The 144,179-nt window shown below is 39.4% G+C and overlaps 4 protein-coding genes across 10 annotated transcripts in view; 2 read left to right on the top strand and 2 right to left on the bottom strand.

The window, feature by feature from the left end:
• The first annotated feature begins 5,410 nt into the window (after positions 1 to 5,410).
• On the top strand, positions 5,411 to 35,625 carry LOC134535498 (E3 ubiquitin-protein ligase msl-2). The gene is made up of 4 exons (XM_063374631.1): positions 5,411 to 6,612; positions 9,775 to 9,999; positions 23,867 to 24,008; positions 35,377 to 35,625. The coding sequence occupies exons 1-4, from the start codon at positions 5,866 to 5,868 to the stop codon at positions 35,508 to 35,510; spliced, it is 1,248 nt and encodes a 415-aa protein (XP_063230701.1). The 5' UTR covers positions 5,411 to 5,865; the 3' UTR covers positions 35,511 to 35,625.
• Positions 35,626 to 48,454: 12,829 nt separating this feature from the next.
• Positions 48,455 to 83,924, bottom strand: LOC134535248 (carbonic anhydrase 6-like). The gene is made up of 7 exons (XM_063374319.1): positions 83,784 to 83,924; positions 82,464 to 82,536; positions 61,412 to 61,576; positions 60,644 to 60,791; positions 57,843 to 57,948; positions 54,192 to 54,419; positions 48,455 to 50,677 (listed from the first exon to the last, which is right to left on the bottom strand). Exons 1-7 carry the CDS (start codon positions 83,922 to 83,924, stop codon positions 50,507 to 50,509), a joined length of 1,032 nt encoding a protein of 343 aa, XP_063230389.1. The 3' UTR covers positions 48,455 to 50,506.
• A 14,333-nt stretch (positions 83,925 to 98,257) lies between these two features.
• Positions 98,258 to 121,216, top strand: LOC134535500 (NTF2-related export protein). Its single transcript, XM_063374637.1, has 4 exons — positions 98,258 to 98,537; positions 108,469 to 108,555; positions 110,011 to 110,155; positions 120,995 to 121,216. The coding sequence occupies exons 1-4, from the start codon at positions 98,520 to 98,522 to the stop codon at positions 121,162 to 121,164; spliced, it is 420 nt and encodes a 139-aa protein (XP_063230707.1). The 5' UTR covers positions 98,258 to 98,519; the 3' UTR covers positions 121,165 to 121,216.
• Positions 121,217 to 124,528: 3,312 nt separating this feature from the next.
• Positions 124,529 to 144,179, bottom strand: part of LOC134535499 (uncharacterized) — a 27,078-nt gene continuing 7,427 nt past the window's right edge. For 3 of the 7 annotated variants that reach the window (XM_063374635.1, XM_063374632.1, XM_063374636.1), the window contains exon 5: positions 136,220 to 136,529. In XM_063374635.1, coding sequence (XP_063230705.1) covers positions 136,458 to 136,529 — 72 coding nt within the window. In that variant the 3' untranslated portion in view covers positions 136,220 to 136,457. Of the gene's footprint in view, positions 127,458 to 127,784; positions 136,530 to 144,179 lie in introns of those variants that run through there. The other 4 variants (XR_010075630.1, XR_010075628.1, XR_010075629.1 and 1 more) reach the window with 3 other exon arrangements.

Below are 144,179 nucleotides of genomic sequence, written 5' to 3' on the forward strand. Positions count from 1 at the left end.
CGTAAAATGTATAAGAAATTTTGGCAGTTTTCCATTATGGTACATTTCCGTAGCCTCCGTCAAAACAGGACAAAAAGTGCTAAAGTGAAAACCTACATTTTTTTTTTACAAATCGTCGTAATAAATACAGTACTACTCCCTATACACATTTTTTGGAAACATTTGTTTCTACTAGTGCGCGATCAATGCGGTGATTTTTGATTGCAACTATGACAGTCAGAAGCGTTATCTGTAGGCTTTAACGTTAACCTGAGAAACTGCTAGAGGGTTGACAGCGCTACCTGCCGAGTATTCTATACTCCACTTCGAGAGCAATGGTGCTGTACTCATTCCATGGAGTGTATAAGAAAATATGGCAGAATTCCGGTCAGTTATGGCAGTTTTCCGTTATGGTACTTTTTTTTTTCGAAGAGACCAGGCTGAATTCGGTCATTATGGTAGGTTTCCAGCATATCAGTCTTCCGCGATCAGTCTTCTTGAGATCAGCTATGAGACTTAAATCGTTCCACCAGAATTATTTTTTTTACTGAGTCACAATAGGACGATAATGCCTGCAATACTTTATCAAAAAAGTTTTTGGCTTCTTCCGATAAATCAAAGTGTAGTACAATTATACTGCCTCGCAGCAACAACATTACTACTTTAACTTGAAACTGCTTTGATTCATAACCTGTAGCTAGCATGAAAACCATAAAATTTTAATTGAACTTTCAAAAATTTTCACAGAGTTTGCCATCTAGAATCAATGGCGATGGTGGCTTGAAAGTCACCATCTTCTATACCTGTTCTCCCTTCTGTACACTTTTGCACTAATCCACAATTATTTACTTGCTTTGTACTTCCTGATTAATGTCATATTTCACTATTTTATCCTACCGACAGCACCATGTTGTAATTTTATACATTGCAACCTCTTTTTCACTTTATTTGCCACTGTCTTCTGCCATTCTTGCTAAAGGCCCTGCCACACTGTCAAATATTTTTCTGCAATATATTTGGCAATAGAGTTGGAGGGGAAGTACCTATTGGACGTAAAATAGCTTCCAATTATCTTCATGAAATATATTTTTGTACAGATAACTTTAAATATGTTTTAAATCATGTCACACTATCAAACTTTTTTTTTAGTCTGAGCTACCTCAAACTTTTCAATTTTTTTCTCGATTTTGAAATTAAATAATACACCACATTGCCGGATGGAAATTTTGAACCTGTTATTATGCTTGTGCATTGTAAAAAATGTTGAACATGAATAAATTTAAATCAAATATTATTCATTACATAATTGAATAAATATTCAGAGATTTTTTAAAAATTGTAAAAACATAATTTCATTTTTATGCATAAAATGTTTTCGCTACAACATTCAAATTAACATTATTTTTATTGTATAACTTTTTAACCTCTTTAATTGGCCATGTACTCTCCGCCATTTTAAAGAAACGTTGAGACGGCCGATCGCATTCAACATCCAGAATTTTTTTTATAACATAAATTTAAAATAAAGAGTGTTTGAAAGGGATCTGGGTTAGGGAGAGACTCTAAGTGTGTCTCAGGCTATATATTCAACTGGTGTAGGGGCTACCCTGATCAAGCTCAAATGCTCTACTCATGCTGGGTTTAAGCCATGCAGGCTGGGTAACATGCTTCATGTGCTAGGAGGGGGATTGGTCAGCTATGGCAACAAAAGGCACCATGACTAACTCCCCTCACTTCCTAACCCTAGACTAAAAACTAAATAAGTTGGGCCCAGGTAAAACCTGCATAGATATAGGAAAAACCCTGGGCACTTTCATATAGGATGCAAAATTTCATGCATTAAAATCAAGCAGGAAAATGGAAAACAGTGGGATGTTCAGGAAGAAGAGTGACGTCGTCCGACCGAAGGCCACCCTAAAGCCCGACCTGCAACCGCCAGTATCCGACCGCGCTAACGTATTGCGCCCCTAGCCATGGCCTACCCGAGTCAGGCGAGCACCAGAACAAAAGGTAGAATTAAAGACCATGCCCTAATTAACCAGCCACCGCGATCCCGGTGCATTATAAATTAAACATAATTTAATGATAACATCACTTTTAATTAAAAACCCCGTCCAAGGGAAGTGCGACGTAGGAGTGCCCAGGTCACTCACGTGTGAATTTTTATTAATACATTTGTGAGTTCTCCCCTTGCAGCCTTCAGCCTAAATTAAATAAAGTAGTGTGTGATGTAATTATGACCTCTCAATTTTTGTGTATCACTCGCCACTGGAGCAGTCAACAAGTGACCAACAGTCTCCAGTGTGACTCACATTATTCAAACTTAATTAAAGTAAACATGTAAAATCCAATTCCTAAAAAGTATCTGTGTATTAGGTTAATTTTTATTGTTAAATGTGTGAATTTAGAGCCACTTTCAATCTCTTATTAATTTAATAATTTCCGAATAACGAAACTTTAGAAACTTTGGCGCGAGAGGACGCTGAGCCCTCCCCTCGCACCAGGGCCAGACACCAGTACCGAGCGACTCACGGACCGAGGCGGACGTGCGTCCCGCGGGGAGTCCTCAACTTTCGCCTTCACTGAACTCACTACTGGTAATTATGACGTCGTCCGGCCGGAGGCCGTCTTCAAGCCCGACTTGCGACCGCCCGTACTTAGTCCCGCTAGAGAAGCGCGCCCCTAGCCACCCGGTCGGAGTCAAGTGAGCTTCCCGCCACTCCGTACCACAAAGGTAGATTGCGGTAATTACTGAGGGCTCGAGTGCCCCTCGCGTAAAGACGAGTAATTAAGGGAGCCCAGTAATTACCCTAATTTTTACAAACTCTTCACAAGAAAAGTGCGTCGTAGGAGTGTGCCACTTACTTCCGTGGGGAACTTGAAATCACACGTAGCAAGTGCTCCCTTTGCGGCCTTCCGCCTAAACTAATTAAATGACTCTTCCATCATCATTTTCCCCCCCGTTCTAACTTGTCTGTAACTGCTGGAGTAGTTGGTTAACTAACAAACAGTCTCCAACTTGACTCTCCTTCCTTTTAAGTACATTTAAATACAATTAATGTAACTACGATTATTATAGGCCTTCCACCATTAGAATTAAGCCTTAGTAATTATTGTGTAAACATTGTAGTGGTTATGATCTCTTTAAGTTATCTTTAAATAAATATAACAGTAAACGGCGAACTTTGGCGCGCGGGATCAGCCTACCTCTCCCCCGCGCCATGGCTAGCACGCCAGTATCGAACTACTCGCGAACCGGGCCGGACGTCCTTAGTGCCACGGGAAGCCATCATCGCTTTGTAACCACCAAGTAATGCTGGTAAATATAGTAACTAACCAAACCTTCCTTTTTCAGCTTCCCGTGTGTGTCCGCGTTCATTTACGGTGCAGGGCTTAACCCGGCCGCTCCAACTTAAACTGGGCGACGCGACTCCGGTCCACCGCGCAGTGTCTATTTACGGTACGGGCCGACTCCCGCCCCTCATTTACTACAAGTATTAACATCGTGCACACAAGTGCCGATGCTAACTTCATGGGCATTCGCAAGTAATTTAACACGGACCGCGGCTCACACAAGTGACCCGGCCGCTGCTAAGAACTAAGCTTACGGGATTGGCCGCCCCAATCACCCCCCCCCTTCCCCCGTTGCTATGGGTGGAAATGGCGTAAGGGCGGAACTTTCAAGTGTATAATGTAAAGTATAGTGCCTCTCCAATTGTGTGAACTGTAACGTGTAACTCAGTGCTCACAGTGCAAAAGGGGTCAGCCCAGAATAAAGCCCAGTAACGTAATCAATTGTGTTCTTCCGTAGTGTTGCTTGCCCCCTCCAGCTAGGGATCAGTGTACTATATTGTGTAAGGAGAGTACTGGATAACTAGCTCTACGAAAATCCCCCTCTTAAATTCAATCACAGCCGAAGGCCTAGTGGTCCATGCCGGGGCAGAAAGTATCCACGCCCAAAACCATTGGTTAACGACTGTGCTAGCCTGGCGCCCACCGGAACATACCCACACACCACCACTTCCCACTAGGCCCCGCCCAGGTCTCGAAACCAAGACCGCGGGTGACGGCATTTATAGTCACTCTCTATTTTTCGTCAATTAACTCCCCATGTGCACCCAGTCCTTTTACGGTGTAGGGCCTATCCCAGCCGCTTAAACGTAAACTCCCCGCACAAGGCATTACGCGGGGCAGTGCAGCATACAGCGCAGGCTGACTCCCGCCACCAAAGACTTTTGGATAATCGCCGAGTGCACAGGCACCGGCAACAACGACTTAAAGACTTTTAACGAATTTCATAGCAAGCCATGGTCCACACAAGTGGGCCCGGGCGTCGCCGTTTGCAATTTACGGGATTGGCCGTCTCCAATCGATCTCCCCCCCTCAACCTCGACTGGTGTGAGGATTTAATATTAGTGACGGTGCATCAGAGCGCCCAGTGTCAATTTAGTGTAATTTTTGTAGGGAAATTCAATGTGCATCGTGTAACTGTAACTGCAAGTGTAACTGTTCGATTCAATTAAACGTTCACTCCGCACACTCCGTGCGCGATGTGTATATGACAGTGCAAAACCAAATCCGTGTGTATTATATTGTGTGTACTTCCCTAATCTAGTCAGGAATCAGCATGTTATGCTGTGCAGGGCCTGTAACATGTCAATAGCCAGGGACCCCTCCAACCACGACCACCGCAGACGGTCCTAGCGGGCCACACAGGGGCATTCGCACCCAACGACCCAACTCTTGGTTAGCCACAGAGCTAGCCTGGTGCCCTCTCGGATACACTTTCATTAAAAAACCAGCCTCCCCGCTAGGAACCACGCCGGACCTCGAACACGAGAAACCGGACGACGGCAAGAGTTAGATAAATAAATAAATAAATAAATAAACAGAGTAGGTATAAAGAGTCTACTATGCGGGGGTTTGGTGCTTGGACTTAATGTTCGCATTGCGTTTGGAGGGCGCTGATTTTTTTCGGGGGAAACTTTGTGTTGTTTCCCGCCAGGCTGCCAGCCAGCCCATAAATCCAACATATTTTAGAACCCATCCTATATGCAAAACATTTCATGGAAATTCAAGTCATCCAGCTTGTCAAAAGAACATTCTGCACTTGTGATGTTTACAGTGACTTCATAATCCTCCAACTTTATTTGACTATACTGGCAAATGTTGGAAGCGAAAATTTGACAGTGTGACTGGGTCTTAACATCTGAACTCTTATTTCAAGGCTGATGAATAAAAAAAAGCGTCTTTTGTCACTTCACAAAGTCGTGTAATTAGTAATATTTTCATATTTTTTAAATTAGTTTTTAGTTTTTTTTTATTAAAACTGCGAAATAACATATGTTGATTTATACTTGTGGGTATTGAGTCAAAAAAAATTTAAAATATTTATTGGTTTAAATTAACTTCGTACCGAAGGCTTAAACATATTTCCAAACAATGAAGTTGTGCGCTCTTGTTGGCAAAATGCGCTAGGCGGTATTTGTTTATAATGGAAAAGAGCATTCTTGAGTTATGCGTCTGTTACAATCATAATAATACTGAATTAAAATATATTACATTTTGTGTGTCAAAGACTTACTGCTATACCACTTTTTAATATGAAACAACGAAACGGTGCTTATTATGCTAACAACAATACTTAACCAAAATTGTATGTTATCGTGAAACATTACCTACACATGTGTTTTATCTATATTTATTTATTGTTGAAAATTTTTTTGTGTTTTAAAAATGAGGTATTAGTCAGCAACTTGTTATGTTCGTCGTTTCTGATAAATTAAGTATTGTTTCTGGGCGAGTGTGTTTCGCGCGTTTGTGGTAATGAGTAAGCGAGTGTTGATGGGAGACTTGTAAGTTCAGACCGCTGGGCACGGGCTTACTATGAACGCCACGATGAATGCTACGAGCTTGTTTGTTTCCACGAGCCGCCTGGTGCTGCAAGCTGACGCGGAGGACCCGGCCACTTGGCTGGATCTGTATCGCCTGGTACCTTATCTGCGGCAGTCTCTGTCCTGCACCGTGTGTGGCAACCTCTTAATACAGCCTTACACACCTGTCGAGAGCAACTGCCAGCATCACGTGTGTCGCTCCTGTAAGGGGGGGCGGAAGAAACTAAAGCCAACTTGCAGTTGGTGCAAGAACTACGAAAAATACATTGAAAATATCCAGTTGAGAATTTTGTTACAGTGTTACAAAAAGTTGTGTGAATATGTCACGAGTACTGCAATATTTTCGAAACTCACGATCGTCGGTAACAACGTGTCGAGTGGCACGACGAGCTTGAAAGACTTGATACAAGAAGGTGCCGGGTTTAGAGACGTATACAAAAGTCAAGCGGGGTTGTCCAAATCCGCGTATAGCATATTGCCGTGTATTTATACAAGTACATCCACACAGACACAGACCGCGCTGGCAGCATCCAGAGTTCAGTCTCTGGAGCAGCCTGTGAGCCAGAATAACGGACTGTCGTCTCTGGAGCTACTGGAAGATCAGTCGCTGCATCCGGAGTCGTCTCTGTATTCCGTCATGTACCCGGGCGATGGTAATAAAATAACCATTAAGAGGAAAGCAACAGACTTTGACCAAGTCGGAGATGGCAACAGCTGGAGTGGTGCTGATTCCTTACCGGTATTAGTTTTGTTTTTATAATAAATGTTAATTGATCTTAGGTTTTGTCAACAGTAATCGCTGTGAAATGTTTAATGGGGTGATGTGAATGTTTGCTGATAAGTATATTAATTAGTACACAAGTATATTTTGGTACAACTCATTTTTTTTTCTTCAATTAATTGAGCCAAAAGAAACGTTACTTAGATTTATGGCAAACGTCATTGGATCATTTATGTATTAAAGGAATAATTAAAAAAATAACTAATTTCTTATGTGTAAATAGTTATACTTAATCCCAATAATGAAACTAACAAAACTTTAATTTCCTAGTGAAGATGCCCTTCTGGAAAACAAAATGACTAAAATGAAGTTTTAGTTAACTAATATCAAATCAAATGTTTAAAATATTTGCAAAGTTGAATTGAATTGCGAATATTGTTCTCTTCGAAGTAAAAATTGTTCAAACGTTTGTAATGTTTAAGCTGATTAAATGACTAACCAATTGGGCCCCATATGTAACAGCATTCAATAATTATATCATTCAATAATTATAAAATATCAAGGTCAGATCCAGAATGATTGTTAAGGGAGAGCCAAATTCATTTTTTCTAATACAATTTCAGTGCGTTTAGATTTGAAATATCTAGTAGCCTACATCTTATTTGTGGTTCAAAAACATCCTGTTCTATAGCATTGCAGTAAAATAATTCTTAGGCCTAAGTAAATTTGGTAAATTATGATAAGGAAATAGAAGAAAATTATTCGGTGTTCTTGTCTTTGGTTCGTGGGGGGGGGGGGGGGGGGGGGGGGTTTGCAGCTGTATCAAGCATTCGTAAAAGCTAACAGGCTGCCTTAATTTTTTTAAGTAAACAACTTTATTCAAGCAAAGCATATGGAACACAAAATAAAAAATTAATTTTTTCAAGAGTAAATTTTAGGCTTTCAATGTTTTTAAGCTTTGCAACAAATGCAAAGCTTCACATCAGATTCAAAGCTTTGCATCACAACCGAAGCTTCTAATGAAGCAAACTGAAAATTTCCTGGTGAAGTCAAATTGACTATTGAAAATAGGTTCGATTAATTTGCTTAGTCAGAGCTGCACAGGCCTACTGATAAGCTGCAAATATTTTCGAACTTTGATCATTCAACTTCATGTTCGCAAGATAACAAATACAAATATTTAGCAAATTTATTACATTCCTGAAATTGTAATTTAGGTAACCCCATGTAAAAATCCTCCACTACTGTAATATTTTCCTCAAAAACACTGCAACACTTACAATATTACAATTATTAAAAAAAGATAAATTTATACTTCTCCCTCAGCTTGTGCAGATTTAATAGGCATAACTGTTAACCGATTAGCAAGTTGGCACCAATTTTTACTCATGAGGCAATTGTAACATAATTCCATGAAACATGGCACACAAGTGAAAATTTAAACTTTCAGATGTAAGCAAACACTTAGATTTTTTCAACGGGGGTATTAAAGTACATTTTAACTTGTTAAAAGTTTATTTTTTGATATATCTGCCTGGATATAAATTTTGAAATTCCTTATTGAAACTTAGGCTATAAGATATTTTTCTTATCTTTCAAATTGTTTTGTTTTACAAAATTTCTTTCATCTTATAAAAGATTGGTGCTTACATTTATAATTTTATGGTTACTTGTTTTGCCCATGATGAGTGTGATGCGTCTATGCCCTGAGCAAGATCATAAGGAGACGGTGCTAGCCAGCTGTGTGGGCTCATGTTCCTTCATATGTGATTATAGGGGCTACTTTTGGGTACTGCTGCCATTCATTTAAAAACAGCGGTAAAATTATGTCACCTTGAAGTAATGAGATATGGTACAGTTATGCAAAATTTTATGCTTCTGTGTGTAATTTTTCTTTGGAACACTGCATTTTAGATCAGAAAATTTTCGCAACATCTCACTCATCCACTTCCTGTCGCCGTAGCTACCCTCGTTCTGGCCTTTGGCCACTGTCCCTGGAAGCAGTCCCTTCCTGCATGGTCCGCCGTCCAAGCCTCTTTGAGTAACAAGTAACATACAACTACCTAACACAGTGGAACAGCAGCTGCCAAAGGGCTATCATAAGAAACAATCCCAGCATTTGCCTGGGATGATTCAGGAAAACCGTAGAACACCGGAACCCGGATGCTGGCCGGATTCGATCCTGGGACGTCCAGAATGCAAGGTCGCGCACCTCGCTTGGTTTCCATGCTATGTGTGAAACTTGTTCGTACTTATTGAGCTTCATTTTGTTTTGATAGAACACGTCAAACGCAAAATAACGGTAGTGGCAGACCTGAATGGGCAAGTGCCACGAGGCAGGCGATGTGCGTTCCTCGGTGTGATTGCTAGTTGAAGCTAACCAGCTAGTCCTTGTTGTTGCAGGGAAGTTCTCTTGGATACAGAACAGGCTTTGTGCAGGCTACAAATAGCGAGGGATTGTGAATTGTTTTCCACTCATCTCCCACGGAGGCGTTTTTGAATTTGATTCCTGGCTAAAAATGTGATCCGGCTTGTTAGCTAGCAGGTAACTAGGCAGACATTACCATGAGTGTGAGTTTATCACCATGCTCCAATCGCAAGGCTTCATTCACACGATCTTACTCCCCATCGCCTCTGATCAGCCCAGTTTCGACGATCCACCCCCACCCCACCTCGCCTCTTCATCGGACACCTGGCGTTATTCAAGCATGCAGCTGCGAGATGCACACCTGCATGTTGGTATGCCTATAAATACGGAACTAAACACGGATTTTGTGATACTGAGGGGGAAAAATTTACTTGTTAAAGGCTGCATTACATTAATTTATGCAGAATTAAAATGTATTCATCATTCTTATCAGTATAGCCAGTTTTTAAATTGCTTAAAAATAGATTGTTTAATACAGTTATCAGTTTAGTTACTAAATGAAGTACCTGGCAATTACTGGGATTTATGTAGAGTAAAAAAGTTTTGTTTAAAGGTATAGGTTTTTTTTCCTTTCAAAATTAGTTGTATCTGTATGAAGTATTTTTATAATGTTGTAGACTACATCAAGAGTGTAACATTGAATACGGATGTAAAAACAAACCGAGGGGTGGACGGTGACTTGCTCTTGTTCGGGAGGTGACGCGAGGAACGAGGAAGGACGGCGAAGGACCGTGAGCGGTGCGGTGTTGCAGCTGAGCAGCCTGAAGAAGCTCGGGGCCGGCCGGACGGGCGCCAGGAGCCGCGGCGGCGCCCGCACCATCAACAAGCGCAAGGGCTGTCGCTGCGGCAACGCCACGCCCACGCCGGGCAAGCTGACCTGCTGCGGCCAGCGCTGCCCCTGCTACGTGGCCAGCAAGGCGTGCGTGGAGTGTCGCTGCCGCGGCTGCCGCAACCCGCACCGCCCCGGCGGGCACAAGGTGAGGGCCTCGCGTCTGCCTTTGTCGGCGTCGCCATTGAATATATATAACTTATAGAAGTCGCGAGGGGATAGGATTTATTATTCCAATTTTCGGATCCAAAACTGTGGTAGTTGTTAGCTCCGCCGCTAGACAGCTCTTCTTTCCACAAGAGGGTACTCGTAGTTACCAGCTTCCACGCCAGAGCGCTGTAGCGTCGTTTTTTTCAAGGTCGTGCGCGTAATTCTCTGTCTCACTCTATCGAGAGGCGGTGCCTTTTGTTGAAATCCGAGTGCTTAGATACGGGCGGGCGCAACTGAATTGGAGGAGTACGGCCACCGAAAAAAAAAGTGCGGTTAAAAGATGCCAACATCAAATATTAAGTTTTAATTATAAGAAAACTACAGAAATTTCTTAAACGTAATAACGTAAAAAAAAAAAAAAAATACTGACATTCGTAGTTCAGGATTTATAAAATGTGTTAACGGAGTGGCACATTGAGTAAAATGGCAAAACATAATTTGGAATAATTCTTGACAACGTTGAATGATTTTGGTAGCTATGAAACAACTATGGCTGCGATGACTGTTCAAACGCGTGCACGTGTTGTTATTAGTAACTGAAACTAATGGTATGATGTCATACTTTGTGGCTATGCAGTTTATAATTTTTTTAACATAAGATGAAGCATTTTTACATAATGTTTTGGTTTTTTCGTAATTCAAAATAAATAATCTTAAACGTTATATGGTGAATATTCCCAGTAACGAATGACCACAAAAAAAATCAATTTTGCCAACATAGATCTAAAAAGTTAACGATTTACTATGTTAAGTTGCTTATAAATAACGCACATTTCCCGGATCTCCAAAGAAAATAAGAGTTTGTGTTATAGCATTGAGTTGCCACTCTTTATATTCCTTGCTTTGAGGTTAGATACACAAGTTATGCTCGTAAAAACGATGCGCAAGTATTTTGAATACAAATATATTTTATTTTAATAACAGAAAGGTAAATATTATTTCCATGAAATATAATACAATACTTTAAACACAGACAACATATAAGAGCTATTTTTTGTTTATTATTCCATCTGGCATGATAAATATTATATTTTAAAAACAGTTTGTGGATTTTTAATATAAAAAAAAAATTTATTTATGACATCAATTTAAGTTGTTCAAAAAATTCACTTTGGTATGAATTCAACCAAATTCATGTTATTCAGGGCAGAAAATTAGAAACTACCAAAAAAGATTATCTACGTTGCTGTTTTGTGTAAATCTGTGCACGGACTTTGTAAGTGATATATTTATAATTCCTCATTTTAGCAACCCATTTTAACACAAGAGAAAAAGGATTTTATACTAAAAATTATTATGTTAAACCATTAATTAGCAGGAAACATGTATGAATAATCTATTTAAATTTGCATTTGAACAGTGAATATTATTTTGCAATATAAATATATTTTATCATCGTATATTACGGATGAAAAGTTTGTATTTCCATCTAATCAGAAGTATTATGACACAGTAAATTAAATTGCTTTACAAGTTTTTATTCACATGAAAATCATTAAAAATTGGTTGGGAAGTTATATAAATATACAAAAACAAATCATTATACATACAATTTTATTATCTTAGTGGATTTAAATTAATGGTGTCCCAGTGACTACTGCGAAGAAAAAAGTCTTTGAAAGGTTTCCTCGTAATTGAAATTCGTCAAAAAAAATCTATCTCTCATTTTTGGTGACATTTCTGACAAGTGGTACGATGAAATTTGAGACTGGCAAATGAATGTTGTGAAGCAATAAACAAAATATCACATTCGTGAACTACAAATGTATAGTTGTTTTTATTTTATAGTAAAAGTGTATCTAATAACCCGTGGCTTTGCTCACGTAATTTACGGGTATTGCTGATATTCTACCATTTTAAGAAAAGTATGTATTACATTCCAAAGATTATTGAAGAATTATACACAAAGAACTGTCAAGTATAGAACATATTTAATAAATAAAAATATTTTTACGGCTTATTTTTAATTGGTTTAGCGTAAGCCTATTTTAACTTTTATTTAAAATTAAGAACCTACCTTATTTTCTATCTCCCGGTTTAGTGACTTTGAGAATATATTTTTCCTTGATGAAATCTTAACTCTTTTCCATCTGACGAAGAAGCCAATTAAAAAATAAACTAAGACTCACGCACTTATTGTATGTTAAGACTGCCATCGTTTTAAATTACTGTAATTTTTTTCGTTATAGTCATGCTTAGGATAATAACATAACATGCCTTATTACGCATACATTTCAATATTCATGAAATCAATGCATTTTTATTTTAAATGTACAGCAGTTACCAAATTTCTTATCTCGCATATTGATTTTTTGGTATGGCTAGTATTACTTAAACTAAATTTTTGAATTTTCACTGATGTACTCTTTTCACTTTTCTATGTGATTTAGAAAATATAGCAATATACGTAAACCAATTAAACCAAAATCATCCTGAATTTTTATTACAGAAAAAAGTTAAATACAAAAAATTTTAATATGCGTATTTTAATATTGAATACATATATATATATATATATATATATATATATATATATATATATATATATATATATATATATATATATATATATAGAGCCTATACTGATTTAGTGGATTCCATTTTATTTATTTTTAAAAATAATATCTACCCCTGTTACTACTTAATACATAACATTAAATAAGAGAAGGTTGTTTAAGGTATGTTGATTTTCCTTGCCAATATCTAAAAGTAAATTTGTACAAACGCGAAATATAGTTTAAATAAGAATTTACTTTTAAAATAAAACCATATTTTGAACTGAACACTGACTATTGGCTCAATACAAAGTTTTAATAGCTAATTTTCACTTCACTCGGGTACAGAATCCCATCATTCAGTGATTTCCGTGGCTAGCTTCTTTTGGGATTTCATCATTCTCAAACGACGGTAAGGGAAGCTCCTCTTCAAGGTCGCCTAACGAGCTGATAAGACCTGCCGGGTAATTTGAATCTTTGGTCTGGTATTTTCGAAGAGGGGGGGGGGGGTGAAGGATGTCACGACTGGGCTGGTTAACCTAGTTCTGCCAAATACCGCCAGGGGCGTATACGGTTGATACACAGCGATGAAAGCGATCGCAGCGGCGGAGCTTGGAACTACAACAATTCTTCTGAGAAACCGGACAGAAAATTTAACCTGGGCTCGCGACTTCTATACATTATATATATTCAATGGCGTCGCCACGTCCTCGTAGGACCTTGATCCGTGTCGGCTTCAGGAGTAGCCACTCCGTCCCGTCCTTGTGGGACCTTGATCCATGTCAGCTTCAAGCTAGCCACTCCGTCCCGTCCTTGTGGGACCTTGATCCATGTCAGCTTCAAGCTAGCCACTCCACCACGTCCTTGTGGGACCTTGATCCGTGTCGGCTTCAAGCTAGCCACTCCGTCCCGTCCTTGTGGGACCTTGATCCGTGTCGGCTTCAAGCTAGCCACTCCACCACGTCCTTGTGGGACCTTGATCCGTGTCGGCTTCAAGCTAGCCACTCCGTCCCGTCCTTGTGGGACCTTGATCCATGTCAGCTTCAAGCTAGCCACTCCGTCCCGTCCTTGTGGGACCTTGATCCATGTCAGCTTCAAGCTAGCCACTCCGTCCCGTCCTTGTGGGACCTTGATCCATGTCAGCTTCAAGCTAGCCACTCCGTCCCGTCCTTGTGGGACCTTGATCCATGTCTGCTTCAAGCTAGCCACTCCACCACGTCCTTGTGGGACCTTGATCCGTGTCGGCTTCAAGCTAGCCACTCCGTCCCGTCCTTGTGGGACCTTGATCCATGTCAGCTTCAAGCTAGCCACTCCGTCCCGTCCTTGTGGGACCTTGATCCGTGTCTGCTTCAAGCTAGCCACTCCACCACGTCCTTGTGGGACCTTGATCCGTGTCTGCTTCAAGCTAGCCACTCCGTCCCGTCCTTGTGGGACCTTGATCCGTGTCTGCTTCAAGCTAGCCACTCCACCACGTCCTTGTGGGACCTTGATCCGTGTCGGCTTCAAGCTAGCCACTCCGTCCCGTCCTTGTGGGACCTTGATCCATGTCAGCTTCAAGCTAGCCACTCCGTCCCGTCCTTGTGGGACCTTGATCCGTGTCTGCTTCAAGCTAGCCACTCCACCACGTCCTTGTGGGACCTTGATCCGTGTCTGCTTCAAGCTAGCCACTCCACCACGTCCTTGTGGGACCTTGATCCGTGTCGGCTTCTAGCTTGCCACTCCGTCCCGTCCTTGTGGGACCTTGATCCGTGTCCGCTTCAAGCTAGCCACTCCATCCCGTCTTTGTGGGACCTTGATCCGTGTCGGCTTCTAGCTTGCCACTCCGTCCCGTCCTTGTGGGACCTTGATCCGTATCCGCTTCAAGCTAGCCACTCCATCCCGTCTTTGTGGGACCTTGATCCGTGTCGGCTTCTAGCTTGCCACTCCGTCCCGTCCTTGTGGGACCTTGATCCGTGTCCGCTTCAAGCTAGCCACTCCATCCCGTCTTTGTGGGACCTTGATCCGTGTCGGCTTCTAGCTTGCCACTCCGTCCCGTCCTTGTGGGACCTTGATCCGTGTCCGCTTCAAGCTAGCCACTCCACCACGTCCTTGTGGGACCTTGATCCGTGTCGGCTTCTAGCTTGCCACTCCGTCCCGTCCTTGTGGGACCTTGATCCGTGTCCGCTTCTAGCTAGCCACTCCATCCCGTCTTTGTGGGACCTTGATCCGTGTCGGCTTCAGGAGTAGCCACTCCGTCCTGTCCTTGTGGGACCTTGATCCGTGTCGGCTTCAAGCTAGCCACTCCGTCCCGTCCTTGTGGGACCTTGATCCGTGTCGGCTTCAAGCTAGCCACTCCGCCACGTCCTTGTGGGACCTTGATCCGTGTCGGCTTCAGGAGTAGCCACTCCGTCCCGTCCTTGTGGGACCTTGATCCATGTCGGCTTCAAGCTAGCCACTCCGTCCCGTCCTTGTGGGACCTTGATCCGTGTCGGCTTCAAGCTAGCCACTCCATCCCGTCTTTGTGGGACCTTGATCCGTGTCGGCTTCAGGAGTAGCCACTCCGTCCTGTCCTTGTGGGACCTTGATCCGTGTCGGCTTCAAGCTAGCCACTCCGTCCCGTCCTTGTGGGACCTTGATCCGTGTCGGCTTCAGGAGTAGCCACTCCGTCCTGTCCTTGTGGGACCTTGATCCGTGTCGGCTTCAAGCTAGCCACTCCGTCCCGTCCTTGTGGGACCTTGATCCATGTCGGCTTCAAGCTAGCCACTCCGCCACGTCCTTGTGGGACCTTGATCCGTGTCGGCTTCAGGAGTAGCCACTCCGTCCCGTCCTTGTGGGACCTTGATCCATGTCGGCTTCAAGCTAGCCACTTCGTCCCGTCCTTGTGGGACCTTGATCCGTGTCGGCTTCAGGAGTAGCCACTCCGTCCTGTCCTTGTGGGACCTTGATCCGTGTCCGCTTCAAGCTAGCCACTCCACCACGTCCTTGTGGGACCTTGATCCATGTCGGCTTCTAGCTTGCCACTCCGTCCCGTCCTTGTGGGACCTTGATCCGTGTCCGCTTCTAGCTAGCCACTCCATCCCGTCTTTGTGGGACCTTGATCCGTGTCGGCTTCAGGAGTAGCCACTCCGTCCTGTCCTTGTGGGACCTTGATCCGTGTCGGCTTCAAGCTAGCCACTCCGTCCCGTCCTTGTGGGACCTTGATCCGTGTCCGCCTCAAGCTAGCCACTCCATCCCGTCGTTGTGGGACCTTGATCCGTGTCGGCTTCTAGCTTGCCACTCCGTCCCGTCCTTGTGGGACCTTGATCCGTGTCCGCTTCTAGCTAGCCACTCCATCCCGTCCTTGTGGGACCTTGATCCGTGTCGGCTTCAAGCTAGCCACTCCGTCCCGTCCTTGTGGGACCTTGATCCATGTCAGCTTCAAGCTAGCCACTCCGTCCCGTCCTTGTGGGACCTTGATCCGTGTCAGCTTCAAGCTAGCCACTCCGTCCCGTCCTTGTGGGACCTTGATCCGTGTCTGCTTCAAGCTAGCCACTCCACCACGTCCTTGTGGGACCTTGATCCGTGTCTGCTTCAAGCTAGCCACTCCACCACGTCCTTGTGGGACCTTGATCCGTGTCGGCTTCTAGCTTGCCACTCCGTCCCGTCCTTGTGGGACCTTGATCTGTGTCCGCTTCAAGCTAGCCACTCCATCCCGTCTTTGTGGGACCTTGATCCGTGTCGGCTTCTAGCTTGCCACTCCGTCCCGTCCTTGTGGGACCTTGATCCGTGTCCGCTTCAAGCTAGCCACTCCATCCCGTCTTTGTGGGACCTTGATCCGTGTCGGCTTCTAGCTTGCCACTCCGTCCTGTCCTTGTGGGACCTTGATCCGTGTCCGCTTCAAGCTAGCCACTCCATCCCGTCTTTGTGGGACCTTGATCCGTGTCGGCTTCTAGCTTGCCACTCCGTCCCGTCCTTGTGGGACCTTGATCCGTGTCCGCTTCAAGCTAGCCACTCCACCACGTCCTTGTGGGACCTTAATCCGTGTCGGCTTCTAGCTTGCCACTCCGTCCCGTCCTTGTGGGACCTTGATCCGTGTCCGCTTCTAGCTAGCCACTCCATCCCGTCTTTGTGGGACCTTGATCCGTGTCGGCTTCAGGAGTAGCCACTCCGTCCTGTCCTTGTGGGACCTTGATCCGTGTCGGCTTCAAGCTAGCCACTCCGTCCCGTCCTTGTGGGACCTTGATCCGTGTCGGCTTCAAGCTAGCCACTCCGCCACGTCCTTGTGGGACCTTGATCCGTGTCGGCTTCAGGAGTAGCCACTCCGTCCCGTCCTTGTGGGACCTTGATCCATGTCGGCTTCAAGCTAGCCACTCCGTCCCGTCCTTGTGGGACCTTGATCCGTGTCGGCTTCAAGCTAGCCACTCCATCCCGTCTTTGTGGGACCTTGATCCGTGTCGGCTTCAGGAGTAGCCACTCCGTCCTGTCCTTGTGGGACCTTGATCCGTGTCGGCTTCAAGCTAGCCACTCCGTCCCGTCCTTGTGGGACCTTGATCCGTGTCGGCTTCAGGAGTAGCCACTCCGTCCTGTCCTTGTGGGACCTTGATCCGTGTCGGCTTCAAGCTAGCCACTCCGTCCCGTCCTTGTGGGACCTTGATCCGTGTCGGCTTCAGGAGTAGCCACTCCGTCCTGTCCTTGTGGGACCTTGATCCGTGTCGGCTTCAAGCTAGCCACTCCGTCCCGTCCTTGTGGGACCTTGATCCATGTCGGCTTCAAGCTAGCCACTCCGCCACGTCCTTGTGGGACCTTGATCCGTGTCGGCTTCAGGAGTAGCCACTTCGTCCCGTCCTTGTGGGACCTTGATCCATGTCGGCTTCAAGCTAGCCACTCCGTCCCGTCCTTGTGGGACCTTGATCCGTGTCGGCTTCAAGCTAGCCACTCCATCCCGTCTTTGTGGGACCTTGATCCGTGTCGGCTTCAGGAGTAGCCACTCCGTCCTGGCCTTGTGGGACCTTGATCCGTGTCCGCTTCAAGCTAGCCACTCCACCACGTCCTTGTGGGACCTTGATCCGTGTCGGCTTCTAGCTTGCCACTCCGTCCCGTCCTTGTGGGACCTTGATCCGTGTCCGCTTCTAGCTAGCCACTCCATCCCGTCTTTGTGGGACCTTGATCCGTGTCGGCTTCAGGAGTAGCCACTCCGTCCTGTCCTTGTGGGACCTTGATCCGTGTCGGCTTCAAGCTAGCCACTCCGTCCCGTCCTTGTGGGACCTTGATCCGTGTCCGCTTCAAGCTAGCCACTCCATCCCGTCTTTGTGGGACCTTGATCCGTGTCGGCTTCTAGCTTGCCACTCCGTCCCGTCCTTGTGGGACCTTGATCCGTGTCGGCTTCAGGAGTAGCCACTCCGTCCCGTCCTTGTGGGACCTTGATCCGTGTCGGCTTCAAGCTAGCCACTCCGTCCCGTCCTTGTGGGACCTTTATCCGTGTCGGCTTCAAGCTAGCCACTCCGACACGTCCTTGTGGGACCTTGATCCGTGTCGGCTTCAAGCTAGCCACTCCACGTCATTATGGGACCTTGATCCGTGTCAGCTTCAAGATAGCCATTCCGTCTCTCCTTGTGGGACCTTGATCTGTGTCGGCTTTAAGATAGCCACTCCACCACTTCATTGTAGGACCTTGATCCGTGTTGGCTTCAAGCTAGCCACTCCACCACGTCATTGTAGGACCTTGATCCATGTTGGCTTCAAGCTAGCCACTCCGTCCCGCCCTTGTAGGACCTTGATCCGTGTCGGCTTCAAGATAGCCATTCCGTCACGTCCTTGTGGGACCTTGATCCGTGTACACTTCAGGAGTAGCCACTCCGTGTGTCGTTGTAGGGTCTCATTAGTGTCGCAGGTACTCACAAGCATCCGCTTCAAGAGTAGCCACTGCATCAGCCAGACCGTTTCACTCTTAGGGTGCAGTACATGGCATTGCTTATGGCACGTGCGCACGTTACAACGTTCAGGAGATGTGTTTGAACCATAAGCCATTTAAGAACTCATATCGTAATTTATAACGTTTAATACTATCACATTTATCAATTTGTAATAAATCACTTTTTTTTTTTTACTTTAACATACAAGAAACCATTCGTACACATTCATTAGCACGAATATTTATGAAATACCAAAGTGAAATTGTGAAGTAAACTTGATAAAGAAATAATAACACATACCTATTAATCACTATTGCTACCGCTGACCAAAGTCAATACCCCTTCCATGAGAGTAGCAGAGCTGACCAGAAGAATGGGTTGGGGCGACGAGGCTAAACTTATCAAAAACCTTTCCTCGTCATCTTGAAGTTTGTTAGCTCTCCACAGCTCTTCTTCCATGTTTTTCATCTTTTCTAAATATTTTTTCCAGTTTTTTTTTATACGTGGTTATAACCTTGTGTTATTAAGGACTCCATATCATGTGTCTTGAAAGTTGTGTTATGCAGTTACAAAGAACTTCACTTGGACTCATACCTTCTCATTAGGGTTAAGAAAAAAACTTAACTCTCTAGAGCTTTAGACTAGAATTTATTTTCTTATGACAATCACTTTAAGGTCATTTGTCCCAATTAAAGATGCTAGGCAATTAATTAAAATTTAAAAAAAAATTTCAATAGGCAAAGACATACAGAAATAAAATATTTTATACTCGGAATTGTGTCACCATTGTTAGGTAATATTGATGGATGTCTTTGGCTAAGAATTTTGTGCTTTTCAGCTTTCTTAAATTCTTTGATGATGGGAAAGTTTGGATGAAATTCTGTCTATTTAAGCCCTGATGGTATTGAGTATGGTAAAGAGGCCATATTTTTCACAGAGCATTATGACTACCCTTTCTTGTAAGTTGTAGTAGGTTTTTTTTAAATTTCATTTCTGCACTTAATACACAACACTAACACCCTGTCCCGGCTTTAGTTGAACAGTAGAAAGCGTTCCTGGGTTTTTGATTGTTCTTTACGATACAGGGAAAGTTTGAATTTGCTAGACAAATTTCAGCTGAAGGTTCATTGTGAAAGAAAGGTTAAAAACATATGTAACCACATTTGGTGTAAAGGTTTTTCAAGGCTGTTATTTATTTTTGAAGGTGGAGTTGAACAGCTGGAAGTTTACATATAACAGGGAAAGTATTAAAATGGAACACTTAGCATCCTGATAATGTTTAATTTCACAAAATGGAAAAGATCACCTTCTGTTATTAAAATTGTGATAAAATAAAAATTGTACCGAACTGCATATCAGTACACCGTATGACGCTGAAAAACAAGCTAATCACAGTGCAGCACTAAAATGCAACTTAGGGGTCGTCCATTAAGCAAATTTTTAACCCCCCCTCCCCCCTAGTGATTTGTGGTGAGGTTTCAGACTACTCTCTTCCCCCCCCCCCCCCCCCCTCAAAAATAAATCACGTGTATTTTTTTGGTACAAAATATTTTTTAAAATTTCAGAATATTATCTTTAAATATAGGTATAGTCTAATTTAATTCTGGAAAATTAAGCACAGTGATAAAAATGTCCAGACACACATTAAGGTTGCAGGTTTATTCTCACTGGCATAAAAATAATAAAGGAAAGGCTTATATGTGATTTACGCATGTATTCGGCGCCAAAATCACAGTCTTACTGGCGACTGGCAAGCCGAGCCGGGTGGTTCATGTTGCGGCGGGCGGAGATGTTGTTGCCTGGCTACGGCGAGTCAAGGTCACGCGTCGCTTTTCGGTTTAGTAGAAATCGCGCGAAAAAATAAATACACGTGATATCTCTCTACACCCCCCTCCCCCCTTGTGATATTTCATGATTTTTCCCGACCCCCCCCCCCCCTCCCCTCTTGAGCCTCACGTGATTAATGGACGACCCCTTATATCATGAAATTAAAAAGCATTTTATGAGAACTCGCCTCAAATCACAAATATATAATTTTTTAAGATATGAAATTCAATAAGTGTAATTTATTTAGCAATCTGTATATACCAAAGTGTAGGGACTGAATGAACAGGAAAAATTAATTTTACTTTGATATTGAGATTTAATTAACTCATTTTTACATTCCTTAGGTTGGTCTATTTTTTGAACACATAAATGTCTGCTGATTACTTTTTACTGTGGTAAATAATTCTGTCTTTTGATGTGCTAATTACAAAAACAAAATATTATATTTTAAAATACATAATGTGTCACTGTTAATAATTTAATGTTGTTGAAGTAAATATGAGAAGATATTTTTTTGCAGTATTTGTTGAATATTACACTTCATTTATAAATAAACAGAATTTAAGACAATAAAAACAATAAAACCAAAAACTCCAATTTGAAAAACAAATTGATCTTGATTGTAGTCGGGGGGATTCGCTTTAGTAATTAAGTGAAACAAATGGGCGCCACCGTTTGGATCCGCGAGACACTGTCCCCGGGACGTGACTTCGCTGACACCTAGCGACACCAGGACCTGGCCCGCTCTCAGGGTCAGCTACGCTTACAAGGACGCTCTTGTAGGCGTCCCACGAGCCTGGCTTGTGGCTGTGTGCAGAAGTAAGGACACTTTTGCAAGGCCACAAGAGCGAGAAACATACAAACACGAGCGGAATTGACTTCAAAGGTAGGAAGTAATGAAACATTAATTTAAGGCAGAAGAACATTGTGAGGAATAAAACATTACATTAACATGAAGGGAATGTACTCCTGGCCAAAAAATGCAAACGTGATTACGATTACAATACAATTTTAGGCGCAAAGCTAGGGTACAATAAAACTTTAAAAGTAAAGTTGCTCCAAAGGAAATGGGAATCTAACAACAATGCTATTAACAAACTATGGGCAGTAAATAAATAGAGAATATATACAGTGATGCCCAGCGCTCATAGGAAGAGTTAAACTAGGTGATAACTACATTCGTTGCCCCTACAACAGTTTGACATCATCCATTTCAACCAGAAATACAAGCAGCGTTGATAGAGGGGGACGAGATGGTAGCCCAGCAAGGAAGCATTCCCTGTTAAAGGTGTAGCCACTTCAAACCATCACAGTAACAATACACTTTAAGGGGCCTGCCTCGTCAGGGGTGTATGTGTGTCGGCGAGGCGGGATGATAAGCGTGACGCTCGCTGGTGCTTCTAGCGCGGTGTCTCCTCTGGACTGGCGCGCAGTCTTCTCGTCGTCACAGGACAACTGTGGAATTTGAGCGGTGACCGTGACATTATATTGTGTAGAAATGATGATAATGATGTAATAAGTCCCTTAAGTGCTTTCAAGAATCTGTACCGGTTGTTTTACGCCAAAAAATTACTCTGAAAACATGGGTTTTAGTCATTTTAACTCATCTAAAAATACAGTTTAAAAACTTAATACAAAATCAGAAGTACTTTTCGGTCCTCAGCGAACTCTTAAATGTTTTCCGTAAGCAGACCCCGCTCGGATATCTTGAGTAGTTTTGAAATCACTTGTTCTTCCTGAAGGTCTGCGCAGCGTGTGTGTGCCCGGGCGGGCGGGGGCCTTAATAGATTGCCATAACTCACACGAGGACACTCTCTGGGACACTGGCTGGTCGCTACAGCCTGCTATTCATTCACCACGTGCCACGCAGAGGTGCGTTCAGGCGCATGTGCAAACCCCAAGGGAGGGGCTGTATTGGCAGGAAGGGAGAGGGGGAATAGCAGGGGTGAGAGGCACCGCAAGTCTTCATCAAAGCTGAAGAGTTCAGGCTAACTGCGATTTTTAGCGGGAGAAGAAGAGCCATTAAAAATGGATCTGAACTGTTGACACGTTTTTCGGGTAGATAATACCTGACTGTAAACTTGCCCGCCCTCACCACCTCGGCATAGCGTATGTCGACTGCTGCAGCGATGTGTATCATCTGTATCTTTTGTCTGCTCGGGCAATTATTTCTTCTGCCTAGCTAACAAAGAAATTTAATTCACATCCCATGGAGAAAAAAAAAAATTGTTTGGCACCTTTCACACAAGAACACAGGCATTGTAAAAAAAAAAACTCGCTAAAGTTTTACTGTTGGAGATGACATGAGACATTTCGACTTTGTTAGCTGGATATTCTTAGAAAATTAACAAAATAAATATTAATACATGATTAGTTGGTCTGGTGACAATAATAAGGTGTCAAAATTTGAATGTTTCTTGAAAGAGGGGTAAAAAAAGTATTTTGTTATTGTGAGAAGATTGTATTGTTTTTCCTATCAAAGTGAAAAAAAAAACTGTTAAATTATGTATTCTATATTGTGTGATAAACAGGGTGACCCTGAACTCAACTTCAAGCCACAAAAAGCTTTTAGGTTAACTAATGATTGTTCTGGATAAATAAAGGGAAATAGGTAGTGGTTTTAGAGTGTTTTTTTTTACCCCTACCATGAACTGAATGACTAGATACTGAGACTACAAACTTTCATATTATATTTTATTGCTATGAAATCCTGAATAACCCTACTATTGATGACAGTTCAAAATAAAATCAAACATTCTATTATTTTTTTTTTTTTGGGGGGGGGGGGGGGGTTAGCAAAAAATAATTTTCCGGCTTAGGAGCCAAATAATTTTCATCTGGTAACTATGACCTATTCATTGCTGTAAAAAAAAAATGTACCACGCTAACTTGCCAAGTTATTTTCAAAGATGGCTAATTTAAGCCAATTTTTTAAAATGAAAAATTTTAGTACAGAAAAAAATGTCCTTAATTGAAAACCTATGACTCAGACTGGCATCAATTGTCCTCTAAACTTTTCATAGCTCATACATAGAAATTTGTGACATTCTGTAACTTTGCGTTAGTCTCACACTCACATTTTTTTATTTCATCGCCTACCGAAAATGTTTTACATTCTTGTGACCCAGCAAAAGGAAAGATGATAATATACAGATACAGTTTCCTCCCGACCAAGGACACTGCAGTTCTCCCAACCGCGTGCCTCCTCTCAGGAGGATGGAGCGCTATTGACAACCAAGGAAACACTTTAGTCATGTTACTAAGGGTTTTGTTAAAATTAAGCTGCAGTTGCAATACATATGGACAGTAAAATCCACTCCCAAAAGTAGCGCTCAATGACACTGGCCGCAGTAGCGATGGCTGTAAGGTGTAAGTTTACTACCTATTGCAGTCATTGCCGTAGTGTGACTTCTGGAAAATGTTTATATAGTTTGTTGTTTCAAGGCCATTGTATGTTTTTATTTCTCTCTGGTATTGAGCTTAAATTCCTACTACTTACATTAATTCTCGTTATGATACTTGTTTGCATATTCGGAGTGGAGGTAATCTCCGGAAGGGTGTGAGAGGTGAGCTGTTGTGCCGCAGCCGAGGGCAGCCGTGTGTTGTCCTGCAGGTGCGGCCGATGCTGCAGGACCTGCAGTCCTTCGAGTTCCACCACTTCAACAGCTCGGACGGCACGGCGCTGTCCTTCGCCGACGCCAGCCTCGCCAGCCTGGACGACCACTGCCTCACCATGGACTCCACCGATCTCAACTGTGAGCATTCCTCATGCCCGTGTCTTCCCGTGGCTTCCCCCCCCCCCCCCCCCACAGAGAGTCACTGCAGGGTTGGTGCAGGGGGCGAGGGGCAATTTTGTGGGGGGGGGGGGGGGACAACATCCGCCAGTTACACGTGAGGAACTGCGGGCCCCGCCAGGAATAGAACTCGGGTCTTCCTAGTGTGAGACGAGACCACGGTGGTCTCTTGGAACCCGGAGAGTGACTGACGACCTGTCTGGGGTTACTCTGAGCAATGGCATGGAGTAGTACATGGAGGGAATACTCACTGCCCTTTGTCTAGCACCCTGACCATAGGCGAAAAGGAGTAAAATTTCCCACTTACCATTCTGGGGGTAGAATTATGAAAATCACTCCCTGTGGAGATGCACTAGCACTCACGGGAGCCACACGCGTGTCATACTACAAAATTACCTAGTAATCAGAACTAACGCGAATATTAATCTTAAAAAAATAAGGGGGGGGGGGGGGGGGGATCACTGGGATCACATCCTTTAAGCTAGTCGCTGCGAGACTGCTGCGCGAAAGGACTGCGAGTGAGGAGCACCAGGAAGAAATGACCACGGGTATGACGTCCCTTGGACTGCATGTAGTTAAAACTTGCGCTAGGGGCCCGGAGGCCTAGGAAGTGGGGGAACTGGCCTCCGATTGGCTTGATGTGGCAGTCGAGAGTTCGCCCCGCCAACCAAAAGTAAAAAAATAACAAAGGTGGCTGGTAGCCTAACTTAAGGGGCATCTGAGGTCACTTGCGCTCCAAAAGCAGCGCGCTCCGTCGGGGCACAGGCGAAACAGACTCGGGGTTAGTTCACAAAAGTCCCGCAAGAGGGACTAACGTAAGCCTAGCCCTTATGGGACCAACTGGTTTGTGCTCTGTCGGGCTAAAAGGAAAATAGAGAGAGGTGTGGTGTGGCCACTAGAGGCCTTGCTACTTGTTGAACTAAAGTAAAGTAGTTGGCATCTTCGCCACGAGATGGCCGAGAACAGAGGTTAAAACCCGATCACTGCTCTCGGTGAATTTCCTGGAAAAGATGAAGGGGAGGGATCTGCTAGCTCGTGAGGAATGAGTTAGGGCGGGTGCCGGTATGAGCCCGACAGCCCTGGAACATTAGAAAGGGGCGTGTCTGGAGTTGCCAACCTAAGCTGAGCTCTGGGAAGAGGGCTACCCTGGTAGGATGCTGAGAAAGCAGTCTCGGTTACGAAGCCGGACACTGTTACTGGTCGTGTTCGTGGCCTGAAGCGGGAATTAAAATTATGTCTAATACTTGGCAGGTGAAATCGCACCAGCGGGCTGATTACGAACACCATCGACGACTAGCGTTATTCTTCACGCGGTAACGAAACACGTATCGCATTTGGTGATTACGACCCACCTTGCGATATGCGTTTCGTTATTTTCCACGGTAACGCTAACCTGCGATACGAATCCATGACGTCAGAGGACAAGCAACAATTGAACAATTAATATGTTCGTCGAACAGACTATTTTGTAAGTGAATCATGAATACTTAGTGTTACTGAGAACAAATTAATCTTTTTTAATGCACTAATTTCTTAAATAAAGTCTTTAAAGCTTTTTTGCTGCCTTTTTCGTAGAAGTTTAAATTAAAAATTCAGTTAAAGATTTCGCATCGTCATTGTGGCTAACTGCGTCTTGCCATGTAAACATAAACATCGAACGAGAAGCATGTTTAAACTTCAATAGAATGAAAATGAGGCCACTCTACAGGTTACAAAATTAAAGGAATAACTAATTACCACGAACCCGTGTCTGTTTTTATTTTACCTATTATTGATATATGAAGAATGGAATTTAAAAAATATTTAGTCAAGTTTGGTGTGCTTGTGTAAAATCATAACCTTATACTTCAAAGTTATACATATATGTGGTTAATGATATATTTAAGTGGTTATTAGCATACCTAATAAAAACAACACTTTTTAACATATTTCCAGCGGTGAGCTTTCTAGTTTATGTAATCTAATCAGTTAAAATTTTATAAATATATTTTAATACTCATGTGCTTTCGTGGATTTTATATACAAGTGTTTTGAAACAATGTTTCCAAGATATTAGTACCATTCGTAAATAAAAATAATTTTGCTAATATTTATATCATAGGTCACTCAAACATTTTTTACTCCCTTCGTACACTTGGTAAAGTTTAATTACAGTAAATTATTTAAATTTGTGGTTTTCTTGATTAGAGTGCACATGCCGCTATTAAAGAGGACACTGTGTTGAATATTTGTGTTCTCAGTTAAAATAAGCCTTAGAGTGGCACTGGTAAAGTTACTGCTGCCCAACAGAAATCATGGTGTGGTTTATTAAGAGCCACAGAGAGTTTGCAGCCAATTTTTCTTCAAATAATGAATGTGAAGCTTGCATGTATCTGTGGATTTAACTGGCAAAGAGGCTTAACAAACGTTTAGGGACATTAAAAACCATTACCATTGGCAAAATATTAGTTTTCTTATTATTTTTTTCTTTAGTGAATATAGCGTTACAATTTTTACGTAAGCAGCAGCCTTCAATTACAATGGAGAAGATATGGGATACTTTTTGTATTTTCATTTTTTGAAGTCTGTTTTAAACTCTTCAGTGTGTTAGGTTGCATATTCTAAGGATACAATTAGGCCCATAATGTTTCAATTTAAAAAGATTGACATTTTAAACAGTTATTATGGAACAGTTCTTGAAAATTTTCAGTGTAAGAACAGTATTTGTTTATAATCTGAGGATTTGAAAGTTCATTGCTATGTTTTTTTAATTGCTGTTTAATTTAATCTTACCAATGACTTAAACAAGTGAAACTAAGTACTGAGTAATTAGAGTAAGTACTGAGTAAACAACTTTGTTTTCAAGATGGCATTCAAGTTGGTTAATGATCCAACATGTATGTAAATTATTAATATGCTGCAATTATTTTAAAAACTGTCTTGAAATATTCAATAATTTTAATTCTCCGCGGCCCCCCCCCCCCCTCTTTTCCCATTAAGATAAATTAATAGATTACTTTTTCTCAGCAAGTTTAGAAATTGATGGTTTAATATGTAAAATAATATTCAGTTTGAACAATTTCTGATGTACATGCATACCAATTATTTAATCCATTTTTTTTTAAATTCAGTAATGGATCAACATGATATATGCTGTAATAAAAAGAGCAGCTTAAGCAATAGCTGCTAAGATAACAGCTGGCAATATTATTCAAGTTATATTTCTGAGCAGCCTTGACCAGAGAATTATCCAAATCTTCGGTACAGCATCATCATTGGGAATGATGTAGATTCTAGAAGGTGGTTTTGTCCCTAAACCTCTGGTAGACATTATATTGTGGTAGTCATGCATTTTGTTTATCCTATACTTTTCCAAATATTTATTTGAAAATTAAATATATATTTTTTTCAATACTGGTATGCTTCCAATTTTGTTGTTTGAGATTGGTGTAGTGGGTTTAAAATAAGAGTGGTGAAAATTAAGTAGTTAAGATACCTGAAAGTTGACAGAGAGAAATTGGAGGTGTGCTACATTTAAAATGAAACACAAAAAAATGACTTGCATTAACATGGAAGTGTTAATAGTTCATATTAAAAAAAAATTAAAAACAAGTTGTTCTACTCAGAAGTGTATGCAGAATTTTGTTATGAGGGAGGAAGGGGGATGGGGAGGAGGAAAGTGGTATAGAAGCACTTAGCCTGCTGTTGGCTTTATTTTTTTTTTGGGGGGGTAGGGGGGGAATATATATTTTTCTTTTAGGATTTTGGGGGAGGCATATATTCCTCTTGCCCCTACATATACCACTGGTAGGTTCATTATTAAAACAAGACCTCTTACAATCCTTGTGTTTTCATAAGATAGCCAAGAAACCTAAGAGTTTTTTTTATGCATATTTGTTATAATAGCCATCAGTCACAATCAGTTACATATTAATTTACTGTATTAGTCTTTTATTTAAGTTAAATTTTACTTAATATAGTTAAATAAGCTGTTCAAAGGCTTCATCACATATTTTAAGAAACATTTGATTTGATCTCTAAATACTAGCTCAAAAATTGCTTATTTTAATATTCACACATATCTAAGCACAGATTTAATGGTTATTGGTTATTCTGATGATAAATAGAAAGATAAGAACAGTGAGTGATGATAACAATTCATAAGATGCAGAGTGTTGACTGGGGAGGTGCAAGGAATGGAGCTGTACCAAACTTTATCGCAAGATGAATCATACTAAGTCAATATTTGTTCCTGAATTATCTAACTAAATGCAATGTGTGCCATTTAATTTGTTTGTACTTGTCTCGGTCTCAATAAACATACCTACATTGATTCTATACTTACAATAATAAAAATTAGTTCAAAATATTTTTTTTTATATTCATCCACATGAAACAATGTCTATACTGTATACAAATGGGCTCACTGGCAACAACAAGCAGTTGTACCTGCTGGAACTTGCATTGATAGTCAGCTAGCCTAATGAAATTCTTCCATGTTATATCTTGTTTACACAAAAAAAAAAAAAAAAAGTAAAGAATGGTTATATACAAGCATTGTGAAATCTTTGACTGGAAAAACCTTGATAATACTTTTAGTCAGCATACTTTATAGAATGTGTACTTTGTTATTAGCACCTCCTTTATTATAACTCTGCCTCTATAATACCTAGTGTAACATATACAATTCATACTGGTAATGATTAATAGTACAATTTAAAAATAATAAAAAAAAAGATCAGTTGAGCAGCATTCAAGAAAGATAGCTGGCAGCTGATAAACAACATTCAAGAAAGACAGCTGGCAGCTAATGAGAAGCATTGGGAATATGTGCTTCTGAAATGGTAACAAGCAATTTGATTAAAAATGCATCAAAGAACTTAAAGAAAAGTTAAAAGGCATGCTGGAAGCATGTGCTAAAATTGCCAATTATGAGAAAATATTGTGTTAAGAAATCATTTTTTGTATACAAGATTCCTTACAGACATGTGCATTGATTTTTTTTATTGGACAGGCTATTAATAGTTAATATTAATAATTGTTTAATTATAACCATCCATGGAAATAATTGAGATATTAAATAATACACTCTTTGTAAATATTTTTCGTTTAAAACCAAAACAAAGTCTGAAATTGCAAAATTTTTAAATAATAAACTTGTAAACATGAAGCAGCACACAAGCAATTTTCCATGTATGAGATTTACTTTAAATAACAACCTATCATTAAATGATTCATAGTATCTATTTTTTACACACAAAAAAAAAACAATGGTTCAAAATAGCCACTGCCAACTCTCTCAGGACAATGAGATCATCTGCTGAAACCAGAAAACAAGAAGTTAACATGTGTTTAATATAATATCCAAGTTATACTCAAAAGTAACATGGAAATTAGTGAACACTATTTTCATTTCACAATTTCTTTAATAAATGCAACAAACTTGATAACAAAGTATTTATTAAATTGCATAGCTTGTTTCTTCATGTTTCTTCATTTTCTAAGGTTTTCCAACTGCTATGAGGGTGCAATCTGGCAATTCGAAGGGATTTTGATGGTTTCTTAACAATCTTCTCTGCCTTCTCCTCCAGTTCGATATTTAGCAGAAAGGCAGCAAAGGCCATTGTGTATAACCTGAAATATTTTCAAACATTAACTAAATTAGTGTAATATAGTTTGGTAGGCTACTAATTGTTAACAAGAGGGCCTGATTAATAGAAATAATTTTTAATATGGTATTATTGAGCTAATATTCCTCGATGTAATGCATAACTGCATTCATTTTTCTTTAATTTCTAAAAACAATTTTAACTTTTTGACTTCTTTTCCAACAATTCTCCATGAGTGTGTTGTAATTCTTCAAGCAGTTAAACTAGAAATATGCCATTTTAATAGCGTGTTAGGTTAGGTAAATCAAAAAATTTAATACATGAGAATGATTGGTTGGCTTAAGTAAGCTACATTAAAAATACTGTGTGATTTTGTGAACTGTTTCTTAAGTTATGTTACCAACAAAAATAATAGGTATAAACTGTAGTGTGGTTGGTTAGGTTAGAGTTAGCTGTGTTACAATATATAATTCTTAAAAACTGTTAACATGAGTTCACAGTATATTTAATATAACTACCATAACCTAATAAACTGTCTACACTACTTTCAAGTATTTGTAGTTAACCTAATCAAACCAGCCATTCCCACCATTAAGTTTGTTAGATGAATTAAAAATAACAAAAAAATAGTGTGGATCTGTGTGAATGGTTAGTTAAGTTAGGTTAGTTACATTAATTGTACTACAAAATGTGTGTGGATGGTTGGTTAGGTGAGGTAAGCTTAATTTTCTATTAGTAAAACAATGTTACAGTATTGATAGCCTATGTTAATTATTGGAATCAATGTCTGAAAACTAATAAATAAATTTAAAAAAAAACATATGGACAAGTAGCTTTTCACCAGATTTACCTCATTATACAATATTTAAAATGCAGCTAACCTAACCAACTGTAGACATGAATAGATTTGCAGTATTTGAAGTGTAGCTAACCACACATAACCAACAATTTAAACAGTAAACAACTTGAAATATCTCAACAGAAATAAGTATCAAGGTTAATAATAGGAACTCAAAATTACCGTTTTCATAAACTTATTTTTATAATAAAGCCTTGCCTCCCCTACATAAAAGCTCGAAATGTTATTTAATAGAATCATCCTGCTTAAGGAGGGGAATTCCTAAATAAATTATTCATCAAGTTATTTGTTTTATGATCAGCCCCACTTGTTAACAATTACCAATGTTAACACACTTAGGTAATAGAGCCAATATGTAAATGAATGAGCACAAATTAAAAATTTCTTGCACAATTGAACACACAAGGAGGCCGGAAATAGCTTTCTGAAACTAAATAGAGAAATATACCATTTACTGTCTGAAGTCTACAAGCGCACAGATTAAACAAAAATGCATGTTGAGCCGTTCGTAGGCAACGGTTGAGCAAATACCCAAACACAAAATATACATAAGCAGCCTATTTGAACTATTTATAGCTATGTTATGTTTATAATGTGCGTGTAAATAATATCGTTCTTTAGGTTAGGATTAATTTGATAAGCTATTTGCTTACGTACTGCTGGCATCAAGCATTCACTGCATGCTAACTGAAGTGTAACAGTGTGGCCATTGAAGACGTATGAAATTATATAAATATTCCCATTTAAAGAGTATTCTATCAGGTAATGAATTGTTGCTGATATACGTATTACACATGAATATGTATTCACACATACATATGTGTGTGTGTGAAAAAAAGATGTTCAAATCCCAAATTTAATACTTTAAGTCTTTTAAAAAAAAATTATTTTATATATATATGTGTGTGTGTGTATGTGTGTTTGTGTGTGTGTGTTTGTTTTTATTTTTTTTGTACAGATTAATAAATAATTTTATTCTTATACTAGCTGAAGGACCCGGGTTTTCTCAACCTGAACTCCCTTGGGAGATAATTTTCAAAAACCTCGTTCTCAGTTGATGGCTATGTACTTTAAGTTGATAGATAAATTAAATAAGGAACATCCCTGCCGAGTTTCAAGTCTATAGGACGTATGGCCATATAGGTACTTGAAAAACTGGAATTTTGATCTTAAATTCGCCCGTAACCTCCCTTGTAAGCTCATTTTCATTAAATATCTTTTTAATTTTTGCCAATGTAGCAAAAATATTATATACAGTAAGCCAAATTTCAAGTCAGTAGTTCTTATAGTCCTAGAGAATTCGTGATCAGTCAGTCAGTGTTTCAGTGAGTGACCTAAGAGATGATAATTAATAGCAAAACATATATTACAAATGAACATATCCCATAATGGACAAAAGTTGCTGTTATTAATACAATAGGACTGACAATGTGCACTTATTCTTACAGAACTGTCAAACTTTAGTTAAGATTACATGACTCAGACTATAATGATGCCAGTTCTTGTGGCCTTTTTTTAGTATTTGTACTTTGTTTTGTTTCATACATTTTCTGACAAGGTAAATGCCGTAGCATGCTGTCTAGGTTTTAATTTTTTAAGATCATCCACATTTGGATGCACACAAATATATTTTACAAATATCATTAGCCTTGACCGACTGGACAGTCAGTTGATCCTGTGACTGTTGCAAGTACTTGTTAAACTCACGTGAACCACAGTATTGTTGCCGCCAGCTTGGTAGAGCTCTGTAGCGGACAGTGTTGTAGTGAAATGGCAGGCAGCGAGAGGCAGTGAGAGGCAGGGATGGCAGGCAGACACCAGCTACGCAGCAAGCAGCTCACATATCACTAGAGGTGGCTCAATCTTTCATCGCTTTGCTTATGCCGTTTCCGATGCACTTGGAATAAAATATTTTGTGACCAGTTAATTAAAATACCTACCGTATCAAAATACATACCACTTAGGTAGCTTTTGAGTCTGTTGGTGTATCTTTCTCAGTGGCGGATTTACAAATTTTCAAGGTATAGGCTATAAAGTTTTTGCCGCCCTTGCCTCTACAATTTTCATGTCCTAGATTATTTTTACAGTCCAACAATTTCGTTGGAATTGCACGTAAAATAATTTTTGGGTATATTTTTGAGCTAATGAAAGCTCAATCATGTACGATTAATAAGGCGGGGTAATGCATGCTACTTACACGATAATGTACATTTGGTAAACATGAATAAATAATCTTTATTGCGCTTACAAACAGTTAAAAATAATCAACTCAGTCAAGTTAAGAAAAATCATTACAATACCTTTTTGCACGATTTTTTGTTGGCAAAATCATCGATGATATCTTGTTCATTATATACAAACCATCCAGTTCGCAGACTCCATCCAGTAGTAGGACTCGCATGTACGGGTTGATAGTGGGAAGAGAGAAATTCATTTTCTATAATTTCGCTCTTTTCACTCATTCAAAGTGTGGGCAGAGGGCACAGAGGCCGATTACTGATTTTTTTTTTTTTGGGGGGGGGGGGGGGGGGGCAAACTGGTTTTTTTACTCTAGAATATGGGAGTTTGCTACACGGACTCACGGAACGTACAATGACAAGGGAGAGGGGAAAGTTACTGGCAAAATTTGTTGCAGACATCTGTCTGTAAAACATCAGAAATAAGAAAACCATCATGCAGAAATCTTTGTGATTTAAATGAGGTAGCAAAAAAAAAAATTTATCCCCAAATTTGCCGCTCTAAAAATCTGCTGTCCCAGGCTCAAGCCTACTCAGCCTGCTGGTAAATCCGCCACTGATCACTCTGACGGTTGTGTATGTAACAATAACACTGTCACGGGCCCAGGCGGGCTCCCGAGCGAGTGGCAAGTGACTGGCTGTGTGTTACTGTTGTGTGCTCGTTGTGTATGTAACAATAACACTGTCACGAGCCCAGGCGGGCTCCCGAGCGAGTGGCAAGTGGCTGGCTGTGTGTTATTGTTGTGTGCTCGTTGTGTATGTAACAATAACAATGTCACGAGCCCAGGCGGGCTCCCGAGCGAGTGGCAAGTGACTGGCTGTGTGTAACTGTAGAGTGCTCGTTGTGTATGTAACAATAACAATGTCACGGGCCCAGGCGGGCTCCCGAGCGAGTGGCAAGTGGCTGGCTGTGTGTTATTGTTGTGTGCTCGTTGTGTATGTAACAATAACAATGTCACGGGTCCAGGCGGGCTCCCGAGCGAGTGGCAAGTGGCTGGCTGTGTGTAACTGTTGTGTGCTCGTTGTGTATGTAACAATAACAATGTCACGAGCCCAGGCGGGCTCCCGAGCGAGTGGCAAGTGACTGGCTGTGTGTAACTGTTGTGTGCTCGTTGTGTATGTAACAATAACAATGTCACGAGCCCAGGCGGGCTCCCGAGCGAGTGGCAAGTGACTGGCTGTGTGTAACTGTAGAGTGCTCGTTGTGTATGTAACAATAACAATGTCACGGGTCCAGGCGGGCTCCCGAGCGAGTGGCAAGTGGCTGGCTGTGTGTTATTGTTGTGTGCTCGTTGTGTATGTAACAATAACAATGTCACGAGCCCAGGCGGGCTCCCGAGCGAGTGGCAAGTGACTGGCTGTGTGTAACTGTAGAGTGCTCGTTGTGTATGTAACAATAACAATGTCACGAGCCCAGGCGGGCTCCCGAGCGAGTGGCAAGTGACTGGCTGTGTGTAACTGTTGTGTGCTCGTTGTGTATGTAACAATAACAATGTCACGAGCCCAGGCGGGCTCCCGAGCGAGTGGCAAGTGACTGGCTGTGTGTAACTGTAGAGTGCTCGTTGTGTATGTAACAATAACAATGTCACGGGTCCAGGCGGGCTCCCGAGCGAGTGGCAAGTGGCTGGCTGTGTGTTATTGTTGTGTGCTCGTTGTGTATGTAACAATAACAATGTCACGAGCCCAGGCGGGCTCCCGAGCGAGTGGCAAGTGACTGGCTGTGTGTAACTGTAGAGTGCTCGTTGTGTATGTAACAATAACAATGTCACGAGCCCAGGCGGGCTCCCGAGCGAGTGGCAAGTGACTGGCTGTGTGTAACTGTTGTGTGCTCGTTGTGTATGTAACAATAACAATGTCACGGGCCCAGGCGGGCTCCCGAGCGAGTGGCAAGTGACTGGCTGTGTGTAACTGTTGTGTGCTCGTTGTGTATGTAACAATAACAATGTCACGAGCCCAGGCGGGCTCCCGAGCGAGTGGCAAGTGACTGGCTGTGTGTAACTGTTGTGTGCTCGTTGTGTATGTAACAATAACAATGTCACGAGCCCAGGCGGGCTCCCGAGCGAGTGGCAAGTGACTGGCTGTGTGTAACTGTTGTGTGCTTGTTGTGTATGTAACAATAACAATGTCACGAGCCCAGGCGGGCTCCCGAGCGAGTGGCAAGTGACTGGCTGTGTGTAACTGTTGTGTGCTCGTTGTGTATGTAACAATAACAATGTCACGAGCCCAGGCGGGCTCCCGAGCGAGTGGCAAGTGACTGGCTGTGTGTAACTGTTGTGTGCTCGTTGTGTATGTAACAATAACAATGTCACGAGCCTAGGCGGGCTCCCGAGCGAGTGGCAAGTGACTGGCTGTGTGTAACTGTTGTGTGCTTGTTGTGTATGTAACAATAACAATGTCACGAGCCCAGGCGGGCTCCCGAGCGAGTGGCAAGTGACTGGCTGTGTGTAACTGTTGTGTGCTCGTTGTGTATGTAACAATAACAATGTCACGAGCCCAGGCGGGCTCCCGAGCGAGTGGCAAGTGACTGGCTGTGTGTAACTGTTGTGTGCTCGTTGTGTATGTAACAGTAGCAATGTGACGGGCCCGGGCGGGCTCCCGAGCGAGCGGCAGTGTGTGACGGCGGTGTGCTCGTTGTGTGTGCGCAGCCGGCACGGTGGAGGTGCTGAGCGTGTACGCGGCGCAGCGCAACGGCCTGGACACGGACCTGCCCTCGGCGCTGCTCGTGGACGACACAGACATGTCCGACATCAGCGACATCGACATCGACGTGGACATGTGATGGCCCGTCCCTAGCGCTCCTGCTCACGACAGTGGACCGTGTAGTTCTAAATGTTTTTTAAAACATTTCGTCCCGTGTACAAAAAAATGTGTTTTGAGCTGCAGAATTTTGTAAATATTGTTTTTTTTTATTGCTCATACCTGAAGAAGCTCTCTCTCTCTCTCTAGCCAGAGCCCTGCATACACTCGCATGTTGACCACACGAGAATCATGCATGCAGTTTTCATTATAGATTATGTCGCTGAAGTAATCGTGTTGCATCATTTCAGGCTTTCGCAGATTACTTCTGTCCTAGTGTTTGAAAGTTATAGCATTTGGAGTTATTTGTATCATTCCGTAAGGTGACCTATGGAGATAGCTGTGGTTTTATTATTTAGTTAAGACCGGAAAGTGACCTAATTGTGATTTTTGGCGTTCTGAGGTGAAAGGTAACTGTATAATAGTTGGGTGGAGTTGTGATATTGACATGTAAAATGTAACATTGTACCACTTGTGGTCTCCCTCGTACTGCATTTTAACTAGTCTCGTGTCCAATCACTAATTACCTCTGTCTTTGGCAGATTGTGCCCCAGCCTAGACAAGTGCAGTGTGGCAGCCACTCCATCTCATTCTTGGAAGACACGACTAAATTTATGCTTTCTTTGAACGTTTCTTGCAATGGGAAAGATTGATTTAAAATGTTTTTGTGGACATACACATTGCAGGTTACACCATACGTTAAAAGAAACCTCAATAACAAGCATAAAAAATGAATATACTAAACAGATGAATGTGCAAACACATAGAAAGAAAGATAAAATCAACTAATGTCAAAAAATTTAAGATCATAGACAAAACAGAAAATTCCTAGAAGGAATTTGACAAAACAAACATTAAAAAAAAATACAGCACTACCAAACTCAGTGGGATTTCAACAAGACATTTGCCACAAGAACGGTTAATACAAATAAAACAACTACTTTGGATAACCCAGCAACCTGTGTTATCACAATGATTCAAAACAGATAATACGGACAGCTCAATGTCAATACAGCAATGCACATGGGAACTCAATGGTGACATTAAACAAATATTCTGACAACACAAAAAAGATAACACAAATGAAAAAAATGTAGGCTTCTTAGAGACAACAGTTGCCACGTTTCTGGAACTGTCCTTAGGAAGAGATTTATCAGTCTTGTTGTGTTTTAAGGAGCCTAATTTGTTATTCTGTGTTGTCAGAATTTTTTTTAAATTTATTGCTAAGTTCGACGTACACCGCAAAATTGTCATTATGCTGTCCATATTATCTGTTTTGAATCATTGTTGCATTCCTCTGTTTATCGCTGCGTTGTCAAAGGTTTTGTTTTGTTTTTATTCACTCTTCTTGTAACAACTGTCTCATTGTTGATAACCCACTGTGTCCATCAGTGCTATGAATTTTTATTTATTTTATTGTTCGTTTTTGACAAATTTCTTCCATGAATTTTCTGTGCTATGTTCTTTAATTTTTTTTCATTGGCAGATATTGCCTTTATTTCTGTGTGTTTCACATTAATCTGTCTTGTACATTTATATTCTTTGTCTGTTATTAAGGTTTCTTATGAGATACAGTGTAACCTGCAATAGCATATGTTCACAAAAAAACATCTTAAATAAATGTATGCTGTTGGCAGCACAAAGAGTAACATTAGTTATAGCACAGTTCTTAGAAATGAGAAGCCTTTAAAATATGTTATTTTTGAGCTCAAAAATTTATCCAAAAAGATAGTAAATTTTTTACATAATGCAAATTAACATCTTTGCACGTTCTTTTATGTTCACTCTTAATTGCATATTCTAAAGTTATGCTAAGGTTGGGTGGGAATAATTGGGCACTTTTACTAAGTACTGCTGCACAAAGTTAATTATTCCTTGTCCTTGAAGGAATTGCTTTGTTAAAAATTTGCCTTTCAAATGGTGCAATTTATTTACTATACCTTCTTGGGTGAGGGTTGAAAACATTGAAAATTAAAATGAAAAGATGGATATGGATTCACACCGGTGTGAACTAGCGTGGGAAACTGCTGGGGCCACTCCAGTATTGTTGTCTCTGGAATGCGCAAAGAGAAGATGGGACCCCGTCGTGTGAAGTAGAGTACATGTCTAACGTAAGAATTCAGAGTGCCATTTTTAACTTACCCTCGATCCAAGGAATTACAGCATTTAGTATAAATGGGGGAAACACGTGATGTCAACCACCTACAGTTTGTTATGTGTTCATCTGAGTTCATATAACTATTTATAAAATGCAAAATAAACATTTGAATTGACTTCTGGCAGTGTAAATGGCTGATATAAATAATTGTAAAAAAATTTAATTAACTTTTATTTTATATATATATGAATAGTTATTTTTATACTTATTTCTGTTATGAATGTGTTTTAAGTTATTTAAACCATTCTTAGTTCAATACTATATTTTAAGAATTTTAATATAAGTTTCATTGTATGCTTGTAGAATGTCCTGGTTTTATATATCACATAATAGTTTGACTTAAGAGGCCCGTGGTCCAACTGTTTTTATTATTCTCTTATAGTGATGGATTGAGTAGCACTCAGTGCTATTTTGAGTTTGACATATGAAAAGTTTTGTTAAAGCTGTTTTGGTTTATTTGTGCATATTATGCGTAGTATATTTTTTATTCAAAATATTAAAGAATCTTGAGACCTGCCAAATTTTAAATTAATGTAGATTATTCAGTCAGACTGATTGATTAAGGACTGAGATGTGGTGCAGGAAATCACGAGCGTCACCCAACTGAGAATGTGCTGAGCTCTCGCAGCGGAGTACTGCTGTGAGCAGCGGGAGAGAGTGCACGCGGGAGAAGGAATTAATGTACTTTGTGGCAATTAAGACTAAGTCAGCTTCCCGGTAAAGAAATTATAAAATATATTGGCAACATCATATGAAATGTGAACTTTTGGATGAAATTTCATGATAAGGTTAGGTGAGTGTGGAGTAGCTGTAAGAAAGACACATGTTTCATGTGGCTCACTCTCAGGTAAGAATCCATGACCAGACAGTCGTGATGGACGAGGAGGGGTACAGAGGGGTGAGGGGAGTGCCTGGCAGAGAGGTGATGCAACTGGTCGACCAGCAGTAGTAAGAGCGGCAGATACGGAACAACAGTACCTGGAGGCTGTGGGCGTGGATACGAGGGTAACTGGTCGACCAGCAGTAGTAAGAGAGGCAGATACGGAACAACAGTACCTGGAGGCTGTGGGAGTGGATACGAGGGTAACTGGTCGACCAGCAGTAGTAAGAGAGGCAGATACGGAACAACAGTACCTGGAGCCTGTGGGCGTGGATACGAGGTTAACTGGTCGACCAGCAGTAGTAAGAGCGACAGATACGGAACAACAGTACCTGGAGCCTGTGGGCGTGGATACGAGGTTAACTGGTCGACCAGCAGTAGTAAGAGCAACAGATACGGAACAACAGTACCTGGAGGCTGTGGGAGTGGATACGAGGGTAACTGGTCGACCAGCAGTAGTAAGAGAGGCAGATACGGAACAACAGTACCTGGAGGCTGTGGGCGTGGATACGAGGTTAACTGGTCGACCAGCAGTAGTAAGAGCGACAGATACGGAACAACAGTACCTGGAGCCTGTGGGCGTGGATACGAGGTTAACTGGTCGACCAGCAGTAGTAAGAGCGACAGATACGGAACAACAGTACCTGGAGGCTGTGGGCGTGGATACGAGGGTAACTGGTCGACCAGCAGTAGTAAGAGCGACAGATACGGAACAACAGTACCTGGAGGCTGTGGGAGTGGATACAAGGGTAACTGGTCGACCAGCAGTAGTAAGAGCGGCAGATACGGAACAACAGTACCTGGAGCCTGTGGGCGTGGATACGAGGTTAACTGGTCGACCAGCAGTAGTAAGAGCGACAGATACGGAACAACAGTACCTGGAGGCTGTGGGAGTGGATACGAGGTTAACTGGTCGACCAGCAGTAGTAAGAGCGACAGATACGGAACAACAGTACCTGGAGGCTGTGGGAGTGGATACGAGGGTAACTGGTCGACCAGCAGTAGTAAGAGAGGCAGATACGGAACAACAGTACCTGGAGGCTGTGGGCGTGGATACGCAGGTAACCGGTCGACCAGCAGTAGTAAGAGCGACAGATACGGAACAACAGTACCTGGAGGCTGTGGACGTGGATACGAGGGTAACTGGTCGAACAGCAGTAGTAAGAGCGGCAGATACGGAACAACAGTACCTGGAGGCTGTGGGTATGGATACAAGGGTAACTGGTCGACCAGCAGTAATAAGAGCGGCAGATACAGAACAACAGTACCTGGAGGCTGTGGACGTGGATACGCAGGTAACTGGTCGACCAGCAGTAGTAAGAGTGGCAGATACGGAACAACAGTACCTGGAGGCTGTGGGCGTGGATACGAGGGTAACTGGTCGACCAGCAGTAGTAAGAGCGGCAGATACGGAACAACAGTACCTGGAGGCAGTGGGCGTGGATACAAGGGTAACTGGTCGACCAGCAGTAGTAAGAGCGGCAGATACGGAACAACAGTACCTGGAGGCTGTGGGCATGGATACGAGGGTAACTGGTCGAACAGCAGTAGTAAGAGCGGCAGATACGGAACAGTACCTGGAGGCTGTGGGCGTAGATACGAGGATAGGAACAGGTCTCAGCTTGTGAATATTCTCCCGTGTTACAGCAGCATAAGTTAGGGCTTCATACAACCGTGATATGATTATTGTCATATGGGACAATCTATTGTATTATGAGTGAGATGTAGGCTCTTGAAATCTTTGCAAAATTGTTGTTTTAATACAGAAAAATATGGTCCTTGGCTAAAACACGCTGGCTATCAAGCAGTGGCTTAGTAATTTGGGGTTTGAACTGGAATGGCCTTGTGTTCATGAGGTCCCTGTATGTCTGCGTAGAAGCAGTTGCTTACTTGGGTGTTTTACAGTCGTGGATAAACTTCACAACTGTGTCCGACTAAATGAACCTTCACTTGTTAGGATTGCAGATCAGTCTGAAGCAACTCATCATGCTCTCTAATGCTATCTTATAATGAACACAACCTTCATCCAGTGTTATCTGCTTCTCATATTCTAGCCTTTGTCTAAATCACCATGTCTTTTCTTAGCCCATTATTTTTTCTCAGTTTCTAATATAGTTGAATGCCAATTGCCTCAAACTTCTGCTGCCTCCATCATTATATGTTATTGTATTTGAAACTACAGCTGTTACTTGTGTTTGTGTGTTTAGTTTCATGCAGCAATCTGGAACACCTCACCTAGAATAGCATGCGTATATACCACAGTGTCTGTCACAGCAAGGACCAAATAACTCCAGCTATATATTTTTAGTGCCTGAAATTAAAAAAAAAAAAATACTGCAAGCATTTTCTTTGTGACTGTTTGAAGTAAGACTGCATCTGTTAAGTATTCAATCATTTTGGCATATGTTCTGTGAATTTAGCAGTGAATGTTTGTGTTCACTGTGTGCTGTAGCAACATTTGGCCATTCATTAAGTATACCTAACTTTGTAACTGATTTTCAGAATAGTTTGAAATTTTTTATTTATAAACCAGACAATAGCAACTGCAGAGAAATGTGTTTGTCAGTTGATGTTGTCCTGCATTTGCATGTAGTAATTCCTATGTTATTATTTTTATGGATAATAGCCTTGATTTTGTACCTGATCTCCTCCCAATCAGCCTGAATCCGAAGACTTTTTGTCACATGATGATTTAAAATATTCTTTTTCTGTGAAATAATTGTTGTAGAGTGAAGTTGTGCAGCAATTTCGCTTCATAAACCTCAAGGAACATCATTTAGTCTACCATAATTGATTTAATATGATACCTCGAGTGTTTATCATCTAATTTTATTTAAATAAATAAAACAATTTAGAGCATGATTATAGATTATGTAAATCTGAGGTTCTTTTTTTCTTGTGTCCAACATATTTTTATTATTAAATCAATCTTCTCCTGTGCAAAAATATTCAAAAAACATGAACTATTTGTATTTTTCATGTTTTATCAGTAACCAGTTTATTTTAATGCTTAGTTTCCTGTGGATTACTGCTGTAGGAAACATCCTTGGTTATCCAGCTGAGAATCTGCAGGTTTTGAATGGCACAGTAGGAAAAGCAGTTACTAAAAGTGCAGCCGTGACTGTCCTTGAACTGCGACATTACCACGAGGGGCTCCGGAACTTACTGGATTAAATCAAGAATTTGGCAGCCTTGAGGTTGCCATTGAAGTGGCTCCAAGTTTCAGAGCAGATGGTTTGCTAAACCTCATAACTCATAAGTAAGTCTGTCAGAAGACCAAAAAACTTTCTTCTCAAGATGTGTATGACAGGGGCTTCCTGCTGTAAATACACATTAACAGAATTAAAAACTGGGAGAACAGACTCCAAAAAATAACAGTACAGCTGTGACAGGATCCTGCATTAATGACCTCAACATTGAATGCTGTTTATTTGTTGAATCCACTTTCAGAAGAGGACCATGACAGAACAACATTTGTAAGGCTTCCCACTGCTCTACAACCCGAGTAATACAATCAAGCAAAGAAAGCCAACGTGTACTTATATACTTCAAAATTTTGTGACTTTTCATCCCACAAATATCCTGGTACACCTTCAAAGTATTCTTCCTCTTAGAGCTTTTTTTCTAAGTAATAAAATAGTTGCACTAAGAAGTTTTCAACATTTACTAACAGATGTAAGGATGCCTTCTGAGCTGCCAAATGTACTAAGTGGCATGAACAGCACTGCTTTACAACTGCAGGGTGGTGTTCTTTTACAAAGGATATTACTCCTTTTGTTTCACCTGTCATTGTGTTTGCATTATCTGAAGCAAATGCAATGCAGTTTTCCCATGGAATTCTGAGAGAAGAGAGCTCTTTATTGATAACTGAAAAAATTCCTAACCTGGTGTTGTCACTAGTTTCCAAAACCGACAAAAGCACAACAGATACCTGACCTCGAGCTGGATTGAAAAACGAAACAACCAAAGGGCACAGCTTCACAGAATTAGAATCAGTAATTCCATCAGTTGCCAACGAGAACGGCACCTGCTGCAAAATAGAAACTATTTCTCTTTTTTGATTCACTTGCCATGTGCTGAACCAATGCATTCGTTTTGGTTCTAGCACAACCATATTTATGCGCAATCTTTGAATCAGGAAACATAGCCCTAAATAAATTACCTGCGTGGTCGGAGACCGATATTATGCTCAACTAGAAATGAAGTGAACAACTACTCTGCATTCGTAACATCCGTATCGTCACTGTTTACAAATAAAGACAAAATTGATTTATTGTCTGATTTCACTTTCGCATAATCTCTGTGTTTCTTGCAATGAAAATGTCTTCGGCAGTCGTCTCTACCTCCGTGGGCAACCGAAAAATCACTATTACAGACGTTGCAGAATACGTGATTCTCAGACACAGATGAACGTGAAAAACACAGCCATTCACTTGCATAAATGTCCCGGTATTTTTGCAATACAGGAGTTCTTTTATATATGTCACTACACTGTAATATGTAATTACGGACAATCCGTAAAGAAGAGTAGCGGCAGCAATGCTACCTTCCTACAACTGGCAACTGGCAACTGGCTCATTCCGGGGCCGGCTGCCACACCGCTCAGGCTCGTTCCGGGGCCGGCGGCACGATCATATATGTCATCTGAAACTTCTAATTGTCAAATATGGCCTCGTGGCTGAGCGCTTAGCGGCGCTATCATCTAATCGTAAGGTTGACGGGTCAAATCCCAGCAGGCGTGAATTTTTTTTTGTACTTGTAAAAATAAATACGAGCACGTATAATTTCAAAAGTAATAAATATATTTAAATAATGAATGCAAATAAAAGTAAATTTATTAATTAAATTGTAATTTTCAGATAAGGACATGATAACTAATGGTCAATTAGGTTAGGTTAGCTACATTATAAATACTTTAAAACTTTGTGGACGGTTGATTTCGTTGGGATAGTTACATTAAAGATACTTGGAAATCATGTAAACGGTTTCCTAGCGCTGGATAGCTACATATTAAAAAGTTATTTGCTAAGCAACCATAAAATGATTTTACAGTATTTTTAATGTAGTTATACTTACCTAATATAACCAACCATCCACTAAACAGTCTATGAGGGAATTTTATACTGGAGAGAAAAACCGCGTGCGTAAAAATAAAAAACATCCAGGGGGTAGGCGCTCCCGATCGGCCAACTTCGGAGAGGATCGGCATTTGCAGCCAGTTGCAGGACGGTAGCATTGCTGCCGCTAGACTCTTGTATCCGTAATGGTTGGCAGCTATGCTGCTGTTCCAAGTCTCTTCTCCCCCATCTTGGCAAGAATCTTTCCTGCATTTTGGGAAGTATTTGTGCCAGTCTCTTCTACAGTGAAGAGTCTGTCATGTGAACATTTGTGCTCAACATCTGCCCTTCCAAATTATCATACAATGTTGATTGAAAATTGTTGCCTGTGGTTGTCGGAGTGATATGCTAGGATGTCACCTCGTGAAACCTTCCAGCCAACTTACTTGCAATGCAGAAATTGTGTGGGATCAGCAGTTTGTCAGGTCATTGTAATCTCAAAAAACAATTTTGACAGACAAATTACATGATTTACAATCTCTTTTTTTGGGCAGTGTTAAATGTTGTAGTCTTCCTAAATTAACTTTTGAAACATTACCTGATTCCAGTTGGTCATGGAATGTTACATATGGTATTCCATACCATTTAGCTGCTTGCCGAATTGACTTTTTTCGTTTCAGCATTCCATGCTTTTTGTGTTTGTGTTTTGGGGGAGCTGTGAAGTACAGTCAAACCTCGGTCGTACGGCCCTCGGTTCGTACGTACACCTCGGTCGTACGTACAGATTTCAGAAACCGTGAAAAATAAGGCAAAAAAATTTAAAAAAAAAAAGTTAAAAAATATGAAAAGAGTAAGAAATACGTTAAAGTTTATTAAAATACAGTCGTAACCTGCAGCGTTTATAACAAATATGGACTACATACACAGTAAAAAATAAAAAATTAAAAGCCGCAAATTTATGGAATTTACCGTCTTACGCCTTACGCGGAGAAAGGTCATTGTATTCGGTCAGCTGTTGTTATGGCGCGGCGTAGCCGGCTGGCTCTCTTTGTTCCCTGAGCTGCGCATGCGCAGTATAACTCACTCTACGCTCCGCCTAGACTCGTGACGTTCCATCAGCAGCCAGCCAATAGACGCGAGCTTAGTGGAAAAAAATATAAGCTCCACCTCCCGTGTACCAGTTTTGTCCAGTTCTAATACCAGTTTATTGGTATACGCACCAGTTTTCTCGCTGCCGTGACATGTTCAAGTTTACGTTCATCTTGATGTCTTGATACCAATGATTAATTATTTACAATCCCCAGAAATAAATGGTTAGTTAAAATATATGCATCAACTGTGTAATACTTCGTAAATTAACAAATACGTATAAAACAGTTATAAGACACCGCTCATTTTATTTTGTGAAGATTATATCTCATACGTACCAGTATTTCGGCTAAGTTATGAAATAAATACAGTATCAGAACTTACAAGCCACGTAAAATTTCCGTTACGTTCATACATTCGTGAGTTTTCCCTCGTGCATTGTAGATCGTCTCGTGCTATAATTACTCGGACTTATTGCTACTCTTAACTGACTACGATTTGGATTTTGGTTGGATTACTTTGGATTTCTTTTTCTTGACTTGGCAACGAATTTCATCTGGATTTAGATTATTTGTTTCATTACTTGGATTTATTTTGCTTCAGTTTTTGGAAGACCTTCGCTACTTTTTGGTCACGCATTTCGTACATCATGAGCGGAAGCAAGAGAAAAGCTATTACGCTTATGGAAAAATACGAAATAAAATAAAATTTTCTATAAAATATATATATGCTCATTGCAGCCTATAAACGTTACGTTTTTCATGATGTTTTTAGGCCTACTAGCTAATCTTATCTACATTCATAAAGAACCCACTGTAATTTTTTTATTTGAGCAAATATGTTATGCGTTAATTCCAGCATAATAAACATACGTAAATTTAAAAAATTTTACTTGTTTGCCAAATGCACGCACATGTACGTGCCGTGTATAGACACAGCAATGGCAATTCATTTCCCGTGGCAGCGGTGGGAAAAATGATATGGGGGGGGGGGGGGGGGGAAGTAACCACAAATGGACGTAATTTGGCCTCACTAGTTCGTACGTACAACTCGGTCGTACGGACAAATTTTGGAGAACCGTGAGTGTACGTAGAATCGAGGTTTGACTGTATACTACATACTTGTAATAAAAAATGGTACATTATTAACATTTATTGATCAAAATACTTTCTGGGGTAATTCCGATCAGCATTGTTTGGATTTACCCAGAAATACAATGTGCGAACAAACTTGCATCTTCTACAGCTGATGGAATGTTAAAACAATTCCCAAGTTCATTATTATTTTTATACATCATGTTTAGAGGTGTATGAAATTCGCAATTGCGATAAATGCTAAATAGATGCGAAATTTTTCAATTACCGTGATTATTTGCGATACTTCAACATTTACTAAATACAGCGAAACCCCTTATTTACGTTACCGTTATTTACGTTTTCCCGTTATTTGCACTATATTCTTCAGGTCCCGTTTAGTTCCCATTTAGTCCAATACAATACTTTCACGCGAGTTACGTCTCAAAAATCGAATCCATCCCGCTATTTACCTCACGTAACAGCCATAGTAGGCCTAAAAACATTGTGAAAAACGTAACGTTTATAGTCGGCAACGAACATTTTAAATCGTAAAATATATATATTTTATAATATGAAAAGTTGCTTTTATTTCTAAACAGTTGACACATATTTTTTAAACTAACCATTTATTTCTGGGGATTGTAAATACAGTAGAACCCTGATATAACGAATCTGAAGGGAGTAGTTTATATGTTCACTATAGAGGGGAAACTTTATATCTGGGAAAACTTTTATTTTGGCAATACATACTCAAAAGCAAAATCTTAACTACACATAGGCCTAAGCCAAGAAAAGAACGAATGAAAATACTCAAAGCAACAGTTTTATGAGCAAATGCAGATATTATTTTTAATGAACTACACTTTCTATTACCTAATGGTTCTTGGAAATCGGCGTATTATCCTTTTTTCAGGCATTTAATACTCTGTGACGTATTCGCAGGTTGAGAAAGAAGATTGTTCAGCTTGTTTAATATTGTACTTAATTTGGATGTTGCAATTTCCAGTTCCTTTGCTATTTACACGTGCGGGACAGTGGGGTTGGAGTCTCCCTTTTCAATAATGTCCAGTTTATCTCGCACAGATAATGGCTTACATTTTTTACCACGTTTTTCACCTTTTTTTATGTACGTATTACTTATTGAAGCACATTTGCAGCTTAATAACACGAAATTCTTTTTACCATCAAAAGTAAATGAACGAAAAATAACGAGTCTGGTGCATCAAAGATTACTACGTATCATTTAGTATCACAGTTGCTAAAGCTGGAACGAAATTTTCTCACTTTCTATGGAAATATTTTGTCCACAGAGTTCTATCTAGTGGTAGTCTTACAAACCTTACTCGATCAAAATGTCCGAAACGTGAACGATAAAAATAAGATGTAAAAATATTGAATTTGCTGCTATAATGTACATACGTATTTGTGTGGCGGTAATTTATTTATAACTTTGAGAACATAATAAATGTACACGCGTTCGCCCATTCTTTAACTATGCAGGGAAAACTATTTTTTATTTTCACCAAACTGATCACCATTTTTGGCTACACGTAGCCTACCGAGGCCACTGAATACAACTTGTTTTGTAATATGAACAGTGGATAATCGAGTAGCGTATTGCGGAGAAAAACTTAAATGTGATCCAGAATAGACGTTTTGTGAAAAAACTTTTAATTATATGAAAATATTTGAGATAAATGTGCTAATGTCGGCAAAATTTGTTTGTGGTACACTGGAAAACGTATCAACATTGACAAAAGTTGTGCGCTATATCCAATAAATTAATACATAACCTCAAATCATTTTGCCGGGACTGAGACGGAAATTCACAATAAACGGGAATTCATTATAGGCGGGTTCACTATAAACGGGTTCTACTGTAATTAATTATTGGTATCAAGATGAACGTAAACTTGAACATGTCACGGCAGCGAGAAAACTGGTGCGTATACCAATAAACTGGTATTAGAACTGGACAAAACTGGTACACGGGAGGTGGAGCTTATATTTTTTTCCGCTAAGCTCGCTTCTATTGGCTGGCTGCTGATGGAAGGTCACGAGTCTGGGCAGAGCGTTGAGTGAGTTATACTGCGCATGCGCAGCTCAGAGAACAGAGAGAGTCAGCCGGCGGCTACGGCTACGCCGTGCCATAACAGCTGATTGAGTACAATGACCTTCCGCGCACGACGCGCTATTGGCAGTAAATTTCCAATTTGCTGCCATTATTTTAAATTTTTTTACTGTGGTGCAATGCGTATGTGTATTGTAGCCCGTATTTGTTATGAACGCTGCAGGATGTGACTATTTTAATTAACTTTAATGTATTTCTTACTTTTCCCTTTATTTAAACTTTCCCGCATTTTACACTTTTTTACTTTGTCCCCATGAAAAGTGCAAATAAATTTCAAAACATGCAACTGAAATCCCAAAAAACCGCGAACTCCATTTTAAAATTCACTCTGTCATTACTTAATACCTATGTGCGTTGTACATATTCTTTAATTATTTACAACAACAAAATCAACAAAAATAAATGTGAGTAAACAATTTTTTTAAATGCTACAAAGTGCTAAAAATCACAAAATGAAAAATGCTATAAAATGCTAAAAATCACATAATAGATGCTATAAATTAAATTTTTAAATGCTCTTTTTCATACACCTTTAATCATATTTACTTGTGTACAAATAATTGTATACATCACTTATATATACTATATTATCTACCTTACACAATATGATCCAGAATTCTTAGAATTAATATCGACAAAATAAACAAAACATTATAGCTGCAATCTATACGCAGCCAGAATGGTGTTAAGTTTCTGAACGTGCTTCATTTATGCTCCGTTTGAGATTAGCATCTTACAGGTGACAGAATCGAGATTTCAGAGATCGATAGTGGTCTAAATTACCCCGATGATCAAAATTTCACAAACACAGTGATGCACAGGCGAACCCAGTGATGGCAGGTATTCTGGACGTCGCAATGACAACAGCACAGACGTACAGAGTGTACTTGCTAATACAAAACAGTTGCGACGTATACTCATGTCATTATGCACATACAAACTAAAAATGGTGTTTACTGTAGCTAATCTAAACAACCATTAACTACTTGAAATAGGGAAATGCCATTTTGCAGAATAATTAGAAAAAAATGTCAGTAAGTTAAAAATGCATTTCCGGAGTAGATTTTTTTTTTCTCCAGATTCACTCTTTCCTAGATAACTACGGAATGTTGTTTAATGATACTCATGTTTTTTCTGAACAGTACAGAAAGGTATTTGTGCCAATATCAGCCCAAACTACAGTAGAACCTCATTTTTACGTACCCGCGATATACGAATTCCCGCGATTAACGTATTTTTTTTACATTCACTGTCAATTTCCCTATACTAATAATGCATTATTTTCCCGCATTGTGCAAAAGCATTTCCCACTGTTTACGTAGAATTAGTGCTGTATTTCGTGGCAAACCATCGGAAACTTTAGAGAAAACAATAAATTCTCAAAATGAATAGCGTGAAGTTTAATTATAAAGCGTTACTGCATGAGTGTATGGTCACCACAGCTTCGTTCGCCATTGTAAACAACTTACTTTTTTTTTTGTGCCACGTGCTATTGTACACCATACGGCCATGAACCAAACGTATGATGACATAAACATTTAATCTTAAATGTATTATGCATGAAAATAAAGGTGAAAACTCTCATTTTAAATACACAAAAGAGCGGATTACTGTTCCATTATTAAAATACGTTTTAAGCAACGTACGAGTTTCCTATAAATACGGCGTCTTCGTGCATATTCGGCGATGTTCATTTTAACACTTTAGAAACATCCTGAAAAGTCAAATGGCTGCAATGAATATCCAAACAATGCAGTGGCAATTTAACTTCTATTCCTCAACGTAAACAATTATATTGATGGTGGTAGCTATCGTGTTATAGTATTATTTCTCAAAAAATCTGAAATTAATAAAACTTTAACACTTAATTAAATACAAAGTTCAAAAATCAATTGTGTTACAAAATTTCAGCACCAAGTGGCTATATCAAGATGCTTCAACATTCTCATCTCTTACACAAGAACAGCAAATTTATGTTTAACTTTTGGCAATAATGAAGAACGGAGATATTGGATATATTTATAATTTTAATTATGTGAGATAGTGAAGTTCTAGTTAATATATAAAAACGTAACGGTATCTGACATATTATTTAGTGTGGTATATATTTTCTTATTGTTTCCCATATAGTGAGATGATAAAAAAAATTTGAACATTTCTCTCATTTAGCGTTTTCCCGGTTTTTACATATTTTTTTTCCTGGTCCCTTGAAATATGTAAAAATGAGGCTCTACTGTATTTGGATAAACTTTTGAAAGTAAAAAAAATTCAAACAAGTATATGTACGTATAATAATTTTTGAATTTGAGCTTTTACTCAAACTTATTTTTAAAAAAATGGTAAATATAGGACAGTTTGCATTGATTAAAATAATTTTTGCCAGTGCACCTATGGCTCAATAATTAATTGAATAGTATTCCGATCCACTGAAAAGATTCCTTGCTTTTTTTATTAATACATTTTTTTTTAACCCTTATTAATAAAAAGGAAAATCTGATTAAAATTTTTGAGAAATACAGTAGTTGACTAAGGAAATTCCTAATGACAGTTAAATATTACACAGAGTCCACCACGGGAGAGACCGGAGGCTACGGCGAGCCGGGGGGCTCCACCAGCCAGCCGAGACCCCGGGAGTGGTTCCCCGGGCCGGGCCCGGGCAGGCGTCGCACCAACACCCTCCGTGGCCCCAGCGGCTGCACCCGGCGGTAGTTGTCCACCAGTGGCCTGCTGCCCGCCGTCAGGCGGCGGAACTGCTTCAGCTGGAGTCACCCCCATCAGCACTCACACACGGCTACTGTATACAACACCTAGCTGAACCATTCAGGATCACATCTGCCCACAGCTACGTACGGTGGAACCTCGCAACTATTAGCACTGACAGTGGCCTAAACAACAGCCCAATATGTTAGATCCACACACCTTTCTGAAAAGTGTTAATTTAACATATAATACCTTTATTTATGAACATGAAAAGACCTCATTTAATTTTCGTATTAAAAGACAGTTTAATGTTGGTGGCAAATCTCCACAGCACCAGCCATGATTCCGTTGAGATGTTTTTCCTCTACATCTCCCAAACTTTATAGAGGGGAGGGGGAGAGAGCACCAGTGAATTCTTTGCAGGTTCCTACCCACCCCAAATTCCTTCTTCTCCTTTTCATTGTCGCTGCTAGCATAGGCAACCACCGTCTATCGCTGCATTCTTTACTTGTTGGAAGACTGATTCTGTACTACAGTTGCAAATTTCTTACTGCTGCTTGCTGTTTCAAAAGAGACCATGTAAATCACTTGACTTTACGAAAGTGGCTCAAGAAAACCTTAAATAAATAACATAAAAAATATATATTTGGTTTCTACAGACAAACTGATGGTGCATTTAAAACCTTAGTTACTTCACACCTCTTTAAAACAGCTTGTTATCGTATCGGCGAGATTCCACTGTTTGTATAATTAAAAACTACACTGCCTGCCAGGCATAATAGAAATTTGGTTTTAAATAAGTAAATAAGGTTTCAAATAAAAATTTCTATTAAAAAGGTATGTTTGATTGGGCAAACTATGATAAAAGCTACTGTTATTGTTAGTTTTGGTGAGTACAAAAAAGAAACAACAGACAAAATGAAACAAGTAAGCAGAGCTTTCAAAGTTCAGTTAGTCACAAATTAGAAATTGATAACACTGAGAATAACTTTTAACATAGGAAAACATTTGTTGAAACTATTAACAACAGCTCACACAATAACATATTACAGTGAAACGGCCATGCCAGATTAGCGAGTTTACTGAGTTATAAGAGGAAAAACTGTACTGAAATGTAAACCGAAAGTAATGACAACTAACAGCGGGAACGCGAGTGGCACCAGATCACAGGAAGTACTACACACCCAAGCCAACTGTGGTCCCGAGGAGGGGAGTGACGGGAGCGCTAGTGTCGCAGTGAGAGAGGGGTGGGGAATGAAGAGGGGTTGGCAGTAGGGGAATACCGTTAGCTGTGGAAGCAAGGAGTATACACATGCTTTCATAAGTATACGCAACATGTAAGCATGATTACCTGGATGAAACAATGGCCATGAAGCGCAGTCGTGCAGTAAGAAATGTTGTGATAAGCTGAAGGTACAGTCGTATGAAACAGCGAAACACAGTGTCTACGAAGATGTCAGTGTCACAGCATCACATCGTACCGTTTGTGTTATAATAATTATTTCACTCAGCACCATATTTAACATACATGTCGGTATACATTTGCCTATAATCAAAGAAAATATTGTTTGTGTGATTAATTAATAAAAAAAATGCAAGAAACATTTCAACACAGTTTCGTGCATAGTGCATGTAACAAAAGCCCACTCAGCCATTTAGTTCTTCAATTCCTGATATGTTACCATTGGAATATGTGCTGCTGTTGTCCGAAAAGCCCCATTCACTGTCTGAGCTGGACTCGCCAAAGTTAACAACAACTTTCTCAATTTCGTGCTCCATTAGACAGTCACCTGTCCAGTACTCTTCTTTTGTATGTTTTACATGTAAAATAGCATTTTGCCATTCTTCTTTGGTGACGCTATTGATTGCTTCTGTTGTGATGTTTTCAATGATACGTGATGATTGAGCGACATTTTTTTCAGCAACATGTGATTTCACAATGTTCCATACATAATAGCATTAAGCTCACAGTGGTATGGTGGTAATCTTATTACTTCATGCCCATGTTCTTCTAACATCTCATCTATGCGAAACCTGGGAGGTGGACGTCGACCACGAACGAGCTGGAGGAGTTCACATTTTGTCATATCATTGTCATGCGGAATGTTGTTGTTCTGTAACCATTGGATGATATCTTGTTTTCTTGTACCGGCTGTTGGTGGCTTATTTAACTGAACGGAATGATAAAGGACATTATCCATTACAACCAACGAATTAGCAGGCAGATTTGGAATAAGCTTGTCTTGCACCCATCTGGAAAAGTAACCAGCTATGTAACTGGCTATGTATAGTTTTTTGTTTTGTTGTACTGCCCAATGCCATTTGTCAATACACGTTATATTGACTTGATGTAAGCTTTTGGACATATGCCATTGCTTAGCACATGTATGTATGTAGAAGAAAACTACAAAAAAACACAAATGACAAAAAACACAAATTAAGCAAAAAATTGCTGTTGTCAGGATTTAACGCCACACAATACTCAACAGGAATATGGTCAACAAACAAAGAAAAACAAAGAAAAATGGACTAACAGAACGAAAAAAAAACACACAAATTATGACAGCAAAAAAATACTGAACCCAAAAAATTCAGCACAACAGTTGAAACGAGACAAACACAGCAAAACGAAAAAACCCCCACAAATAATGACAGCACAAAATATTGAACCCAAAAAAATTCAGCACAACAGTCAAAATGAGACAAAAACACGACCAAACGAAAAGACGAAACAAACACAATAGTTTTACCAAAACAGAAACAAGCGACGTTTCGGGAACTGCTATCTGCTCCCGTCCTCAGGCAGAGACGCACATGGTACGAAAACACAGGTGCGACTGAGTAGGGGCTGGAAAAATGAGAGTATCTATCAGAGAAAGGGCTACATCTTGCTCAGCCAAGTGATCACCCGCGCAACGGGTCCTTGAGATGCCAGCTCTCATCGCAGTGGTTTTACTCACTCCAGACCACGAATTATGGTAATACTTGTTTCTTAGAGTGAAGTAACGCATTTGAAATACATATATATTTACAAATTATGCATAATCAAGTTAAATAGAATTTCTTAATTTCTTGGCTAACTTATTGGTTGCGATATGACAACAACAATTTTTTGCTTAATGTGTTTTTTTGTCATTTGTGTTTTTTTTGTAGTGTTCTTCTACAGACATACATGTGCTAAGCAATGGCGTATGTCCAAAAGCTTACATCAAGTCAAGTACTCCCATTGCACAAATCTTTCAAAAATAACACGTTATATTACAGTCACGCACGCTTCGAAACCTTGCTCCGCTTTCAAAAGATCCGTGAAATACTTGAACAGCGATACGTATCCGCGCACTGTGTCATGACTTATGGTAACAACTCTAATTGCCGTCCCACCCGCGACATGACGCGCTTCGACCCTTGAGGCGGACTAGGGAAAGGGAGGGGACAGAGTGGCGGAAGGGATGACGGCGGAGGGAGGAGTCTGTCTGACCTTGGGTAGTTCACATTTTTCCCGGGACCACAGTTGGCTTGGGCGTGTAGTAAGTGTAAGATCGTGATGCGATGAGAGAGAGAGAGCGCACGGACCTGCCGGAACGAGGCGGGGACGCACTCGGGGAACACGATCCAGACGACGGCCTGGGAGCAGGGGGGCGTGGTGAGCGAGCCGCGGTACGTGTAGTACACCTCCGTGTCCCGGGGCAGCAGGGACGCCAGCGTCAGCCCGGGGCTGACCGGGGCACTCTGGCCCTCCGCCCGCACTGCCTGCAGGCCGGCCAGCAGCGGCGACAACGCCTCGTTGCCGTGCTGCCTCAGCTGCACACACCCAACACCTGCATCCTCAGTTACTTCTCAAGCAAGGAACACTAGTACAGTCTCCCAAAGTTTTTCCAAGGAGACATTTATATTACACCAGTGAAGAAAGCAGTGTGTATCAAGTGGTAGCAGAGCGTGGTTACGATCCACGGACCTCTGGGTTATGGGCCCAGCACGCTACCATTTGAACTCCTGTTCAAATATAAACCAAACAATCCACTATCTAATCTCTGGTCACTACATGAGCTTCTACCCAATAACCATCGCAACATAGAAGAGGTCTGGAGAAGAGCTCAACACAACCTCAACTTAGCCCATGTGGCAGGCAGGCAAAAATATAAGAGACAGTTACCTAATCCATACAGGGTAGGTGATATGGTGTTGTGCAAGGCACACACTCAAAGCAAGGCGATCGATAAGCGATCAGCCAAACTTGCTTATTGTTGGAGTGGCCCGTGGCAAATCCAATGATTTCTAACACCAGTAACAGTCGCTTTAGCCGACCCAAGTTCTGGTCCATATATTACGTGTGCACACATTTTGCACCAAAATAAAGTGCATCCTAACATAAATTAGGTGTTTTAATTTCCTCCTATTCGAGGAGTTTCATACAAAACTTTAGCATGCCACCCGCAACACTCAGTGTTGACAACACACAAAAAACCATAGGTCCTAGTTATAAGAAATAAAAATCCATGGTACTAGTTTGTAAGAGTGCTAGCAATACAAATATTTTAAACTAAAAATGTTTTAGGTTATGATGTTAGTTCTAAAGCTTGATTGTAAAGAATTGATAATCATGTTACTTAGTAAGTAAGTCGTTTATTGTGAGTAGTTTACCTTAGTCAATTCAGGTACAGGGTTTATGTGCAAGTTTTCAAACTTCTCATGCTCGGTGTTGGTCGCTTACCCTGGCTCCACCTTTCAGTGGAGGATAGGGCACAAGAATAGCCAGGGAAAACCCCGCCTGCCCGTCTGCCCCGGCCACATGTGGTCTCAGAAGACTCCCCAGCACCACCCATGCCTACCAGCAGCGACCAGACCCAACAGCTGAGGGATGAGCAGAAAATCCTCCAATCAAACAGCCCTGGACCCAGTGTGCCAGCTAATGGAAATCTGGTTGGACTCGACTAAAAACATTGCTGACAAAATCACAGCGACCATGGACTTCAGTACGCTGCTTGCTGACCAGCATGATGGCAGCGAATAATCAGGCCCCAATCTGCACAAAATCCCCTCCCACTAGGATTAAGATACACTCCCTCTTATTCTGGAATGCACGTGGTATTAAAAATAAACTGACAGAATTTATTCAACAACTGGAAATTTAAAATATAGCTGAGATAAGCGAAATGCACTTGCTACCGACAGGTATGGATGGATATCTAAACTAAACTATGCAATTTAGACAACAGAGGCGGCTAAGTGCCTAAGCACACTGCTTGCCATCTTCCCGATTTTTCAAACATAGAAGCAGTAAATCAATGTAAACTGCCAACAAATTAAACTCATCTCAATGTATGCGATCCCAGGCAGGTCTCTTAGTGTGGCGGACCTGGATGCTTTGTATGGGGCAGCCCTGAGCTTCCTAGCTGTAGGCGACATACATGTGAAACACACACAGTGGAACTGCAGATGATGCAAACCACATCAAATGGTAGTTTACTGTATAACCACCAACTAAACAAAAATAACCATGTGCATGATCCCTCTGAGCCTACACATGATTCAGGTAGGCTCAATAACTTGCCCATATTCTATATATCACTATTAAAAAGTATGTCAACATGGGATTCGAACTCGAGGTTGTACACGACATGTCATCGGACCATTTCCCTGCTCACTTGATTTTCGACGAAGAATCCTTAGACTTAACCTACCGTGTAAATTTAGACAGGCATATTGCTATACTAAATATGCAAGGATATACATATTAATGTATTCACTTAGCTCTAGTAGGAGTCCTCATTTGCAGTGAGTATGATTAATGAAATTAATATTAAAGAGCCTAAATTGATTTTTCTATAAAACAAGGATCAAACCAAGTAGTGAAATGAATCGAATCAATTATTAAATTAATAGGTAATTTTTTGTATGATTTTTAGAAATTGTTCCCAATTTTTAGGTTAATTATTACGAATGTCCAAGATGGTGGTCAATATTTCATTATCGGCTAACTGGAGGATGGCAGATGCGGAATTTAAGCCACATAGAGATTTTGACCATGTTTTAATAAATATATATTTTTAACCTATAATGAACATTTTTGGATCAAGCAAGGATCAAACCAAAGAACACGAACCGATCGAGTCCACCATTAATTTACTGAGTAATTGTTTTGATGATTGATTTCTGTAATTTTTACCGAATTTCTAACTAAATAATTATGAATTTTCAATATGACGGTCCAGACGACTGAAAAGATAATAACTAATACTGCAATATAGCAGGTAAAAATTAAACTAATATGGCGGCAGTGCCCTCTAGCAGACTACGTGTGTACTATGTGACACTAGCACTCCTGGTATCGAGTACTGAAAATAAATTGGCAGCAGCACGTTCTAACAGATGACGTGCGCACTACGTGATACGCTCTAAGTAGCAAGTTCTGAAAATAAATATGGCTACCTCCAGCAGACGAAAACAAGATGGCAACTATGATTTTATAATCCAAGATGGCGGCATACTGAGGACGAAAACATGATTGTCTTGATGTCATACTAGCTGCCATAATATACTCCTTGTTATTGGTGTTGGGTCAGTCTGCCTGTGGCTTCTGTGGAGGAAGGATACATCTTTTTATGGCCCTCGCCAGGTTTGAACTAAAGACTCTGAGCTCCATGACAATGCTTTTTTACTAAAATCTTATCAAAACTGTAAATAATACTTTTTTTAATTGTTTCTATTTTATTTCAATTTTTCTGATGATCATAGCGGATTTATGTGGCCATAATGAAAATTGCAACAATAACATATGTAATTCAAAATGGCGGAAAGTTCTAGAATCCAAGATAGCGGAATCCAAAATGGCGGAATCCAAGATGGGGTTTCTAATATACTGGCCTGGGACAAGGTTATCCAAGATGGCCACCATGACTTCACAATCCAAGATGGCAGACATTGGCTCTGGCTCCATACCCAAAACCCACTTTCTGGATGTCATTTTATATACTAATATTTAAAAACGACATAAACTCTTAGTGAACTAAAAATGCAGGCAGCACTGTAATGCTACCTGGTGGTCATGTGCAATGGTCAGAATCAACCCACAAAGAGTTTGGGACGCGAGCGTTGCGCTGGATTATATGATGTGCCGCACAGTATGTCGGTTAAAGACCTTTCACTGTCCTCTGTGAACTATTTATTTAAAGCTTAGATAGCCACACAAAGTCAATGAGATGGTGTTTATATAAGCATCAGTACCTGTACAAAGAAAGCCAAAACTGCAAGCCCATCCGAGTGCTGCTGAGCCTCTTGAACAGAGCTGTACTTGTTGCTTCTGAAGATGACATGCATCTCTGCAGGATACCTGATGTTAACAATTCAACATTGAAAATTCTGGAATGCTGTGCTTTCAGAGTGTATTTTATTAGTGATATTTTTTATAACTACGTACATACAGGGTTTGTTCGGAAAGTAATAGGACTGAGTCGATTTAAAAAAATTTATTGAGCTAATTGTTACAATTCTTTAAAAACGTTCAAAGTAGGCTCATTCTGCGTCGATGCAGCGCTGCCACCGCGATTTCCAAGCATTGAAGGCGTGCGGAAGCGTTGGGATGCCGGCCTTGGTCAGGTAGCTGTTCACAAGAAAGGTGGTGTGAGCTGGGGCGTTGTCGTGGTGCAACTTCCAGTCAGCTGCGATGTCTTGTCGGACCCAATTGACCCTTCGTTTGAGTCTCTTGAGCACTTCCACGTAAAACTTGGCGTTGACGGTTAGTCCAGGAGGAACAAATTCATGGTGGACGATGCCTTTGATGTCAAAAAAGACAATGAGAATCGTTTTCACTTTGAATTTGCTCATTCTTTCCTTTTTTGGGCAAGGAGATGCCGGCGTGTGCCACTCGGAAGATTGCCTCTGTCTCGGGATCATACTCAAAGATCCATGACTCGTCACCTGTGATTACGTTATTCAAAAATTGGGGGTCATTTTCACACATGTTCAAATTTTCTTGGCACACTTCCACTCGCCGCAATTTCTGGTCGTCAGTGAGCACACCTTGCGCATGTTCAAATGCTCCGTCACAATGTCATGAACCACAGATTTTGGTAAATTTAACATCTGAGCAATTAAACGAATACTCAGTCGACGGTCTGGGTTCAAAACTTTGCGCACACGAGTCACATTGTCGGGGTTTGTCGAAGTCGAAGGTCTTCCAGCACGGTCTTCATCGGCGACCTCTTCCCGGCCCTCCGAAAAGGCCTTGTGCCACCGAAACACACCACTTCTTGCTAAAGCATCATCTGGGTAAGCCTGCTTGATCATATCAAATGTGTCTGTCGCAGATTTACCGAGTTCCACACAGAATTTAATCGCGTACCTCTGCTCTAACGAACGCTGCATTTTCACAGAAACACATCGCGCGAAAAAGCCTGTCCTGACTCTCCAGCTGCTCGGAGACAACTGACCAGCCGCTCGTTCGTTAGCTAGGAACCCTCTCTACCGAATCCAGTCGGTGCGCGCACGCTCCGAAGTACAGTCGCGGCGGAAGAAAATCAGTCCTATTACTTTCCGGACAAACCCTGTAGTACTCTCAATAGAGTTTAGAAAAAACATGTGTGTGTGTGATGAATAGCCTGAAACCATTGTTAAATTGTATTAAGGAATAAATGCACAAATAAAAGAAATAAATATTAAAAACTGGTACATTTAATTCTTGGTTCTTCGGTTTTTCCAGTTCTTGAATATAGTAATGGAACCAGCAACACCCATGAAGAGAATCAGCCAGAACTTTATTAAAAGTTTGATTGGAGAATCGCTTTGCCCATCAGTATAAAATTATGTTAATTATCCATTGCATCAATTATTTTGGTGTATAATAATTTTGCATTTAACATAAATAACCATAAATTTAATTATGTATTTTCATTATCTATAGATATGTAAAACATATATATGTGTGTGTGTGTTAACACAAAGTGTTGAAGAGACCCATTCAGATATTATTTCTCAATAATATGGATAATCTTGTGCAGATTCACAAGTGTGAATCATCCCCAATTTTCCACTCAAATAAGAAAAAATTATAATAAATACCTTTTGGATAGTAGTACATAAAAGAAAGTCCTTGGACTCTAAATTTTTCTAAAATTCACCTAAATTAACTCAAAATTTGCCAAAATAGACCCAAAGTTCCCCAAAAATAACAAACATGTATGGTTTTTAGTAAAATAATTTTCATGGGAAATTTCAAATATTTACATTATGAAGGAAAAATTTGAAATAAAAAATTAAATACCTCGAAGTATTTTGCCATTAAAATAACAAAATAACCTTAAAGAGTCTTCAGTTACCTTAATTTAAATTCTAACCTCCGAAGCCATAATTTTCATATTGGCCTTGACCTCCACCACCCTTTTTTCAATAATTTCTTTCTTCTTGAAGTATGCTGTTACGTCTACCTTCTTAAATTCTAGAACCTCCCCCAATTTTGGAGTATGACAACATGTACACCATCCTAAATTCTAGAACTTCCTGCCACCTTGGATTCAACCATTATGTTTTCAAAAAACACATTAAAGAAACACATACATGAACATGTATTCAATAAAAAGGACATTCATTCCTCAGCTAGGACACCCATGGAATGGAAATTCAACTCGGTAGGAAACCAGAGGAAACGAACCATAGATTATTATCGGTAGGATACAATCGGAAGGATATACGATATGTTTCATTCTACACGATAAAATAGGATATGTTTCCATCTGACTACAATGGCTTCAATTCAATCCAAGATGGCGGACACCGGCATCACACTTCTACACCTGCCGCAGGACATCATTTCATGTACTTATTCGGATAATATATAAATGTTTTAATTAAAACAATGTCAATTATATTTTAATGCTTTTCAGTATTTTCAAAAGTTAACAGAAGAGTGTGCATAGATCATCACATTTCAACACTCGCTCATGACACAATACAGTATCCTCGATTGCAAACGACAATGTTCCTGGATTGACCCTTCGTGATGCGTCGTAAGGCACTCCATGACGACTCACCGTATGCTGTTCAGCACGTGCTCGCTGCCCCAGCTGTTGCGGCTGCCCCAGTGGAAGTGCAAGCCCTCCATGTCGTAGCGGCCGTCAAGCACCGCCCCGAACACCCACGGCACCTCGACACCGGCCGAGCGCTCCACCGTCAGCGACACTGCCAACAAGCCCTTCCTTCGTGAGTCCAGGTTGGATCTGGACTTCGCCAGAAACCAGGCCAGTGCATTACCTCGCATGCAGCAACCCCTCATTTCCTGCTCAATGCCAGTCCTCTCCCAGAAGTGAAACTTGCCACAATATATTTATATTCAAGTAGGTTTCAGATAACTGGTCTTCAAAATAATACATGGGAATCAGGATTGTCCGACGATTCCAATCCATATATACCAGAATTTAAAATTGTTTCAATGCTGAGCCACCTCGGGTCCAAACTAACAGGTTGATTCAGTTCCACTGGCGAGAAAACGGCAGCAGTTACCAAAGTAGCCTGGTTAAAGCCCACCTTCTAGAGTGGCTTTAGTTACAAGAGTAGCCAGTGATCCTAAGCTTTGGCTTGGGGTTGTGGTAACCTTCTAGATATCCCTCAGTTACCAGAGTGGCCGGTAAAAGAAAGACAGGGCTAGGGCTTAAGGTTGTGGTAGCCCGCCTTCTAAGGTACCTTAGCTACCAGAGTGGCCAGTGTTGGCGAGCAAGTGCTAGAACTGAGGGTCGTGGAAGTCTGCCATCTCGAGCGGCAGTGGTTGGCGACTCTGGGCTGGTGCAGGTGGTCGCAGTTACCCGAGTGGCCGGTGTTGGCGAGCCTGGGCTGGGGCAGGGGGTCGTGGAAGCCGGCGGTCTCGAGCGCCCGCAGTGGAAGGGGCACTGCCTTGTGCCCCACGAGGTGTATGGGCGACTGCAGTTGGCCCCCGCACCCCGGGTGCTCCCGGGACCACAGCCTCTGGTCTGCAACACACGTCTGGTGTCGACCATCTGTCCTGCTGGGACTGGGTCCCTGATGTTCTCTACTTCCTCGTGTTCATGCCTTCAGGCGTCTGCTACTCTGCGGCTGCTTTCCCATTGCTTTCACTACTAACAGCTGTATACAAGCTTACCAAATATGCCAGTTAGGAATTTTATATGTTAATAGCAACACTAAAGCCCAATAGCATTAAAAAGAATTTGCTGAAAATTTGTTAGTGTGTATGAAACAGTAAGGAGGAAAACCTTACAAAAAAATGGGTGTGTGTACTTAGGTACGCACGTGAGAAGTTATACTTCTTTGGCATCATTAAAAAATAGTTTTTAATTGCATGCAAAATAGTGCATGGAGTCCCTCCGCACGGAAGAAGTGAAACTTCGTAATGTGGAAATGAAAATAGAAAGGGGTAGAAATTGAATTTTTAGTGAAATCATATTGTATCAAATCAAACTAGAAAAATAAAGGAAATAAATTTGTAACGATTCATAGATTGATTTTCAGAGAGAGAGAGAGTGAGAGAAAGACACCTATTGAATGTCTATAAAACTAACTTTTTTATGAGAGCAGATTTTCATGAAATAAATCATGAAATCATTCAACGATAAAAGCTGTTTATTAAACTAAGCGGATGGGTTCGCCCCAAGGAGAAAATTTACGCGGCGAGACCTCGTGGACATAGAGAAATGACACACTCACTATTTATGTGTCTATGAAACATGATTTTTTTCTGCAATTTAAATTGTAATATACAAAAAGGGTATTGAAAATTGAAACAAATATGGCAACACTACAAACGGTCAGGATCTTTATTTTTTTTCTTACTCTCTACTTAGTTCCTTACAATAGCATTCACTCCCGCTCAGTCTCTTTCTATTCCAGGAGCGTTAAACGTTTAACGCAACCTTGTTGGAAGTCGCATTAGAAGTATAACTTCAATAAAAAAAAGAAATTCAAAAACAGTTATGAGACTTGACAAAGGGAAAAGATATAGATGGGAAAAAGTGCGGAGAAAGGAGGAATGTTGTAGAGGGGTGAAGCCTAGCGCAAAACAATTAAACTTCGGGGCAAAACAAACAGATGTTAGATACCATTTGGCGATGTGAAGTTTAGCTTAACTGAATCATATAATAACCTTGCAGACATTCTAACAAAGACAAAACTATTTTGTGCACGAATTAGGTTTATCACTAAAATGATTGTAGTTTTTTAGTTGATATTTGGCAATATTCACAAGAGAAAGTGCGGAATAAACGTTTATGATTTGAACATTAAAAGATATCAAATGGTCAGCATGTGTGTATGATAGTATATTGAAAAACATGGGTGTACACAATGTTAGTACTCTATTAAGAGATATTGCCAGTTGAGTACTTGATTTTTGTTACCGATGAAATCATGTTTAGAGCAGTTGTAGTAATTAAACATCATGGTAGTAAACTGTCTTGATATTGAAGAGAAGTACTTATTAAATCATCTAATTGCAAATACTAATGTTATTCAATGAAATCATTAACTCGGTTTGCCTGGAGCATAGAGAAGTGAGAGTAGGATGGCTGGACAGGGTTCGAAGCCGGATCCTGCTGACCACTGTGCCGCCTGGCTCCATTTCATGCAGATAAACAAACAATGTGAATGGTGCTTGGAAATAATATGCAAGGAAAAAAAATCAAGCATGAAGAACCAGCAGAGAGAAACAAAGAGAATATAAATTTTGACACTTACATTTCCGTCCATATCCGAAATGGTGTTGACAAAGTATCTGAACTGGAAATTAAAAAAAAATTGTAAAACCGGAAAAACCATTCCAACAGTAACTTAACATTTACAAATATTATTTTATCATTTAAAAATGATTCTCATACCCACCTTCAGTTGCAATGCAAAGAACTAGAAGTCTCCACCACAGTGGCTTCATCTGCGTGCAAAGAAACACTTCACCCATTCTCAAGAATATTTGAATCAGGGGTTTAATCGGTATCAACCAAATTCAGTAAATTATTGGTAAATAGTTAATCAGTTTCTGAAACCAGTGATGAATACAGGAACTGTTTCGAATTGGGAAGGGTAATTTAAAAAAATTTTGAACACAGGTATTAAAAGTACTTACATTAGTACTGCTTTAATTTGAACATCCTCCTTCAAAAATATTTTATTTATTTTTGAATAGTAATGGAATTGAATATTTTTCTTAATTATTTTGTCTCTATTAACTGATAACTCAGTCATTTATTTATTCATTAACTATTTATTACATTATTCATGGAGCAACAACTAAAAGTAGACAGGGAAAAGTGCTGGATGTCCAGTCGACATCGGGGTTGTTAGAGAAGATAAGCTGATGCAGCACTGACGAAATGAACGCGTGGGAGAAATGGGAGTGCCCTGAGAAGACATGTCGCTCACTGTGATGTTCGTCATGTTTCCTACTGCCGCTAGGCCTTAGTGATCTGACCACTCAACCTCTTAGTCACTAGACATTTACATTAAAATGGAGTTAAAATATACTGTATACAAAGAAAGAAATTTAGCTTGGCCACTTTTCGCTGGTTGAACAAGTGAGATCTTATGTACTTCATAACTACAGACATATTTTGTCATTAAGAAAAAAAAAACATTTTTTGAGAAATGGTTTGGAGCAGATGTTCTTACCGTGAATATGCTGATTGTTTGACTATTACAAGGGCCCAATAACATGCGAAAACAATTTCACTGCTCAAGTACGGTTGTAAACTATCAATATTTTCTTAAAAATTAACTGCAAGGAGATGACACATAGTTAAAATTAATTTAAATAAGCCAAGTGGTTCAGAAATATTTAACATAACTTCACATATTTGCATCATCTACAAACCTCTCTCTTTCTGGTGGCTATTGTATATGTATATTTACAGTTTCCTAGAGAACTGGCGTAGCGACACGAGAACCTACCTGGCTGTCCCAAGGGTGAGCAGGCAGTGGAATGGCGTCATGTTGGCATTATGTGTCTAATGGACCGTGCCAACACATTACCTGCTGCAGAATACATGCAAAACACAAATATTACCAGTACATTTATCATGCCGAGATACTCACAACTGTTACGCAACACACCCAAGTGTCATCGAGGAAAAATCTGGGGCTACGTACTCTGTAAATTCTAAACCTTATACATCTATTCGAACAAATTATAAATATATCTTAATGCAATCAATTTGGAAAGATTTTTACTGACACAAAATAATTATTTCTTTCTTCAATGACATGGAAACTTCATTATGGAATACAGTATTACAATTTGAATATCTTTTTAAACAATGACACAGAGTTGTACATTGTTGTTAAGACAATAAGGGCCCAGGGGAATTGTTACGATTATTAAAAATAATAATCACCGCGGGAAAAAAAAACTGGGTTCCTAAATGGATAGCCCAATTAAATATTTTATTGCACAGTTTAATTGACTGCTAATAATTACAAACAAATAAATAATCTCCTAAATAGTACATTATGTTGTTTTTACTTTGAAGTACAAAACACTTGTGCTTAATTGTAAATTCAAACGCAGTTAAGAAAAATATGATTACTAATTTTGATTGGTGTGTGTGTGTATATATATACTTTTTTCATTATATCTTTTTTACTGTGTACAGTTTTAGCACAAATGAAAATATTGTCAAAGTGATTCAATGCAAATGGTCCTTGCCATTAATATTGAAATATGAACTAATTAAATTAAATAGAAAGGATTTTTTTTGGATTTAAAAAAAATATATATATACGTAGCAATGTACTAATGACTGCAGAAGTAAGCAAAAAAAAAATTCTCAGCCAGTCTATGCTTCTTAAAGACAAATATTTCAGTCTAAATAGTTTTGCCTTGATATGGCTTAGTAACATAGTGATTGAGGGAATTGTAGAACAGCAGCAGAAGCATTTCCTTTCATGATCGTGTTCTTGGTCCTGAAAAGGACCGTTTACGTAAGCAGGTGCACACACTCTCTGACAGCATGCCTGGCCAGCTCCCCGGGCAGCAGCAGTCTCGCGGCCGGTGATGGTGGAGCGCTTGTTGTAGAGGGCGAGGCGGCTGTTCCCGAAACTGTTCATGATGCTCATGGCCTTAGCTGTGCCACTGTCGCTAGACGAGTGAGACGGGAAGTTAAGGGCTCAGATCAGTTGCTAATGCTGACAGCACAGTCAGCGACATGTGCGTCGTGGAACTGATTACTGTCATCATTGCCCGTGGCGAGCCACCGGCCCGGGTGCCTGTCTTTGGCCTCGAACCAAGGGCTCGCTATGAGTCCCAGGCCGCATGTTGCCGCCCCTTACCTCTTGGTTTGTGTTTGGTGGCTCCGCGTTTTCATGTTAGTGTTGCTGATCTCTGCGAGTGGATGTGGCTTTGTTGCCTTGTTATGTATTTTGTGTATGTATGTGTGTATGTGTTTTGCTGCTCTAGTTGCAATGACTTGTGGCTTTTCTAGTGCGCTGTAATGGCGATGCTATGGTTCCAGGTTCCGCAGAGAGAGAGGTAAACCCCCCCCTCAAAGGAGTTTTAGTTCCTTAAGGGGAGGGGAAACCCCCCACAGCAGTGCATTTGCTCCTACCAGCTCGACCGGCCCGGTTTTAAAGCGAGCCGCCCTCGCCCTCGCAGCTGCTGCCTGGCGTGCCGTAGGAGGCACGCCTCGACCAACCTCGCGGGTACCCCGCGTGATACGTCCCACCATTCGGGTCCTCCCCTGGGCGCACCATGCGACGGGCCTCTGTGGCGGGGTTGCGGCCGGCCCTCCCGGGCTCGTGCGTGCTGTGCGTGTGGGAACCCCAGTGGGTTCGTGTAGTAATTTGTGTCGAGTCGCTTTGGTGTTCGTCCTGTTGGTTTCTGCTTAGTCTGGGGCCGGTAGGCACGGTCTGCCATATGTCACTTCCTCGTCCGGGTCATAGTCTACAAGTTCCCGCACCAGGGCGTTCCTGTGCGTCTCGGCGTCTCTATAGAAGCGAGCGTTTTGGGTGATGATGGTGTGTGCTATGGTTTGGCTATGCGTGATGTCATCGAGTGTGGTGGTTCGTCGAGTACTTGTAGCGCCCCGTAATGAGTCGCAGGACCCGGTTTTGTGCAACTTGGAATGGCTTGAGTATGTTGGGGGCTGCATAGCCCCATGTTTCAATGCCATAGAGCACGGCTGGTCGGATGATGGCTTGGTAGATGCGGGCCTTCGTCTGGTTGGGAAGCACCTTCCCCTTAAGGAGGGGGTACAGCTCTCCCACCATCCGCCAGCACCCCTCCACCTTGCCTATATGTGTACGCCAGTTTAGTCTGGAGTCTAGGGGCAGGCGGGTGCATTTTATGCGTGTCTCGCGGCGTTCTTGGGTGCTATTAGTATTTCCACCTCCGGGTTTTCCTCTCTGAGGCGCACCCGGGGTGGTGCTGCTACTGTTGCGCTCACCGCCGGGTGCCATACCAACGGGGATGTCTGTTTTTCGCAGCTCGCTGCTGATTTAGTGATCTTACCTTGTCTGTACACGCAGGTGTAGTTTATGCCCCCTTGTGAACGCTACGTCATGTTTCGCTAGGCAGTGCGTACCTCCCTGCTCTCTTTACCAGGGGGCGGTCCTGTGCTCAAGTTTGTTTGGTAGTCTGGGCACCCACGGTACTTTGCGTTGTGTCCCTGTTTACAATTGGCACAGTGTGGCGGGTTCGTGCAGTCCTGTACATGCCAGTGCGTACCTGCACACTGTGGACAGGCTACCCTGAATCTGCATTGTTTGGTGATGTGGCCGAACTGGCAGCAGTTACCACACTGTAATGGCGCGTATTAACCTCATAGCCCTGAGGTACATCGAGCTGAAACATGTTGAGTGCCTGGCGCCTGCTGTTACAGATGATACACGACCAGCACAGGTGTGTGTTTGTTCATCAGGTCGCTCGTGATGAGAACAATGCTTGTGCCTGCAGGAATGTCCTTAAGCACGTATTTGAGGGGCTTATCCTCCGTGGCGCGAGTCACTAAGTGTTTGACTCCACTCTCCGTGATTGCCTTGAGGCCTACCTGGTACTGCGATATAGAGTTGAAATAGTACATGGTACCTCTCCGTGTGTTTTTGGCCTCAAAGCTGAGACCAAGTTGTGTGAGGAGGTCGTACATGTTTTCATGTGGTGTGGTGACATCATGTCGCACCGTGATCGGTGCTGATCTGTACACAGGGGGCTCTGAGTCCACCCTTGTTTGTGTTTGTGACAAGTTGCGGGCTTGGGACACCTGTGGTGTATTGACACAACTAATTGGTGGTTGATTTTCAGGTGTGCGTGTCGACCTAGACCTTGGATTTTGGTCACACGGTCGTCATCGCCGTCACTACCACACTTCCTAGTGCAGGTGCAAGCGTCCATAAACTCGACATCTGTTGCTGACGCCATTTTGGAATGTAATTCAACCACAGGACAACTAAGCAAACACCTAACAAAAAAAGAAGGGAGTGGAGCACCCACTGACCTAAGCCCTGCGACTGAGTTAGCCAGGGCCTCGGGCAGCGAGATGCTGCGCCTCTGGGTGTCACACACTAGTTTTTATTCCTATCCGTAGCACGTCGCGGTAGTTCAAAACTGGGGGCGGAAATTCTAATGTAGCTGTTCCAGTTGGGACTTCTGGAAGAGCTAGGTTGTGCACGCAATGCGACGCACGAGCTCGGCAGGCATGAGCGATAATGGCGACTGTAGGCCTCGGTTGTACCGAGGGCGGCAGGAGCTCCTGGCGCGACCTAAAACTAAAAATAAGACACATATTTACACAGATCTATGACTAAATTTAGTGCCCATTAGCCCGGGTGAGCTAATGCTGGGGCCCATGCACTCAGGCACTGTGGCCGGCGTCTCTGAGACATAGAATAAGTGGAATTGAATTTACATTGCGAAATTTTTTTTTAATATATATACATATATACACATATATTTGACACTACTAGCGTGGTTTTAAAGCACTGGGAGCAGAAAATTATGATGTGAAACAATTTGGGTGGGCATAGCAGTATCACCATCTCCCGCGCCGACAGGCACTGTGGTCGGCGTCTCTGTGGCGGCCCCAGGGGAGGGGCGGGGAATGTGGAGCACTGCTGCTGAAGAGTAGATGACGGGGTAAGTGGGGGAAAATTTACGTTGCAAAGTATCAATAATTTAGGAACAAAAAATAAAAATGAATGTGGGAGATGTTGCACTGTAGAAGGGTAAGCTGCAATTCTTGTTGGTTTCTTAATAAAGTGCGTTGATTTTTGATGTGACTGGATACAGTTTCTTGATGGTGAGTATTTTAGTGATGTTTTGATGGTTCATACATGACGGTGAAGTTCGTAGGTAAAACGTTATGTCGGATTGAAATTGATAAGGTGTACTCGAGTTTTTTGTCTAAAAGTTCTCTCGACAGTCCGTAACCACTTGTGGCTATTCTACAGGCCCCGCCCACTAGCGCGCACTAGCCAATCAGCGCCGTTCCGGACTTTGGCGAGGGAACGAAAAACTCTGCTGATATTGACTGTGTTATTTTCATGTTCTTACAGGGGTTTTTCGCACAGTACATGTTTTGGCCTTCTGTATTTTCTAGCATCTTCAGGAAGCACTTGCGGCCGACCGACTGACTAGTTTATAGGCATGATAGAGAACAAAATAGAGGCAGAGAAGCAGCTCTGGTAGTTCACCGCAGCATTAATCACACTGCATGCCAACTACCAATTTTCAAAATTTAGAAGCAGTTGGAATAAACTTAAACATAAACCAACAAAACATTAAACTCATTTCAATGATGCTCCACCAGGTAGAGTCATCTGCAAGCAGTTGCATGTGGGATGAAGATGTTTTTATGCTGTGCTGAAGATCTTGCAAATAAAGTGGTGGAATATTTACCTAGCCAAAGTGATCCTGTAGAAGGTTTCCAGGTGCACAGCCAAGACTACAGACATCTAAGTGTACCTACCAGAGCAGAATGGCATACTATATATATCAGGATATGTAATAACTAAAACACTTCGCCAGCATTCTTGTGATGTGTGCAAAGATTATGCAAAATCAAATCACATGTTGGTAGACACTTCACAAACATTTTGTCACTTCAAAGCGGAGCGACTTTGAAGGTTTCGCAATGCCAAATGAAGATTGTCAGCTTTCTTTCCAAACTAGACAACCATTTTGAAGAGGAGTTTATGAAGTCCAGAGTTTGTGAAGGTGTTGGGCAACTAATCCTCACAAAGTTCATGAATGATTATTTCATACATCCATGTCCCCAGTTTCCAAAATTATTTGCTATGAAATTATTCTTGAGAATGATGGTATACCATTCTCTAAAGCATATGAACAAAGATATACTCTCACAAGCTTTGCAAAAGAGAAGAAAAAACAAGAAAGCCTTAAAGATCTTGCATAAGTAGTTGACATGTTTAATATGAGGTTGTAAATTTAATCAGCCTGGTTTGAGTATCGTCAATTCAAAAGTGATTTGAATGTTTACTTTTGCATCCATAAATTGAACAGAGATAATTGCTTGCAAGCATTCAGTCATAACTTTGTAAATATTAAGAGTGGAAATAATCTCACACGAGCATTGCAAGACAATAACGGCATTGTTTTATCCCTGCCTGGAACCTCAGCACCTGAAAACATTACCTACAAAGAAATTAGTGACAATAATTCGGAAAAAAATTTATTCATCCGTACCCACATCCAAAATGCACTATGAACTGTACAGCCCAGTGAAAAAGGAGCGAGTTGACCCTGCATGGGTGTACAACCACATGAACAATATATATTACCTGGAAGATGATGACCAGGAAACTGTTTACATGTTGCATGTGCATTTGCGCGAATGCGAGTGCAATGCAAATGCAATAAAATGCAATGCACCTCAATGCCATCAGAGACACAGAAGCCTTCACACCAAAATATTTCACAAGGGATGACAATATCCCGGAAATTAAGTATGAGAATGAGTAGCTATTGGAATACCAGGACAATCAAATCGACTGGGAATTCACTCCGCTCGACAACCCCCCCACCACCCCAACTACCCATGGAGCAGGAAGAATGGCAGAATGCATCAAAGCGAAAGAGTTGTTCGCCAGTAAAATCTGGAGCTGAGAACAGGTGTCGGGGCGACAATGGGCCACCACGGGACCTGGAACCAGAGACCGCCGCGCCAGCACTTGGGGGCAACACCTACTCCAAGAGCCCCAGGCGTCCCGGCGGCACCCAAGTCAACAGCCCAACATCTACGCACGGCCACCTCAACCAACAATTCATCCAGAATGCCGCCAATAACTGTGGCCATTGGGACAAATAAGTAACTTGTGTGCTCTTTTGATAAAGTAGCAAATTTTAAGTGTTCAATACCTCTGAAAAAATTTTTGGAACTGCTTGTTTTTTGCAATAATTACTCAAATTTATTAATGTTTCAGGCTCCAAAAGGAAACGTTCATCTGTAAACAGCACAGAGGAAGATGTATTTTTAAGAGCAAAGAGGAAGCTGCAGCTGGAGTGCATGGGAGTCCAGATTTACAAAACAAACTTGGACATTTTGTATAGGGAGCACCAACTTAGTTTACCGTACCATGATCCAAATTCACACAAGATATTCAACCAGTTGAATCGTATACAGCTGATGAAAATACATTACGTTGGGGCAGACAATGGCAATAATATAATGCTGCGAGTGCATGTTCAGCGAATTTAGGCTGAGCCTGCACCGGATCACCCCTTCATCACGTGACATGCAGGACTTCCAACCGGCTACCTTTGTATTACCAACTATCATCTGTGAATCAGAATTTCTCATTTACCTGAGAGATTACAATACATCGCTGCGGTCCTACCAGCCTCAGGAAGATGCTGCCTCCTGCAGTGATAATGTACTTCCTACCCCCATCATGCTGCCGCCTATGGATATGGGCAGCAGGTGGCAAACTGTGCCCAGTATTGGCCACCCAAAGAGAAATTCCTCACATCTGGAGACCAGCCCCACCTCATCGCCATTCACAAAAACGAACCGGAATGCCACGCTCCGAGAGGACGTCACCACCAGCCCTGCCCAGCACATCTTCCAGCGTGGCGGCCGCTGCCGTTCCTCCGCCGTCTCAGCGTCACCAGACAAGACAGCGCAGTGCTCCCAACCTGCCAAACATGCCGCAGACCCAGACGAACACCACATTTACAGTTACAAAATACCCAATGCCCCTGGTGACTGTCAAAACAGGCCTGGACAAGGCATTTTTACAAGTAAAGCCGACCCTCAATGCACTCCTGAAAAATAACTACACCATCACTGCTACCAGATTCAATGTGAAAATCCGCACGGCTACCATCCAGGACCACGAGAACCTCACGTTCGTCGAGGAGAGGAAGTTTGAGTGTTTTACCCACCCTAGGCCCGACCAAAGAAACAGTCGCTTCATCGTCCGTGGCCTCAGCATCGACACCGGAGAACTGAACGATCAACTGAAGGCAACGGGCCTCAATGTGGCTGGCATCAAGCGGATGGACAGAAAGACCCCCGGAGGAGAAGCAGTACCTGTCCCCCCTCTTCCTGGTGTCACTGCATGGCACCACACAGCTGTCTACGATCCTAGGAGTGCACTTCTTGGACCACGTGCGTGTGCAGTATGATGCCTACCAGGGCCAACAGGAGCTGCAGCACTGGGGGCACTCGTCGTACCACTGCGACATGCAACCCAGATGCGTGCGTTGCCCGGGCGACCACCCAGCACAAGGACTCGGGAGGACACCCCCAATTGTGTGAGCTGCAATAGTGCTCCCACATCGCAGCCTCCGAACGAGGTCAGCAAGCTCCGAGCGCTGTCGCTAGCGAATGGCTCGGTGTGGCACTTTGCGCGCAGTCTCCGCTTCACCAGGTTGGTGGTCCCTCCCCTGGAGGTGGGTGGCGGCATGGTGGAGTCTGCGACTGACAGGGCGGAGTGGCTGGCTGACCACTTCGCGAATTCATTCACCCCTGCGCCAGTACCAGCCCACATAGCCAAGCTCCCCACGCACTACCAACCTTCTCTGCCTCCCACACCTGGCACCCTCAAGCTGGCCACGCCCAGTCAGGTGAGGAGGGACATTGACCGTGTGCGAAACAACACCGCTCCAGGCCCCGACGACATTTCACCTCGCCTCCTCAAATCCATCTCACGCAAAGCTCTCCTCTAACTCGCAAACATGCGTCGTGGAGGCCCTGATCCTGTCTGCAGGTGTGGTCGCTTAGGGGAGGCCGGGCTCAGGATCTAGCTGCACACAAATAGAGCCGCGCGCATGTGCAATGAGTTCCCAGATTCCCTCGGCAAGGCCGGCACTGTATCCAGCTCCCCAGGAATAAAGGAATCACAGCTGGACTCGTGGCCGAAGTCAAAAGCTGGGTTCATGGCGAAGCTGTTCTTAGGTAACGACTGGATGCTCCACCATGATTTCTTCTTTGACAATCTTTTGTTCCTGCTAATCGGCAACTTGCCTGGAGCAAGGCAAAACACATCCGCTCGCGCTCGCAGCTACGGCTCGACTGACATGTAAGTTTGATTCAGAATTGTGTAATGACGTAACCCCAGGCGATCGTTTCTGACCGTCTTACAGGCTATCATTGCCATGTAAAATCCCCCGCCCCCATGCCCTTGTTAGCTTCGAACCGAGGGCTCGCAAAGAGTCTCAGGCCGTGGAAAGCCGCCCACTACCTCTCGTAATAAGCTGTTTTTATTTCTTTTTAGATGGGGGACGACTATGCAATGTTTACTGCTGTGACAATTAGGTGATTTGTCCGGGGTTTTGTCAGGGTGGTTGTTTGATCGTTGTGGTTTGGTGTCTTATGGATAAGCTTCGAATGCAGCCGCCAGGCCCCATCCCAATGTCAGGGAACCAGGGGACCAGTCCTTAAATGAGGCGGAGGCTGCCATCAGTTGGCTGGTTTGGGTAGGTATTTTTCCTTCCTCTCAGGTGGAGGGTTTTGCCTCAACTCCCCCCTACCCAAGGAGTAGTCGTGCTTCGGTTGGCGTCGCGGGTCATTCACTCACCGGTGGCTTCCCCTTGCACGCCTTGCCAGCAATGCCGAGTTGTCACAATTAAATGCCCTTCTGTGACGTTCGAGTGGGACAGGCAGTGCCTGTACATTGTGCTTTATTTGTTCTATTAGCCTGTTGCTCGGTTGAGCAGATTCAGCTTTTTTATGTCCCTGACCAGACCTGCCAACATTCAAATTTAAAAAATCATGAGGTCCTCGATAAAAATTTCCAGGCTCATAAATACAGGTTAGATATAAAAAACAACAAATGAGAATATTTAAATTTAAGTGACATAACTGTACATTTATGTTACATGGTCTCTGCTTCAAAATTTATTTCAACAAATTATAGGTTGCAGATTTAATTTAGTTGAACATAATTTAGCGCTGTCGTGTAGTGATCATGCAGGGCCGCAACTAAATAAGATGTAAAATAACATTCTGCTCGTGTAACACTATTATCACTGTTCACAGCAAAATTAATTTTTCTATTGGAAGCAATACACCTTACGTGTTAGTTGTGTTTTTTTGTAGCAACATGTTTAGCAATGTCTCCTCTTCCACTATGCAAGATAGAAAAATCAGCACGGCACACGTTACAAAATGCAAAATTGCTTCCTTTACGTGACTCGAGTATTGATGGAAACTCGTTACTGTAAGCTTTCGTAAAACTTGTTTTGTAACTTTTACAAACAAAATCTTGGGGCCCCAAAAAATCGTGAGGAAACACTATTTTGGCGTGAGGGTGTGAGATGGACCTTAAAATCGTGAGCCTCACACCAAAATCGTGAGAGTTGGCAAGTCTGCCTGACCTTTTGCTCAGGCCTCTAGTCAGAGGCGCGCGTGCGGCCGGTTTGTTTGGGATCCCGCTCCGCCCGCTCGGCACCGCAGCTATTCTCGTTGTTCATATTGTCATATTGCGCTTTCGGCACTTGAGAACCATTGTCATGGCTTGGCAGACAACTGCGTTGTGTGGCCCATAATGTGCACGTATGGCCGGACGTAGTTTATTGCTGGCAAGCGGCTGGTGCTACCTGTGGCGTGCGTGTGTTGCGCCCGCCTCCCTAGTGCACTCCCAGCCTGGGGGGGGGGGGGAGAGAGAGAGGGGGGTTGTTGCTGACCTCTCATCCAGGTCGTAGTCCCCCAACTCCCTGACCAGGGCATTTGCATGAGCGCTGGCGATTGCATAGAACTTCATTATTTTCCTTTAGATGATTTTTGTAATGGTTTCGCAAAAAGTGATTTGGTGAAATGTGGTGATGCGGGTAAAGGTGTCTAGGTCGGTGATGATTCTCAGTACTCTATTTTGGGACACTTGTAGCTTGTGGATCAGTTTGGCTGCAGCGTAATTCCCTTACTTCAATTGCATTGAGCACGGCAGACTGAATGATTGCCTTATAGGGGAGCACTTGCCCCTTGATGAGGGGGTAAAGTGTCCCTACCTGTTTCCTGCATTGGACTGTTTTGTCCTCTATGTGCTGCTGCAATAGGAGGTGGGATTTGAATAAGTCTCCTAGATATTTGGTCGTCGGGGTGAATGGGAGAGGCTGTTAAAATAGCTGGAGAGGTAGTGGAGGCTGCGGCCTGTGCCTCGTGAAAATGGCTGCTGCTGCCTTTTTGGCATTGGCTATGAAGTGCCATTTTTCAAATACATTCAGATATGTTTGTAGACTGTCCCTTACTTGGACAATCTGTGGATCTATTGCGAAGATAACGGTGTCGTCAGCAAAGAAATGAACTCTTTAGTTTCCGGCATGGAGGGATATCCACCACGTACCAGTAGTACAAGAAGGGGTTGAGCCTCGCTCCATGTGGAACTACGCTGATGGGTGGGCGTGGGTTGGAGTTTCCCTTTCACTTTGACTCTGAAGATGTGCTGGGAGAGGCGAGAAGTCCCCGCCAAAACCGAAGCCATATTTTTCACCAGACGCCGACCCTGTCTTCCACCAGCACTGTTTGTGGGAGCCGCAGTGATTAAGTGGAGCGACTCAGATAAATACCTCGGTGTTACACTGGATCGCACACTGCACTCCTCACCGCACTTCTCGTCTGCCACTGCCCGGGCCTACCGAGCATACAGTTCGCTGTCCACCCTTCTCCGCCCCCACAGCCCCCTGCCAGCCAAGGACAGAGTCATTGTGGTAGCCATTTTCCAAACACAAGAAAAAGTACACATAGAATTTACAATCAATTCACACAACCTCTTCACATATCAAAATAAACAAGCTGTTAGCATGGACCGAAGACAAAGTTAGACTCATGCAAAGGAATGAATACTCGTAGAAATTTTATTTCCCCGAAAAAGACAATATTACATTGTTGAAAGAAGTGACATTATGATGAAACTCCCGCAGCCAACAATGAGTGGAGGAACATCTCGAGCCATTTCTTCTATGGCATTTGCTGTAAACTTAACTTCAGTTAACAAGCAAATAATGTAAAACATAAATGTTATGCTTTAAGTGAATAAGATGATTTAACCATATCTATTATTTTATTTATATTTTTTATTTTGTTGCATTTGTATATTGTTATACATATATTAGCTTATTTGACTTATTCCAATAAATGTTTTATTGATTTGAAAGTAAAAACAAATATTATTTATTTGTTGAAAGGTACCCCACCACCTGTTGAAATGTGCCCCATGGTAGGGGTACAATTCAACAAAGGTAAGCGGTTCATAAAATATAACCTCATAGTTGAGATTTGAGACTGCAGTAAAAATTAACAAGCAACTCAACATACTATTAAAACTAATGATGCTAATTACCAAGATAAAAAATAAAATGTTTAATTTAAAAAAATTATAGAATAAAATTTGTTGAAATGTGCCCCCTCACCCCTAGTCAACGAAGATAGCGAAGAAGAGGTTATAGAGGATGATGAGAACATTGCAGTGTTAGATGTACATAATGTAGATAGGTTGCAGGTGAAGATGTTCATGACGATATTAGAGATATGTTGGAGTTGACCACAGCAAAACAAAATATAACATGGCGAAGGGGAATTTTTACCACCCGAGAATCACCAGAATTTCAAACTCAAGTTCCAGAACCTGTTTTAGAGCCCTACGAGTACTTCCAAAGGCACATACCACTGGACTTTTATGAGAAGGCAGCCACGTTCACCAATATATATGCGCTTCAAACAGCCTGCAACAGCAGTTGAAGTATAAATTTAATTTGCACTTCACATAGCTACAGGATGCCTGAACTTCCCCTAGGATCCGCATGTACTGGGAGTCTGTGTTAGGTCTGGGATTGTTCCAAGAGAATATGACAAGGGATCATTTTTTCCAACTACGAACCAATTTGCATTTTGTAAATAATTTAGAAAAACCAGACGGATGCACTGACTTTTTTGGAAAGTAAGGCCAATTTTTGATATTGTTCGAAGTCGTCGTTTACAGCTTCATGTTGAGCGTGAAATTGCTGTAAACGAGCAAATGATTCCCTTCACTGGGAAACTTGGTGTGAAGCAATATGTAAAGGGAAAACCTAATCCATGGGGGAAAAAAAATTTCGTGCTTTGTGGGACATCCGGTTTAGCATAAATAAGACTTTGTGCTTATCAAGGTAGTACAACTGGATTTGACAATGGCATTCAGATAAAATTTGGTCTGGGTTCCGGCAGTAGTCCTCAAGTTGAGGGAGAGATTGGTACAACCAGGACACATCCTCTTTTTTGACAACTGGTTTACTTCCTACAATCTCCTTCAACTTCTAAAATCAAAAATTATTTTCGCAGGTGGAACGACTCGTGAAAATAGATTTGCTAACCCACCATTCAAATCAGACAAAAACATGAAAAATAATCATGTAAGGGGCTACACTGAAGAGCTAGTTAGTACTGATCATGACATAGTATTATGTAAATGGTTGGATAATAGAACTGTCACAATAGCTTCCAATTTTTTGGGTATTGGGGCTGAAGATGAAGTGCGCAGGTACAAAAAGGCCACGAAAACCTATATCCCAGTTCGTAGACCTGAAATCGTAAAATATTACAACCAAGTCATGGGTGGAGTTGACCTGTACGACAGATTTGTGAGTTTTTACAGGATCAGTCTTCGTTCGAAGAAGTGGACACTGAGAATGGCATTCCATGCCGTGGACATGGCTGGAATACAAGTGTGACTGCAAGGGAAACAATATCCTGAAAAACAAGATTTTGTATCAGTTGGCCTTTCGCTTTCAAGTAGTTGATAGCCTGCTGAAAGTTGGTAAAACAATAGGCAGGAAAAGGGGAAGATGTGCCAGTACTGAATGTCAACATTCCACGGGTCAAGAAGGAGAAAGCTCCTGGTGCCAATGTTCATCTGGACAGCGTTGACCATTTACCCATTCATGACCAGAAGAAAGAGCCTACGAGATGTAAGAACACAAGATGTAACAGTAAATTCAGGTCTCACATCATATGCCAGAAGTGCGAAGTGCACCTTTGCCTGACTCGCGAAAGGAAATGTTTTCGTGACTACCATACACCCAAGTAATGAAGTGTTCAAGATAAAATTGAAAAACTACGATTTCTTCCAAACTGTACGCAAAGTTTTTAGTTTACTGAAATCTTGATATGTCTTTCTTCAACTGACGTGTGTAAAATCTATTCAGTCAACTTTTATTGTAGTTTTATTATGCAATTGCAAATATATATTTGTCTATTGTTATTGATAAAAGATTGTGATTGATTTATGCAGTGCAAGTTATACTTTTAGGCCTAGCATGCAACACTGAAACAGGGTATTTTTTTTTGCAATTTGTGTTTTGTATTTTCATTCAAATTTATTTCAAACTGTAGGCTATTACACCTAAGTTAGTTTATGTACTGAACTAACCCAAGACATGCAAATTAGTTTGTAGCACACAACACTAAAACAGTAATATTTTATTCCATTTTGCATTTTGTGAAACAAAATTTGACAGTTTTCATAAAATAACTGCTGAGTCTGATTGTACAGAATAGTGTACATTAAAAAAAATTATGCCCATATAAAAATATCCTAATGCATCTGGGTACTTTTGTATTATTTATGCGCTTACGAAGGCTAAAACCTAATAATATATTTCTTTAGTTAGGCAGAACATCCTTCAGGCATCAAGTGTAGCTATTTTTTTTATTAATTAAAAGCTTTTATTTAACTTGCAATGTATGTATGTATGTTTGTTCGGGTGGAATCTTTGAACTCAATTTTGAAGTAGATATCTTCAACCGATTGAGCTGAAATTTTGTATACACATTTAGTTTAGATGACAATGCACGATATGGTGTGTGACATCATTCTAAATCCAATATGGCGGACCATCCAAAAAGGCGGAATAGTTATTTTTAATGCATTTCTACAATATGGATATCAAATGAAAGGGCTTGTTGAGAGTAACTCGAAAAATAATTTGGCATCATTCTAAATCCAATATGGCGGACCATCCAAGATGGCGGAGTAAATATATTTAATGCACTTCTACAATATGAGTATCAAATGAAAGGGCTCATTGAGAGTAAATTGAAAAGTGAGCTCCAAGCTGAAATAAGTTTGACTTGTGTAATTTGGCGAGATGGGCGTCATCAGCATTGGTCTGCAACCTGTCCAGGAGAAGGACAACTCCAAAATCAAACTCGGAACTGTGTTTCGTCAGGCACAAGTAAGCTCCAAGCTGAAATAAGTGGCGCATTCTCCCAAACACCCAAGTCAAGGTGAGGCCGTGCCGAGGACTGAGTGGCATCGGGGTGTAATATTGATGTCGTGAACGTACCACTTCAGGGCACCAGGGCGAACCCTGTTGTATATTAGCTCTTACCCTTCTAAACGGAGCTCTGGGAGGGTCGACGAATATTTCTTCGGTACTCGTGGGAACAATATGGGAAAAACAAATATTTAAGTAGGGTAAAAACATTAGAAGGTCTCCTTATTGGAGAGCTGGACTGTTGGAAATTAACCGGCAAACGACCTTGCAACAATGATGCGTTGAATGAGATGAACAGACTGACAAACCTAGCCAGCGATAACTAAAAATAAAAAATAAATTGACAGCAAAAAAAATGTTTTTAAAAAAATGCTCTAAAATGCTCTAAAAAGAAAATAAATTTTTCCTTAAAATTTTTATCAACTTATAACCTCATTATATACTATTTATATTATCATAAAAGCTTGTCGCACGATTTTTAAATAAACTAGTACCAATTTCATTATGTAAATTGATCTGCTAAGTTAATTGTATTTTCAATTTCAGTTTAATTAAGTAAATACTGATAGGTAATTAAACCTCGCGACTAGCTTTTATTATCATATAAATTGTATATAATGACGTTATAATTTGATAGTTAAAAATTTTAAGGAAAAATTTATTTTCTTCTTTTTAGAGTGTTTAAATAAAAGCTTTTTTTTAACACTTTTTTTTTGCTGTCATTAATGTACATAATAGTGTACATAGGGTCTGAGGAGGTTTTAACAATGCACAAAACAATTTTTTTTTAAATTGAATAAGCTACCAATAATTTTTTTTTTTAACCACTTAATATGGATTGACCTTATAATATATAATTGGCTGAGCCCCAATTTGTATTAAAATAAGTCTTGATTTATAAAAGTCACTTGCTCGTATATATAAGCCATCAATCAGTAAAGGTCAACAGTCATTAACCTCATCACATCATAAACTGTGCAAGTTTATTTACCAAACAAGCCAACCTGTGCAACCTCAAGAATGCACATTTCTAAAATGTCACAGACATGCACAAAGTTTAAACATTTCGGTTGAGTACACTTATTGCAATTAGTGTCATTTGGGCCTAGTGCAAAAAAAATAGTCACAGCCTTTCCAACAGTAAAATTTCTGTAACACAATTTTAACAAAAAATGCTTCGAGGCTGTCTTCAAAATATTGCATACACTGCTCATTGAATATGGGACTTAAATCACTTAAAGCAATCACTTACTTGCTCACCCAGGAACTCGGTTTTTAAGGCAAATGGCACCGACCACAACCTGTAAATTCTTCGTTAGCTCTATTCAGCCCTCCAGGAAACCAAACCATGCACCTCCAACATGGCCGCTCATATTTCGGGGCAACACGAAACACAACAGTATAGGCCGCCTCCCGCACAAAAACTTACAGTAATCCCACCTCACAATTACTGGCTTCGTAATATTGTGATATCGTGATATCGTAATATGGCTTCCTCCACATTACTCTTGAAACACGAAGTTTCTCTTGTATATTGAACACCCGATCAAATAATAATAATAGACCTGCAATTGGGCATCCGCCCGGTGGCAAGGAGTTCCCACCCCCCAACTACCCCCACTCCTCCCCCCTCTGGAGCCTCCTTCGCAGGTCCTTCCCTCCTTCCACATCAAGTGTCCTTCCCTCAAGCTCGTTCCACTCTCACCCCGTCCTCACAAGGCATACCTGCCTTCCTCTCTCTGAATCTTCCACTCATGATCTCTCCTTCCTCGATAAAGCCCTCTGTGCAACCTAGCTCCCAGCTTTTCCCAGCACCCCCCCCCCCCCCCCCCAACAACGAATTACCTTATGCATTCTCACTAGCCTTTCTACTTTCCTCCTTTTTTGCAGCGTGTCCCACCCCAGCTCCTTCATCATCACCGATGGTCTGTGTATTTCCCCCGACCTGCCTTCGCCTTCCCTTCTCCTCCACACATTCGTCACCCATCTCGCTGCCTTGCTCTGCACCCTCTCCCACTCCTCAATTTCCTTCTCCACATAGGGGTCCCACACCACCGCGGCATACTCCAACACTGGCCGTACCAATGTCGCGTACGCCTTTTGCTTTACATTCCTACCTGTCCCTTTCAGTGTCCTGCTAAGCAGCCCTAACCCCCTCCTGCCCTTCTTCACCACCTGCTTGACCTGCTTTCCCCACCCCGTCGCTCTGCAGGATCACTCCCAGGTATTTATACTCCTCAGCTTCCTGGATCACCTGTCCCTTCCAGTAGTACACTTTTCCCTCCACCCTTCTCTTCCTCGTGAACCTCACCACCTTTGTCTTCCCTACGTTTATACCCATTTCATTTACTCTCTACCAGCACTCCAGTTTCTCCAAGTCCTCTGCCAGGTGCAACCCTTCCCCCACAGTTACATAGAGCACACAATCGTCCGCAAAAAACCGCAGCCTACTTTACAACTCCTCCCCTACATCATTCATCATGATCAGGAAGAGCAGGGGTCCCATGACACTTCCTTGTAGTACCGCTGACGTCACATTTCCCTCTTCTGACCATTCCTTACCCACTCTCACTCGCTGGATCCTGTCCCTCAAGAAGTCCTCTGTCCAGTTTACCACCCTCCTGTCCTCTATCAACCCCTCCACCTTTTCCATCACCCTCCTGTGTGGCACCCTGTCAAACGCTTTCTCAAAGTCTATAAAAATAGCGTCTACTTGATTTCCCTCATCCACTGCCTCCACCAAGTACTCCAGCAGCCCCGCCATCTGCGTTTCACAGGAGTAACCCCTCCGGAAGCCGTGCTGCTTCTCATCCATCCAGTCCCTTTCCTCCACCCTTTCTACTATGTACCTCACTACCAGCTTCTCCATCACCTTGCCTACGTTTGACGTCAAGCTGACTGGCCTTTAGTTTGCCGGGTGTGCCTTATTCCCACTCCCTTTATAGATGGGCACCACCAAAGACTCTTCCCACTGCCTCGGCAGCTGTACCTCCTCCAGTGACTGCACATACAGTACTTGAAGGTTGAAGATACTTCCCGATCACCTTCCCTCCCAGCTTGAAACACGAAGTTTCCCTCGTATATTGAACAACCATCAAATACCAAATCCTCAAAAACAGTAAAATCTTGGTCATCGCCATAGCGAGTAAAATTGTATTAAAATTCCCAACAATACAATACCATTTGTAAATTACCTGTCTCGTCCAGATCGAAACCACGTGGTTCCCTCGTTCCACACGACAAAAGAACACCACGCCAGATGCAAACCTGACAAAACAAAAGTTCTCGACAATACCAATCTCCAACAACCAAAATCAACAAAGTCAGAATAGGCGCGCATTCGAGTGCCAACCTCGCAGAGACCTCCCACCGAAACACTAGGGGTAGTATTCATAATTATGTCTTGAGATATTCCGTCGTCAAGAAATTCTTATATGCATTCTTATTTAAATATTCTGGTTCCACAGACGTTGCTTGAAATTGTCTCAAGAGATCGCAAACAAGACAATCTTGATGAAAACCATCTTATGATAGTCCTATATTTCTTATTTCTGAGAGGGCATTCTCTTGTATCATAGTCGTTACTTGAGAAAACCATCACATAAGCATGTTTCATAGTCGCTGAGATTATGCTAAAGAATACATCTTTGCCAAGACCACTGCAGACTCGTCTCAAGCAATTAGTTGTTCAGATCGAAGTGAATAAAATGGCTGATTCTAGGGAACCTCGTATTTTTAAACTTATATAAATTCTATATGAAGTGCTGAAGCAATTTGATATTTGTCTTAAATGAGTTTAGTGTTTGTTTTGTGACTGGTGGTTACATTTTCAAGTGCTAAACAGACCCATTTATTTACATATCGATTACAGAACGAGTACAATGGATGTGGAAGGCGATTGACGCGAACCCCGCTACCTCTATGAAAATTTACGTGGTTTTAGTATTGTTCGGAATCTCAGGGTAGGTTTGGCCTTGTGGCTAGAGGTAGTGGTTCAACACAGTAGGACCCCCCGAGCTGTTTAGGCCACTCGGGACGCCTGAAAAAGAACAAGAAAATACCGGCTGATGTCTGATCAATTTATTCCGGCACAGCCCTAAACATAGTGCTGCCCGTCCTGGCCGTAATGGTTGTCCCGAATTGAATCGTCACACGCACGACCACTCATTCAGTGGCGGCTCACGATTTTATTACCCGGTAAGGTTGACTTGTCCCGGCTTCTGCGGGGGACCCTGGAGTGGTTCAGGTGGGGGTAAAACCCCCGAAGAGTGACGCGATCAGGCATCTGGGCCGAAGAGCTCTTGCAGCCATGCAGCAAATCTGGCCGAGATGGGCTGTAACCGTCCATGTAGGGCTTTGGGGGGCGGCGGTCGGGGAGAGGAGGAACTTCGAGGGGTATGAGGGGACGCACGGGAGAGCCGGTGGGTGAGACTGGAGTAGGGGGCATGAGGGAACAGGAATTGAGCAGAGGGCGAGTGCCCTGGGGAGTAGGGAACAGGGGAGTATTGTCCAACGGATTCGGGATGGCAGATGGGGTTGCATTCCACCAGCCCAGTGAAGTAGCCCAGCTTATATGGCTTCAGCAGCTCCTCCGATGTCTCCTTCCAAGGTCGTCCGTGCTGGCGAGAGCACTTGCGGCTGGTCGTTTTTGACATGGAGGGGCAGATGAGACGAGCACAAGCATTCCCCCAGCAGGGGTCCCTGCCCAAAAGCAGGGAGAGGCACTGCCTACTGGAGGAGGTAAGTGGAGCAGTCCTCCACGGAGGTCGCTACCCAAGTTTTTTTTTTTTTTTTTTTACAAAGGGGACTCCCACTGAAGGGAGTCACCCACCAAAAAATCCATCATTTAATAAAAAAGGGCACAAGGTACAATAAAAGATTGGTACATGGGCACAAGGCCTGCAAGGTGACAATAGTCTTTATTCAACAAAGCAGAGCTTCCCCGACGAGGTCGTCCTTGATGCTCAGCTACTTATTGATGGGCGAGTTCTTCACGGCTGCTGGGGGGTCCTCAGGGCTCGGATGGTGCCGCGCCGTTGATGGGCCGGCGCGGAACAGCTGTTCAAGCTTTAAATTAATTTTATTTTTCCAGAAATTACAGGGGAGAGCTTTCTGCCTGGCACAGCTCAGCCAGAGTAAATATATAATGCATGTACATATTCATCAGGGTGGGCACACCTGTGCCATTCCTGTGCATACATAGTAGAATTACAATAATATTTACATTCACTTGTATAATTCAAAGACTTCTTGTTACAACACTGAGTATTTACCTATGTGTCCTGAATTATGCCGGGCAGGTTGACAAAGTTTCCTTAATTTACATTATCCTTTGTCTGCCATCTAGGGGCGGGTGGCGAACTAACTTTCCTCCCCATAGATTATGTAGGATGGGTGGTGCACTTGGGGCTTGCGCTATCATAACAGCCGAGGCCAAACTGGTGGACATGATAAGGTCATACACTTGGACACAATGCGGTGATTACAAAAAAAACCCTAACATGACACACTAGAATCCTGATCAAAATTACACTTCACAATTACAATTACGTAGTACACTGGGCTAAGAACACATAGGCCCGTAACTCCGGCGACGCTACCTGAATCTTAGGACTGTCCCAGAAATTGACGCGTTAGTAAGTTTGAATGTTACGTGTTGCCTACTGGCTGCCCCATGCGGGCTTGTTACGCAGGTTGGTACTGCGTAACGAGGAAACTCGCCCCTGCGGGCTAGTGGGATACCACCCGCCATACACTGCACGGACTCGGCGCGCGAATTTCAATTGATGCGCGTTGGATAGCAGATCCTCGGGTCCACTCGTGCCGAATCGCCTTTGATCGGAGCACGTGGACGTGGTCGGAAGTTTCCGAGCCGCGTTTCCGATTCAGGATGTCCAGAATATTCCTCACTGTTTTAGTATGGAGCGCAGCGAGTATATAAGCAGGCTGCTAGCACGAGTTCCACAGAGTCTTCTCTCAACCGGCTGCGTGAATAATGCGGTGACCACGACCCGCACCTGCGATCATCGACGCCGAAAGGCTGCCCGCTGAGGTCTTCAAGCTACGCATGGATGCCGAAAAAGGCGGTAAGAGAGGCCGCAAATTATACAAGTCAGTTACGGACTTGGTAATAATTCAGTGGTAGCCCAGTAACAATTTGCAAGTTGGCACGGGACTTCGGAAGTAAAAAGTATGTGTCGGACTTTGCAGTAAAATGACCAAGGGGAACATAGAAAATTCCGCCGAGGGTCATGAAGTGGTTTGCGACTAGGAGCATAACAGAGTTCTGCTCAGCAATACTTTAAAAAAAAAAATATATATTTTCTCGTTCTATTAATACGGTGAAAATAAAAGGTGCTACTACTTGATTATCAGTGGTAGCCCAGAAACAATTTGCAAGTTGGCACGGGACTTCGGAAGTAAAAGTAGGTGTCGGACTTTGCAGTAAAAGGACCAAGGGGAACATAGAAAATTCCGCCGAGGGTCATGAAGTGGTTTGCGACTAGGAGCATAACAGAGTTCTGCTCAGCAATACTTTAAAAAAAATATATATTTTCTCGTTCTATTAATACGATGAAAATAAAAGGTGCTACTACTTGATTAAAACGTTAAGGGCGTGGTGCAGTGGCATTAGCGGGACTATCAGTCGTGGCGTTTAAGACTACCTATGAACATAAACAAGGAGGTAAATTTTTAATGAAAAACTGTTTTAAAATAATTTCAAGCAACAGCATGTTAGGTGATTTGTCTCCAATTCTCTGCACTAGTATAGTGTTCGTTTTATTACCAAATAGTGTGAATTAAGAGCCGGCGAAAATGTGCAAGTATCAGGGAATCAGCACGGCGGCAGAGGTTGAATAAAGAAATTCGCTCCGTCGATGTTTCCGGTCCGACTGGGGTGATCAGGTCAAGGATCAACGGAAATAAAAAAAACACTTGCCGCTATCACTTAAACGACACTGAAGATTTTAGCCAATTTTATTTGGGGAGAAGTGTTGAAATTTAAATTGTGTTAGAAATATCTCGTTCCTAAGTTTCTGGTACTGTTAAAACAATGTCTAATTTTGATCTGTAAGTGAAGGTTTAAGTATTTTGTATTAAAAAGAATTTGTAATTATAACTAAAAGAAAAGGGTCCAGTTAGAATTATTTATTGAGGAATAATTTGTGTGGTTATGAGAAAATGTTTAAAAAGTAGTGAATGGTACGTAATTTTGTATAAATTTATTTCAGGTGTTTTGTTGGTAATCGCTGGAACATGAATTGTAGCAGTAATGTGTAACAGCCAACATAATAAGAAAATTTATATTAATGTATGAGGATTATATGTGTTTGTATAATGTGTGAATAAATCTCTGTACATGCCGTACTAAATATGTGTTATACATTGCTCTGTGTTTCCTTAAGCTCTTGTTGCCATTCTAATTTCCAACGACTAGGTAACAGGCTGAAACTAGTTAGCTGGTTGGCTAGGAATTACGTGAAGCGCCGAAGTAACATCTCGTAGTTCACACACATAGTACTTACGTATCACAACGCACGCTCGTCTTGGAGCACTGAATAATTAAGTTAAATACCACTCGGTAAGTCGAGGCCAACCACGGAACTGAAAGAAAAGGTTTGCGGAAAAATACAATTATTGAAACTACATATCAGTGAAAATAAGATTTGCTAGTCCCGTGTTGCGCGGAGGCTGCCGGCCTCTATGAGCTCCGGAAGGATATACTCCAGCTATCACCGCGCGAGACCCCCCTCCCCCGCCAGCCCTCCCGTGAAAACGTGTGATTTTCGCGGGAAACTGAACCGGCCAGGTTCGGGACAAGGCGCATGGTGAAACATAATTTTGGAGAAAATAAAGTGTTAAATAATGAAAATAATGTCTAATAATAACATGTGGAAAAATACAGAAACATTTGTTGTAGTTCGGCGGAGGGATATGCCACACCCGGCCAGATCCTTCCGCCGACGTAGCACTTGTTACATGGCGTTCGCCCAGTTGCACTTTCTACACTCCGGTGCGCGCACGAGCACGTTCGGTGCACACGCCTTCGTGAGACGTTGATGAGGCATAGCGGTCTATGCGACATAGAGGAACATTGACGGTCGGCATCACAATGAGTTTAATGATGGTTGATGAATTCATATCAGCATCAGAAAAATAAAATCTACATTCGTGACACCCAGAATCCATTAAAATAATTTAAAAAAAAACTGTGTTATTCGCAGTAATAATACATAATCTCCCACTCTAGTTACTTAAAACTTCGGTAGTGTAATGGTTAGATTGCTAGATGTCAGACACAGATTAAAAATTGAAATTGTATCTGTGGTTCAAAATCTTTTCATATACCAAACTATTTTTTTTAGTTACAGGTTATTGAATACAAATATAACTTTAAGAAAAATTGTTTTAATAACATTTTGTTTATATAATTGTTATATATTGACGCCGTCCCCGTTGCCTGATCTGAATTTTATGTGAATGTGATAGGTTTGATGAATTTTAATCTCAAGGGCGGGGTTCCTGGCCTCGTGGGTACAGGCAGGGACGCGTCGACAAAGGACTCCCCGGGCTGTTTTGGCCTCCCAGGACGCCTTATTAATAAAAACACACACGTACTTTTAGCTGGTTTATTCCGTCGCACACTTTACACGTTACACGCTCACGTAACTGACCGCTTCATCGTCGACCTAAGCTCCACGCACGCCACCCTCTATTGGCGGACTTGTTACGGCCACACGGTAGCCCGGTGGCAAGTACGTTGATAGGGTTGTTCCCGGCTAATTGCGAGTGGGATGCTCTGGCAGGCGATAAGTCTGTTCATACCTACGTGAAAGTCTGCGGCACGCAACGTGAAATGCGTGGGGAGGTTGGTCACACAAAATTACTTAATACCAAACACTACACAATAGTCACTGTGATTAGTCCCGTGTTCGGGTCTAGATAAAGTGTTCCACTCAGCTGGTTAACTAATTGCGGCTACTCCGCGAGGTGGCGAGGGCCACGTTATGCTGGGTACGGGCACGGTGGAATCCTGCAGGATATCACACACGTGACCGTGGCACGTCCCAGTTAATGACTCGTCTGAAAGTTAGATTCGCATTTGGCGCAGTGCCGCCCTGCGGGGCCGATGAACTAATTCCCGATGTGGGACTTCACAGCGTGAGGCGCAGGTGCCACGATGGGCCACCTAATCATTTACATAGTAAACTAAAAGTCCTGTGTCGGACTGCATATTTTATTAAAGGACCGCGCGGGGTCTGGAACGGTCGATTCGGGCCGACCGGGGAGCTGAATTAAAACGATTTGGCTATAATTACCTATTATAGTGACTGGTGATGTTGGCGCGAAAGTTGAGAGCTCCCCGTGTGTGGGCTGCCGGCCCTGGCGAGTGCTGGATGGCGACTGCCTAACCTTCCTGGCCACCTTGGCCAGGGAGGGGGGAAATTCCGCGGGAAACTGCAGAGCGCGGGAAGATGATTTCGGCCAGTTTTGTGAATGATAACACTTTACAAAATGATTATTAAATTAACATTAATTATTAGTGATTTCACACTTATTAGTTTTTGTTTATCTTATCAAAAGCATGAACAAATTATTTCATTGCGCAGTGCCACACCCGGCCGGGCGCTTTGCACACGTAGGGGGCCGTGACTGACGTCACGCCGTTCAGGGCACTGCACTACGTTGCCCGCAAGGGCGCGTTCGAGGCGCGGCACTGATCAGGTGTTGAGGACACATAACGGCCTGTGCTCTCAGAGGGAGCACCGACGACGGTGTCAATATATAATTAGTATATTATAGGGACTAGAGACCATACAACAATATGTAAAAAATTTCTAAAAGCTGTTGAGTTTTATAGTAATGACTACTGTAGTAATATTCAATTAATTTGTAACTGTGACGTCGTACCTCCTCTTTATTCAACTAAAACCCGAGTCATAGTCCTGTCCGCGGCACAACATTCCAGCCATGGCCATTGTAGTGCCACCACTCGTCACCAGATGGCAGTTGTACATATGAACAGACAATATATGTTATATTAAGACATGTTATGTTAAGATGATGTGTCCCGGCAACAGCGTCTGGTGCTGGAGTGGCGTGAGGTGGTGGGAAAGGCCCGCTGGTAGGCTGGCAGCTGCTCCTTGACTCTCGGATGTTGGCACTTTCCTGCCCTTTTGCTGGGCCAGGTGTAGAGGAGGGGTGGAGTCAAGTACAGTGCGAGGAAGGGCGTTAGTTGGAGCCCTAGAGCGAGCTCCCGAAGGCCGCTCCAAAAAGAGGGGGGGGGAAGTGGGGATTCTAGAGCAGGCTCCCGAAGGCCACTCCAGAGGTAGGAGGGAAGAGATTCTAAAGCAAGCTCAGTGTTGCCAGATTGTAAATGTCAATGTCTCGTACCAAGGAGTGAAAATTCTCGTACGACACACAAAAAATCTCGTACACAATGGTATTGTAAAAGCAAAATTTTAAATGTGTTTCTACAATATTTTTATGTACTAGACATTTGAATTACAAGCCTAACAAATCTAAACTAAACAATTTTCACAATCCTATGATTACATAAGTAAAACATTATTAATAACAATTTTCACAGTACAATTATTTCTGCCATTCACTCTTTTTGCATTATTTTTTTCGTAAAAAAATCCAGTTTTTTTTTAATTTTCTTTAATTTAACATACAAAAATACTTTTGGCCGGTTTCACCAATGTCCCCTAACTTTTAAGGGCTGCTTAAGGCATGTGTAAGGGCTGCCTAGCACATTGAATCGTTTCACCAACAGTTAAGGAACTCTTAAGTAATCTTAAGCATCCCTTGGTTTAAGTGGTGGAAATAGGGCCCCTAACTATTTAAGCGGCACTTACTGTCACAAAACAAGAAAAATAAAATGGATGCCGTGGAGGAATACGAAGAACTAGCTGAAGATGTACATTTTATTTTTGATATAAATGTTATTGTTGAAGTTGTGGAACATTTTTAAGGTGAACTTAATGTGAAATCCTTTATTATAAATACATTCGAGAATGTTCGCATACTCCACTTTTATTTAAGAACTCATTTAATAAGGAAGTAATTATAGTTTTTTCTTTTGAAAAGTCTTAAAAGAACATTTATTACAAGGAATTTTGTATGTCCTAAAGGAAAAAAAACTGATATTTTTTTTATTTTCATCTGCTATTAAAACTTAGTTTAAACTTAGACAAAATTACAATAGCGAATAAATTCTCCCATGCTGCGTCCTTTTCTTTGCTCGAAACAGCATCCGTCCTCTTATTTTCTATTATATTTTTATGCCTCTCAACTAGGCTCAACACCTTCATTTTCTCATCAGAAGAAAAGTTTTGCGTTTTCATTCTCTTTGTTTCAAACATTTTCACACTACTTTGCAACGACCATATAGCTACTACTTTCCGTGAAAATACACTAACATCGTACCATCCAATTACCGCGAAATTAATAAACATTCAGATATTTGTTTACTGTTTAGTAAAAATATTTAATTGGCTTATGTATGTCACGTGACAACAAGTTCGAAGTACCAACCTGAAAACTATTAGTACTTATATCTGTACGAACCCTCGCTTATGGCAAGCCAATCCCTAACTAAGCAACCCCTACATAAGTGAATGTGACGATGGTGAAAACCAATTTCGTGAGAATTTACTTTAAGGAACGCCTAAACTTAAGCAGTCCTTTGCTGAGGGTGTGTTTAGGAGGTGTTGGTGAAAACGGCCATTTAAATTGTGAGTTAGGGGTTGTGCATTTAACATTATTCTGACTCTGGGTCATCATTTCCTGTGCTAGAGAAATAGAGGTTGGCACTGTTCATTTTGTTGAGTATACTTTTAGTGGGCTGGAATTTCACACAGTTCCCTGCGTGTTTCATACATTCAGAAGAAAGCAGAGTCCCATGTTATACACTTGTTTTGACAAAATGACACAATAAAACTAATATATCTTAAGCCTAGTTGACACAATGATAGTAAAGCCCGATAGTTACTACAGTGACAGCTACTATCGCCATACTATCACACTACTTTCACCTTGCAAACTGCACGATAGTTACTCTCGCGCTGTCGCGATAACACTATCGCGATATCAAGTCGAGCTATATAGTTGGTAGTAACTGTCATGACAGTACTTACAACTGTCGCAACACTTTCGTAGTGTAAACGGACTGAAATCACTATTGTGATAGTGAGAGTGCATGTGTTCCTAGTACTTTAAGCAATAGTCGAATTTATTATAGGTTATTTTGAAATTGGACAATGTCTCGATTTGAGATTGCTAGTTCCCTCGAGAAATACCAACCAATGTCTTATCCACTGTTTTTTCGTTTTTTTTTAAACGGAAATAGCTATCGCAACTACTAAAACCTGGGCCACACAACGCACCAGGTCTGACATTTTTCCAACTATCACATAATATCTTAATGCCAGTGTAAACAGACACTATCGTGACAGCGACTATCATCATATCAACTAGGCTTTACTAGAACCCGTGTAAAAAAAATCAACAGTGATAGTGATCTTCAAAATTCTCGTACATAAGCATACGAGATCCAATTTTACCTCGTACATCTGGCAACACTGAGCAAGCTTCCGAAGGCTGCTCCAGAGGCAGGGGGAGACAGTGTTGCCAGGTCTACCACTCACCAAAGCAGGAGATTGAACCGCGAAAAAACAGTAGAAAGAAGTAGATATCCTAAACATAAAGCTTTCCTTTACAATTAATTTAGTAAACCTATTTTTACAAACATTTACTTTTAAATTAGTAAAAAAAACTTGTTTCATACACATTACATATTAAGGTACACAAACCACAAGAAAAAATTTTTTATTTTCACTGACCATATAAAAAACATATGAAAACAAAAAGTTACTTGTAGCCTGCTCCTTCTTCAATTACCAAAACGTCAGTCATCATTATTATTATCATCATCATCTTCATCAGTGTCATACATTTTGTTTTGAACTCTCTTAATTATTGTACTAGTTTCATCAAAAGAAAAGCATTCGGATTTAGAAACTAGTCTCTTGGTGTGTAACAGACCGCATACTGTCTTTGAAGATAGCCTGTTCCTGGTTTTCGTTTTTATCAAATTCACTGCTGAAAACACTTGTTCCGCTGTAGCACTCGTTCCGCTGTAGCACTGGAATGGGGTAGACTCAAAAGACTCTAAATAAATTTGGCTAGTAGAGGAAATACCTGGTTGGACTCTGCGTATGATTTTTTACGGACACTATCCCAGAAATCCTGTACTGTGTCTTTACTGCCACTACTACCACCAATTTCCTTATTACGTAGCAATTGCCATTCTGTATCAAGTTGTTGGATCTCATTTTCTTTTATTAATCTTGGAAACAGGGAAGCCAGTGGTGCAATATTTTGACAAGTTGATATTTTAGTAGGATCTAGCACTTCAAGCATAGTGAAAATAGGATCATTGAAAGGGAAACGATCTGTAATCTGTTTCACAGATTCAATGTAGAAATCTAGGCAACACAATTTGAGAAGTTTCACATGGTGCTCAGAAAGTTTTTTTTTGACAAAGAAATATTAAATTTTTCCCCAAAATAGACATTTTCCAATGGCAGAAAAACTCTAGGATCTTTATAATCACTTTATCTACATCTATGGATCTTACAATTACTGGTTTAACAGAGCACTCGAGGAGAGTTTTTAATACAGAAACTACACTCGGCCTCAAATTTTGAATTTGTGGTTGCTCACTCTGCATTTGCTTGTTCAGGATATTGAACATATGCAAAACAAACTGAAGAAACTCAAGATACAATTTGTTGAAGGGTGATTTAAATGTTTGAAGAATGGCATCTGATGCTAATAACTTATCTTCAAAGGCAGCCTGGGTGAATAAAAGTATGAGGGCATCATACTGCTCCAAAACCCGAGATACAACTAACTCAAAGGATAACCATCTTGTCTGACTTGGATGCAACAGCTTATGTGGCTTTACATTCACAAAACTTTGAAATTCTTTGAAGGATTCAATACGTTTAGAACTTGAATGAAAATAATTGAAAATAGCATGGACCAAATCTTCCGGTTCCCTTGGAAGCTTCGCACAAGCATATGATGAACACAAATGGAATGAGTGGCAAATACACCTAATTATAAAAAGATCGGGCATGTGGTTTTTCAAAAGAATAGATAATGAATGACTTTTACCCATCATTACACTAGCGTTATCAGCAGCGAAACCGATTAGGTTTTCTTTGTAAGGAATATTTTCCTTCTCAAATGACTGTACCAAGCTGTTATGCAAGTTAACAGCATTTGCTTCACTCACAGGAATGAGATCGTAAAATGCGTCAACTACAACCCCTTCTATTTATTTTCCCTCAATAAATTGCAAAGTAATTCCTTTCTTTCCTGCCCTAAAAAATGTTTAACAATGGCAGTTGCTTTAGTTCGGCCACACTTGATTTTTTTTTGCAATTTCAGAATCAGGGCAAACTGATCTAAAAAGGGTGTCAAGTGACTAATTATATTAAATGAAATGTTGTGTTCTGCTACAAATGCAGAAAGACGAATTTCAGCTTCTTTGACTTGATTACTTAAATTGGTTGCTTGAGATGTAAATTAAGTTAACGTTTTTTGACCAACAAGTTCCTTCCCACATTGCACATGTTTATCAGACTCTACATGTCTAATTAATGTACCTTTACCTCCAGAAGCAATGCTAATAACACAGTTACATGACTTACAATATGCAAAACCGCATCCTTTCTTGTTAGACTGTGACCAACCCTTAAACAACTCTTCGTTTTCCCTCTCACGTTTGTACTTCTGAGAATACTTCACCTTTTTACTCATAGCAAATCATTAATAATAAATTCAACGTTATCAAAATACATTCGTAATAAACGACTGCACACTTTGTCCGTGACACCACATCGTTCGAAATTATTACAGACGACCGCGAGACAATAACAGTAACATAAACTGTTTCACTTCAAAGCACACAAATCTGATGACTGATAAACCGAGTACCGACAGGCGACAGTGAAACGACACGATGACGACACTCGACAGACGGACGAGACGAGTCATGAGTGACGACTGACGAGTGACGACAGCTCTATCTCAACTTAAAAGGATCACAAGGGGCGGGGGTAACTCCCGGAAAACGATACGCTCATGCCACAGCCACACACCACTAACGAGGGGAAATTCCCTTAGGTAACTATCAGAGATTCGATTTAAATGTATCTCGCAGTAAATCGATATATCGCAGTGTGACACTAAATTTGAACTGTTGCAGGCTAGAAAACTCAAGAACATAAAAATATACACTTTTTAGTTAATATTCAAGCCATATTTGTTAAATTTAATAAAAAAATTGTCGAGGCAGGAAAAAGCAGTAGATTTGCTTGACTTTTCGCTTTTTAGCAGTAGAACAGTAGATTTTTTAAATAGCAGGAGATCTACTGCAAAAACAGCAGACCTGGCAACACTGGGGGGAGATTGAGTGGAGTGGGGGTGAGTGGGGCGAGTTGGTGGTGCTGGGGAGGGGAGGGAAGAGGATGGGAGAACAGAAGGCAATAGTCCAAACTCCCAATTCCTGCTTTATTTCTTCCAGAATTTTTTTTTTCTTATTCCTAACCTAAATTAATTACTAAGTGTGTTTGGGAGGGGTCTGCATATTATACACAGGTCATCATTTTGCCCTTCCCAGTAACCCGCACACAAGGACACTATTTAATTATTACACACATAGCACTGACACACATTTTATATTGTACATTAATTATAAAATACATATTCTCTGTTATAAATGTCAATAATGCTTGCTGCCATCTATGTTTGGGTTGCGGCACCACTCGTCGCCTATACCCCATGGCTGGTGTAGAGAAGCCTGTGGGATACGGCTTTCTTTGAGAGGCGGTTATGTTGGTTTCAGAGGGAGGAGTATGTAGCACTCGTATCAGGGCGTCAAGGCCAAATGCAGGACACGACAAAGACATTTATGATTGTAAATATTTATGAAGATTATTAAGTGTGTAGTGTAAGTATGTTTCTTATTCTTGTGAATAACATTATAAATGCAAATCAGCTTAAGTGATAGCAATATGTAAAATTTAACACGATCGATTGTAGAAGGAAAATGTATATATTGTGCAGGCTAACCAGCCAAGTAAGCTCCACCACCTGTCGACTAGTCCCTGCTAGTAGTTTTCCCCAAGTCTCTTATGCCTCCTTGGATCTTAACACTACATTTAAACGACACTAATTAGGCCACTTTTGCCTCTAAATACAGACATTACGACTCTTCCAAGTATCAGTTAGCCAACTAACTGAAGGGAAAGGGTGACCTCCCCCCGCCTACATCTACACTATTAAAAATAGAGCCAAGCATCATGCGACAGCTATGTTACTACCTGCTGGCCCGTGAGCCACCTTTAATCTTAAAATCGCACACTTCGCGCCCCACCGTCGTTTCTAATGATTCGAACAAAGTGACGGAGTCGCAATATTTATATTGGTAACCACATAGCGAGTTATGGGAACGTAATAGTTCCTGGTATCGCTGTCACACGCTACCAGCCGAGCATATGAGGAAACGGTGGCCGAGAAAGCTCTCCTCTCTCCCAGCCAATCTGGGAAAATAAATACCAACGCATTAATAAGTGATATTATTGGCTTACCTTTCACTCTTTTCTTCTTCTCTGTTAGCGACTCTTCGTGAGACTGTGGGCTTCCCTTCTCTCTCTCTTATTCTCTCCCTCTCTCTTGTACCTATTCACTAGCGACTCTTTGCGAGACCGCGGGCACCTTCCTTGTCCGCACGTCCTCGGTCAGCTGCACTGGGCCGAACGGTCCACTCCCGCCTCAGAGTGTGAGGCTGCTCTACCCAAGAGCTGGCGCCGGGCAAACAACACGACAACCGAACGACCGAGCGACGTCCACCCCGTCTCTACATCTTCACCAGAGACGAGGCCACGACAACTGGATGAAATTCCTCGACTTAATATGGAGCATCAATAGTTCTGGAGCAACAAAATATTTACATTAATACAGTTTGGCAACTATTTCTGTTATGTATAAATAATATTTCTGTATTAATTTAACTACTAATATCAAAAGCTTTGGATAAGTCACATAAATATACTTAATGCTAAATTATTTTGACGTCGTCTGGCCGACGACCACCCCAGAGCCCGACCTGCACCCGCCAGTATACGCTCCCGCTAACGGAACACACCCCTGGCCATGGCCCACCCGAGTCAGGCGACCCGAACAGCAATTAAAGACAAAGCCGCGGAACCTGAGTAGACAAGAGAAGAACCGTACCCATTCCTCCTGAAACATTAAATGAGGATTTTAGCGACAATAAAATCTCTTCCAGACACACCCATTTGGAGTCTAGCGTAATGAGGTCACGCCTGGCGCGAGAGAGGCCGAGCCTCCCTCGGACGCCATGCCAGTTCGGCAGTTCAGCGCAGCTCATGGACCGGGGCGGACCTACGTCCCACGGAGAGGCAACATCCTTTGTCTACATTGAAAGTAACGTCCGGTAAATATAGTCACTAATTAACCAAACCCCTTTTATTACTTAACCTCTCCGTGAGTACCCGGTCCCTTTTTTCGGTCCCGGACCTAATCCGGCCGCATCAACTTAAGGACACCCCGCACCACACTTGGTCAGCGGGGCTGCTCTTCAGCATACGGCACGGGCCGTCTCCCGCAACGTACAGAACTTTGTTTAAGGTCACGCGCACGGCGCTGACCACAAACCCGCAAGGGAACTTGGACAAACTTAATTGCGGTGCGTGTTTCACCACAGTGGGCACAACACCCGCGCCGAGACATTTGCATACGGGATTGGCCGTCTCCAATCGCCCGCCCCTTAATTCAGTGTATTTTTGTATCCCGTATTTTGTACTGCTAACTTACGTTACCCGAGTAACGAGTGCCACGTAACTTGTGCGCGCCCCCTTTATCCAGTGTATTTTTGTATCCCGTGTTTTGTATTGCTAACTTACGTTACCCGAGTAACGAGTGCCACGTAACCTGTACGCGCCCCCTTAATTCAGTGTATTTTGTGTCCCGCCTTTGTGTTACGAAATTACGTTACCTGCGTACCCAATGAAACGTCTGAGACATAACAGCGTCCGAGGCCACGTAACGCGGAACACAAACAATACGGCGCCACGGAATAACAAGTAAAACCCCCCGGGGACCTCTGTAGAGTGTTGTATTGTGTACGACTCGCTCCTCTGAATAAAAGGTACGACACCGCCACCTCAACTCCACGTCTCTTATTTAAAATCATCTCACGCAACACCGCCGCCGGCCCTAGTGGGCCACGCAGGGGCACATACATCCACGACCCCAAATTCACGACTAGAAACGAGCTAGTCTGGCGCCCACCCGGACAACACAGATCAAGAACCGCCTTTTCCCACTAGGAGCCACACCGGGACTCGAGCCCGAGACCCCGGACGATGGCAATTTATATACTTCGCATTTAGAATGGAATTTATGAAGTTATTCTATTAATAGCTGCTGACATTTTTTATATTTTGGAAACCATACAGATGGCAGGTAGGCTTTTTGAGTGAAATGTAAAATATGAAATTGTTTCATTAATAGCACTATGAATTATTATTGCCATTTAGGTGCATATTAAAGAAATTTTTAAATTAATGACACCATCAATATTTTTCCCATTATAGGCGCTTATCATAGAGAGTCATTATGGGTGGTTGGAATGACACCAATAGCTAAAGTAAGAACACAAATCCTCAGAAAAATACAGGCTATGTCATTATGTACTGCATGTTATGAAATAATGAAAGATAATCTATCCATCTTTTGTGTCAACAAACCCCACGATATAACCATTTTTCCTAACGCATTTTTGAACAAGTTTTCTAAATCACTGTTTAATTGTGCCATGCTTACAGACTTATTCAAATTCCCGCGCAATATTTACAAAATGTAAACAAAATCCCGACGTTGACCGAAGTGAATTCTTAGGGTGTGTTCGGTTATTGTCCACCACTCTTGTACATCGTAGGCTATTTTTATTCTATACTATTCTACTACAATATTTGCTTCAAGTTAGCACTTACTAATTGTCTGTTTATCTATGGGTTGTCGAATACCGATTTATGTTTAATTCTTAATAACTTTAGATTTAATAAAAATAACATTGACGTTTCATATGAAATGTTTTACCTGCCATCCGGCACGTAATACTTGGGAAGATTTTAATTTTGACTAGAATGGCTCAAATTAGTGCGGTAAGTGTTACATTTAAATCGCGTAAATAATTATAATCTAGAACTTACCAAAAATTACAAAACCTCATTTTTAGTTCCTGACATGTTTTCCAGTCTTTTTTTTATTTATTTATTTATTCATTTCATTCCGTAGACCCCTTACAAACTGCTGGAGTTCTGGGATATGGAACATGTCAGTTTTATATACATTAAAAAATAACATATCTAAGATCAGCGCTTACACATAAACCCACAGCAATACATAAATACAGTAATCTATGTACAAAAGAATAACAAAAGTATGTATAGTATTTGATTACATATTTAGACACCATTTCACATATACATTTAGCTTGAGACTTTATTATATTTGACAGATTTATTAATTTTTTAATAGTGGATCTTCTTATTATATTATACAATACTAAATATCAAATGTGAGATAAAAGTTATTGTATTACAAGAAGTAGAATAAAATGTCAAACAGTTAGTATGTGAGAAATTCATCCACTGTATAGAATGTCTGAGATAAAAGAAATATTTTAAGGTTCTTCTGGAATTTTTTATTATTTTGTTTGCTTAGCTCTTTCAGACTCTCAGGTAACTTATTAAATAGTTTTATGCCTGAGAAAATTGCACCCTTCTGACTTAGCTTGAGTCTGTTAAGTGGCAAGTGGAGGTCATTTCTATTTCTGGTATTGTATGTGTGCACATCTGAGCTTTTTAAAAAGTAGTCAAAATTCTTTACTACAAATTTAATTGTAGAATATATATATTGTGAAGGAAAAGTAAGAATGTTAAGTTTTTTGAATAATGGTCTGCAAGAGTCCAGTTTTTTTGCTCCCGTCATAATTCTGATGACTCTCTTCTGTATAATGAAAATGTGCTTGCTATGGGAAGATTGTGCCCAGAAAATTATACCAAATGACATTATTGAATGAAAGTATGCATAGTATACTTGCTTAAGTGACTCTAGGTTCATATAATGAGCCAAAGTACGTAATGAAAAGCAGGCTGCATTTAGTTTAGGTATAATGTTGTGTATGTGTGTGTTCCCATTCAAACAACTATCTAAATGAAGACCTAAGAATTTGGTATTCATGCATCCCTTTATGACTGTAACTCCGTAATTAACTTGCAAGTCATTATTCTGCACGTAGCTTGTGTTAAATTTAAGAAATGCTGTTTTTTCTAGATTTAATGTTAATTTGTTTGCTTCGAACCATATTTTTAAGTTGCGAAGCGTTTCATGTATATTGTTAGTTAGAGTCTGATGGTTAGCTTGAGTGAAAAGTATGCTGGTATCATCAGCAAAGAGAACTGCATTAGCTTTATCAGCTATATAACAAGGCAAGTCATTTATATACAAGATAAAAAGCAATGGACCAAGAATAGACCCTTGTGGGACACCACATTTGTTTACACCTACTTCCGAGAATATTTCACCGTTGTCTTGATCCGTTATGGCTACTTGTTGATATCGTTGAGTTAGATAGGATGTGAACCATTGTAATTCAGTGCCTTGAATACCATAATGATACAGTTTGTCTAGAAGTATCTTGTGGTCCACACAGTCGAAAGCTTTGGTTAAGTCGCAAAAAAGACCCACAGCCTTCTCTCTCTTATCTAGGGATTTTAGTACTATTGATGTTAATTTAAACGCTGCGTCATCAATGGATTTACCACTGCGAAATCCATACTGATCTTTAGTCAATAGGTTATTTGACTCAAGGTATTTAGACAGTCTTTTATGTACTAATTTCTCCATTATCTTAGCAAATGTTGATATAAGTGAAATGGGTCTGTAGTTTGACATTAAATTCGCATCATTCTTTTTATGGAGAGGTTTAACAATGGTAAATTTTAATCGTTCTGGAAAGATACCTGTTGAAAATGATTTATTAAATATGTTACTAAGAGGGGCACTGATCTTGTTGATACATTTCTTGAGTAGTACACTTGATATTTGATCATAGCCTGTAGAAGTTTTAGGAGCTAAAGAGTGTACAATTTCACAAATTTCTGTAGGTGTTGTGGGGGTAAATACAAAATTACACGTTTTTCTAGGCAGAGTTTGCTGCATAAGTTTTATGGGGTTATTTTTTGTCGACAGATTTTTGAATAGCATATCAACTATTTCTAAGAAGTAGGTGTTAAAAGCATTTGCTACATTTGTTGCTTCTACTAACGATTTCCCATTTACTATTACAGTAATAGGGTAGTTTGACTTAGGCTTGTTACTTTTACCAGTCATATGTTTAATTATATCCCAAGTAGTTTTAGCCTTGTTTTTTGATTTTGATACTAAATTTTGAAGGTGGAACTGCTTAGCTTTATCAATGACTCTGCTTAGTATTTTGCTATAATTCTTATAGTAAGATTTGAGTACAGCGTCATTTGACGTCCTGCAAAGCAAATACAGCTCTCTTTTCCTTTTACACGACGTTTTTATGCCTTTGGTTAACCACAGATTTTGATATCCCTCCCTCACCTGAACTAATTTTGGAGGGAAATTTGCTTCAAAAAGCCTTAAGAAGGTTGAGTGAAATAAATTAAATTGTAAATTTGTATCATTATCAGTGGATGTATTAATCCAGTTTTCCTTTTTTAAATCAGCTATAAAATGTATTACTGATATGTTATCTATTGCCCTTATTTTTTTAAGTTTGTTTTGTTTATTCCTTTTTTCCATTGTAAGTTCAATATTGTGCAGCTGTATAACCTGAGCATCATGATCAGATAACGCATTTATCAGTGGAATAACAATATATTTATCCAAATTTTGTTTTTCAATAAATATATTGTCAATTATAGTAGCAGAAGTTGATTGTATTCTGGTGGCAAACTGAACAGTGGGAGTAAGATTAAAGGATCCTAATAAGGAGTTTAAACGTTGTTTATAATGACTGTCTTCTAAATAGTTTATATTAAAATCCCCACAAATAATAGTTTCAATATTTGTCCTGATCTTTTTTAATAACAGCAGTTCTAATTGCTTTAAAAATATCTCAAATATTCCTGTTGGGGATCTGTAAACAGAAATTATCAGAACTCTCTTGGAAAGTAATTTCACTAAGGCTACAGTACATTCAAAATCTTTTTCAGCACAATATTTATCAACATTAACAGTTTCGGTTTTGATGTTGTCTTGTATAAAGATACATACTCCGCCTCCCGAGAATTTATTCCTACAATAGTGTGACACCAGTTTAAATCCTGGAATTCTAATTTGTGGAACTTGAATAGACTTTAGATGGTGTTCAGATAGACATACTATATTAACCTTAGTCTTATTTTCTACCTCAAACATGTCTAAGGCTTCAATAAACAAGTCAACTTTATTTACAATACTTCGAATGTTTTGATGGAAAATAGTGAGATAACTTTCAGGGGTCAGTCTGTTGTAGATCTGGCATTGACTGGTTTCATTTGTACATATTCCCGGCCTAAAAAATGTTTACTATTTTCATTTGACTTCTTTCTTATCACCCACTTATCGAGTAAGGTAGCCCTACAGGTTATTTTTTCTTTATCTAACACATCGTTGTTATTCTCCCTTATTACCCATCTATCTAAAAAGGTACACTGTTTGACATGTACTTTATTTTGTATACTGCACAACTGATTGTAGATCAATGATGCAATGTGTTGTTTTCCTCTGTTGTTTAGATGCTGACCATGCCTAGTATGAAGTGCTCTATCTAATTTACTTATATCAACATATTTTACATTGTTGAACTGCATGCATAAGTTTTGAATATTTGTATTTGTAACACTAATAGCAGCATTTACACAAGATGAGCTATCTAAATCATATCTAGTGGGAAGACTCACTACAACTATAGTTTTGTTGCTCAAGGCTTTGAGTGACTCACTGAGGGTATGAACTGCTTCCATGCCTTGATTTTTGGCCACATCGTTCGAGCCACCAATTATCACCACATAGTCATAATTTTTTACAGATGCTGAATCTTCAAGAAAACCTTTCATTGCTTCTTTTAGAGGGGCCCCTGGTTTAGTTACACCAAATGCATTGATGTTATTACTGTAGTCAGATATCAGTTCAGATAAGCCTCTGGCATGACTGTCGCCGACAATTAATACACGATTCTGCTGTTCAGTCTTGTTTATTTTGTTGCATTTATTTTTGTTGACTTTGCCATCGTTTTTACTGCTGCTAATGGGGTGGATGCTATTCCTGTGGGTGTTTCTTGCTTTGTTGTAGGTAGTTTTTGAGGCTTGTCCCATTGCCGAAGAGATCGCCTGACAAGGTACTGAAATTTCTGAATCTTCAAACTTGCGGGTGTTTTGTTTTTCGCAGGAGATGTTCTTACTACGTGATATTTCCCTTCTTGGGGACGAGGTTATGGCATTCTCAAAATCCGTTTGATGACTAGGCTTGTTACCGTGTTTACCTGTAGCAACATCCGAGAGATGTGGAAAATCACGTGAATTTCTGAAGACTGAAAACCTATTCGAGAGTTGCATGATGTTGGGTGAAGAGCAGATGGGTGGTCTACACGTATTATGTTTCGTCGTGTTCACCCACGTGTTATCAGTCTTTTCAGGATATTTTAGTGCTGATTTTTGTGTAGAAAGTTCTTCTGTTAAAATTTTTACTATTTCTTTCAGTGATGCAATCTCCTCTGTTAAACTCTGAATTATTTGTTTGTACTCACAGTTCTCAAGCGATCCATGATTTGCATTACCATTATTCACTGCATCGCCATTTTCTTCTGCACATGTTGTGCAAAGCCATTTATCTTCCGGAATATTCTGTTCTTCCACTTCACAACACTTTCCAAAATGAAACCACGAATCACAATTTTCACAGAGGATGCCATTTCGCACAGCCTTGTAACATTTACCGCATTTTGCATTTTTTAAGACTTTATTTTTATTTGTAACACTGGAATACGACTTGCGAACAGACGCCATGCTTGTGATCTTAAGTGCTTAAGTGCTTACCTAACAGTGATACTTAAAGTAGTTTACAGGTAATGACCATTCTAGAGAGTGGAATGGTAAAAAAAATTAAGATTGTTTGACATATTTACATTTTACATAACTTGTTTATATCAAATTAAATAGTATTTCAACATACAGCTATCTATGGTTATGACTATACTCCAGAGAAGAAAATCTGAAGGATTCACAAGGGGGCCTACGAAAATTCAGACCAGTTTCTACTTCTGCAGTTTGTTTGCTTAAAGTTCGAATTTGAAACTCTTTTATCTGGGTAGCCTGTTCGTCTGCAAAGCTCCAGGACAAAGCACCCACCGCTACTTGTGTTTTCTCTGGAATATGTTGTATGTCCAAATCTTATTCCTGCGATGCTAAAATCCATCTAGTGATACTACCATGTAGTAATTTACACAAACTCATATGACATGTTTTTCTATCATAGATGTATGTGCGAAACTTAGCACATGAAAATACTATACTCTGTAACTCTTTCTCAGTGGCAGTCTAGTTAATTTCGGCTGAATTAAGGGCGCTACTGGCAAAACTGATAGGAACCTGTTCTCCTTCCTGATTTACCTGAAAAAGCATCGCTCCTACTGCTTTATATGCTGCATCACATGCAATAAAAAATTTCTCATTTAATTTTGGATGGTGTAGAAAATTTCTTTCTCCAATTCCAGTTTGAACAGATCTACCACATTGTTGTTCTCCCCATTTACAGCATTGACCTTTCTGTAGAGTTTCCTTAATGGCACACAGATGTTACTAAAACCAGGTATGTATTTACGAAAAAGGTTAAAAAATCCTTTTAGCCTCTCTTGCTGGGAGATGGGTTTGGTAAATATGTAGAGTCGCGGTATATGCGAAAAAAAATGCTAAAAATCCGAAAATACTTTTATTCTATGCTCTTTCACTCCCTCTTTTCAATAAACCCGGCGGAGATAAGAAATTCCAAATACTTTACGAGATATTGAATTTTTATTTTCCATCACAATACCGACCATTGTTGCTTGTTTACGTTTATGATTTTTTTATTTTCGCGACGTAGATAGAACGACATCATTTTCTACTAATGGCAAAGGAATTGTACCCGCCTCTAACTCTAACGTAGGTGAGTTTTTAACGTTTCAAATTTTAATGTTTTATTTGTTGCGCAAGTAATAAGTAAAAAAAATAATTACGTGAGTTCCTACCGTTCATCCTTTGTCCCGGTTTGTTAGGTCAGGTCAGCTACATTATAAATACTTTAAAACTAAACAACCATTAAAATTAATTTATATTATTTTTAATGTCTGCTTAGTTTGAAAGTATTAATAATGTAACTGACCTGACCTAATCAACCATTTTAATTAATTAGGCATTCACAAACGGTAAATCAAGATGCACATAAAGTTCTGCCATTCCCGATTACACCCAAACAATTTACCTTCGGCCAACCTCGGGTTTATTTATTAATATTTATATTTCTCTGTTTATTTTAATGTAGCTATACTAACCTAACTAACCGTCCATAGTGTTTTAAAGTGTTTTAATGTAGCTAACCTAACATAACATAACTATAATAAAAGTATTTTCAGATTTTAATAGATACTCCTAAACAAGCAACAATGTAGTCGTTCACCTACGTCACAGGAAAAAAAAATCATACTCGTCTCGTAAACAAGAAACAATGGTGGCCGCCTGAATTCACAGGTATTGTGATGAAAATTTAAAAATTCGATATCTCCTAAAGTATTTGGAATTTCTTATCTCCACCGGTTTTAATGTAAAGAGGAAGTGAAAGAGCATATAATAAAAGTAATTTCAGATTTTAAGAATTTTTTTTCGCAAATACCGCTACTCTACATGTTCAAAATTAAAAAATTCCATATCTACTAAAGTATTTGGAATTTCTTATCTCCGCCGGTTGATGTGATAAGAGGAAGTGAAAGAGCATAGAATAAAAGTATTTTTGGATTTTTAGCATTTTTTTTGCATATACCGCGACTCTATACACATTTACCATGGGTTTTTTTTAATCGCTTTGAGAGTGTCAAGTTCAATATGAATTCCCATTACCTGAAAAATATTTCATCCTTAAAAACTTCTAATTTTTGTAAATTTGCTATCGGATTACCTTCTTTTAATTTTCTCAGAACCAAAAGAATTAACCTGGCAATGTTCCTAAAATGGTTTGGTTACAATTAGAATGTGAACAACGTAAATGGTTACCAAATCATGTATTTCAGGCCCCAAAACTTCTACCAGCCGTTAAATGAAATGACTTACCGATACATTCAAACCAAAAGGCAGTCTTTTGAAACAATGGTTGTTACCCTGATACAAAAAAGCAGTATACGTCCTTGAATTTTCAGCTAACGGGATCTGTCAATAAGATGCAACTAGATCAGTCTTTGAGAAATATTTGCAACTTCAAATTTTTGAAATAGTTCATCCATAGGTTCTGGAGACTCCCTGTCTGGTACAGTTATCTGATTCCATTTCCGAACATCCAAACACAGTCTAACCACCCTATTTTTCTTTTTAACTACTACCATCGGATTAAATACTCAGAACTACACCTTTCAATAATGTCTATATTAACCAAATTTTGGATTTTGTTTTCTACTGCTGGTCTCAAATTATAGGCTACTAGGTAAGGCCTCTGTACAAAAGGTTTGTGTTCCCTTAATTCCAATTTACATTCATATTTCTTATTAAGTCCAGGGAAATTCGCAAAATTTATCTTAATTTATCCTGTTGTTGATCAGTACCACTAGGCAACACAATTTGTTCAACATTGGCTGCTGTTATTTACTCTCTTTCCAAATTTAACCTCTAATTCTACTTCAGCTTCAGAATTATTCCCCATTATTAATGGAAGGATAAAATACAACACTTTTCTGTCTGTTTCGAAAGCAACTTGTTTTCCCATTACCTAGATGAATTGTCTTGAGTAATCAAGACAATCCTGTAGATAGTCTGCTCCTAAAACCTCATTAATATTCAAACAATCCTTTTACCACAATTGCCTCTCCTAATTTGGTCCCCAAAACTACTTGTTTCTTTACATTTTTATTTCTAACCCCAATGGCTCCTTCAATAGTAACATTCAAAATGGGTAACACTGCTAAAGATTCAGGCACTTTACTTCCCAGTGAATTAAAAAATTCCTCTGACAATGAGTCACCTTGCTACCTGAATCGACTAACATGTTTACTTTCGCGTTCATAGCCAACAATTCCCCTTGAATATATGGACAGATGCCTATTTTTTTCTTGCAACAGTTTTGGAGTGTCATCAGTACTTTGTAACAAATTGTCCCTTTCAGGTGTGATTTCTTTATGTTGGCAATACGTGGCACTGAGACGCCCCCTGCTCACCTGCGTGGGAGGGGTCTGAGGCTCGATGCTCCCGTTTTACTGGTTCAAATTCCTGTCTTATTCAGTCCTCCTGTCTGTCCTCTGCTCCACCCCACCTTGTGTCCGCCGACGCTGCTGCTGCCTCCACCCGGGGGTCGCTGTGGCCTGCCGACCTCTCGCCCGAAACTGCCACTGCTTCTAAGAGTAGCAATGTTTCTAAGAAATACATTTTGGAAATTTTTTTTAGTGATTATAATTACTTTTGAGGCATCTGTTAATATATTTTTATTTTACAAATTGCTTAATTTTCAATATATTTTTTTAACATAAACGTGAACTTCACTAGAATAAAATGTTGATGAGGTTTGGTTAGCAACCCTAAAATCGCACAGGAGGTTTTTTTTATGTTAAATCAGCGTAATTTGAAATGCTTTAAAAATGTGTGGAAGGTAATTTATGTTCAAACATTTCAGAATGTGGTTTTAAATTATAAAATATTATTTCTGACTTTTTTCTTTTTCTCAAAAAAGATAACTCTTGGAAATTACCCTTTATCTGTAGCTTGTTTAATAGTTATTTCCTCATATGCTTTATTTAGGTGGAAATGACTGTAGAGATAAGAAAACAATGTATTTGTATTTTAAATATGATAAGCGAAGAGCCACTGGACAGACGGTATTCACGCTGTGTCGAATGTTCCAGTTGATGTTCTATATCGTCACAAAGTCTTATGAATGCAATTGAATTCTTTCAGAACCTCTTGTTGTATTTAAATTTAATCACATACTGATATCTATTCCCGTTTTCATGCACGAACAGAATGTATGTGCCTGAGGAAGAACAGAAATTAGTTTCCGAAACGTCGCAACTCTTGTCTTGGGATGCCTGTTGTGTTTGTCTGTAGGTACTGTATCCTTGTGGTGTCTGGAGTATCTGTTTTGTCGCGTCGCTGGGTTTGCCTGTGCTACTCTGTGTTTTCTTGTTGTTCACACTATCTGTTTAGCATCATGATTTAGTTGAATGTCGATGTATTGTCTTTATTTAGTGTTCTTGTTGGAACTGTCTCGTTGTTAGACCGCTGTGTCCGTCTGTGCTGCAATATTATTGTGACAAATTCCTTACACTGAGTTTTTGACATCGGCTGATTATGTCTTGTTTTCTGTGTGTTTGCATGTGTATGTATCCTTTTTTCTGTTATAGGAATGTATTATGACATTTAGTTAACCAGCAATAGTTAGAGCCAAGTAGAGCCAAGATTTTATGGTGCTATAAGAAAGCAGATTTTCATCATTAAATATTAAAATACACGTAATATACATATTAAGCACAATTGTATTGACAGCTGCTTCAATAAATTTGGGGGAGAAAAAAAATAAGACAGGAACTTAATAATTTTTTTTACTTAATACATAAAATTTCAGGTTTTTAAATAAAGACCTAAATTAAATATTTATAAAATAAATTGTTTATTTCAATAGCTAAAAGGAATACATCTAAATAATTTACAATAACTGGTCTATACACCAAAGGAATATGTACTACAGTACTTAACAAAAACTGGATTTTGATGAATTTGCTTGCTGTGTTTTTGTTGGTTTATTAATTGCTCATTAAAATTGAGATGTAATACTTGTTTTGTTTTGTAGGAATTGAAAGCAAGAATTGATTTGGCATGCCGTACTGCTGAAGAGTTCAGTAACCTGTACTATAAAAGCCTCGACAGCAAGCGTCATGTAAGAACCAGAATCACTCATTTTGCCTTGTTCACTGTAATTGTGTCTCCACTTAAAGCAGTTCTGTCTTATGTTTAAAATTCTTTCAAATTAGTTATGGTGGGCATTAAGCTAGATGCTCACTAAGAAGTATCAGTAACCTATTGTATTGCAAACTTAACGTCTTTGCCTGAATTAAGTTGAAATCCATGCCAGTTAGGTCCATGCCAAAAAAATATGATAGTGAGGATCCATTATAATGAATAGGTAGTGTTAGCGTAATTAGATTACTGTAACATTTTTGTAAAAATAAGCTTGAAAATATTGGGTTCATTCTTTTGTTTGTAAATTAATGAATTCTCTTTTTTTTGTAAGCCACTATTTTATTAAAAACTTTTCAACAAAACGTAGGTCTATTACATAACTCAAACATTTGAATAATGGTATCTCTGCAAAATGAGGGGGCATGTAGTAAAGCAGGACTTGGATTTTGGAGCCGTGCTGGCTGAAGTTTGTACATCTATCACGCCATGTATGAAGCGACATGAAGTGCTAAATGTGATTTTCACCGAGCTGCAAAGAAACCTGAGCATGTACATATATAGTTAAATGCTGCAGTGCAGTATATTGCAAGTGTCAATAATATCATAGCAGTGATAAAATATTCAGTGTGTGTAGGCGTATTTCTTGCGGTATTATCACAAATGTCCATATATTTTACTGTAAGGGCATAAATAAATCAAAAGTAAAATTTGTGATTCCAAATAATGCTCTAAATAACCAAACAAAAGTATAGTTGTCAAAGCTTATGCTACTTATAGTAAAATTAAGTTTTGCTTATCGACAGCAAGAGAATTTGAGATGGAATATGATTGGATGTATGGAGGAAGGATTTGGCCATAAACGTTGGCAAGGAACTTTTGCAGCATTTGTCTAAAGTGGTTTATGTTTTGGAAAACCACGGAAAGCCAAAGTAAGGATTCCTGGATCGAGAGAATGTAAGGTCTACAGTTCTCTGATGACCGATGATCCATTGTAATGTTGGGTTCAATACTTAGCTGTTCAGGTTGTCGATTAAGATCAGAATTGACTAATAGTTTTACAAGTTTATGTACAAACACCGCAGACACTACATTTTTTTTCAAAATACAATAATTTTTTTTTTGGTTTCAGTTATCTAAATTATCAGTAAATAACTTAAGTGAAGATTTCAAAATTGCAAGCATAATTCCAATCAGAACCTTATGATGACACGAAGGTAAAACCATCAGTAAATAATTTATTTATAAGGGAGTCGTGTTCCAGTAGCATAAGGCTCTCAGGTCAACATGAATCATATTTGTTGGTAAAGTGGAGTAGAAATGTAGAGGTACCGGTAATAAAGTATGGTCTACAATGTATGTCGTGGTTTTAAAATTATTCCTGGCTGTGTTGGATAACTCTTGTGTGGAATATCCTTAGTATGTTATTTTTCAGCTTATGTCCAAGTACTACTTAGACAAGGCGGTCTTGGTTTGGTGTGGAAACGGAGCGTGTGGCAAAGAGAATATCCAAAAATTTTTTGAAGAGCTGCCGTCGACGGAACACACGCTCATCTCAATGGATTCCCAACCTGTGTCTGGTAAGAAACGAGCCAATAGCAACAGCCTGCTGTGTGCTATCATTTAAAACAATCTCGTCCTACAGTTTCTGAGTTTCAAATTGGGTGGTATAGGTCTAGTAGTGCATTGTTAAGATTTAACTGAAAGTAAACATTTTATTTTATAATGTATGTATAAAATTGCCATACTCTTTTGATAGTTTTTAGAAGTACATATAGTTAGGTATTTTGTTTCTTGGTACTCCTAAATATAGGTACTTTTTTATGAAATGGATTATCATTTGAATATACATATTTGTATTAGTTATCAATTCATTATAAATTCTCTTAAGATTTAATTTCACAATACGTATCATGCAATTTTTTTTTATACAATATTGCTAATAAAACAAGTTACTAAAGCTAGTGAAGTATGTCAAATGGCAAGTACTCAGCAAGTACATATAACAAAATAGGTGTAATAACTAGAAGGTAATATGATAGAGTGCATTATGTTTATTGTTGTGATGATTTGATGAACGTTACGTCAGTGTGTTTTGTGTCCCTTTAGAATGTTTGAGTGAATAAATTAAAAAGATCAGTGATAGGGAGAGAATATATATTATTCTGAATAAAATTACTGCTGAAAACTTCTGCCACAACACAAGAAAAGCCTCCAGTACTGTCTTATTAAAAAGACATAAAATTAAATTTTCCCTTTGAATTGCTGTGACAAGATACCTGTAACATTGCAGGATTCCTGCCCCCTACTATCAATAACACTTAGACTGAAAATGTTTTATTTTGACGCTTTTTGAATGTTCATAATTATTGTGTACCCATGTTTCTTCTATTATGTATAGAAATTGGTCATTTTGTGCTTTAACCAGTGATTATTATTCATTTGGGTTAGGTTTCATATAAAGCTGAATGTAGTGAATTTTATTATTTGTTTACTTTATCACTTACGATTAATATGTGTATTAATTACGTTTTGTTAAAATTTTAAGGCATATTCTGTGTAGTAAGACTATGGAACATTCGAGAACATTCCAGAAGGTTTCAAAAGAAAGGAAGACACGGGTGCGACACACTGTCGCCGGCGAGTTATTTTCCACGCCTCAAATTAGTGCGTCTTTCAAAACCTTCTCGAATGTTCCATACAGTCTTACTACCCAGAATAAGCCTTAAAATTTTGACAAAACATAATTAATACACTTGTTAGAGTAAACAAATAACATTAAAACATTACATTCAGCTTTCCACTAAACACAACCCAAATTAATAATGATAACTATCAAAACACAAATGAAATATTTGCAATACCTATACATAATAAAATTAACATTAATAAATTAATTATAAAATATTCTTAAAACCATTAACATAAATCATTGTTAGCCAAAGTGTTACTAGTAGTAGGGGGCAGGAATTCTGCAACGTTACAACTTGTTTGTACATTCTACATATGTACATTTGTTCGCGTGGTCTGAAAATGGCAGCCATGATGAGTGGAGAGTTTTTGTGAAATAAAAAAAAAAGTTATGATCAGTTAGTGTCAAGAGACGTTATTTCAACAACCAGTCCTAGACAGTAACATTTCTTTTGGAACTTGCCTATTGTTTCATTGCCCAGTTCATTTCTGCAAGTGTTTATGAAACATGTGAATCATGAATCTCCACTCTAGACTAACTATTTGAGCAAGCTGGGAAGTCTGGATTGTGACAGGTTGATGGCTGTATAATGTAAGGAACATCACTCCATATTTTCAAGTCTGTAGGAAATATACTTGGAAGACGAGAAATTTTTAAATCTTTAATGCCCCTGCAACCTGCCTTGGTAGCTGATGTAAGATCTGAAAGTGAGTAGAGAATTAAAATGAAAAAGACGTCACCAGGATATGCAGAAGGCACGTTGCCATGGAGATGAAGAAAGCATTAACACTGTAACAGCATTGAAAAATAGGGCAGGTTTGATCTTAAACGTCCCCAAAACTCTCCTTCGGATCTGGTTTTTTGGTAAAGTCCTTTCTTAGCGATGTCTACGTAGCAAAAGGAATATACATGCCAAATGTTAAAGTCTGTAGGTGATGAGTGAGTCTTGAGAAATATTTTGCTTCATATAAACTTTCACCCATTTTCACCCCTTTAGGAATGGAATTTCAATAATCCCTCTTAATGCACCCCTAGGTGCAAGGAATATTTCCTCCATATTACAAATCCCTAGGTCCGCCGGTTTAGGCTGTGTGTTGTCTGTCTGTCAGTCAGTGTTAGAGTTTTATTAAGTATTAAAAAGGCCTTAAAAGAGATTCATTATTGATAAAAAGTAGGTAGGTATTAATAAAAAAAAATATTAACAGCTATTTATGGAAAAAATAATACTTTAATAATAATTTGAATTGGGTTAGGCCACAATAAAGTGGGACGGGACATAGTTGCATATCTAATATTTAATATTAGATCAGGAAAAATATTAAAAATTGATATACAGTAGAACCCTGTTATAATGAATCTGAAGGGAGTAGGTTATATGTTCACTATAGAGGGGAAACTTTATATCTGGGAAAACTTTTATATTGGCAATACATACTCAAAAGCAAAATCTTAACTACACATAGGCCTAAGACAAGAAAATAAAGAATGAAAATACTCAAAGCAACAGTTTTATGAGCAAATGCAGATATTATTTTTAATACACTATACATGTACAAACTTTCTATTAATGGTTTTTCAACATATGCATATTTTCCTTTTTTCAGGCGTTTAATAGGTACTCTGTGACGTATTCGCAGCTTGAGAAAGAAGATTGTTCAGCTTGTTTAATATTGTACTTAATGTGGATGTTGTAATTCCCAGTTCCTTTGCTATTAACACGTGCGGGACAGTGAGGTTAAAGTCTACCTTTTCAATAATGTCCAGTTTATGTCGCACAGATAATGCCTTACGTTTTTTAAAGCGTTTTTCACCCTTTTTTATGTACGTATTTCTTATTGAAGCACATTTGCAGCTTATTAAAACAAAATTCTTTTTACCGTCAAAAGTAAATAAACGAAAAATAACGAGTCTGGCGCATCAAAGATCACTACGTATCATTTAGTATCGCAGTTGCTATAGTTGGAACGAAATTTTCTCACTTTCTATGGAAAAATTTAGTCCACAGAGGTCTATCTAGTGGTAGTCTTACGAACCTTACTCGATCAAAATGTCCGAAACGTAAACGATAAAAATGAGACGTAAAAATATTGAATTTGCTGCTATAATGTACATACGTATTTGTGTGGCGGTAATTTATTTTTAATTTTGATAACATATTAAATGTACACGCGTTCGCCCATTCTTTAACAATGCAGGGAAAACTATTTTTATTTTCACCAGACTGATCACCATTTCTGGCTACACGTACCATACCGAGGCCACTCGAATACGACTTGTTTATAATATAAACGGTGGACAATCGAGTAGCTTATTGCGGAGAAAATCTTCAATGTGATCCTAAATAGACGTTTTGAGAAAAAAACTTGTAATTATATGAAAATATAGAGATAAATGTGCATTATGTCGGCAAAATTTGTTCGTGGTACGCGGGAAAACGTATCAACATTGACAAAAGTTGTACGCTATATCCAATAAATTAATACATAACCTCACATCATTTTGCCGGGACTGAGACGGAAATTCACAATAAACGGGAATTCATTATAGGCGGGTTCACTATAAACGGGTTCTACTGTATCAGGTTTTAAACTTATTGTAGACTAATTGCATTAAGGGCTTAGCAAAACCGTTGGTTTAATGCACATGCTCAAACTTAAAAATATTAAAATTTTTGGTCATGGGACAACAGTTTTTTATAATTTATTAAATTCTAATTTCCTTTTCGTCAGATATTTAATTGAAGGCCTATTTACTTTGTATCAGTAAACAAGAGGAAAACATTTTTTTCTCAGTTTTTTACTATTGTTGATATTGAACATAATGAAATGTCATAATGTTTGGCAATTTCACATTTTGCTTTTCTTCCTTTATCTACTTCGCTGATTATTTGTAGTTTCATTTGTAATGTGAGTTCATTTCCTTTTTTTTTTTCGTAGCTATTTTTTAACAGTAATAAAATAACATTAAATATCCCAGTAACCCACATGTGAAAACCGGGTAAGCAATATATCACACACGTGTTTACAATGGGTTTCTCATTTCACAGACATGCATCATAGAAGTGGTAGAGAATACAGCATAGAAAATGTAAATTACATTCATGTACGTGTCATTTTTCATGTAAAAAGTTGGCATTATCCACTACTTTAGTTGCAAACACAACTGCTAGAATGGAGTTTAGAACAATTTTTTACGTAGATTCTCATACCTTCAGCATTCAAAGTTCTATATCTTTAGCAGAATGTTTGTTTATATTGACACTCGTGAAAACACATTATTATTATTATTATTTTTAAATTTAGTTTTTGCAATTATCAAATTCATTATAACCAGCTAATTATTCCCATGGTCAGTACCATGTGGGATTAGCACAACTTCGTATTTCATATTAACCGTTCTTAGTATTAAAAGTACAGTAAGGTAAGTGTACCAGAAGTCGTCATCGCACCAGTAGTCATCACTTATAAATAAAAAAATTAATATTAAGTGCAAGTATGCAAAGTCTCGCGATTCGAACGTATTAAAATTCAGATTGATAGTCACTTATTTTTGTCGACATAAAGATTTTCGGAACGCACCCGATTACATAAGGGGAATTCCCGCATCTAAGAGGCTGTGCACCATACTCCGAGAAGTGGTATATACTGCTGTTGGTTTGTGCTAAGAAGGTAAGTAATTAGTTTTTTTAATTATTGCATTCGTATTTCTTTCAGGGTAATGTTTGCATTTTTATGTTTCTAAGAGGTGTTTAGCAAAATATCTGGCATATTAAGTCTAGCGATATTATGCAAAGTTACAAAAAAAATGTGGGTGACGAGCACTGGATCACTTAATACCATAAATCACCAGTTTTCGTCATGCCTGACGAACACTGGTACATGTCAGTTATTTTTAAAATTGAATATCTGCATTCGTTAAAATGTATATTACATCATGATAAGTTAACTGTGTTTGTAAAACATCCAATCAGTGATCAGGACCAGTAGTCGTCACAGGTGACGAACACTGGTACAGAATCATGACGAATACTAGAACATTAGCTTAAAAAATAATTAACATACTAAAATTAGAACTATTTGAAAACTTACCCTCATTAGTGTATTTTGCTTCCTCCCCGATAATATATAATTTTGGTTACATATAAGTATTGGATTATTTTCATTAAAATAAACATTTCTCGATATGATTTGAAAATAGTTTGTAAGTATTTCATTCGGTATTAGTTTGATGTCAAATCATAAATTAACACAATAAAACTCATTTGCAGTGCCATGCTGAGAGGAAGCATACTGAAATATGAGCCCCACCAGATGGAAGAGGCTTTGCAGGCTGTGAAGGATGGGATGTCCATAAAACAGGCAGCGGAAAGACATGGTGTTCCGAGGAACACACTTTCGGATAAAGTAAAGGGCAAGACACCTATAGGACGAAAAATGGGACCCGAATCTTGGCTTAAGAAAGAGGAAGAGAGCATGCTAGTGCAGTGGGCTCTTTCTCTCTGTAAAGCAGGATTCCCGATTACCATAGACGACTTGCAGAATAGTGTGCAGCAGTTAACTAAGGAGTTAAGGAGGCCTTTTCCTTTTAAAGATGGGCGGCCAGGTAGGAAATGGTGCACATCTTTCCTTAAAAGGAATCCAGGTTTAACCTTGAGAACTGCACAAAATCTGACTTCCAGTCGGGCAGCTGTCTCGCAGGAACAGATATCAGCATGGTTTAGGGAAGTATACAAGTACTTGGAGGAGAACAAGCTGGAAGATGTTCTGTCTGACCCAAGAAGAATTTTCAACGGAGACGAGTCTGCTTTTTTCCTGAACCCTAAGGGTAACAAAGTTCTGGCCAAAAAAGGAGACAAAAACATTTTTCAGCAAGTCAACTCTGACGAAAAGGAATGTATCACTGTATTACTGACTGGGAATGCAGCTGGTGAACTTTGCCCACCACTGCTGTGCCTCAAGTATGAAAGGCTTCCACAGGATATTGTAGCAGGAATACCTTCCGAGTGGGGAATTGGCAAGTCACCAAATGGTTGGATGACTGGTGAAGTATTTTATGAATTTCTGACTAACATATTTCACCCATGGTTGGTGAAGAAGGAGATAACTTTACCAGCAATTATTTTCATTGATGGCCATTCATCACATCTGACTCTGAACAGCAGCACATTCTGCAAAGATCATGGGATAGTTTTAGTGGCGTTATTGCCTAATTCCACCCACATACTGCAGCCCATGGATGTCGGAGTCTTCAAGCCACTCAAAAGTGCATGGAAAAATGTAGTTCATGAGTGGCGACTGCAGCGTGTGGCTCACAAGGAAGACCCCACACTAAAGAAGAAAGATTTCGCCAAACTGCTGGATACTGTGATCGCGAAAGTTGTCACCCCAGAAATACTGCAGCACTCGTTCAGGAAAAGTGGAATTTTCCCATGGGATCCTTCTGCAGTGGATGAGGACAAGTTCGTTTCTAGGCCCTCCAGTGTCCCATGCACACCAGCATCAACACTTTCCTCACCTACACCCAAGACTCCAGAAAGTAATATTGGTAGTTCTCGGGTTGTTGAGCACTTGGAAAAGTTTCTGGGACATAACAAATTGAAGCTTTTCAATGAATCGGGAGATGTGTGGCAGGGAGATGTTAGAGACACGTCAATATTTGAATATTGGAGACATGTTAGAAATTACGACAAGGTCGAAACCAGCTCTTCTGCCCAACATGAGGAACCACACCCCCAAATTGAAGAACCAACAGTACCTGAAAAACCATCAAACCCTCCAACTGCTGTTGAAGAAGAACTACCAATCATTGAAGACACCATTTCCTCAATTAATCCTGAGCCTACTCCATCAACATCCAAAGATCTTACTGCTGTGCCCACAGACAAATCCATTCCCTCACCCTTCAAGCGAGCATTGTTTTGGCCTTCTCAGAAAACCAAGTTAAAGAAACGTGCACCAAGAGAGAAAATTCCTTCTGTTGCTAGTTCGAGTGCTTGGCAAGATTACTTTTCTAAGAAAGAGAAGGCCAAAATTGACTTGCAAAAGCAAAAGGAAGAACGGGCAGCTGAAAGATTGCGAAAGAGGTTGGAGAAAGAAAAACAGACTGCCAAGAAGAGGAAAGTGGATGACAATTCTACATCATCATCATCATCGGAGGAAGAAATCATTCCTATGGAATCTTCTGATGAATGGAGTGGGGAACATGAAGAAGAAGAATGTGTAGAGTTAGAAGAGGTGACTGATGAAAATTTGCGGCCTGGATCTTTTGTTCTTGTGACATTTATGGGTGGGAAAAGGGGCGCAACAAAATACAGATTTGTTTGCATCATCCAAGAAACTGAAGGGGAAGAAGTAAGAGTTATGGGCATGCGAGCTCAAGACGAGAGTAAGAAGGTATTTGTGACAAAAGAAAATGATGTTTCTTATGTAAGTAGGTCACAGATTAATGGCATTCTTCCATCTCCAAGCATGAATCAACAAGGTGCCAGGGTCAACTACATTTTTAGTGCATCTGTTGATGTTAATGAAAATTAAGTTTAGAGAACTTGTGGAAGATTGCACGAACTAATACAATTATTGAACAATAATTAATTAGATATTTTTTAAGAAATATAACTTTAGGTTTAATTATTTTCAATGTTTTATTGCATTTTCATTAGGCAAATGTTCATACTGTTGTGAAATTTAATCACGAAACAAAAATGATCACTTTAAAGAATGTTTTTTGACTGAATATTTTAAATACTTGTACATTTTTTGTTTTACATGTGTTATGTAAAAATGTACTTAATAACTTCTTATCACGTTTGTATTTTCCAATGTTTATATGTAAGTGTTGGCACAATGTATCTTGTTTCCAGCTTTATTTATTGCGACCAATTGCGACTGCCGAAAGCAATGTATAGGTCGGTAAGTTGAGTATAAGTAATATAATTTTTATGTTTGTGTATTTACATTACAATGTTATGTTAGCAGTTCCATTTAATAGTTTGCATTATCATTTAAAATAAAGTGTTAAACCCAAAATGGTACTATATAATAATTGCAAATTCTTGTTTACAATCTATAGGCATCGAAATTACGCATGACGACTACTGGCACAAAGATGTGACGAGTACTGGTAAATACGAAAATTGGCATGACGACTACTGGCTCAAAATAACACTTTTTTTAAAATTGTAAATATACTAAAATAATTTGTCTTTATACAAAAGTGAGTTATATTATTGTAGAGGAATGTTTGAGGTTCAACTCAAACACATAATAAGCGCTAATACACCAAAAAGGTTAGGTAGGCGATTTTTTTCCCTTAAATTGTTCTTAGCATGACGACTACTGGTGCACTTACCTTATAGTATAACATAGGAAAGCATTCTTCATTTTCCTGGACTGTGAAAGTACTTAGCATAAACAAAAATTTTATACTATGCAGATTCGTATTAATGATTTTTGACAGTATTTTACTTGGAATCACACTCGCAAAAAATATATTAATTGTAACTTTATTTGTGGACTATATTTTTTTTTTTGTAATTTTTTAATAACTCTTCATAATTTTATCTCTATTAATAAGCGGTAGCCAGAATTACTGGAAACAGATTACATGTTGCATTGATGGCATCAAGTGACACAGGCACATCCAAATAAATGGCTCAGAGCAAAATTAACACAGTTTTAGATTGATACTCGTGTTTGTAAACAATTGCTATCACTTTACGTAAAATATTAAAACTTGTATGTTTACATGCGAGAATAAGTTTCCTCCCTCTTGTAAAATGGTGTGTTCATAGTAGAAAAAAAAAACAAGAATTTCGCATAAAGGAAAATCAACAGATTTCGTGTTAATAAAGATTTTTAAAATTTTTTAAGTGCCTAAACATTGGCGAAAGCAGGATTTTCCATTTCACTTTTGCTGTCCCGAGTAAAAATGCCACAAATATTTTGAGACTGCCCTGACTTTTCCCTGTTCTACACCTGTAGCAAACTAATAGACACAATTTCTTTGTACTTTCAATTTATGGGTTGTGATTAGTGAGACGTTATTGTAGACTTCAGACTTTCAGCATGTATTCTGGAGAACTGATAAGAGCTTTCTCGGAGGAACACTTATGCCCAAGGCAGTATTGGTGTGAAGTCTGCTCGCTCTAGAGCAGTTACAGGTAGAACGAGTAATTCCATGAATGTGGAAATTACTCATATAGGTATGCTATTTATTGTTTAGGAGTAACGGATTTTTAATTTTTTTATCCATAAATTATAATTTAGTACCTGATGATAAAATAACAATAAAATGTTAACCACATAAAATAAACGTTGGCTGAACACACGAGTAATTCATTGTATTGTATTTAATGGTATACAAGTGCCATTAGCGTACGTAGAAATAAAAATTCACAGCGCTACTTCAAAACAGCGCTAATTAAAAAGCGTTACTTTGAGGGGCGGGTGTACTTAGGAATCTTCAAATGTCACATCAAGAATTTCTTAAAAAAAAAAAAATTAAACTATGTGTAATGTGTGAAATACATAATGTTTGTTGCTGACAAAAAAAAGTCAATTTTTACTAAATAGCAAATATAGGATATGTAACACAGTGTAATACAGATGCATGGTATTTGTATTGAACAGCAATACTATTGATTGCTGCTGTAGTGGAACAATAATGTAAATTTGAGTTCTAAATCTATGCCATACAGCAGGCCATTCCAAAATGGTGTCTTTTCCTGTGTTCTGAAACATAATCAGTGCAAAAAAATGTTACTCATTTTTTGCCAGTGAAATCATATAAAATTAACAATTCTTTAAGAAAACTGCAGATGTAAATATAAGAGTACGCTGTGAAGTGTTTGAAATATAATGGTACGTGATTTTATGCTTGTTGCACATGTCAAATATGTATCTAATTATAAAAATATATATACTTAGTCAAGCTTTAGCTTCTTGCTTGACTTGGCTCGAGTTTTCAAGTCTCGGACCATTAATAATAATAATAATAATAATAATAATGTACTCAAATTTTGACAATCCAGATTGGTTATATTGTACACTGTGCAGCCTCAGCAGTCCCACCCTAGTGAACATTTTTTCCAACCACATGTTCTGAAGCAGACAACCCACTGACATTATTAATTCCAGGGGCAAGGTTTGTGGGTACTTGCTTTTATTAAAGTAGTATTAAAATTGGCTTGTCTCTGAATATTGTATTGTGAGTAGAAGATAAGTAAAATGAATCTAGTTTTACTTAATTTACTACAGTAAACTCCCTATTATCCGCGAATGCTACGAAAAAATATAGCACATATGTAAATCTGTATTTTATTACACGTGAGCAAATTTGAACTCTACTGACGAGTGTATTGTGTGCAGTATACAGTAAAACCCCACAGGCCTTCTCGGAACTCACGCAGTAGGCTGGCATGCGTTGCAATTTTTGTCTCTGTCGCGCTTTGTTTCTAGTCGTATGGTTGAGCACTTTTATGATTACATTACTGAAATGTATTGTATGTTAATTATTCAGTAACTTTTACTGTACATAAATTTTTAGATTTTTAAGTTGAAATTAATGTTACCTTTTTTGTTTCCCATTTTCGGCTCTTTTGCGGAATATCCGTGATTTTCACTATCGGCGGTGGCCTTGCCACTTAATTTCGCGGATAATCGGGAGTGTACTGTATATTAATTCACACAACCCTGTGTTCCAACGAGACTTGCTGTGGGTGGGTTGGCAGAGGCGGCGGTGGGCGCCCAGCAGACGGTGCTGATCGAGAGCGCGGGCCATGTCAAGATAGGGGAGGAGGTGTCCACGCCCTTCCAGCAGAGCTTCCTCATCACGGCCGAGCAGGACAAGTGGAAGATAGTGTCGGACTGCTTCCGGCTGCAGGAGCCCGTGTGTGTCTGAGCTCTGTTTCCTTGCAAGTTACATTTTCAATAAACAAATTTTGTTACCAGTCTGTGAAAGTTTTTTGTTTATACTGTATAATAGTAGACACAAATGTGTAATTGCAAACTAATGAATTACTGTTTTTTTTTAACCCTTTTCTGTACTAGAGTATCATTTAAAAAATAATTTGACCATTCAAAAGTATATTCATCTTATAGTTTATTTATTTGTTAATATTAATAACTACAGTAGAACCCGTTTATAGTGAACCCGCCTATAATGAATTCCCGTTTATTGTGAATTTCCGTCTCAGTCCCGGCAAAATGATGTGAGGTTATGTATTAATTTATTGGATATAGCGTACAACTTTTGTCAATGTTGATACGTTTTCCTGCGTACCACGAACAAATTTTGCCGACATAATGCACATTTATCTCTATATTTTCATATAATTACAAGTTTTTTTCTCAAAACGTCTATTTAGGATCACATTGAAGATTTTCTCCGCAATAAGCTACTCGATTGTCCACCGTTTATATTATAAACAAGTCGTATTCGAGTGGCCTCGGTATGGTACGTGTAGCCAGAAATGGTGATCAGTCTGGTGAAAATAAAAATAGTTTTCCCTGCATTGTTAAAGAATGGGCGAACGCGTGTACATTTAATATGTTATCAAAATTAAAAATAAATTACCGCCACACAAATACGTATGTACATTATAGCAGCAAATTCAATATTTTTACGTCTCATTTTTATCGTTTACGTTTCGGACATTTTGATCGAGTAAGGTTCGTAAGACTACCACTAGATAGACCTCTGTGGACTAAATTTTTCCATAGAAAGTGAGAAAATTTCGTTCCAACTATAGCAACTGCGATACTAAATGATACGTAGTGATCTTTGATGCGCCAGACTCGTTATTTTTCGTTTATTTACTTTTGACGGTAAAAAGAATTTTGTTTTAATAAGCTGCAAATGTGCTTCAATAAGAAATACGTACATAAAAAAGGGTGAAAAACGCTTTAAAAAACGTAAGGCATTATCTGTGCGACATAAACTGGACATTATTGAAAAGGTAGACTTTAACCTCACTGTCCCGCACGTGTTAATAGCAAAGGAACTGGGAATTACAACATCCACATTAAGTACAATATTAAACAAGCTGAACAATCTTCTTTCTCAAGCTGCGAATACGTCACAGAGTACCTATTAAACGCCTGAAAAAAGGAAAATATGCATATGTTGAAAAACCATTAATAGAAAGTTTGTACATGTATAGTGTATTAAAAATAATATCTGCATTTGCTCATAAAACTGTTGCTTTGAGTATTTTCATTCTTTATTTTCTTGTCTTAGGCCTATGTGTAGTTAAGATTTTGCTTTTGAGTATGTATTGCCAATATAAAAGTTTTCCCAGATATAAAGTTTCCCCTCTATAGTGAACATATAACCTACTCCCTTCAGATTCATTATAACAGGGTTCTACTGTATTTGTATTTGCACTTCTGCAATTCTAACTTTAGAAATATTACTCTTCCACGTTTGAACAGCATTTTACTTTCTTTTAAACTGTAATAATATTGAAAACAAGTAAAAACTCACCCTCTTTTGCACTCAGTTTAGGTAATGGCCCGAATATTAAGTCCGACTTATTCATTTTCAGATTCGGCATAGTTGGTTATCATTTTACTCTGAACATGTCAATATAAATAATATATACGTAATAATTATATAAGTCATGAATATGTGTAATTTTTTTTATGCAGGAAAGTTTTAAACATTACCTTTGCAGAAAAAAAATAGTGTTTACGAGGTTTGTATTAGTTTAAAATTAAATATTGCATAGATTTAAAAAAATATATACTTCCAAAATGAACCCAAAATGTTCTTACGTCCTACAGAGGAATTTTCTTTAGTTAAGTAGCATAAAAAAAATCTTGAGATGCACTCAATAGTGTGTTCCTTGGTGTACTTCACTTTTTCCCCCCTTGGTTTTGTTGTTCTTTTCCATACTCATCTCACTTAACATGTACAGGCTGAGAAACACAAACCCATCCCAGTTGCCAGTCAGCAAGCATAGCTTGCATATTGGAGGTCTTGGATTCTTCACGCAGTAGCCATTGTCTGCACTGGGCACTTACTGGCCTCCAAATGAATAATTAGGCCTTGACATCTCATCAGCATCATTAGAGACGTTTGAAGATTATTAGTGGGATGAATTGACGGGGGGAACAGAAGTACCATAAGAAAACTCACCGGATACCTGCAATGTTCAGTTTATTTTCCAAAAGTCTGTCCCTGCTGGGAATCATACCGAGTCCTTGGTTGGGAGGCATGGCCCCGACATCCATGACCTTCAACATGTGTGTCGTTGATAGGTGAAGCAGTTGGCAAGACCTTTAGCCGAGCCACTTTTCGAAGAAGCTACTCTTGATTTAGAGGAATGAGTAAATTACTTAGAGTAAAATCACTTTTCATTTTTCTTTGGCAAGCTGTGGTTTAGTTTGTGCAATACATGTCGGTATGTGTCTACAGTTGGGTATTAAATCAAAAACCAGTGCCCAAGTTGTGTTGTGCCATGTGTAATAATAGATGCTATGGGTGGGAAGTTCGTAGGGAATAATGTTACATGTGCAGTGGGCATAGCGTAAAAGAACACATTCATGTTCAAGATGTGTTCAGGCCATTTTGCAGAATAAAATTTATTTCCAGATTAATTTTTACAAATATGTATTAATTTACATGTCTTAATACCTACAATGTATAATAATATTTTCTTTTCTGAGCTTATTTTTATCACCTTAGACTAGCTCCAAGAGAGAGAAAAAAAAATTGAAATTTATTGATGCATAAATTCATAGTAAAATCTTGATTCTACACCCCTGGGAATGGCAATCTTCTCAAGGTAAACCTTTAATAATTGTGTCAATCATTTAAAGGAACTAGGCATCAAATAACTTTCTGGATGCTCCTGAAGAAGTACGAGATCATTCAGACTTGTGCAACAAGGAGTATTTCACATTTTGGCATGTAAGGTTGGCAACCATCTGCTGATTTCAAGCATCCTGACAGTGGCAGAAAATAATAATTGAAATTTGAAACCATCACTGCTGTGTGTAAAAATTAAAAATGCACAGTCTAACATTTACAATATGTGTTTCCCAGTAATTATACTATACTGGTTTCAGAGAGAACTTTACAAAAGTACGAATTGTTTCACTTTTGTGTATTTGCTGCTGTCACATTTTTGAGTATCTGAGGATTCATAAGGAGTGCTTGAAATTGCTGTTTGATAGCATTACCTATAACTTTACCTACACTTTGGTGTAGAGGGGCCAAAATCTGTAACTCTCTTTCAAAATACATAATTACCATATTCTTGGGAATCATGAAAAGTCATAGAAATGAGATTTTATTATAAAATGAAAATTACAATCAATTAAAATTTAATCATTCATTATATCAATTTACTAATACTAAACACTTGGTTTTATAACTTGTACATACCTAAGTAGTTCTAAATAGAGAATAAATTTAACACTATACACAGAGGATAAATTCACGTCAATTCCAAATGATTTTATAACCAACAACATTTCTTTTCTGGGAAATGGGTCTGAAATGCATGTATGAGTTGTAAACTTTGTGATGGTAATGAAAGTCCTTGATTAACGGACAGGTTACGTTCCCAGAAATAGTCGGTTAATTAAATAATGTTTTCTCACAAGAAACAATGTTAAGGGGCCCGCCTACCCGGGCACACATACGGTGTGCAGAGCTTCAGGAAAAACAACGCGATTTCAAAACTACACAAGATATCCGAGTGGGCTCTGCTTACGAAAAGCATTTAAGAGTTCGCTGAGGACCGAAAAGTACTTTTGATTTCGGATTATGTTTTTAAACTGTATTTTTAGAAGAGTCAAAATGGCTTAAACGCATGTTTTCAGAGTAACTTTTAGGCGTAAAACAACCAGTACAGATTCTTGAAAGCACTTAAAGGACTTGCATTACACCTTTATCTTCATTTTTCCGCCATATAATGTAATGGTCACCGCTCAAATTTAACAGTTATCCTGTGACGACGAGAAGACAGCGCGCCAGTCCAGAGGAGACACCGCGCTAGAAGCACCAGCGAGCGTCGCGCTTATCATCCAGCCTCACTGACACACACACACCCCTGACGAGGCGGGCCCCTTAATGTCTCGCGTTACATTCCTAGACCTTCCAAAAATGCCTGCTTTTTGTAATTTGACTACATCAATACACACTAAAATTCTAATTAGGTAAGTATTCTAATTTTAAGAAATACAACCCAGTATGTAATGAATGGTAGAAAAACTTTACAGCTGGCTTGTAACTCACCAGGCAGTTTTTGTTGAAGGGGTGCAGGCTCAGCCTTATGCGTAGCCATTGTTGCACAACAACTATGTAGAATCAAACACACAATAAGATATCACTGATTGCAACAAACTGTAAGAACTTAATCTGTTTGTTCAGGATAAAGACACCTCGAACACACCAAGCCTACAACAAAGGACTAATGGCTGGCTACAAAACTGTTTGGAATAGAATGGCTTGTGTACATTAACATCCGGAATGTCGGTGAACAACCTGCTCAGATTTCTGTATCATAACGGGATGCACGGGCTGAGTTGCCACGCATATCGTAAATATTAGTGCCACATGCTACCCTCCTTTTTTTTACCAGGGGCGGGAGAAAAGATAATGCAGACACACTTTAAAATGTTGTGTCATCCTTCAATAACCATACATGCAAGAATTATTCACATTCGCGCAGTGCAGAAGTTGGATACGAGTGTATATACAGTCTATTCAAGAAGTACCAACCCCACCCGTTCGAAGTTCTGGCTCAGAAATATCTGCAGTTAAAAGTTTGGTGGCTGTTAACCAAATGTCCTCTTTAACAGGTCTCGATAACTTACCGTGTAGAGTCATCAGGAGACCTAAACTTGATTCACTTTTACCTTGAAAGGGTGTAGGTTTATGAAAATAGACGATTAACGCCACACACACAACATGAAAAAGCATGAATCAAAAGTTAGAAGGCTCACCTCTGTACAGGCTGTTGCACTAGAACAAACAACTGTATATTATTCACACAAGGTGATCACTAAAGTTTTATCATGTGGTACAAAATCTAAAATAAAATGAAATAAAATCACAGTCTATACATGGCACACAACTTCAAGTCTTTGACTCGTTACACACTAAATTGTGACTTTACGCGCCCTGTTCTAATATCCAGGCCTCCAAGAAATACAAAAAGTTACAAGACTCTGCAATTTCAACATGCATCAGCTTTTGACAAGACAAATCAAATTCAACTTACTTACCCTGTCTAGAGAGTACCAGGTAAACACATGAATATGCTTATTTTAAAATCACTTAATTAAACGAAAGGACTCAACTGAAAGTATAATAAACTATCATTACAAACTATCCTTCAAAATAAGCATTCACAGATCATTACAGACTGCACCCATGAGGGTTGACGGTAAGTCCTGCAACAGCACCACCTAACTTATACAAAATTCAAAACTGGTAAATATTTGCTATTAAGTAAATACAAAATGTACAGGCTTGCATATGCTATAGGAGGCTAAACATGCTGATCGCAACAAACAAGAGAACATGCAATAAAATATGCTTTACACATTTTTCAAAGGGACCAGCCCTAAGAGGTACATTTCTTAAAGGCTTTAAAAGCCAAATTGAAATGAAATTAAAATGCTAACTTACATCATGCACCATCCTCGCATTGAATGACACTATAGCCAAACTTCAAATCAATGCATCAAATCCTGTCGCTGGTTCAAGCTGACACTCAAGAGTCAACAAATACACGTGAAACAAATCTGTTCATTGGTTTCTATCTGTAGCACGCAAGATGGGCTACTTAAGGGGATTGGTGCAGGACAAAAACCAGTCATTCGTCAGAATTTGTTGGAAATGAGCTTAAGTGTTTCATAAATGCTTGTTTATTACTACTGTATGGCCAGCCAGCACGTATATAAGCTAGCGGGTGAGATTTGGCAAGTTAGTGGCGAGAGAGCTTCTGTGAGGGGAGGTTGTCGAATGTTGCAGCTCTGAGGCCTGCCATCTAGCGGGAATCTTTCGAAGGTCTTCCACAATATCGCCTTTCTCTCTCTCTCTCTCTCTCTCTCTCTCCAACACGGACACCCAACCAGCTCCTATCTTCGCTTCCCATCTCGCACTATCCTTCTTTCTCGGATCAGGTAGCCGCACTTCCCCGCGTAGACTTTCGTGTTACTCCAGGAAACCAAGACAACCTGTGAAAAAATTGTCCAAAGCTGAATTTTTGTACTGTGGTAGAGTTGACTATGCTTAATAACATACCGAAAGTTTACCGCTGAAGACCTTGTGCGTTATCACCGAAAATTTGCATTTAAGTCCTAGGTGACAGCAACTTGCATCAGTCCATTAAAATGCTACCCATTTATACAGTTTTTAATTTTGACTGTCCGTAAACTTACCAAAATAATATAGAAACTGTAATACGCCCATTAATGTTAGAAAAAATTTAAATTTTTAATATTTAAGATATGATATAAAGCGATTAATTCACAACATATATTTATTTTATCTTTTCCACCCAGATAAAAATACGATTTACACCGATTTGAAGAGCCCAATAAGAAAAAATGTCTAAATAAATGTTTTTAATTAACCTTTTAGCTTTAAGACAGTATATTTATCAAGAGTCTAGCATAATTAGTTGCCTCATTAAAGCTGCCCGAGCGTTGCAGTGTACTGCGGCCGTACTGATCTTTCACGGCCGGCGGGCTTTGAAACACGCTGCGTACTGCGACACTCAATAAACTTGGTCTTATTTAGGAATTACTTAAAATATATTTAATGCATATGATAGGGTGTATTCATGTTACATCTATTGAGATATACATATTCTTTTTTCTTATATGAATGATTTTTGATACAATAAAATTAACAATAAACAATTTCTGCTTGGAACTTGTAAATCAAAATTCTAGAGGACCTCTGGTTTTATATATGTGTGTTCGTATTTTGTTACAAAAATTTTATTATTAAAAAATATTTTAATACCAAAAAATATAATTATTTTTTATTTCTAATACATTATATTATTTTAGATCAGAACTGTGCAAAATTTTAATGTAGCCTATATTATAAAATATATATATTTAATTATATGAAATTAGTTTACTACATAACAATTGAAGAAAACGATACACCGTAAATGTGCTTATTGAGTTTTGTCACTTTTATAACATAATTCGTATGATAATATTATTTTTTTTCCAGAAAATAAATAAAACATAAGTTGTGTTGTAAAATGTATTGATAGAATTACATATTTAGTATTTTTTTTGTAAGTTAATTCATTGGAGTGCTGCGCCTAGCTTACTTCGTTGAATTGCTAGTGGCAAAGAGCGGTGGTGGATGTTTTTGCAAGAGTTTGACCGTATTTTATGACCCCAGCTGTGAGAGGGTGTTCGTCCCAGAAATCTTAACGGTCAAGGAAAATAGCCTTTCTCTGGCTGTAGTCACGTACGGGTCTGCTACTCGCGTAATATCGTCAGTTTATCACAACTTTCCGGGAAGTTCTATTGTTATTTATTTATAATTTAGAAATTAAAGAGTCGATCATACTAACATTTTTAACTAAGCAAATCGCATCCTGGAAGATTTTTATCTACGTAAGCAGCAAAAATCACTTGCAGTTAGGAAACTTTTATTCTTTCAGAGTAAAATTCAGTCTGGAATTACCATACATTAAAAACCTTAGTTTTCTGGAGCAAAAAACGTCCTAGCACGAGCGACTAACACTGCTGCACACACACTACGCATCTTGAAATACATCAGTGGTCAGACTATTGTACCAGACACTCAAAATATACACATTTAAACCTTTAAAAAAAAACACACAGACAATATTTATGAAGTGATTTTGACGCTACACTCAATATATTTATGTAACATGTAGTCAAATTTCTATAAAAAATATATTTTTCTTACCTTTTATGATTAAAATTACCAATTTAATAATAGGACGTTTAAACATTGAGGTGTTTATCACAGTTTCCATGTAGGACATTCTTTTATATTACTTTGGTGCCATAATGAGAACCGGCTTAAAAAAGTATTAAAGTTATTAAATTTACGAAACATTTTTGTGGATCATTGTAGAAATTATCATTAAGGACTCAACTGCTCATTATTGGTGTGATCACCAATGTTACTAAGAAATGTTCATTCTACTACTGTACAAAATTTTTGCTTTGGGATAATTTTCCATGTATTAAAAATTTTTGTTTCTTAACAGCGAAATTCGTCCCGACCCGAGCCTACTTCGACAACCTCGCAGTAGTATACACTACGCGGCTCGGATCGCTTTAATGGTCAGACTAATTGTATGAGACACTTAAAAAATATACCAATTTAAAGATGAATACATATGCAACAACGTTTAATTTAAGCGATTTCCACGTTGGGCTCTTTAAGTTTGTGTAAGATGTATTTATATTTCCTTAAAATTGAAAGAAAGTGAATTCGTTAACTTTCATGATTTAAAAGGTATATTTTATAGAAACATGTTAAAACTTTGTGCTTTTTATCACTATCCTCAGATAGGGCAATGTTTCTAGATTATTTTGGGTTCCATACTGACGGTCTACTCCATAAAGTGCATTTGCAATATCCATTATTGTGGATCGTTGCAAAAAATTGTCATTTTGGACTTAAATGCCCGTTTTTGGTGTGAAACACAAGGTTTGCGGCAGTACTTAAACTTTTGACGTGTTACTAAGAAATTTTCATTCTACTACTGTACAAATTTTCGGCTTTGGGATAATTTTCCATGTATTAAAAACCTTTGTTTTTTCACAGCGAAATTCGTCCCGACCCGAGCCTACTTCGGCAACCTCGCAGTAGTATACACTACGCGGCTCGGATCGCTTTAGTGGTCAGACACATTGTACCAGGCTCTCAACAAATAAACTAATTTAAAATTTAAGAACTAAATCATGATCGTAAAATGGCCGCAATGGTGATTTGCGAATTTATGGAGAAATAAAAGCAGTTAAAATCTTATGTAGTTTCCAAGAGACATTATTACATCACCAATCATCTAAAGTAACAGGTTTACAAAATTTCAACATATTCAGTAACTAGTCAGTTTTTTTTTCAAATGTGTTAGTATTAACAATCTGGACCATATCTAGTCTGTGAGGTCTGTATTGTTACAGACTATCTGTATTCCGGTATTTGGATTTTGAAGCTACTTAATGATTCGCTTTCAATGTCTATTAAAATATACCTAATGCTAATTGCAGGAATATTTCTACTCGATTTCAAAGTTATAATTCCTGAACATGTGTAGCAGACACATTTCAATGTAACACTTACTGATTTTCGAGTTGTGTTGAGGTTTCACATGCATGGCCCCTGCTCTGGTAACAATGAGTCATCACAACCGGTGCCGTCTGTACGAGCGTCTTCACAAGTTATCCTGAAATATGTTCTTAAATATTAATTCAAGTGAATTCTTAAAATCCTACACACCTTATCTTAAGTGTCGTAAATGAATCGTTATATTTTATAAATCCATATAATATAGGAGCCATAATGGCGCGAAGCAATGGACGCGATACAAATAATATTTTTTTTTTACCAACCACTACATCAGTAAATATTTGTGGTTTCCATTCGCTATGAATTCAAGCATGTAACATGTGTACTGCTTCTTCAATTCGGCCACAGTTAAATGGGAGGCTCTGAATCACTGAAAACTCCTCAACAAAATCAACGATGAATCACAGGCATTACAACAAACAGTTGTCACAAGTCAAGTAGCCAATGAGCAGGTGACATTTTTCGAGTTCGTAGAGGATTGTTGAGACTATCCTACAGGTCAATGGCAACGCGCCCTTACGCGCATGGTTAATACCCCGCATGAGTAGAGTGTAAAGGCGTAAGCCTGAGACACATCTAGGTCCTCATCTAACTGCGCACACTTAGATTTAACTCAGGATAGGGTGAAAAATATTTACTAATTTTGCAGTCCTAACAGTCACCAACGAATAGCCAGCATAATAAATAAATAAGCTCACGAATATTGTTCGTGAATGAAGGCGAAGCTGATACTTTGGAAACGTTACCAGCAGATATTAAATAATTTTTAACTATTATTTACGTAGCTTACTTCTTAAAACTGCATTCATGTAAACTGATTTTGTGTGAGACTATGTTGAGTGTTTTCTGCTACATGTAGTTTTCTGAAAAAAGTCTATTGTGGCTTAATAAACTTGTTAACATTGGTGCCTGTCATGAAAAAAAACTCAAACGTAATTATACGGATACATGTTGAGTATAGTTAATGAATGGTTCACGCATTGCTGAAAAAACAAAAAAAAACATGTTTAAAATTTTACACATCTTTTTGTTGTCGCATCGCGTCCATCGCGTTGTACATACGCAACTCTGAAAAATAAATATATGGTAAAAAAAGCTATAATAAAATAATCTCTTATTTTTTTATTCTTTTTTCGAAGCGCTCTAATGGCTTTCGATAGTTTTGTTATTTTGTGTACTCTGCTTGGTGGAGGTTTCTTCTGCATTTTATTCCTGAATAAATCTTACGCTTGCAACAAAAAACATCTAGCTAAATCACTGTGCTAAATAATAACAGAGAATAACCATTCAATTATACGCCGAGCTAAACCAAACACGTTCTCTTATCTACTGAAAATGAGTACGTTGACCTTCATATCAGTTTCCCGCGAAATCCCGTCTCCTCTTCGTAAACAGCAGACAGCTGTGGCAGAGTGGGAACGAGCTGCAAAAAGTTTGGAAAACTGTCGCAAGGTGTCACTACTGTCCAGCGCGCTCCATAATTCCTCGTATCCGAGCTTGCACGCTGCTCAAATTTCTACAGCTACATTTTTACTTTAGGTCCGACTGCAATAAGCTAAAGACTAAAATAAAGTCAATCATTCAGCCGACATATATGTAGGCGTTTGAATTACAAATGAAAACGCGAATGTTATTAAATTCGCAAATGAATATCACGTAATTTCGTAGCAGCTTATTTATTAAAATTCAAATTGTAAATACGTTAAATTAATAATGATTACAGATAAAATAATGGTCACAGTCATATCTCCCGTGTCTGAAAATTTATCTGCGAATGTTTTACCACTGAATTCTTTATAGTTTTTTAATAAAGCTTGAATTTAAAAAAATTCCCGAAAATCAGCAATAACTTAATTAAAATAAAAAAATAAAAAAATAAATTTTACACCAGAATGGTTCAAATCTTCTCTAGCAGCTGAATCATTAACAAATATATTGTTTTTTTTAATTCGATGCTGGTGCACCAATCCCCTTAAAGTAGCAATTCAACTGAACATTATACTTATGGGCTGTGTTTCGTGAAGGTTGAACAGAGTGATGCAGCTGTATAGTGGTAGGATAAGTAATCAAGTGGTGAGCATGGAGAAACTAGTGGATGTGACAGTCTGTGTCCAATACTCTGGCAGTGCAGACTGCATGCAGTGAAACAGCAGAGGTTGGACCGAGTGTTGTTAAGCACGATGCCTTTAAAATATAGCTGGGCGAGATAATCCCAGCAGGAAACGGGACGGGATCAAGAATTATTTGAAGCCACAAATTAAAAAATTTCTATACTTTAACAAATGAAAATTGTGTCTCCTTTACTGTGTAGGCCCATATGTTGTGATTATAAATAGATAGAGGTAGGTTTATCTTCATGAGCTGTATATTTTATAATTGCAAAATTGAAACAAAGAATCTAATTTGTGTTATACGTAGTAACAAAATAAGCTCATGTTTACACTTTTAACTAGAGTTATTCACTGGTTTAGTTATTTTTAATGGCCACAATCTACAATTTTGCAAACACATTTACAGGTAATTTCCACTCAAATTGTAGCAACCCAGGTTACTGCCCTTCCCACTTGATAACTGTTTAATTTACAATTTATTATGTTATCTTATAGTAAATGCTAAGGTTAGTTTTCTTTGGTATAATGGAAGTAACAGCTTGTTATTCTTTCTAAGGAGAATTTTTGTGTTTAAAATTATTTTATAATCATAATTTATATTGTTTTATGTTTATTTAATGTTTCTGATAGTTATTTCATTATGAATAAGTGGTTGAACTAGATTTTTTACTTAAGTTTGACCTACTTATTTAGTTTTTATATGCATTCATATAATTATTCAGTATGGTTTATTTGACTTTGTAAAATGTGTGATAACGTAATTTTCCATTCTCATTTTTTTGGCATGGCCAGTTCTTTGTGTGAGGTTAGGCTGTTGGCTGATGCAATAGTTCGGTAAGTTGCGTCATCATTGGAGGGACATACATGTATAGGTTGTATGGTAATATCTGACGGGAGTCCTCAAATTCTGTGTGAAGTTAAAAAGAGATGGAAGGTGTGGGAGGAGGGCAGAGACGTGTGACCAAACGATGGGAAGCCGTCGAAGAAGGGGAAAGGTGGGAGGGGGGGGGGGGGGGTGTATACTTCATTATAATTGTAAGAGTAAATGTTGCAGCCAATCATAAGGCAGTATTTTGGGAAAGTCTCCAGCTAACTGAAATATTTCAGTGTTTTGTGATGTGCTGTATTTCGTCAGTCAGTGTCTGGACGAGGTACTGATAGGCCGCGTATTGGGCAGTGGCTCAAGAAGTATGCAGTTATGTAGTTGAATGAAGCATCACGCGGATGTGGTCCGGGCACCACCGTGTCAGATCAACATTTTTTTATCATTTGGACTTTGCAATTAGAATTTTCGACCACAGTCGTCGGTAATCGCCCAAAAATAAGGCTTGGGTGATCGCGGCTTTGTTCCGAGGACGTAGTCCTGCAGCTTCATACCGTGAGTTTGTGTGTAACGACGGGACATTAGTGCAAACTGTCTTGTAAAGTAATAATTAATTATCTTTCGGTACCTGCGAATAGTCAACATATGTGTTATTGTGGAAGTCTGGAAAGAGGTTATGTGTAAAGGTTTTATACTCCAAATGTACTGTTTTGTGTGGTCGCAAGATTGCTCGCAAAATGACTGTGAATCTTCTTTAAGTATCAATAAAAATAAGTTAAAATCAGTTTGGTGTCCGAGACATTGTCCCAATACACTAATCGACGATAGTAACATTTTGCAAGAACTTATATATTTTTCGGCACCCAAATAATTTTTTTGCAAGTGTTTAATGTATGTCTACTTCAGACCGAATTGTGAGCTAGCCGAGGATGTTTGGGGTGTGATAGAATCTAGCACTTTTATTTAAGTTAACATTTATTTGTTTTGCTTTCCAGATGCAAGTTAAAAACATTTTTAGTGTCAAGAGATAAATGCAGCAAGGTGTTCAACTATTATGCTTCATATTTTGTTCATAGCATAAGTTCTCGTGTTTTTTTCTGGGGATGTCCACGTTCGTAGACTTTTTTTCATGCGTGTACTTATTACGAAACAAACATGGAACATGCTAGGTAGTTTGTATTTTCAATCATGGATGAGGTTCCTCCCACTATCATTTTGTGACATGTGAAATAATTGATTATTTGTTGTATGTTTTAGAATGCTGAATAAAATGCCTGTTTACGATTGTACCTGAGAATGTTTTTACATCACCATTACTAGTTTTAAGTTTGAACTGCTTAGAATGGTATGTTTTCGATCATGTGCATGTATAAATTTAGGTTAAACCACTGTTTGCTAAGAACAATTTAGGCATGACACATATACTACCACAGTAATTTCCCACCAGACGTTTTGGAAAATATACGTTTCAGTTTTTTCTCGAAAAAAAAAAATTGGGATTGTGGCCAGGTGTACTTTGAAGGAAAGAATTTAAAAGTTGCTCAACAAGGTAATGTTTTTTAGTGGAAAATTATTTTGCTTGTCAGGTGAACAAAATTATGAATAGCAATTTATAGCTCAATTTACATAGCAAGAAAAATGCTGAGAGAATGGAAAACTTTTGATGCACACCTTTTTCATTGGTTTTTATCTCTCGCAATCTCCCATCAACAAGATGCAAAACAAAATACGTATGTCATGCTATACAACCACCACCACACCACGTACAGGGATATAAATGACCTTTTTTCTTTCTTGAAATCAGTATCTTTTAAATAAAAATAAAAAATGGAAAAATATTATGAACATAACATGGCCATACAAAATTTTTTGTATCTTATAGTAATGGTTTTCTGCAAAATTGTTCTGATAACTTGAGCTTTCAAAATATAGCAAAGAAATATATTAACGTTGTTTGAATTTTACACAGCACAACATAAAGACGAAGTACGTTTGTAAAGAATACAGACGGTACCTTCGCCTGTGTGCTGCTGGTACTCTACGGTGATAAAGAATGTGTGTGGGGTGAGAAAGTCGTGAAGTGTCACCCCTGTGTTTGAATGGGAGAGGCCTGGTGATTTACACCCTGTTGGCTCCCACCCCCTCCATATGCCAAAATAGTTTTGGACCCTTCACTTGATGCACTTTCGGCTCTGGAAACAACTTTGTTGATCAACTATGTGAGCCTGCATCAAAACTGCACACGTACAGGTTTACTTATAACCAGCTTATAACTTACTATTAATCATCTAAAATCATATTAGTCTCCGAAAAGTAGAACTCAGTTTCTTAACATCATTTTTAGAGACAAGATTTTATGTTTTTTCCTTAGGTCAATTATGTTTTTAAGCAGGTGAAATATGTATTGTTTTGATGTCCATTCTGTTTATTTTTAAAGATAGTACATTATTTGACAAATTTATCATTAAAATGTTTCACAGGATTTATTCTACCAAAATAGTAAAATACTGACATGCAAAATTTTTATGATAAGTGAAAAATTGATCCAAGGCATTTCTTCAGAACAATAATAATTCATCAGCAAGAAATTTTGTGTTTGAAAAATGTAGAAACATAAATTGTTGAAAACTGATTCAATAAAAGTATCATCAAACTAAATTTTTTTTTAATCTATGTACACTTTGGTACAAACATTTTTCCTATTTAAACAAAAGATTAAAATTTTTTATTGAAGTGATTAAATGCTGCTTCATTTTATGATTTAACTTGTATTTTGGTGCTATATGGTAGTTTAGCTTGCATTTAGATAATATATGGAAACTGGTGTATATACATGCTTTTTGGTGTTACTTTGGTTTTATCGCAAATAACCATATAATCTTGTCCCTAGTAATTATGCACAAAACTGCAAAATATTAGTAGCTTTTTACTAATAACTTAATTAGTTACTCCTCTTCATCTGTAAATATATCTTCAGAGTTTTGAGAATCTTCATTGTCGGAAAAGCATATATTCTTCTGGAAAGAATAAACCATAAGCCACAAATGTCAGTTCTAGAGCATTACTACAAATAGGAAGATAGGACAGAGAAGTACTACATATACACTTATAACTTAGAGGCCTTACACAAAGACCATCAGTCTTTTCCCATTCTCAATAGAGGAATCACAGCCATGTGCAGATTTCATGCCCTCTTTTCAGCATGTTTGCCAAGCTAACAGCATTTATCTTTAATGGACGGATTGGCATTCAACCAAGCATTGAATAATGGGAATAAACAGTTGATATTGTCCACTCAATCCTGAGGAACGAATACGCTAGCCTGGGAAAAGACAGTTTGAACATTTCATTTGCAAGTATTTGTATGTCTGACTTCTATATAAGTTCCATATATTTTTATTTAAGTGTAAATACTGTTTTTTTTATCCTACAATATGGAATTTGTGCGCCTACATATAGCATATTGGCCTGCTAGTAACAAAGGACATTGTTATTGTAAATAAACGGTAGTAGGAATTAGCAGTTCTTAATGTCAGTTACAGTTCAAATTTTTGCCTTGTTTGATATACTTACATGCTCATTATAAAATTGCAGTACAATGTATTTAAGATAAATCTTAGATAAGATAAAGGTCTTAAAGACATAAAGATAAAGGTTTTAATTTCTTTATATAAAAGCTTGCTGCCATAGAAAGACAGCACGTATTTATCCCTAAATCATTTCAGTATTAAAATTAAATAAATAAATAACCAATGAACAGTGCTACGCAAAATAAACATCTGGACATTTCATGAAACATTTGTGTGGGCCCATGCTGTTAAAAAGGCCTACAAACAAGAAAGATTTCCACCCACAGTTCACTATCATGGATTTGCAGACAAAGTGTATATTTGTTACAAAACTTTTTAAAATTACTAAATTTCCTTTCCAGACATACGTTAGTATTATAATTCAATAAATTATCAACACTTATTACAAAGACTTATTCAGTCAAACAGTAAATGCTTAAGACCTAGACGTATTTAAAGATTTTACATTTTAAATAATACAAGTTATGGGAAAGATATAGTACTACTGATATTTCAGGATGTGGAGAGTGGAGAAAGAATACAACAGTGCAAGCTATGGAAGAAACTGGGATTAAAGAAGTGTTAGTAGGTAGAGTGAGGAGTACGTATGAGGGAAACAGAAGCAGTGTGAGAACTAGAAGAGGAATGACGAAGTGGTTTAAACAAGCTAAAGGAATGAAGCAGAGTAGTGCATTGCCCCCATCACTATTTATTGTAGTGTTGTAGAGAATTATGAAGAGAGTGAAATAAAAGATTGGAGATGGAAAGATGATGGCCTTGCTATTTGCTGATGATTTGATGGTGTGGGAGAAAAGGAAATTGAGGAAATGTGGTATGAGATTCAGCACTAAAAAGAATAAAAGTGATGGTCATGACAAAGAACAAAAATGGAGTTCTAAGATGCATTGAATTAGGTGGTGTTGAGTTAAAGTTAAAACAGATAAAAACCTTCAAGTATCGAGGAAGTGTATTGGAGGAAATTGTTCAGAGAGGACAAAAAGGATATGCCTGCTACAGGTGTGTGATAAATTTGGTATGGAAGAGGGAGGTGCCATTAAAATGCAAACAGGCGTTGTACAATACTTACTTAGTGTCCACAGTCACTTATGGAGCAGAGACTTGGACTGCAGATAAAGAATAATGATGCACGGAAGATCAGAGCAATAGGAATGGAGTTTGTGAGGAGTATGTTGGCAGTTACGAGGCGAGTCAGGATCAGGAATGAGACTGTGCAAGCAAGAGCGGGAGTGAAGGACTTGAATGAGATCACTGAAAAGGCGAGACTGAGATGGTATGGCCATGTGCAGAGAATGCCTAGGAAAATGATGGAGTTGACGTACACAGTAAGAAGACTCCAAGGAAGACCAAGGAGATGTGGAGAGCATGAGAGAGGAGAAGACTGGAAGAGTTATAGATGAGGAATGGTGGAGGTACAGAGGAAGATGGAGGCATTCTATTGTTCTGACCCGGCAACTGGCTGGAAGCAGCTGATGATGATGTAATTTTAAATAAAATTATAAAAAGGAGTTAGTGAATTGTATATTCAAAATCACGTATAAATTGTTATTTATCTGTCAACTAAACGGTGATATATGTTTTACCAGATCAATAATATATCTTAGGAGATATGCTTTAACCAGGGGTGCCCACAAGGGGGGGGGGGGGGGGGGGGGTTAAAAGACGAGAAAAATGTATATATTATTTACATAATTATAGCTTCTAATGTGAAAATACGTTTCTGGTGCTTTGATAATTGAAAGGGATCTTGTAAATCAAATTGGCAACCCTGCACTTTCCTCAACAAAAGCAGTTTAGCATCTGTCGGTTCAGGATGGAAATATTACCTGATATGACCAAAATTATTATTAGAAAATCAGTTTTAATTATTGCAAAATGTGATAAAATATAATACTAAAAAAGTATAATATTATAAAATAATTGAGTAAATCATTGAGAAAATGGCATAAAAAATTTGGGGGGGGGGGGGGCCATCATTAGGTTAGGGGGGGTGAGTTATAGTGTTTGGGGGGGGGGGGGGGCACCTCTGCTTTAACAAACAGTAAAATCTGCAACAAGGATCTGACCTTTTGTTAGTGTGTTACATTTAATATATGTTAATGTAACAAATAAAAAAAAAATTATTACCTATTGGTGTGTACCACTGCAGGCCTAGTTTATTCTATTCTTTTGGTGAAAATTACATCACATATCCTTTATTCTATTAAAAACATTGTGCATATAGTTGGCTATATTGTAGTTATATGAATGTTGTACTTTATCACATAATGTCCGAACACATTTCATCACAAAATTTGGAAAAACCATGTGATGCAACAGAATATTCCATTGTTTTTTGCTATCTGTGGAAATTAAAGTATACACAACTGTCTGGAATATTTTAGGTGCAAATTGTGCACAGGTTTTAATTGTTCTTCAAGTTTGCATTTAATTATTTCCATGCAAAACATTACATCAAAGATATGGTATTAAGTTATTTTTAGTCATAAATTGTGTTCAAAGAAAGCAGATACATGTAAACTTAAGGCAGCGTAATGAGTATGTACTTGTACAATATCAGCTACTTCTCCCAGCATGCAGTTTGTACATGAGGTCACAGGACAATCATTAGTCCGATACATACATCAACACAATTCAGGAAATATAAAGAATCAAATGATGGCATCTGAAACATTGAACTCACATGATTTTGTGAAAGCAAAAAACCAAAATCTGAATGGTGGTCCAGGATTTAAACCCAGTCCCTTCCATACGTGAATTCAGTGATTTACCACTGAGCCAACTCACATTTCTATCAAAATTTCTGTGAGAATAAGCTAACAAAGATGTGGACATTTTTGAAATTTTATTTTAGAGGGTCTAACATCAAAGGGCTTAAGGGGCCCGCCTCGTCAGGGGTGTATGTGTGTTAGTGAGGCGGGATGATAAAAGCGACGCTAGATGGTGCTTCTAGCGCGGTATCGCCTCTAAGCGCAAGGCTCTGAATTGACGCGTAGTCTTCTCGTCGTCACAGGGTAACTGTGAAATTTGAGCGGTGACCGCAACATTATATGGCATATAAATGAAGATAAAGGTGTAATGCAAGTCCCTTAAGTGCTTTTAATAATCTGTACTGGTTGTTTTACGCCTAAAAATTACCCTGAAAACATGCGTTTTAGCCATTTTAAGTCTTCTAGAAATACAGTTTAAAAACATGATCCGAAATTAAAAGTACTTTTCGGGCCTCAGCAAACTCAAAAATGCTTTTCGTAAACATGCCCCACTCGGATATCTTGAGTAGTTTTGAAATTGCGTTGTTTTTCCTGAAGCTCTGCGCACCGTGTGTGTGACCAGGTAGGCGGGGGCCTTAATGTGGGATGGCTTTCAAGCCAAAACCAAGTCATTAGTATCAGTCTGGGTGGTGTAATAGCTAGCTGATAGCATGTCTAAACCAACCAAACTTAAACCGTTCTCTTGGAGGGTTTGCAATATTAATGACACCACCAGATGGGAGGGCACGCGGACTCGGTGGAGACTTTTTGGTACAGGGCTGACGTTACCTGTGTGGGTGCACAAGTCAATTCCCTCAGACTATTCCCAAGTAAAGACCAGGCCCGCTCTGAGCGTCGGGCACCCTACACAATAATTAAGAGAGCAGTTGACTACACATGGGCTTTCCAACCTCGGTCCCTAAAGTTGTTAAACCTGTGGTCGACCAAAAACATAACACACATATAACAATTAGAAAATGAAACAGCTTAAAACAGCTATAACAGAGCGTAATGGGTTTAAGGGTGGTCTGGTATTCTAATGTGCCCGTGCAAAGTTTAAGTCATAGTTAATTCAAAAGCCCACAAAACCGAATTAAAATAATTAAGTTGAATAGTCTACCATTCAAAGTAGGCATCAAGGAAAAAAGTGAAAAGGTTAAATAAATATTTAGGAATACCAGATGTAACTTGATCAGTGAAAGCAAGGTTGAAGTCCTCTGGTTGGCATTCGGTTAAAACTGAGGGAAAACTGCGCCCAATGGCAGCAAGAAAGCGTCCGTGCGCCAAACCAAATGGTCATTTGGTTAACTATGAATTTGTGCTGAGGGCGAAACAAAGTTTACCCTTGAATAAGCTACTTATAATAAATATATGGCCCGTGCAAAATTTATTCTTACCAGTTTTGTCATTATTTAAATCTGAAAAGAAAATACATAACACTTTGGAGCAAAAATGAAAGGTTTACAATAGTAATTAATTATTATTTAGGTGCAAGGCACTGATTATACGTGATGTATTTAAAGCACATAAAAAAACACACAGATACATATATATATATACGTTAGGGTGATGCTTAAAAGACCAAAAAAAAAATATTTTTATTTTTGCTGTAATTCACCCCACCATTTTGTTCTACCTGATGAGAGAAACAAAATATATTTTTTTCAATTTTTTTTTGGACAATTGTTAGGGTTGCTACCAAGCTTTGAAGTTATAAAAAATATTGCAAAATTAAAATTTTTCAAAAACAAATTTTTTTTTGTAGGGAATTAATATTTTATTATTACAACCCAGTTGTTTGTGGTTGTTCAGTATAAAAATGTTATTTAAACCTAATTTAAAGCATAAAATTATCTCTATTTGGTTTTTAATTACATAATAAAATAACTGGAAAATGGTAAAAAAACACAATTTGGCAAATAATTCTTTTTATTTTCATTTCCTTACAAATAGATATCAAACATGGTCTTGTAATACTGTGATAAAGTGTCTGAAATTATACATATTTTTTTAGATTCTTAACGAATAGTATAAATTTTTGTTTTAACGTAATGATGCAATAAAAATACGTACAGAGACAGAGTCTTTTAAAAACTATTCAAATCAAACCTAACCAACTGCTAAAGTCCACTAGGCAGACAACAATGTGGATTTTTCGTAGTCTGGATACTTCTGCCTGAATGATTTTACAAGTAATAAAATGTACTGTTTCTGGTCTTCATTAAGAGTAAGAATTTTATTATATTCTTGCATAAGGGACACTCCTCTCTCTGCAGTATCATTTACTACCTTGAATGACTTCACTATTTCTTTCATATTGACATATTCTTCATCTTTATTCCAATCTTCAACTTTTTTTCCAATAAACTTAGAATCAATTCCGGCTATGGAAAAGAATTGTTTTGTATTACTGCTGACAAAATCCTCCAGCCCTTTCTTATTAATAGTGTCCAGGTCAACAGTGATGTGCTTTGGAGAGAATTCAGCTCCTTTATTCAGTGCTTCCACCATTTTTTTCTTTGTTGCATTTGCAACGTTATCATCAAAAAAAGATAGAACAATCAGTTCTTCAGAAATGTACCTTAAATGGCCACAAATTTTGTTCAATGCCTTTTTTGCTAAAACACTGTTGACTTCCTCATATTTCTTCATCTCTTTAAGGAGCTAAACATGCTGATGGAACTTGGAACCAAAACTTTATGTAAATAATTACTGAGAACATACAGATCTCAAGCAATCCTTTTTCTTCGAGCTTCGTCAATTTAAATTGTTCTCTAAATAAGAATATTTTCAGAGAATAAATTGATTTGGCCATCCATCGAGCACGGTGAAGACCTGCAGGCTTCTTAAATGATACACCTTTTTCTGGAACTCCTCCTAGAAATATTATGCTTAGCTGCAACAGTTCCTTGTAGTCATCTCTTGGCTGATATTCACTTAGTTGTTTTTGAGAAAAGGCAATTATTTCATCTTTAAGATTCTTTATCTTGCCCATAGATTCTACATCAGTTTCAATTGTTAGATATTCTTCTTTATTGAGCGATGACCAACATTTCTGGAATCTCTTGAATAACAAATTATCTGGTCCTGAAGAAGGTCCTAATTGGTTTTGTATGATGGATTCGAGCATTATTTCCATAATATGGTGCCTACATGGTAGCCAAAGCATTTCTTTATCCATTTTCTGTTCAAGTAAAATACAAGCCCCTTTGCGTGATCCAGTATTAGATGCAGTTGTATCAAAACACATACTCTTCACTTTATCAATTATACCCTAGGAAACGAGAGAGTCATAAACTGCTGATGCTATTTTTTCACCCTCTCCAGATTCAAGTTTTGGTATGCAAAGGAGCTGATCCACTCCTTTCCCTGAAACTAAAACTGGAAGACGATCGACTACTTCCTGTCCTGTAATATCTTCTAACATTTTCCCATCCCAGTGCACAGTTAAAGGTACAGCAGCTGAAAACTCCTTTTTTATATATTCTGCTATGCTCTGTCTGCATTCAACTCGCTGGCGGCATATAGAAGAAAGATTTAGATTATATTTTGCAGGATCACATCCCAGCCGATTTAAAGTGGATGTAAGGACAAGAGCTGCTTTGCAATCGCTTATTTTTGCAACATCCAAGCTTGTAGTCAATTCTCTGTTAAGCAGCTTTTTTCTTCCTCTTTTCTTTAGTCCTATGTTTTGTATTTCCCCAGATTTAGATGTTGAAGGCCCCTTAAAGTCACTGTCGTAATCATGTGAGGATTCATCATCGGAAAAAATGCTAGGAATTTCTGATTTACACGTGATTGCCTTAATACTATCACTTTCTTTTGCCTTAAGCACCTCCATTCGAGCCTTTTTACGCTCTTGCTCTTCTTCCTTCTTGGATAGTTTCTTGTCAATGCCACCTATTTTCCCTGGACGTCATTTTTCACGCTGCAACACTAAAAAGTCTCTATCTTCTTGAATTTGAATAATTTCCAGTGCCTTTGCATGCACTACATCAAATAAGTAATCTAAATTGTAATTCCATGTTTCTTCTTTTAGTCTTAATACTGCTGATCTTTTAGATTTGTTTTTTTTTATTTTTCTTCAGATTCTGCCACTCTTTGAATAACTTTTCTACTTTATCAACATGTTTATGCTGTCTGGTAGGTATCCTAGCCTTATTCCAAACGGCTAGCAAATCTTTAGAGGTCGAATAAGCAGCTTCACAAATCTTTTGCCTTACTTGTTATTTATAATAAAAAAAATACGGACAGTAATTCCCGTTTAGATGGAAGTTTGGTATGAATGAACGTTTCAGACATCTGTCCGACCAACCATATTTCTGTCTTT

Source organism: Bacillus rossius, chromosome 8, assembly GCF_032445375.1.
Source record: "Bacillus rossius redtenbacheri isolate Brsri chromosome 8, Brsri_v3, whole genome shotgun sequence".
In the NCBI taxonomy this organism is placed as follows: Eukaryota; Metazoa; Arthropoda; class Insecta; order Phasmatodea; family Bacillidae; genus Bacillus; species Bacillus rossius.

What these genes read in the sequence shown, in the direction of transcription:
- LOC134535498 (XM_063374631.1), top strand. Translation starts at nt 5,866, where the DNA reads ATGAACGCCACGATGAATGCTACGAGCTTGTTTGTTTCCACGAGCCGC. An exon ending in GTGGTGCTGATTCCTTACCG is followed by an intron (nt 6,613 to 9,774) that starts GTATTAGTTTTG and finishes GCGGTGTTGCAG; the next exon opens with CTGAGCAGCCTGAAGAAGCT. An exon ending in ACCGCCCCGGCGGGCACAAG is followed by an intron (nt 10,000 to 23,866) that starts GTGAGGGCCTCG and finishes GTTGTCCTGCAG; the next exon opens with GTGCGGCCGATGCTGCAGGA.
- LOC134535248 (XM_063374319.1), bottom strand. Translation starts at nt 83,924, where the DNA reads ATGTCAAAAACGACCAGCCGCAAGTGCTCTCGCCAGCACGGACGACCT. An exon ending in TTTTGGCTTTCTTTGTACAG is followed by an intron (nt 54,420 to 57,842) that starts GTACTGATGCTT and finishes GGGTGTGTGCAG; the next exon opens with CTGAGGCAGCACGGCAACGA. An exon ending in TCCCCGCCTCGTTCCGGCAG is followed by an intron (nt 50,678 to 54,191) that starts GTCCGTGCGCTC and finishes GGGTGACTCCAG; the next exon opens with CTGAAGCAGTTCCGCCGCCT.
- LOC134535500 (XM_063374637.1), top strand. An exon ending in GCCTCGACAGCAAGCGTCAT is followed by an intron (nt 108,556 to 110,010) that starts GTAAGAACCAGA and finishes GTTATTTTTCAG; the next exon opens with CTTATGTCCAAGTACTACTT. An exon ending in GGATTCCCAACCTGTGTCTG is followed by an intron (nt 110,156 to 120,994) that starts GTAAGAAACGAG and finishes GTGGGTTGGCAG; the next exon opens with AGGCGGCGGTGGGCGCCCAG.